Here is a 141,757-nt window from a genome sequence, read left to right as displayed (position 1 = left end):
AATGGAGTATTTTGTAAAATTGTGTCTATTAGGATAAATGATAACCGCTATCCCTACACGAAAGTATGAAAAATAATATAGAAAAAAAGGTAGAAAGAGGCCAGATAATAAAAATATCCCGAGATATAAGTAGAGATTTTTAAAATCCTATCATAGCTGTCGATTGAACAAAGCTGACGTATTAGCCAAATTATTTTAATGATGTTAAATTGTATCATTAGCAAACAATAGTGTGCAAGCAACCCCAAAAAATTTTTTTTTACAGAAAAAAAAAGATAATGTCTGACTACATTTTGACTTTACTACTTAAATCTATGAAATAATTAATCATAACTGCATGTAAAACAAATAATAACTGTCAAAAAATGAAGATGGTTTTATAAATTTCGAGTATTTTTTTGTACAATTTTTCGGTAAAAAATATTTTATAATGCCTAAGTTTTAGAATTAAAATAGCAATTATGTATAGGACTAGATTTTGGCATTACCACTCATTACAGCACAATGCAACAGTAGCAACTATAGTGTCTGGCTGTATTTCAGTTATACTACTTAATTTTTCAAAAATGGCTGAAAATACATTAAAAAAAAAAAAAAGTAATCTTATGCCAAACATTAGTCTTTACAATGCCTGACTATATTTCAGTTACACTACTGAATCGTGAAAAAATACGTATTTTTAATTAATCGAACTTTATTTTAGAGTAACATACGGTGAGTAATAGTCTTGTGTGAGTTTTAATAATAAAATGTGAATGATGATAATGGCTGACTATATTTGGGCTTTACTACTAACTTTTTTAGTAAGGACTAAAATAAATACGTTTTGATTTAAAACTAAAAAATACAAGGAAAATTTAGGCTTTATTTTTATTTCTGTATGTAATACGTCAAAATTTTAAGTTTCTATGGAGCGTTCCAATGATAAAAAAAAGTCAAACAGAAGAAAAACAGATCAGATGACATAGAAAAATGTTAAGCTGCGAGTTACTTGGTTTTGTTTAAATATTAACAACCTATTCACCAGAAAGACAACAGACAATAGCTCTAGCTTACAATAAAGTCACGCAATACCACAGAGCTCACATACATGCGTTTCATTCGTTCACTAGCCCCCATGAACCGGAAATAAAGTAATAATTACACTGCATGAAAAAAAGGAACCGACAACACAGTTCTAGCGACGATATCCGAGCGAAATCCATTAAATCTCAGTCCTCGTACACACCCGTGCCCAAAAGGATCCAGCCAGAATCAACGTTCAAGCAAGAGCAGCCAGGCATCCCGACAGAGTAGCTCAGGCACCCTACGGCCTCTCTCTCGTTCTCCCTAAACAAGTCAATCAGCACACCCTATAAACTGCACAGGGCAAAGGACGCTTGATCCCGCAGCGTATCGTTGGCAGCGAGCCAATGTCGAAATCAGCGCGTCGAATCGAAGAGAGAAAGACAGTACGTATTTCACGTACAAAAGACACGACAGTCCCCCGTACCGCGTTGCACGTGTACACACACACACCCTCTGATGGACACGAAGAGGAGGAGCAGCGCTATCCATCCACCTAACCCATAAACCTGTGTACATGCGTGTTGCGTACTCCCTCCCTCCCTACTTCTCGTCACAGGTATATTATCGATTCGAGCCCTCTGCCGCGTACGTAAAACTCCGAACGAGCTTCATAAAAGAGATATCCGAGAGAGAGAGAGAGAGAGACGAGTGTACATGGTCCCAGCCATTCTCCATACTCTTACACGCGGGGTCGTTAAGTAAATGTACCCGGAGGGTCGGCTGAGTCGTGTGCTCTCGTAAATCTGCCCGAGTGCGTATTAAAATTCCCACGGTGAAAATTCCAGCGCATGCCCACACCCCCGCCCTTTCTCTCACCGAGAGGCCTTGGAAATTGCGTTTTCGCGGAGCATCGGACCACCTCCTCGCCCTTACATTCTGCATAGTCGGCAGGGGAGGGCTTTTTTCGAGGACGTGGCCGAGGCGTCGAGAGGCACGTTTTTCCAGTGCGGTGGTAGCACCTCTCTCCCTCTCTGGGTCTGCTTGCATGCACGAGGAGAAGAGTAGAGCGATCGAGCGAGCGTCTGAGGATCCTCTTTTTTTTTTTTTTTTTTTTTTTTTTTTTTTTTTTTTTCTGTCTCCTCTGTGCGGCGAAATTTGCGAGCGAGTCACTTGCGGCGAGCTTGAAGTGGGGCTCCGCGCACGCCGAGTTATCGAGACCGCTCGTGGGGCAAAAGGAGCGGAAGCGTCGTAATGAAGCATATAATTGGAGATGAACACTCGTTACGTCTTCCCCCGGATTAATGATATACACTTACACTTTGACGATCGATTGTTTGCTTGGGGGCTTTTTTTTTATTTTTTCTATCTTTTTTTTCGTGATGACTTCAAGTGTAAAACTAAGGGGTCGGAGTGAAGGTAGTTCGACGCAATTAAAACCGTATATTAACGAACTTCATCAAGCCATTAGATCGGAAAGCTTCCCTTGGAAAAAATTAGCCGTCATCCAATAAAAGATGCTACCAGTCGAGTCGGAAGAAGGAGAAGAAGAAGAAAAGCAGCGTGGAGCGCCTATCGCGAGGAGGAGGACGGGGCGAAAGTTAGCTGGCGCGGAAAAAAATGGAGGAAACGAGGCGTGGATTAAGACGGATGATGCTCGGGGAGGGGGTGGGAAATTAAAAGGGGGTAGTGGAGCGCGCGAGGAGTGCTAATTGCAACCGAAGTGAGAGAGAAAGATGAGTGTACTGGTGCAACGTCTCGATCCGTTAGGGGAGAAAGGAAAGCTCAATTAGAGGTGACATTTTGTTTGTTTTTGCCCAGCGATTCTACGGCTACACTTGTACGTGGGCAAAAAATGATGTATTTTGTGTTGAAAACAAACTCGGTCTATGCAATCAAAATCTCGTCATTCGGCAGTAATGGTCTTCTCCCCCCTTCCGAAGTGGACCGTATAATAGACTCGGCTAAAAGCTCGGCAAATAGGCGGCTATTATCGAAAAGGTGTGCCCCACCGGCCTGACACTCGGAAAGGGCCGTCGGAGGGAACGCAACGGAGAGAACGAAAATTAAAGGAAACAGATTCGCCGGGGCGGGAGGGAAAGGGACTCTAAACTGATTGGAAGCGACGTGGAGATGGCGATGATGAGAAGAAAGGGGTGTGAGATAATTTAATTTTCGCAGGCAGGCGCGCAGTTACTGTCAAGAATTTTCGAGGGGACAAAGTGCGCGGGAAAACGAGCAGCCGGCCAAAGTTTGGAAGCTACAAACATATACCCACGTTTGCGAAAATAAATCCGTTGGTGGTAATTAATTGCGTCGAAATGCTTCGGGGTGAGTTTGGGGTTCGGAAACGTTAAGCGAATCAATGCACTCTCGATGAAAGAACAGAGGTCGGTCTCGGGAAATCAAAGGTAAAAAAAAGAAAACCGTGTTCCTTCATCAAAGGGTGGACGGACGAGCGATGAAATTAAAATCCCCTTTTATTACGGGGGGGAAGAAAAAAAAGAGATAAGGGTAGGCAATTTTCCGAGAGAAAACATCGGAAAGCTCTCCTGCTCGTTGAAGAGGAGCAAGAGGAATCCAAAGGAAGGAAGCCGAAAAAATCGAGAGTTGGGAGAGAAGGAAACAGAGAGGCAGACCACAAAAGAAAGCCGGCACGCTTGGGGCACGTAAAAAAAAGGAGGGTGGGGTGAAGGTCCGAAGGGTCTCTGCTCGGCCGTGAAAGAGCGAATTTTAATTCGCTGGAGAAGGAAGCGAAAGTGTACCTTCGTATCGAGAAAGTAAGAAGGCAAGAAGGCCGAAACGCACGTGTAGCGCACATGATGTAACTTGTTATTAAATACTCGGACCGGACGGAAATAACGAGTTCCATCGTGTCTCCCCCTCCCCCCTCCCCCCGATGTCGTCGTCGTACATTTTTCTTGGCAATTTAAGTTTTGCGCGTGACGTGCACTCGTTATTTCCATCCCTTCCTTCTTTTTCCCCCAGCAGCCAGGGGGGAGGCTGCGCAAGAATGACGATGTATAGCGCGTTATACATATTTATTAGATTCGCCCAGGAATCTCCGAGCGCGCCTTTTTTACTTCTCCGCTGATTCCTTCGGGTGGAGTTTATCAAATTGCAAACTGCGCGAATGACTTTTACTGCGATTCGCCGTTTCTCCCGGAAAATATGCTTTACACATGGATGGGCTTTGAAATCGAGACCCAACGCGTTACTAGATGATCTCGGCACGACGCACGTGTGCGAGTATAATTGAACGAGTCCCCGGGCTAGGGGGAGTTTGGCTTTGTCGTTGTATAATGTACGCAATATGTGGCTGGTGGTGCTAATCACAAAACATTTACAAGATAGGTTCGGTTAATTGTGAACAAACATTTACACCGTGTTTAAATCGCGTAACGAGAGGTCCATACTTTCCACGTGCAAAGAAAATCCCACGCGCTTCCGGAAGAAATACAGTGGCAAGGGTGGAAATTTCATCGTCCACTTTTCACTGAAAATACCTCGAGACGTTCGAAAACAGACGGATGATATCGTGGTACTTTTACCTCTCTCAAGCGTATGAAAAAAAAAAAAAAAAAAAAAAACAGAGGCTTGCCTGCACGCAAGAGTGGACCGGAAGGGACAAACAGAAGTGGGGGGGGGAGAGAGAAAGAGAGGAAAAAGTGCGTCCAGAATGGATTCTTAATGCCACGAATTCCCGGATAGATGCTTCACGCACGAGATCACATCGTCTCGTATTTCTTTATTTCTTTCTCCTCCTGCCGGGCCCTGCGCCAGACCGGAGTAGCCGGGAGGCTGGTTGTTTCTTTCCTTCTCGTGCATTTTCTCGGTTTCCATTCTCGATTGGTTGGCTGGCTCTTTTTCTTTTTCTTTTTTTTTTTATATCTCCTGACCCTCGATACGAATGCAGCCCAGGTCGAGGGTGCCTCGATTAGCTTGGGATACGCGCAGAGAGAGATCATGTGCGGCCACGAGAATTGGTTTTTTGCGCACTCCCGTCGCTCGTAACTGGAGTGGTTCTTTGTTTGCTAATGGATTTACCGATCTAACGATGTTTCTGGGTTTTTCTTTTCTTTTTTTTTTTTTTTTTCTTTTTTCTTTTTCTTTTTAGGTTACTTAATACAGGGGACTGAAATTCCGGGTTTATCCGAGGCCATTGATACGTGTTTACCGTAAAGTGTGTCTTTACATATACTTTTGCCAAGCTCGAGGACACTTTGAGGCGCAAGAGGTAAGCTCTAAATTGGACATCGAATGATACTTTCCAAAATTTTCGCTCAATTGTTTATCCTTGTCACCATCGTACAACCAATGAAAATTAGACAACAATTCGCCACAATCGCCAAAAAAAAAAGTCTCTCATTGCCACAGCAACAGTTAAAACAATAGCCACTGCGCCCCTTCGTTCTTCGCGCGAATCAACAAAGACGCCGTATGCCGGCATAAATCAAACGAGCCAAGCACTCGCGCTCCCCCCGCCCTTAATTATATAAACACGCGTACAAACAAACGTACACACACCCCTTCGATCAACCCCCAAATCCGGGTGCCTCCGTAGCCAGTGCATCTCAATGTATACGGTCAACATTGATCCCTCCGCCAAAACAGCTGCTCCCCGACTTTGGTGCACATAAATACAGTCTCGCTAGTCAAGGGGGTTGAGGGAGAAGCTCCCTTTGGGGAGCCCAGCGAGCGAATAAGGAGCTGTAACGGGACTCTCCCCGTTTGGCGCGCCCCGGCCAATTAGGGAAACGATCGTCGCCAGGGGGTAGAGACGAGCCGGAGGAAAAAAAAATACTACCGCATCGGGGTATTATGGCCCGCCGGTGGTGAAAACATTTTTCTCGTTCGCAGCGGTGGTGGTGGTGGTGCGCGCACGTATAGAACGGGCATGTATTTATACGTCGAGGGTTTTCTCGGTAAAGTGATGTTGTTGTTCTGTTACTGCGCACTCGGGTTCGCTTTCGCCGGGAAAAGTGGCCGGATCCAGGTCGAGGCACGGATTCTTTCCTCCTTTTTTACTTTTCTCGGTGATACAGAGATTACGTTCTCATGTAACACGGCAGGGGGGGAGGGAGGAGGTAATGATCAAATCTTTTTTTTTTTTTTTTTTCGTACACGTACATACGTCTTGGATATACCTCCCGCGGAGTTTACGTTTCCTCTCTTAGCCAGTGCGACGAGTTGGTTTACGGTAAAGAGATAAAATTGTCCCCGTAACAGCTCGTTATGACCCTTACCAACGATGATTCGGAATACACTTTAATGGATGGAAATTGCCAAAATTAAATCTTACGAAAACTCTCCCTCATCGTTCAAATGAAATACCATACAAAGACAGTGCACACCGAGGAATAAACACGCGCGAGCATCTCGTGCAGTCAAATCGCCGCAAACAATAGCCAAGGTATAGGAAAGCCAATCAGCGCTCCGAGCTAATAAAACATTGGCAGTCGAGACCATAGCAGCGCGTCGACGCGCCCAGAGAGCGAGAGCTGGTGACGAGAGAGTGCGATTACACATCCCCAGTGGTGTATGTACGTATATACGTGTCACGCGGAATCACTCGCGAGGCCAGCTATTCATGCCTGCTGTAGTAATAACAACACTCACTCGCGCATTTTAGTTAATAGAGTGCAAAGTCCAGAACTGCCGGGATAAATCGACTCGCGAGCAGTAGGGGCTGCAGTTCGCGATAGTAATTGTCGAGCGGCGAAAGTTTCATTGTCCGTTTTCTCGCGCTCGTGCGCTCGTGTGTATTTGCGCGTGGATTAGAGGAGTAAAAGAGATCATCGTTGGGCAAGAGCCGAGCATGCGGAGATTCGATAGGGCCTAATGAAAAAATTATCACCAGCTCCGCGTGAGCCTTACGGATAATCGATGTTGGCAAGGCTATTACGCGTGCCATGTACACCCCGTTGTTTTTACAACCATTTGGCTGGGATGGAAAAACACGGGTATTTGTATTTCAGTCGTGCTTTGGTGTTTTTTTGGGTCGAAGTAAATATAAACAAGACATTCTACGGGACGAGCGTGCTCGCAAGGACTATCGGGACAAAAGAGCCCTTCCAAAGTGGAACAACGGGGTATACTTGGTACGAGGGAAAAAGTCTGCCATGGGAAAGGGTACAGGACTGTACTTTGAGGGTCCGTGAAATATTTCGCAATTCGAAAAGTTTGCCCGACTACTTTGCAGACTGAGTTTTTGTCTTTGGATATTTTTTTTTTTTTTTTTTTTTTTTATGATAAACATTCCTTTTGATCCCTAACGTCTCTGTAGTAATAATTTTCTAGGCCCTGGTTACTTGTTCGCTGCATTTTATCACGAAAGGAGTGGTATATGTGTTTTTAAAACAATAAAAACAAAAAGGGGGGGGAAAAAAAAAAAGTACGCGATAACTGCCCCGCCAATGGCTTTTTATTCAATCGTATGCATAAAAGAACATGCAAATTCCGGCGACCGCGCCACCGCACTTGTTGGGTAAATAAAGAAAGAAAAAAAAAGAAGCCCCACGAGTGAATGGAAATCTGAAAAATACACCGCGCACAATGGCCATTGCCCCGAGCATAAGGGTCGCGCGCGTGAAATATCGCCCGGATTTGCATGCCATTCCCGTCCGAGAAAACTTTTCGCCGATGAAAGATTCAGTGGGTCGGCTCTTTGAGGATACACGTACACTGCACCTCCATTAACCTGCAGCACGTAAGCACCCTCTACTACTTACGCGCAATCTCGCCAATAACCCAAATGCAAGTACCGTAGAAACGACGAGTCCCCGAGTAGTACAGGTAAACGCACGGTCAGACTCACCGACGCAGGTCGCCCCGTTAGCAGCTTCCACCGAGGCCGCTCCAATATCACAGACGCGAGCCTCGCTCCTTCGCATCATCCACCACTCTATCCTTGGCCCCGCGCACTCAAACTTTGGTAAGACGTGCCGATGGGTCCCCACGAACTTTCAACAGCCGTACCCACGAACGATACGGCCCGACGCACTATTTTTCGCTTGTCACCCTCGAGTCGAACAAGCAACCGAAACACCCCCTATCCCGCGCACTGTCAACATCATCAACGTACCATGATCATCGATGACCAATAGCTCCGGGTCGTCGATCGTTGGTAAATAAACCGAGCGAGGTATAGATGTAACGAGAGAACCTCGGCTCGCGGTGCACACGGCGGTACTGAGCAGCGGGCCTCCCCAGCATCTCTATACTCTCTTGCAGCCCCCTCCCCGTTCGGCTGGGAGATCTCTCTCTCTCTCTCTGTCCTGGGGACGGGGAGGCTGTGGTGGTGGGATGGCGGTAGTGCGCAGCCTCCGGAGAGTCGGTGGTACGCATTTGTACGCAGCGTGTGCGCGGGGCAGAGTTGGGGGGGTGGCAGGCGAGGGTTGCAGGTGCACGCAGTGCAGGGGATACCGGATGTACGGGGAAAGAGAACTGGCTCATGCAAATGGGAAGGGGGTTGTATAGGACAGGTAGAGAAAAAGACGGGCTTTTCATGCGTACAGGGGGGGGCGAAGGAGAGGTCAGACAAACCGTGAGAAGGGTGGTGAAGCAGGTTGGGGGCTTTCTTGGCAAAGGATGACGATAATGAATCGATAAACAGATATAATAGGTGTTGATAGGTGCAAGTGAATGCGAAGGGATACCAGAACTCGGGAAAATATTGAATTAAGGGGGGAAAAGAAATTGGCGATGGTAAACCGATAGTAATCGATCGATGGTGAGAAAGAGTGTTGCCCGCTAAGGGAACTGATCCACGAGCGGAAGATTATATAGTTGTAGAGGCGAAAAAAAAGGGAGACTCGCGGAAACTTTGAACAAAGTATACATGCACGGGCCGAGAAAAGAAGAGATATGTAGGTGGGAAAACCAAAAAAAAAAAACAAGCAAAAGAATGGATCAGCGGGGGGTTGGGGTGGAAAGAAACGGAGACAGATGTATCGCTGAGCGAGAAAGGGGAAAGATAATGGAGGAGAACGAGGTAAGAGCTGCGAGAGGCAAAAGTGTGTGTGTGTGTGTGTTTGCTCGCCGTGCGTCTACTGTTGGGTGGGTATATACTTCGTTGGTAGTGCAGCGATTGAAGAGCTAGCCGTTGACGCGCTAAGCAAGTATTATTGTGGCCTAAGGTTTTCCGTGGCTGTACGTGTTGAGACAATTTTCACCTTTTCTTTTTTTTTTCGTCATCGCCACAGTTTGTACGTATCGACGTGCCCAAGGGTTCCAACGCGAGAGAATGTAAATGGTTGCTTTTCAATTAGCGCTACACGCAAAATCACGTTGCAGGGGTATCTGTATTTACAATCAGTGACAAAAGCTCAAGCTCGCAAGCTCCCGGGAATCGACGCTCAATGGAAGGAACTGAGAAAATCAAGGGAAAGGAGACGTAGGGAAGGTGTGGCGCGCGTGTACGGATGATTAATCGGTCCCTGGTTGTACGTACCGTATTATACACAGCCGGTGGATGAAGAGACGCGAATTAGCGTGCAAGCCCTAGTCCAAAGCAACGCGAGCGAACGTTTCCACCCGTACCACTCGCATACGGGGCACGTCGGCCCCAGTTCCGCGCTCATATTACACTTTCTTCCGGCCAACCCTCACCCCCACCCCCCTCTAATTTTCTCCACGCTATCGTGTTACCCCCCGCCCCCCTCCATACGCTCCCTCTAATGCTTCTCCCGTTGTTGTTATTATTCTTCCCTTTTAGCACACTATTTCTCTCTCTCTCTCTTCCTCCCTCTTTTTTTCCCCTGTCATCCTTTATTTGCACTCCTTGGCCCCTTCTTTCGTACATCCTCCCCGCGTGCTTTTCATCTAATAGTTGTCGCGCCGGTGGACAGCTCGCCTTTCACGCTCGGGCCGGAGTGGCGCTAACTTTTGGTCCCGTTCTCGGGCGCCTGATACACCTACCCCTGAAAGCACCTCCATCGAAACCACCGAAACTCACCCCCCCCCTCCTGCCCCTTCCCTCCTCTCTTCGCTTTGACAGGCGCCTCGTCGCGTAAATTTTAACGGAGCTGCCACGACTGCTGGCTCAACTTTTGTCGTCGATTTTACGAGCGACGCGCTCATTAGCCGAAATTTCCCCGAGAGCGCATACACACGCGACCAGATAAAACACTTTGCGCGGTCTCGTTGACTTTTTTCTTGTTTGGTTTTTCACCCGTACAATAAGAGCAACACGACATCGGAAAATGCAAAGGACTCCGTGTATATATAATTTTCTCGCAAATCGGTGTTAATTAAAATTTACCTCCGCTCAGCCACCGCGTAGGTACCACTCACACAAGTAGCAGTTGGCGTGCAGGTTTCGTTCGGCAAACTAAATCGTCGTGTATATATATATATATACGCACACATTCTCAATGGAGCATCGCATTTGCTGGGATTTATATATATATATGTAGAGCAAGTTGTGCACACGCCCAGCGCGTTGAGTAGCCCCGGCAGCCCATCCGGAAAGTTTTGTCCCTTCGTACGTAGATGTATACCGTATGACGTGCAAGTACTGCTCGGTGTTATTTACGAAATGGTTGTAATTACCTACCACTCGACCTCCGACTCTGTGCTTGGGTATTTCATGTTTGCATTTTTTTTTTATTTGGTTATTTATTTCTGATCGTGCATTTAATTGAAATAAACGAGGTTGTTATAATTTATTATTAATTCCAATATAATTGTAATTTATTATGCACAAAATGGACGTATTGCATCAAAATAACGTGTAAATCTAGTCGACGGGAGCAACGAAATACTCGAGTTTTTCAATTTTCTCAACATACATTTTTGAACGTCATACAAATCAAAGGAAAAAAAAAAAAAAACCCAGAGAATGACCGCAGACGGCAACAACCAAGCATCGATATGATCCCGATAGATGCACCGTTGGTTCCACCCTGCACAATAGCCATCTAGCTCTCCGAGATCCGCCGCTCCTAGTGCCCCCCCCCCCACAATCCAGACTTGGTTTCCGGCTCGTCATGTGGCCTCGAAACGGATGTTTCCTTGCTCGCTGACTCTTCCTCCTTTCGTCCCACCCTCCACGCACGCGTACACACGCATACGAGAGCATCGGCCAAGAGCGGGAGAGATAGATATCCAGCTGGGATGGATGGATAGATGGATGGAGCACCCGTAGCGCTCTCGAGAGCCGGGGTTGGGGGATCGTAATTACGAGAATTGAGTGCCATTAAGGCAGCATCTGCAAGCTGAATAGCAGCGCGGCTGGTGTAGGTGTACGAGTGCGTAAAGTGGAGAGGGTCCCGGATTTTCCATCGCTGATGAGGGGAAAAGCGCTCGGATGCACCTCCTTTTCGCCCACTCCACGGATAGGTTGTGTATATCCTCTTATACCCTTTCTTTCTCTCCGCATGCACGAGTACATATATAGGGTTGGAGGGGTGAGGGAGCCAGACGCGCTCTCCTCGGAAGATCTGTGGGGTGTCGATGGGTGATAATCACGCGAGAGAGGAAAAACCGGGTGCGACGCTCGCTCGAGAGATGTGACGTGCTCCCGGGTGATATAATGCGTTTCGAGGTCTCTTCTTTGCCGAGATGTTGTGGCTGAGTGGACGAGGAGTTCTGATCAAACAAGTGTTAGTTTGAGTAACCGAAGAATCACCTCTCACCACATTTTCGTATAATACAGACTCTCGCACTTCCAGCTTGATTGATGTATGTATATAGCTCTATGGTCTCTCCAATTACCAAATAAAACACACGACCCCTTCGTCTTCTTCGCGAACGCAAATGAAGATGGAGAGCAATAAGTAATAATTATTTATCATTTGGAGGAAAACTTGGGACTGTACCTCCTCGGGAAACGCGGAAACTCCGAGACGCCGTTTGCGAAACTAACCCAATCAATCTCATTAGTAGGGACGCAAAAACTGCGCGCCAAAGAAGCTCCTGCCTCACCGTGTATATATACCTATAGGATTGCAGAAACTCGCAAACGAGCAATATGTATCTTGGAAATCGGCAAAAAGACCCTGTTCCCTTTACAGGTGTGTGTGTGTGTGTGTGTGTGTGTGTGTGTGTATAAACTTTTCTCCTCCAACTGCTGGTCTTCCTCGACATCATCGGGTCGATTCGATGGAAAGGCCCACAGTGCAACCAAAAGTATGGCGGCCCGAGGGGTAGATAAGAAAAAATAAGTTGCTCACGACCAGAGATAGTATAAAGGGAGTTAAATCGACAGCGGCGAACAAGTCGTCGAAGAAAAAGGACGTGACCCTTTCCAGAGAGGCTCTCGAAAAGTTTCTCCAGCCGGCACCTAATTAACGGAGTTTCGGCTAATCCGCGGCGAACGGGGAGGAAGCCCCGCACACGAGCGATACAGCCGAGGAGTGGATCGGCCGCCGCAAGCAGATGAGAACTTGCCTGACAGATCAAACGATAGCTTTGCCTCAAAGGACGGCGCTTCCTACGGTGTGTCTGTTGCCGCTGGACTTGCGGTATCGGGAGGCGGTGCTTCCCGTTTGTACTTCCCCTTTGGGTTGACCGTGTACAGACACGGGGAACGAGGACTTTGCAGATAATGCCACCTAAAGTTTTAAGTGGGAGGTTTTATAGGTGGGGATGAGGCTTTGTTAAGGAATCGGGCTCTACCGATGGGGGAGGGGACGACTTTTTTTTTTCAATTAGGGTCAGCCGGTCATTGGGGCTCTTCTAGGCTGTCTCGTCTCGTTGCATTTTTGGTGGAATGGCTTCGATGGAAAACCAGTTTCTTTCCAAGTTGCATCGTTGCACGTTTCAAAGTTGCAGGGCAGTCCGAAGGATCATTCGCCGGTAGATTGTCTGGCACTCGTCAAGAGCAGGTACCTCAAATTCCCGGGGGGCGTGAAGTCCCGAGAAATCCGTGATCGGCGTTGGGTAGGAAGGAAGGAAAAAAAAAGGATGTCCCGGATGAGGGGAAACGGAGACAGTCAGTCAGCGGCTCTCCCGGGCAGGATTTATGCCCCGGAAATGCAGGCAACAATGAGTTAGAAGCCCCTCGCCCCCTCTGCTCTCGAGGAGACAATGGAGAAAAGGTGTCTGGGCAGATGCTCTCGTCATTGTGCCGGCGAGAAGATGGAGAGGAAAAACTACGAGGGGAGAGGAAATTAAGAGCCCGGGAGATGGACGACAAAAGATAAGCTTTGGGGTCGGGGAGAGTTTCGAATGCGCTACACTTACTCTTTTCTTTTGTTGGGCGAGAAATTAAGTTTGTTCTCGGGGGGTACGCGACAATGCGACACCTCCTCTAAGGTGTTGGATGACAAAGTTTTGTTTTATACATGATTCAAGGATACGTTTGATAATGTAATAAAAAAATAAAAATAAAATAAGGACAATCCCGGTGCTAAGAACCTTCCGAGCTCGCGAGAGTCTATAGCTTCAAATTCGAGTCGACTAGAATCATCGCATGGAGCGAGCTTACGGCATCGACTTAACAAAGAGTCGCGGTTACCTTCAAACGCGGTCTCTTGCGTAGATCGCCTTACGAAGGGGAAGGAAGCCACCAAGAGTTCCGGCGAGCCAAAAGGAAACAAAACAGAAGACCGAGAGCGCGACCAGGTGGTGAAAACAAAAGTGGGGCGGGGGGTGGCGATACCTCGGGAGGGGAGAGGGAAGTTTTTACAGTAGCTCGCTTGGCTCGGAGGAGGAAAGTTACACCTGCGCGGTTCCGTCAAAAGCGCCAGCCGGATAAGAGCTGCGAACTTGGCTCCTCATCGCTCTATGAGATTATCTCTCCCTCGTTTTCGCGATGCTCTCCACCGACGGCAACCCTCGAGAGCTCTGGGCTGGAAAAGTGTCGGAGGCGGGGGGGGGGGAAGAAGGATTCTTTGAATTCCTACGCTCCGCGGGAGCTCTTTTTTCGGGGGTAGTTTTTTTTTCTTCAACCCCGGATTCTCGTGCTACCAATCACGCGAAGATTCGCTCCTTATTTACGCACTGGTCCCGATGCCCCCCGCTCGAGAGGTTTGGCATCGACGGTTTCATACTACTGCACGAGGGGGCTGTGCACCATGTGAAACGAGTGCTCGTGGTGAATAGAGATGACGCAGTTGGGGGGCTCAATATGAGCAGTCCAAAGTACATCCAGACCCTTTTTTCGGCCTGCCATATTATATCGTGGATAAGGAGATGTTTAAGGGGCTGTTTGGGGTAACGAGACCTGGGTCTTTTTGGTTTCGTATTGACCATTCAGTTCATCGATTTTGGGGGTATTTCACAAGAAATGGCATGTATTTGGATCGTTGACGTGAATGGTATGAATACATGCCTCTTGCTGCTGATGTCCAACTAAAAAGTAAACAAGCAATCGGAGCTCGACTGTTTCTGGAAGCCCGAGTTAATTTTACTTTCTGTTGGAAGTTTCCATCTCTCTCTGTCGGTGGAATTTTTCATCCCTTTGCCTGTCATCCGAGACAGAAATTAAATATCAAATGCGCGCATACTTTTTCCAAGTGCGCCCTTCCGCGCTTCACGTTTACCGGGTTTTAACTGAGGAATGCTCGGCTGCGGTTGGGAAAAAGGAAGAATCGCGCGGCCGGGAAATTTTTGTCCCCTCGTCTCGGGGAAAAATTTCATTCGCATTTTCAGCGCAAAAGGTTCATCTTCGCCTGGTTACTCGCAAAATTGGATATGATAATACTAAAGAAGCTGAACGCGAAAACGCTGGCATACCAACCGAGCAAAAGAGCAAAAAAAAAAAAAAATAAATAAGTAAATTCCCCAAGTACCGTCCTCGTTACCATCCCGGTATATCTTTCTTGCTTTTCGTGCCTGTACGTATATATATTTCCCTTGTCATTCACTGACATACGGAACACGAGTGGCGGCATGGCGCTCGGAGCGATGTAATGTAGCCTCGGCTCATTTTCCTTCGTAAATCTGGAGCCGAGACAAATTCTGCGGGATAAATGCGGGCTGTGCGGAGCACAAAGAGAAGAAACCGGAACATGTTAATTTTCCGGTAGGCTGACGTGCCCCCCAACCCCCTGGTCTCTTTATACACGCCGACGCGACTGCCGCGAGTTTCGAGATTTTATCATCTCCACTCGTGTCTGCATTTTGATATCCTCCCTCTCTGTTCGTGCGGGTCGGAAAACAATTTTTGCTCCATACTTTTCGAGGAATTTTTCCGACGGATTAAACGTCTGTTTTTATAAATCCCGGCGTTGGATCCGACGAAATCGTTAAAAAGGCTCGAGCCCAGGAAATTCCTCCCCGTTTTGGCAATGCACTACGCGTGTCTTACATCTAAAAAAAAATAAAATAATATGCTCTCTGGTTTTCATTCCATTGTCTTGCTTTGGCATTCAATTATCACGTCCAATGCAAAACTTGACGATTCAAATTTAAAAACCCTGACGGTAGAAAATTGCCGGGATCGCTCCTTGTGACTACACCCGACGGAGATTATTTAAACTAACATCCATCCTGAATTAAAATCGTACGGCTATTTTGAAAAATCTCATCATTCTTTTCGAAATGAAACCTCATGGGCTAGCAGCTTTGAAAAAGCTTGAAATTCACGGCTGAAGGGTGCCGACCAACGGATGCTGCATCACCCACGCATGTATACATATGTATACGAAGAGGTACTCTTTCTCTCTTCCACTTGCTCTTCCGCGGTTCGAGAAATAACGGGGCATTTGTATCGTCAGGCAATGGGTATGACGCGCTTGGGCGCGTTTTTGAGGTCGTGTAAGCGCAAATCGCTCGTTCGCGTAACCCCGGCCGCACCGCCAGAGCTCGCTAATTCGCTAATTCCGCTGTTAATTTACATAGGCCGCGTGTAACTCCACCAACCCTTTTCACTAGGCTTATTTTCCCGGGTGGACGAGTCGTTGACGCAGCAAGTTATACGGGGAGTATTGCGGGCTCGTTCTTTTGCCATTTTACTTTTGGGGTGAAAACTCTGTTTGGCCAAAAGAGGTTTTTTTTTTTTGTTTTTTTTTTTTTTAGCAATGATAAATCGTTGATGAACATGGATATTTTAGCTACTTATCCGAGATGTAACAAATATTTGTGCAGCTGCGACAGGAAAATATGATGTGCGTTGTTTGCCTACGGTTCGATGGATCGGCAAATAATATGAACACATTTTAACAGTAACTCGCCGCTAAAAGTGATGCATCATCTGACTAAATTTATTGGATTTTACGTGTACATGAAATACGAATTATTGTAGCTAATTTATTAGCTGAAAACCCGGACGTATCGAGAATCCGAAATGGTTTTATCAATTAAAAAAAAAATAAAATAAAATAAATAACCATTATTTAAACAACTGTTGCTCATTATCCAGCCTTGAGTTTTCATGACATTTGATGATGTAGGACTCTGGTAATTGCCAATAAATCATATTATTCTTCTATATTTATTGAATAAAATGTAAAATTATTGTAATTTGTACGAGCAAATTCTTAATTAAACTCGTTTTCCATTCCACGAAAATATAGACCCAAGAGCAACGATTCAATCAACTACACGCGAAAACTTTTATATTCCAGGAGACTCTTTCTTTTTGCGCGTCCCTCTCGTATCCATATCCTGCGGAGAGACATTATTTTTAAATAAAAGCCCCGCGTTATCTTCACACGAGGTGCGAAAAACACCGCGCTATACCAACTCGCTTTTCCAACTCTCCCCGAGAGCTGCATATCGCGATAGAAAAAAAAAAAAAAAAAACCACGCGTACCCTGAAACAACTATTTTTATTATTATCTCGCACACGCGAGTCCTCCGGTGTCTGCGGTCCTGTATCTGCCGCACTTTCGTCCCCACGCGTGAGATAACATTATATACCCACCTTTCAACTATACGTATCGCCGGGTATACACCCACGTATCTATCTCTGCGTGCGGGTATCCGTTTGCGCTTCCTCTTCATTTCTTTCACTAAAGTACAGCGTGTACACCCTCCTCGCTTTATTCTTTTTATCTGATCCTTACCATTTTTCTTCTTCTTCTTCTACTTTTTTTTTTTTTTTTCTCACTTCTTGTTGGGCACACGCGCGCGACCCATCGGAAAATCTCGAGGCGAAAAACTGCGAGCTCGAACTGTGTGTGTGTGTGTATCTCGTGTTGTTCGAGAAGAGAACTCGAGCCCGTAAACGAAAGGATTTGCGTGATTCATGATCCCCCCCCCCTCTCACTCTTGTTTACGAAAAGTGAGAAAGAGATACATCGAGAGAGAAAGAGATGTACATGTTTTTCTTCTCGAGCTATTTATTCTTCGCTTTTCTACAGCACCGGACGTATATACACTGTACCACACTTGTTCCCTATACTCCCTTTTTTTTCTTCGTTTACAAACTCGTCGTCGCTTCAAACTAGAGAAAAGCCCTCGCCGACTGTTAATAAAACTCCGGGAGCTTTGAGCTTTTCTCCGTTATCCGCGCTTTTCTTTTCCTTTTATGTTTTTCAACTAAGCCCCGTTGATTCCTCGTTTCCCCCTGTGTTTCGCTCTCGTGGCACCTAATTTCTCGGGCGATTGGCTTAGAGCCGATACGACAGGGGGGGGCGGGGCAATTTGAACATTCAAAACGGGACACTCGTTCGTTTGCTTGTCGTCGCGCTGAAAGCCATACAACGAGGACAAAAACGTACGCAAAAAAGATTCCGAAAGGCGTTCATTTGTACTGGCCCATCGCGTTACTTTATACGTAGAATCGTAGAATTTCTCTCGCCTAAATAATCAACTACGGATAACATTATTTGAAATTAAACGATTAAATATACTGTTGTTTCGAAGGAAATTTCAAAGAAAATTCCATTCAGATTCATACCATTGAACACTTTATCACCTACACAATATATTATACACTTACAGGAAAGTGCCAACGAGGGTGTTCAGTTGGGGCGAAAAAGCGACTTTTCATTCAGTTTGGTGAAGTCGGATTTCATGTAAACCGTATCTAACGAACTTGTGCTCGCTTTTTGGGATTTATAGAAATACAACTTACTGACTTTGCGTTGGATGGTCGTATGGATAACAAAAGACGCGACGATACGGATCCATCGAACACTCCGAGCCAAGCTGAGAAAGAGTCATAAATATGAACAAGTCGGAGCAATTTGGACATAGATAATACCCTGGGTTTTCGTATTGGAAACGGCTAAAGCCGGCAACGCGAAGGAGGTAACCCGGACCAATCATATCTTGATGCACTGCCCACCGATGATCGGTACCGCGATAAGAAAATAAAACGTCGTAGTTAAGGAGCACGTTTTACTCCATTCCACCACAACACGGTACATAATCACTTGACCTACAACGCGTCACCCCCATAACTTGTGTCCATCTCGGTTAATTGTGGCACATTACCCGGTAATTTGTAACAGCTTACAGCCCATTCGTTTCTTCGCAAGCGCCCGTGCGTGAGTGATCCATAAACGGGACAACTAAATTATACATATATACCTATGGGTATAAATAAAGCGTTTGCACTTAACCACCACTCATTCTTCTACACCTGTAATCCTAGATTGATTTTCTTGTGGGTAATCCCACGCGATCTCAACTCAACTTATATACTTTTGTTTTCCTCCCTTTTTTCTCGCGTATCTTGCCTGAACATGACCCCACCCTATGTGAGAAATGTCTACATCAACAATTTACAGAGAAACCTTGCAACATACACGCATCCCCGATATTTCTGTTTTTTCATCCAGTTTCACCGCAAGGGGTGTTTTTCTTTAACACATAACTTATCTATATGGCACGGAATGAAGACAGTGGGTGGTATTTGGCGCTCGCAAAGTGATTTTATATACGCTTGTTAGTGGCAAGCTCGTGTAGCGTACCTACATACACAGACTTCGCATACCAACAGAAGAGAACAATATATGCCACTTTGTAGTGCTTTCGAGGGTATACGGCAGTGGTTATTGCAAGCGCATACATATAGGTTTAGCCCACGGAGTAAATGGATGCGTAATTATATTAACGTGCCGTGACAGCTGATACGCACTATAGGGTGTACAGTGTATAAACGTACATGCAGTGATGCCCTCGATTTGCACCATAGGTATATACACATGTAATGAATAATTGATTAGAAACGGCGATACGCGCGTCCATTTCTCGCATTCACGGGATACATCGAATTCGCGTTGCTTTGGTAAAGATCCGCATTGTCCAAAGATTGTTACATACGACTTTGGTATAATCCCGAGTTGATCCGTTTCGAGGTAATTTTTTTTTTTTTTTTTTTCTCGTCTCTTCCACCCCGGCAGTAAACACACTCACACCTACACGTTTTAATTTGATAGGAAGTACAGGGAATGACGGACGCTAACGTGAAAGCCCAACACCACCCCCCATCCGCAACAACAAGGAAAAGCGCAATACAAGAGCCTTCCGACCTACCCCCCTTGGTCGGAAGAGGCGCGTAAACTAAAGCAAACAATCACCCGAGCCCGAGAGAATAAGATACAGGCACGGGGGGAGGGGCGCCCCTCGTATATATATATATGTATACACGTGTATCCACGAGTCCCCCTGCTCTAAAATAATCACATGGCCAAACACCTCCGAGCTATTCCTCCCTCGCCATAAGACAACGCACACACGGTCAAGCGTAAACGTGTGGATGTTTACGTCTCGGGGCTGTGTGGCGAAATGGCGGCCTCCACCCCCTTCCCCGTCGAGACACGCGTCGATGGATTAGCCGGGCATGGAAGCCACTATATACAATGCCTCGTAAACGCTCTGGCACGCGTGTCCTGTACAATACTCCATGTGGATGCCAATGTACAGCCCCAAGGCTGATGCCTGGCCGTTACGAAGATATTGGGAAGCACCATACGTCCACCCTCTTTCGCCCCCTTGCCCGTGTCGAAGTATCAAAGGCACAAATGGGACGTTGTGGCCATACGTTTGATTTCCCTCGCTCGCCATCCTCTATAGCCGTGGATTGTAGCGAGGAACCGAGAGGTGCGACGTCAAGGCTATCGCACCAAGCATGAGGAGCGAGTCCATGGGACGCGCAAGTGGGGCGTAATGGCCTTGGGACGTACACCAGGTTCTCCCAGGTGTTTGCCCCACCAGGGATCAAAGTGGCAACCAGCTCGAGACTCCACTGGCTTTACCCGGTGACAATGAAAGTAAAAACGAGTGCACGTGTATGTATTAAACGGCGAGGTATTGCGATTCTCTTGTGGGACGACAAACGGAGTACGTGGGAGAGGAAAATGTGTCGAGAACCAATTACAAGCCAAAAAGAGAGGGAACGTAACAACGACAGTGAGGAAGCGATATAGAGGCGTACCCAGCGACGACGTCGATAATGACGGAATAGCGTTGGAGAGGATGATAAATCTGTTGGGGGCTAGGAGAGCTTTCCGAGGCTGTGTCGCCGCGGGTATAGGTACACGCAGGAACGAAGGAGGGCACGAAAGCGCTGTGGGGCCGGGAATCATCGTTTCCTAGCCTCGGCAGGACCATAAATTAGCCGATCCCTCCGTGTTTGTTTGCTTGCGCGCGTGAACGGGGAAAGAGGGAAAACGAAACGCCTTGCGGTACATACACGCCAAGAGAGAGGGCTCGGACAAACTGATGGATCGTTCGCTCGAACGAATTAATCGTGCCCAATTTTTCCTCGATCCCCGAGCCACACACAGCCACGCTCGTCCGCCCAACCACGTATACGCGTGTTCTCCACCTCTCTCTCTCTCTCGCTTTTCCTTCCTCCCATCGACGACTACGACTATTTGCAGAGGCTTTGCGCGCCGACCGCGGAATTGGCAATTTTCACCCCCTCCCGATATCTTTCTTTTCTTTTGTTCGGTGTATACTATATGTGTGTTCACGCGTGATGTGCCGGTGGTGGAAGAATACAGGCGCTCTCCGGCTGAGGGGGAAAACAAAGGCGTGTGCATACGAGAAGGGTCAAGGAGAACTGAAGGTGACGATGCGGCGAAAAAGAAGAAAAAAAAAAAAAAAGAACTATGGTAGTGTTGTTTGTACGTATATATATATATATATATATATATATATATATATATATATATATATATATATGTGTGAGGGTGGGACTACCCATGGTAGGGAGAACGCTGATGACAGCACCGCAGGAGTAGGTATGGTAGGTAACGACGGCGTCTCAAGAGCCGTGCAAAAAGAGAGAGAGAGAGAGTGCACGGGGGGTGGGGACATAACGAGTTGGCGCGAGAAATCGTGTACATGCAAATACACGGCCTCCCCCACCCCCAGTTGAGAGGTATTTACGAGGCAGCCTGTAATTACGCGGTGACGCTCGGTGTACGAAGGAAGAGAGAGCCCGGCTTTTTGGGTCTGATGGGGAACGGGTTATCGATTCGCTTTGGGCTCCAAGTGGGAGGGCTTTGACGAAACACGCGGACCAAAAGCAGGTCAGACTCGTAGAGTCTTATCAAGAGTACTTCCTCGCGTTGAACTGCATCGTGGATTTACACTCGTCAAAGTTGTATCATCTGGTAAGTATATGATCCATCTGGCCAATCCCACTTGCAAACGACCCTCGAAACTTCATTGGCACGAAAAAAACCAGTGATCCGCTGCAACAGTGACGTTAACTTCCGAGCTGCGCTCCTCGAAACTCAGATACATCCAAAATCAATAATGGCCCCAAAAGGTGGGTGTATCCTCACCCCTCAACGAAACGTAACTCGGAGGAGAAATGGATTTGTCATCCGGACGAAACAAAGTGGTTGGGACAAACATACGAATAAAAGAAAACGGGGCGAGGTGGGCAGGGGGAAGCTTACCCCCGTTAAATTTAGTTATGAAATTTGTAAGTATAAGCAAGCCAGTTTTGCCAATGATAAATAATATACGTATCGCCCGGATGCGGTGTACAGAGCTCCGGCTGGTAACATGGCTATACAGTGGCGCATGGAAAGCGGGAGAGCTCGGAAAACGAGCGCCCATCTATCCGGCCTCTCTCTTCGCCGGCAATATGTTCCAGCTCCCGGGACTCTCGGTTATTGATAAACGCCACCCACCCTCCGTTTGCTCTATACCACTGCCTGTGTGTATATATTTACGGCCGATACCGTGCAGGAGTGGAGAAGCGAGGAACACGAGCCCCGAGTGTGTGTGTGTGTGTGTGTATGTACATGGTTATACACGGTAAAGGGGAGAGTATACGTCTTTGGGGGGTGGTGGGATCGGAGCGCCCTAGTCTTGACTTATTTCTCTCTTTTTTCTGCTGCGGTCTGCCTTATTGTCGGCAGTTTTGGTTCTTGTTGTTGCCGTTTTTTTTTTTTTTTTTTTTTTTTTTTCGGTTGGGGCCGAAGGAGAACGGGCAGCTCGTTCGATCGCTCAGAGTTGAATGGGCCGGGGCGATAGGATTTTAAAAGAACGGCTGGTCCTCTTTTACGCGCCAAAGGTTTTCTCTGGTGGTTCGCGGGGAAGTGAAGCTGGTGCGAGAGAAGGAGACACACGGGTACGGTGGCTGAGATTGGCTTGGAATTTTTTTTTCTTTTTTTTTTTTTTTTTTTTTTTTTTTTGTTTTTTTTTGTCACGGGTGAGATTTATATTTATCTTCTTTCTTTTTGGCTGAGATGTATGCCCGGCTGTTTTGATCTGATTTTGATGCGAAAGGACGCGTATGGGCTTGCACCTCGAAATCGTGTAGGGAAAACCATGAGATGTAGAGATAAGGAAGATTGAAAACAAGTCAATCCATCAAAAGATAATAATTTTGTGGGTTTTTTTTTTTCATGTCACCACTTGTGTCTTTTTTTTAGAATAAAAACAAAATGCGTCTAAAAACAAACCATTTCGATCAGACTTAGCTAAAGACAATGACCACCCGCAGAGCAAAAACGTTTATTTTTAATTGTATCAAACCTAATTATTTAGGGCGTGCCTAAAATATTACGTATTGTACGGAAGGTTGAAAAAACTCTTTGTTTCTAACACGATTGCAAGTAATATATTTCATTAAAAGTCATTTATCACGATGAAGTTTGTACACAAGTTTCAACACACGAAACAGTGAGGGGCCATCGAAATTCCCGCAACAAAACGTAAGAGTCACTAGCACAGGAAAAAAAAAAAAAAAAAAAAAAAAAAAAAAAAAAAAAAAAGAGTCGTAAGCAAACTTATACCCAACGACTAACCACACGCTCGTACTTACGCTCAGCCGAATCTTTTTCTCTCCCTCCCTGCGTGCGTTACCAACTCCCAGTCTTTCTTTCTCTCTTTTTCTCCCTCAATTTTTTCTTCCTTCAGCACGTCCTATAAATCGGGTGGCAGTGGGTGTAACGTATGTTTGTACATGTACACGTTAGGAGTCCACGTTAATTATTTTTTGAGAAATTGGTCCAGTGGCCCCAACTTTTTTCTCGCAATTTTTTTTTTTTTTTTTTTTTTTTCTTCTTCCCCTCGAGAGGAAAGCCATAAGCCAGAGGTGATCCTTCAAGGCACACGCGTTACACGCAACAGCTGGAAATTAGCCACCGGTCGAGGCTGGGCGTTATTGCTAGAAAAAAATTTCACCTCCTAATTGAATCAGCTCAACTCGTTCGCACGGGGAAAACTTTTCGGCCGCCTCGAAGCTTTAATCGCGCGTCCGGCGGAGCGTAAATTTCTCCTCTCTCTCTCCTCTAACCGCACTTTTTTCCCACTGCCTCTTTCATTTATTTATTTTTTTTTTTTTCACTGCACAGAGATCCGACGTTTTCTCAGTTTCGGGGGTAAAAAATTAGCCCATCGCGTATCGGCGGAGCTTGCACGTACGTGTATATATGGCCGTCCTCGCAAGCTCGAGTATTCGTCATACGTTTCGCGTGCGATATCGCGCCATACATTTTTCTCGCGATTGTGATGCGTGTACACGTCGTACCCCCTCTCGCGTTCGATTCTTTCTGTTCCTTCTTTCTGTCGTGATGAATTGAAACCCCGGGTATGAAGCGCGCGCAAAAGAGATCGTTTTCAATTTTTTGTCATTTTTTTTTTGTTTTTTTTCCACCACTCTTGCTTTTTCGCTCTCGTATAGAGCGACACGTTGCGCGAGCGAGCGCGTAAAATATTTTGACAGATGTGCGCGCGGCCGAGAGATAAAAATTACAAAATTGATACCTGCTTGCCGGTCCGCGATAAAATTGTCGGATTTTGCAGGGCAGCATTTGTTACGAGCAAAAAGGAAAGGAGATAACAAAATACACGCGAGCTGCGGCGATTGATTTTTTAGGGTAATGTATACGTTTCAAGCGCATATACCTACAATAGTGTATTTTTTTAAACAATGTATATTTCAACGATTTTTAATTATTTAATATTAATTTTCGTATCTTTCTGTTTTGATAACAAAAAAGTAGTACATCTTTGTCAACACGTGAATCGAAATTAAAAGCACTCTTCTATAAAAAAAATGACACTATACTCTTGCACTAAAACTTGTTGGTCAAAATGGGTTTTGCTTAAAAATAATTAATGGGGTATTCCCAAAGATGTGGTTCTGTTTCGAGAAACGTTTTGCAAAAACTCAGCTTGAATTTTTATTCCAGTGAAATTGTGCAAGTGCCGTACTAAGGTGCTTCCAGAATCTGCTAAAAAAATATTAAACTTTTCTTTTACTCGTATAAAGACCATATTCGGACCAACGCCATCGGTGCCACGCTACAATTTCCACCTGCACGCCTTTTTTCTCTCTATTTCTCTTTTCCTCTGTACACCCGGAGCACCTCCTCTCACCACGCACTATGTATAACTGTGTACACATGCGTAAACGTGCTCCCGGCGACGACTTGCCGATGTGTTTACGTTTCTCTTGAAAACGTTCGACCGTCGAGTCTATAAGTGGTACACTGATGAAAGGCAAAGAACCGCAAGTTCGACCGCAAACCAACTCCTGCGTACACTGCCAAGGTTCTACCACGAGGAAATTTACCAACGCATGGGTTTCCATTGCTTTTTTTTTTCGTAACTGGGAAGTGTTTCTTCAACGAGTTATCAAGGAACTTTTTCAGTCAATGCATAAGTTCAAAAATATATCGAATAACAGTTAAAATAACTTGTGGATAAAATGAACTTCAACACGTAAAAGCTGTGTGCAAATGGAGTGAAGAAAATCTTAAATCTTTGATTAAAAAATGTGAATACTTCTGTCCAAGGGATTTGTTGAGAATCCGTTGAATACCATTAGCAATTAAGATTATCTTTACTCGACGTACGAAGATTCGTGAAGATGTGTTGTAAATGAAACATTAATTAAACATCTAAAAAACATAATCACCTTTAAAAGAAATGCTTTATTATTAAATTCATCAACGTCTTTCCAGTATAAAATCAAAAGTTGTATAACAATTTCAACTGTTAGAGTTTCACCACTGAAAAAAGATAGCTTGATGACAATTGTTCTAAAGCATCTTGAGATGTAGCTATTTTTTCACATACGTGTATTAATGCTTTTGTACACTCTGTCCCAGACATCTTCACTAAGGTGGGATGTTTCAACTATTTATGTAGTTATTAAAAGGGTCATATCACAGTGATTCAAATGTAACGTATGAGTTGATTGTCATACTTTCGCTTCAAGTATAAAAAACCGTTTAGTACTGTTTAGTAACACAGAGTGAACGAAGGAGAGAGCATGCGTTTCAGCTTAAACTATGATTCACAATATGTTTATGGATTTACTATGATTATATTGACCAATGATATCGTAAATCAAATGTTCTTTGTACATGCTGAAAATAGAAAAATCAAGCACAAAAAAAACAAGCATATCCGTCTAGTCACGTATACAATTTTAGTTGTTTCAATCATGTTAATTCGATAATTTTTAAATATTCTAAATATTATGAATGTATCAGTCAATAGAAAAAGGTGGTGGTAAAAGTTGCTGCGTCTTAAATCCTAGCCTGAGCCATTTTGCGGATTCTTTTAACGTTCTTTTTCGATTTTTGTCTTCAAAATCAACGTGGACAAGTCCAAATTTGATACTGAAATATAAAAAATGAAAAAGTTTTTATTTCTAAGAACTTTGAATTATTAACAACATGAAATAGTACGTTTTGTACCAACAGTCATACTTACGTATAACCCCCGTAAAATTCAAAATTGTCCACCAAAGACCAAAAAATTAAAGACTTCACTTTACACTTGTCCTCATTTATTGCTCTCATCAATTCCTTGGTATAAGAGTAAATATAGCTCATTCTTATGGTGTCATTAGTTAAATTAGCATCACTTGCACCCGTTTCGGTCACAAAAATTGATGGATCATTGTAATTATTTTTTATGTAATTTAACAAATCTCTAAATCCTCGGGGTACAATCTGCGGAACAAAAAAATAAGATGGAATATGATGTATGAGAATGCTATTGATAAAAATCAACCAGACAATTTCAATGGAGTGGAACTTAATAACAACCTTCATCTGTACTATTTGAGTAGATTGAGACTTGGAGTCGTAAAGATAATTAATACCGTCATCACTATTCCACTCTGACATTTTAGATGGTGGTGACGATTTGACCAAAAAAGTAGTGTAATGATTCAATCCGAAGTAATCAGATGATCCTCTGGAATAAATTTTACTTGAAAATGCTTGTAAAATAATTATCGTGTATACAATTTTTAAATAAATGGAAAATAATATTAGAACAAAAAAAATTTAAAAAAAAAAACATGTGGTTACTGAATAAATAAATATTACTGTATACGCTCGATCCATTCTTGAGTGAAAACCGGCAATTTCGATTTTTTCAATCCCTGGACTCTACTTCTCTCGTCAATCAATTGCTTCGCTAAGTCAGGGTAATCTCCGGTTTTGGAAAATATCGGATGCGACACCAAGCCCAAATGCAATTCGAATGCAATCTTTTGTGCATTGACATCATCATCCACAAAATTGTAAAAAAAAGGACTGGCTTGAACTATTCCAACTAGTCCATTTTGTTTGTGACGAAACTCCTTATCGTAAATCCGGTAAGCAAGAGCATGTGCTTTTATGATGTTGTGGACGCACAAGTAATATAAACCGCTATTGGAGACGTCGGAAACTAAAAATTTACTGTCTCGTCAACAAATGTTCAGTATTATACTTTTACAGCAAAATTTTTTAGAAAAAGCCTTACGTGTTTTTGCGTAAAAATATTTACAAAATGCCTGAGGCTCATTTATTGTCGTAAAGTATTTGACTTTACTTCCGTATTCTCTAAATACAAATTTTGCGTAATCGGCGAAAGCGTAGGCCATGCTTTCGTTCAACCAACCATTCAGTTGATCTTCCAAAACTTGGGGATGATCAAAATGGTGGAGGGTAACAAACGGCGTGATCCCTTGTCTTTTCAGTTCATCCAAGACATTGTGATAAAAACGAAGGCCATCTTCGTTAGGGTCGACTGCGTAGCCAGATGGGAATATTCGTGACCAGCTTATCGAGAAACGAAAGGTGTTGAACTAATACAAAAAGTGTTCATTAATAGCTGCTTGATTATACAATAAAAATAAAAGAAAAAAATTGTATTGCTATGAAACTCACTCCGATGTCTTTCACCAGTTGAATGTCTTCTTTGTACTTGTGGTAAAAGTCGGTGGCAACATCTACATTCGATCCATCGGCTATTTTCTCGGGATACGTATGGGTGTAATGATCCCAAATAGTTTCACTTTTGCCTTTAATGGTGATTATACATCTGACTGATTTACTACTGACATTATTATAGTTTTTGTGCATACTTTACTAACCAGATTCATTCCACGCTCCTTCCGTTTGTAGAGCAGATACAGCAACTCCCATCAAAAATCCATCGGGTAGTGTAGTGAGATCAAGACCTTCGGTTGCATTCATTCGAGTTGTTTCACCAAAACCAATGAAGACTAATTTCAATACAATTACCAACTTCATGACGTTAACAAGCACAAATAAGTTGCAGCAATTGAAAGTACTTAAATTCATGTTAATTGTATAATTAATGTTTTTTTTTTATTATTGACGGTGATGGAGGAGCAACTAACAAGCTTCTTAATGTTTCTTGTAAAAATTTTTTCGATTTAAGGTGTATATATACCCGTATAAATAGTAATTTTTACGATTGGTGCGACTTAGCGACCAGAGTGAATACAAAGCCCAAGAATATTCTGATCAGCGCTCGACGGTCTCGTTTTATTACCACGGATCAATAAACTCCAAGTAGAGTTACAATCAAAATTATCAGAAACAAGAAGAGTTAATAGCAAATTAACTTTACGTTTACGTGATTCATCGTTGGTTTTAACATACGTAAATTGGGATTAAGTTGTTCCGCTTCATTGATTTGTTGTCAAATATGGTTGCGATTCATCTATTATCACTTTTCAAATATATTTCTCGCATATTTGACAAAAAAAAATTCATCCTCAAAACAAAGGAAGTTGTATTCAAGTCGCTAGGGTTCAAATTTACCATTGGACGTAACCAAATAAATCAGAGATCTTTTTTAGATTGAATAGTTTTTTTTCTTGGCTATTGCCTAGTCAGACAAAAGTATGAGTTAAGTAAAAGTATTATCGTTTTTAAAACTTTTAAAAATGAGCTAGAGATACAAGTTTTATGTGTACGAACTAATTGGTGCCCTTTACTGGTTTTTGTGGTAAACTTTCTTCAAAATAGACAATGAACGTTTTGTGACAATAAACATAAACTATTTGAAACCACATGATCTAGAGAATATTCCTAGTTTTTTTGTTATATTCTGATTTTAAATACTTGGACACTAGAGAGTTGGGCATTATTTTTTTTGTAAGAGAGGAAATATGCACGAGGTTAATGACATTGAACTTAATGAGTCAGAATGTTTCAATATTTTTACTATTACTACTTGTGATAACCCCATCGTATCGACCTGTTATCTGTCAAAGCTGAGGAGACTAATTCCAATAACAAGTGGCTAAGTTAGAACATAAAGATAATTAATCACTTAGATGTAAGATTTAATAGTTAACAAGCTACGTTCACTGAACTACTACTCACTTCACTGCTAATTCTTTCACGTTTAGATGGATCTTGCTCTAATTAATAGATATTTGAATGATCGATAAATTTTTTACTATGAGATTAACTGTTTTTTTTCAAATTAATACATCAGTGAGTACAAAAACAAGTTTGTGAGTGCGTCATACGGTGTTAAATACATTGCACATTTTTCCAAAAGGTTTTTTAAAGAACCGATGGACTTTAATTTCCTATAAGAGTCTACGTTACGTAACAAAACATGTAAACTAATTTTTAGTCAACCTTTTTAACAGAAGTTAATTCACTTATAAAGGGTTAAAAAAATTTCCTTACGACATGAAAAAAAAATAAAATTTTGTAGTTGACACATGAAAACACATGTGAAAATAAATTGTAAAAGTACACTTTTATTTATAATAGGCATTTGTCATCATTTAATTGCATGATAATATTAATCAAACAATGTACGGGTTTTAACTCTTTTAATGAGATAGTAGGTTTTTGCCTCTTATTTTGAGATAACCGGTTGTTGCCTTCACTAGACTAATGCAGTTTATTGTATGAAGTTGGCGACATTATACAATAACTATTTAAATAATGGTAAAATAAGTAAAATCGTGACTCCAAAGTTCAAAGACCAGCTGTCCGATTACTTTGGTTCAAGTTACTGAAATGTGTGATGATTCATCTTTACATTTATTGAACAAATAAATGTATCCAAGTATTACATTGAGTAAATAAAAAAATAATCGTGTAATTCAAAGTGAAATATTTAGAATTATTTCACAAGACTATCAACACTGACTTTATTCTTCTTCGTATGCCCACCTAAGAAAATTCATCATTTCAATGTGTTTGTGTACACGTTTCGTGCTGGACAGTGATTTTTCTTAGGTGTCTCTATGTTTCAAAGTTCATCATACTGCGAATGTTGAAGGCACCTTTGTTAGCTTGCACATAAATTATACATTACCACATTCTGAAAGGTTAAATCAATAAATCAAGTATCAACAGTGAGTTAGGGATGAAATAAAATAACAGGTCTGAGCATTTTTCGGTCAATTTATTTAATTCTTTTCACAAACAAAACGAGGGAAGACGTCCCATTCATTCCATTGAGTTCGATAAAAAGAAGGAAAAAAAAAAAACCCCCCAATAGTCAGCATCACCCTATGCATCAACAGCAACAGCGCGCCAGCAAAAAGTCAGTGTCCGGTGCTAATAATTACCACAGGTTAATCCGTTGAATCGCAACGGGGAAGGGGGTAGTGGTGCTCGTGCGCGCTTGTATATATTTGCACGAGCTCCCGCCGACTCAGCACAACTCCCTACCCACCCCCTCATACCTCTGTTTCCTCTCAGCAGTCCGTCGACGACGCACTTTGTACAATCGGCAGTATTTGCTTGCGCGTGGCCTGCACGTTGGCTTGCTCGTACAGCCTGGCTCCCCCGGCAGACCCGAGCCAGCTTTTCACCGGAGTCAGCTGGAGACTTGGCTCCGTCGAGCCCGTCAGCGCCTCGATGAGCTACAACACACACAACCGCGTCTCGTGAACTTTGCCCCCGAGGAAAGGCTGCGGAGCAAGGAGTTACATGGCCGAGAGGGGCTGGCTAATTTGGGTGGGCCCAACGTGTAAGGAGCGGAGAACTCTCGGGTCTCCCTCGCTACTATACCCACTACGTCTACGAGGTGGGCGTCTGTTTGTTTTGGGAGCGCTGATTGAGAAGTACTAATTGGAGGGTTTTCGAGGGGCCGCTTACTTTGGCGCTTTTCTTCGAATGCCCGGGCTATTCCGAATTTCACGCTTCAGATTTCACTGCCAATTGGATGTCGGTCGAATGAACAGCACAATTGTTTTTTTTTTTTTTATGCCAACTGAATGCCGAAGAATTTTAATCGGATTTCTAAATGTATAGGAAAAGCTGGGCGTTGAACCGATGAAAAAAAAAAAAAAAATCAAGGAGGGTATATACAAAAGAGAAAGCATCTTGCGTCTGGTCCGGAGACTCGGTGCTTTGAGAGAGAGAGAGAGAGCGTCGCGGCAAATTGTTACGAGCAACTCAAGTGGCGAATTGAAGTTCAAAGGGTCGAGGTAGCGTGTAAGGTAATATGCTAACCACGCCTCGGTGCTCCATTTCGAGGGTCACGAAAGGGGGTTGGCGAACAAGGACGGCCAGACCCCGTGGGTCAATTTGCGTTAAGAGATTTTACACCCCTCGATAAGGTGGCTCAGTTTTTTCTCTGCAAAGGCACACCAGACTCACTGATCAACTCAGTAGGTGATTTCCCGTGTTCATCATCCAAGGTATACAATAATAATAATCATGGGTGAAAAAAAAAAAGTCCACAAATCCACTAAAGTCCCATTTCCGAGGACAAGACATCCTTCCTCCATGCCCCTGTCACGATTTACGTACGAGCGTAATATATAATTTGGTTGCTACTTTGCACACGTATGAATCAATGCCTGCCTGAAAACCAAACCGTTCCGGGCCATTTCCATTGACTCGCGTCGCCTTTGAATTACCCTACGGCATACAATCCATGTCCAACCGCGTCCTTGTCATTCGCTCTTGTTCTCGGGATACCCTAAAATGACGGATGGATACCCTTGCAAATCAAATCACCCATTGTGGCCGGAGAGGGTAAAGGGTAATTCGAGATCCCAAGGCAATCCACGACGAAGGGGCCGCTCAACAATACCGAGAAATCAGCGCAGGGTAATTTACGTGAGTATATACATAGGTAATATATATGCGCGAGCACGCGAATGAGAAATCGGCGATTCATCAGCAGCCTATAAACCATTCCTCGATCGTAAAGTACTCGCTGTACCATTTTGATCGGAGGGAGGGGGGGCGGGAGAATGACGCGGACGAGAGGTACTTTAATTTCCGCGCATTTATATGGATATACCATCCAACTTTAATTTCCGGCGAGTGGTTGGGCGAGGGACATCTACGTAGTCAGAATATGTTGCAATTTGTGCTTCGCTCCCTCTCTCCCTCTTTTGCACCTCCCCTTACAAAGCTCCGCACTCTGCTCGCACCGTCTTAGACTCTACACCTTGGCTCAAGTGGATTTAACGTCGGACGGTGGTGCTTTTGAAACTATAGCTGCGAGACGAGAAGCTGTCGAGTATAGCGCTGAGGAAGATTCTTCAGTTATTTTGGACCCGACGATCCCGTACGGAAACATCGCACCTCGTGCTCATGGAATATTACTAACAGGACTTTTCAACACCTGAACAATCGTTCACACGAAGCCTGTAAAATTTTGTCACAGTATTAGAACTTTTAAGGAAAATTGTTCAACAATTTGTAATGTACTTTTTCTTGGTCACATAACTAGAAATAACAGCGTGGATTTATTTGAAACAAATCGAAATATTCTAAACAAGATTTGCGTCACAGAGAAAAATACTAAAAAGTTCCATCACGATGAAAAGAGTTGAGATGATCCTAATCATTGAATATTCATGCACTAAAACTATTTTTTTACTAGAACATTTTCAAGCATGGAACGAGAGTCGTTTTTGATTTTTTATGAAGACAGTGTAATTATATTTCTTCAATAGTAATAGTTTTTTTTATAGTAGTTAAAAAAAAAAATTTTTTAACTATTAACAAACAAGATGTTCATAAATTAATTGTCCATTAATTGAAACTTACGAATTTCAAATATATGCAAAATTTTAATAAAACTTTTATGTATTGTAGTATCAAAAACGTACATTTAAAATTTTATTTTAAATACGATTTCAAATGTTCATTGGCGTTGATACAAAAAAATTACTCATAGCTTCAGGGACTTTAGACACACGATTTGGTTTAACTGTTGAATAAATACATTGATCATAGTGTTGGTTATCCTTGTTTGTAAAATCTGAAGCAGACACGATAATACAAAATACGTTAATGACTAATGTCTTAAGAATTTACAACTAATGTTTTATCAGCTGTTGTTGGCATTCCAGTTCTTATTTTTAACTAATTCCAATAACTAATTATAATAATGTGAAGCAGCTTGCTCACAACTAAATTTACTGGAAATAAATATAGCCAAAGAGAGAACCTCTGCAGAATCAAGTATAATTGTCTGTCAGTAAAACCAGCACAACCAAGTCGAGAAAATATTTAAAAAAAACATCAAAAATTATAGCGCGATCAGTTAGACAAGATAGGAAAACTTTTTTTTCTCTTATAGTACGTTGTACTTCCAAGAATGACGATGAATGACCCAACACTTTTATTGCACATCTACTAACTCATTTTTGTACGGAACATCACAATGAAAATAATTATGAAAACTCTCCCAGTGGTACTCTATGCACATTCCAACGCGAAGCACATAAAAGCAAGAGCTATCAAGCAGAAGAAGAAAAAGAGCAAACGACAGCGAGTCGTTAATTCTGGGTCGCGTGCTTGAGAAATCCGATAGAAAGCGCAGCACGAGTTTTCCGATTCGCGAGCGGATGATCGAAACTTCCCAGTGAGTACCACTCACAAGTTCACTTACAGATGATTTCTCGCAATATCCGTAAAGTTATTCTTGGAGCATGATGGATCAGGCAATGATGAGCCTAAATAATGCAAGTGTTCACTGATGTCGCGAATCAACGAACGAGGGAATATTGTCCAAGTATTAAAAATATTTTCAATACAACCAATTACGTACAATTGCGATGGAGGGAAATCGTATATGGTTGATTGGAACTTTGTAATTTGTAATAGCAGGCTTCTCCTTTCCAAGTAACACCAGAGAGAGAGAGACCCATTCTTTATACTTGAAAAAGCCGTTTTCCATCCAATCAATTATTTTTCAATACAGCATTGCAGTACAAAAACTATTTCTACCTCTCGGTACGTATCAAAGAGCTGGAAATTTTCTTCCCTTTTTTTCAACAGCGCGATAATAGATGTCAAAGGAGGCCCTTCGATTGTAGGACGACGACTTATTGGCATTGTTCGCCTTGTCTCTCGAGTAAAACATTTCCACCGTCTGCATATAGAAAGATACTCTCTCTCTCTCTTGTCCTCTACCCAAAAAAGTGTAAAAAGGGAGAGAAAAAAGGAGGGGACAAAGAGTATATCCTGGCGCGAGGAAAGAAAGGAGCCAAAGGGAGAAGGCGCGAAGTCAGGCACTTACTTTATTTGCCGCTCGATCGGCTCCCAATGAGTGGTAGACGGCCAGGTCCCTCGTCAGCCTGTCCTCCTTCCATTCCCTTCCCATGAGGACGAGTACTCGGCACTGCTGTTCGGCGCAAAAAGTCTCGAGCGCCTCGGCTGCACCGTCCAACGCCAGGAAGTCCTGTGTCGCGATGCCGGACGAATCAAAGAAGAAGAGACGTGATCACATTTTTTAAAGGACAATTGCGACAAAAATAAAAACAACAAGTTACACCCTTTTGATGGTTCCTGGTGCTATGCAGTATCGACTTAAAAAATCAACCATGGGAATACTTACTTACTTGGTTACATGAGACATTTTGCTTAACCGATTTTGAACAAAAACCACTGCCAATTGATTAACACGATGCTTCTTGTCTGTTAATTAATTTTTTCTATGTGTATGTGTTCTTAGTTGGTTGGATCTGAGGTTTTTTTTTTTAAATTAATTTTGATTGTAACGGGCATGAAGCTTAAACCTGCAAAGATGTCCAGCAGCATGACTGTGATTATATCGTATATTTAAGACAATCAATCCAGAAACATTCAGTATTTCTTGTTGGAAAATCTATTTGTTTCATCATATCGATTGCCAAACGAAATTAGGCACGTATAGTTTTTTATTTATTTTTTTTTACATGAACAAAAACTGATGAAAATAAAGCACGTCAAAGTTCGCGAGTTTGGTAGGTGGCATATAGTATGACCTTACGATGGTTATACATACTATGACCTGTGTAACGCCATGTTTACGTTGACGTTACGCGATTAATCTTACTTGTTGTTTAGGTGAAGAAAAAAAAAAAAAAAAAGTTCACATGTTCCTACAAAAGTTCATTTAAAAAATACTTTAATTTTTCATCATTCACATCAATTTTATCTGGATTTTCACGTATTTGTTACTACATTCCTACTTTTTGCCACTCCTTACTACACCATGAAACAACTTTTCCATACCTATTTGGCAAAAGTTAATGCTGACCAATACAAACCTCTCCCTCCGATGAAAAAACAAAAAAAATCTTAACCAGCCAGAAAAAGAAGTAAAAGAAAACTCAACGCAGAAATGAAAAGTGGATCGAAAAAGTGAGCAGGATAAAAATAAAAAATCTCGAGTTACGCGAGAATATCGTAAAATGTGAGAAAGGGCATGAGAGCTCGTAAAAAATAATCCCCTCTGGCCCTATCCTACCAGGCGTACCTATACGTACAACCTCCTCGCGCGTAATCACTAATAAATCCACTCAATCGAGTCTCACAATCACTCGACGTTAGCCCCCTGCCACCAGTACCAATATAGCAGCAGCAGTTCGCAAGACATTAAATAATCCGACGCGCAATCGAACGAATGGGAAAATCTTTCCCCTTGCCGCCACCCTCGTTTCATTTCCAGTCCATCTCTCTTTCCCCACTTCGAATCAAGAGCACCGGAGCAACGCCGAGGCGCGTAACACAAAGTTTAGATCGCTTTTCTTATTTTCATCAGGAGAGTAAGGAGCGCGCGACCGGCCAAGCCCCGGGTAATCGTGTCACAGTCGTTCTCCCCCTCCCCCCCCCAACCCTTTTTCTCTTTCCCGGAGACGTGGCTGGATTTCGCGATGACGCGCTTTTTCTTTTCCCCGAGTCCGTGCTTTATCCCACCTTTTCCTCCTCCTCCTCCTCCTGCTCCAGCGATAGCTCTCGCTTTCCCTCCCTTTCCTTCTTTTTTCCATCCCCCTGCCTCGCGTCCCTATCGATTGTGTCTGTCCGTCAGTCTTGCCCCGCTCTTCCTTTTTTCCCGGCTCCTTTTCACCTCCTCCTCCCTTTTTTCCCTCCGCTCATTCACAATTCGCGCTTTCCTCTATTTTTGTTTTCTCCCGCTGAACCCGCACTCGTTGCGCTTTCACCGGCTCCGTCTGCGTGCACACACACACACACCCCCGCGCGACTCTCCTCCGTCTCGTTCGCATAGCTCTTTCTTCTTTTTTTTCTCCCCCCCCCCTCCCCTGTTTCTCGCTTCATTGTATCTGCTCGCAGACGCGCCGATTTTTTTCTCTCCCTGGTATCTCGCTGCTCACTTTTACCCGCCCACCCCTTCAAACCCGTTTTGTTTGCCCGTATACGCTTCCAATGCGCTTTTTATTTTGTTTATCATTTTTTTTTTCTTTTCCCTTCTCTGGAAACTGATTCGAGTGCAATTCTACTTGTTACACATTTGCGAATAATAACGCTTGCCAATAGCGTTGTTTTGCAATTTTCACTGTCGAGCTTTGGAAGTCAGCTTCGTGGCGAATGAAAGCTTCGATGTAACAAATCACATACCAAAAGGCAATGCAGTAATCAAGTCTGGGTGCAATGAGTGCGCGCAACGAAAAAAAAAAAAAAAAAAAAAATCCACGAAAGGAGCGTCGATTGATCAAAACCGTCGGTCTGTATGAAAAAAAGCAAAGTCAAATTATACCTGTTGAACAACTCTTGGCAATAATCCGGCATCGTCCACTCAATTAACATAAAAACTCCTCCTTTCCGGTCTTTGATTATCCCCCTTTTGCATCCCCAATCTCCTCATTCCCCGCGTTTAAAAACTCTCGGATGCCGATTTCCCGCGCTACACGCAAGTACATTACAAGAGATGAACTCCCCTCAGTCGGGACGATCGATCGGAAAGTCTGCGTAAAACACATCCTGGCTCAACGTGTATACAGGCGGGACGTGTCGACGCGCGCTTGCTTCCTGCAAATGAAGCGTGGCCGCGTGTACAGCGAGAGGGAACGGGAGCAAGCGCGTATACGCTTGGGAATGCGCCGGTGATAATTGAAAAAGTTTGAGCTTCGTCGTTGGCGCTCCCGCCTTCTCTCGCGCTCCGTTAGGGGATTTTTACGCTCGGGCGAGCCTTGTTTTTAGCGCGTGCGATTTTCTTTTCCGTGCCCGGCGAGGGTGGAAGGACGCGGCTCAAGCGCCTTTGTTGATATGCTGCAGGTCAGGCGTGAGAGGTAAGGTTTTCTTTTTTTTTTTTTTTTTTTTTTTTTTTCGGGAGATGGATCGAGGAGGTTTAGTGGGTATTTTTGGAAGTTTCGGGATTTTTTTTCCCTCCGGATTTTTTTAAGTGATATTGTATGTTTGGGTAATGACGCGCGATGGGTGATTGATGAGTCTTCGTGAGGAACGTACAAATGGTTGAAAACATTTTTATGATTCAACTTTGGTTTTTTTTTTTTTTTTTTTTTTTGTTGATAGAAAACACATTTGGATAAAATTACTGAATATTGCTGCCAATTACTTCGCATTAGCGTTTATTAATCCTAATTCTGGCTCATATTCCGAAATATAATGTTACTATTTATTTTCATACTTTAATTATTGACTTTACTTTATTTACATAAGAATTTATTCTTAAGAATCTCTACAAATACCTGTTCATGCCATTATTTTCTAGCAAAGATAGTGTGCAAGAAATGAAAGAATCTTTTGTTGTTCTGTATTAGATAATAATTATTAAAATTTAGAAAAACTGTGTACAAAATAGTAAGTTTTAAGATCAGGGTTTGCATAATAAAAAAACTTTTACTTTCAATATTAATTCAAATATTTATGCTTTGTACAAAATTATTAAGACATTTTTTAACTATCATTTTTTTCGACATTCATGAATTAAAATAATTATTTTATTGCTGAAAATTTTTTATCTCTGGTTTAATAGCATAATTTATAATTGCAAGAAATTAATATATACTCCATAAAGGTCGCTGAACTTGAACAGTATCTATTGTATGAATATTTATTGTAAATATAAAACAAAAATTCTTTCATCATTTTTCAGACATAAACATTTTGTAATGAAAAAGTTAGCTTTGACTCAATCACCGTCGTCACAATTTTTTCGAAAATTCATTGGCAGTGGTTTTGTCATGGTTAGCCTGTACGGGTCGATCAAATATGGAGATGTTGCTGTTACTACTATGAGCTAACAATTTGCTTTCAAGGTAATTACCGTAAACTTTACTTAATATAAGTGATTACCGAATTTTACGACAGTAAATACTAACAATTGGATTAATTGGACGATGTTACGATACAATCAGCAAAATCATTAATCAATACTATGTAGTTACGTTTATAACGTTTACCCAAATCTAGTTAAGTATACCAATACGTATTCATCAAATATTTATTTAAATCAAATCAGTCAATCGATTGATTTAATGATAATCACAGAGAAAATTAAAAAGACTTATGCGTTCAAGTTCTTGAATTTTTTCCATCCTTGAATAAGTAAGAGCACAGCCGAGCGTCAATGAAAAATATAATTAAATCACCGAATCGGACGACAGATAGATGGAAGAATCGGGCGTTCGCGGAAAGTACTTGAAACTTAATGAATATCGATTGTACACCAATCCGGGAAATTGCTTTTTCAAGGACTGTATTTTCAAAAATAGCGCTTTCTCCCGGAATATACATTCCGCTTCCACTACTGCCCTTTTTTTTTAAACATCGAATTCCACCCAGTCGTTCATTTTCCCGATCAATCTCCTCTCTCTCCCTACTCTACTCTGCTTTGTCATTGAATTACCCACGCACCGTTTTATTCCATTACCCCGACCCCCTTTACAATTCCAGTTTTTCTTCTTTCGCGTTCATTCCGTCCTTTTTACGGAAATGTTTCAGGACATTTAATTTAAAAAAAATACTTTATGTGCCATTTTACTCGTCAAACTTCTTACACTATAAACCAATGCCAAATACCAACTCGGAACATCTCGTGGACACACGCCAGCTTGTCATTTTTGCCCAAGACACTCCAGTAAACGAGCCCAAAGTCAACATTAACTATAAAAAAAAAAAAATAAGGAAAGAAAGAAAAAAAAAATACGTACCTTAACCAAAACAGGAAATCCGGGGATCGGCACGCCATTAACGACTTTGAGATCCTTAATCAGGAGATCGGCCGGCGTCAGCTGGCCAACGTCGGACTTGGCATCCTGAAGCATACGGTAAAGTTCGTCCGGGCCATTAGTATCAGCCCGAGCGCTGATCCGCCCGAGTCTCGCCATCATCTCGCGGTCGAGTGGCGTCGCTTTGCCGGCCTCCTCGGAAAAGTTCGCCGTGTCTATTAGCATTGGACCTGCCGAGCACACACACATAGATCCAAGAGAGTTCTTTGGTTGGTTTTCACCAAAGTTCACCACCAACGGGGTTTGTTTGCGGGAGTCTCATTAATTTTGATTTTCGATAAACGGGGCCCGCACGGCTGCTCTGAATTTCCAACATTCAAGCAGAGGGACGCTCCGGAGTTCGTTATACTGCTGACGGGCTGCTGCTGAATAAATTCATACCCATCGCTTACCTACCTCCGATTGTCAATGGATGGTGGATTTCTCTTTTCGAGGGACGGATCGATACATACGTACATATACATGCCCATCACATCGAGCAATTAGATCGCTAATTACCTTATTACCCGATGGCTGATCTCGAGAGCTGCAATTATGGGGACGAGGGAGAAAAACGAGCTGTCGAGAGTGTAAGCTTTCCATCGGAGCGAAAAAGGAGGAGGTAGGAGGGGGTGAAAGCTATCGGAGCCAATAAGCGAAAAGCGGCTTAAACTTCCGCGAGCCTTTGACGTCTGTAAACGGAAAAAAGGGGAGAGAGCCATTAGCTTTTTTTCCCCCGATAGCTCCCGGGATTAACCGAATCTTTAATCGCCCAAATGGGGGCCGGAGGGAAAAATAAAGAAGGGGGTAAGTCCATCTTTTTTTTTTTTTTTTTACCTCTGCTATCGGTCAATTGAAATTCGCTGGCCGCGCTCGCGGACTTGGGTCCTGCGTGTATACACGTGCACGTATCCGGCAAACGATCCGGGATGGAGAAAGAAAGGAAAGAAAGAAAGAGAAGTGCTCATAACGAGAGGGAGCAAAAGGAGAAAGCTGCGACCGGGGTTGGATTAGCATGCAGCACGAGTGTGGGTAGAGAGAGAGAGAGAGAGTACTGAGCGAGGTGAGCAGCTGCACGGTGTTTGTTTCGCGATGGTCCTACTCTGGATTTTAGCGCACGAGTGGGTGTCGAGCTATACGGTGTTTACTATGCATGCTTTGAAGCGCGTATCTACTCTTCGAGTGTGGATGTGAGTAGTCTGGGGTAATGGGTGATGGATCGACACGACAATGATTGTTTCGCAAACGCGTTGAAGGGTGTGTTGATATTTTTTTTTTTTTTTTTCAAGGGGTTTCAGAGTTTTTTTTTTGTTAACATGTAAGAAGAATCTATGTGGCTCTGTTGATTCGAAGAATAATTAATTTGTTCGCGTGATTGAGTTCATCGTGTCGGAGGTGTCCTCGGGATGTGTAATTTGAGGATAGTGCAAGAAATAAAATTTTGAATAAAAAAGTGCACTTCCCGCAGTAATATTTCCCTTAGCGTGACTCTCGGATATTATATTTTGTACGCTTCCATACATATACTTTGTAGTCATTATAAATGTGTGAAAAAAATTACAGGTTTAAATTTCCTTGGGGGCTAGAAAACCAATACCATTTGAATTCTCCATTTTTTTTCTATCCCCGCGCTGAGCCATCGAAAATTGCGCATTTACATGTGAAACCTGTAAATTTTTTAAAATGGAATTAGATTTAAGATTGACGATACGACACGTAATCTTTAATCAATCATTCATTTTTACACTGAGAGCAATGCATTCCTCAAAATCATTTAAATAAACAGAGAATACATAAATAGGCCCCTGAAAAAGTTACAGGAAAAGAAAAGCCTCAAAATAGTAATAATGATAAAAAAAGATAAAAAATAAAGTAAAACAATAAAAAGAGGCAAAAACAAGAGCTAGCTCATGGTCCATCGTAAATTTTTTTCCATCACGCTCTCGAATAACGCCAACGACGTACATCAGCTCCCGAGACTTTTTCTCCTTCCCTCTTTTATTTTTCCCCGACTTTTTTCCATTTACAGGACGATGTTGTTGTTTTCCGCGAGCCATGATCTAGCAGTCTATTTACTTTTTCATTCGTGTGCGAGAAAAACCACACAGTAAAGCCAGTGGGATTCTGCATTGCGATTTTCATTTGTTCATTAACTATTTGACGTGTTTCCAACATTAGTTAGAAAATGCCGTATGACACAATTGACCAATGAAGGTTTAATCATGTTTTCTAGTAGTCGAGGTCTACGTTTGGTCAGCCACACGCGTCAATGTCCTTATACAGCAATAGTTTTTTAAATTTAGTTAATCATTGATCAAGATATTTTGTACATGATATATATATTTTGCGATGGTAAATCTTTGTTATAGGCCAATAAAAAAAAAAAAGACATGACTGGTCAGCGTTAATTATTCATTATTTCATTATAAAGTGAAAAAGAATATTGTCTCCCGTGAAACTTTTCCATTCAAATTAACACTTTGGCTATGGAAAAAAATTCTCTATTGCAAGCTATTCTAAAAACCTACCCCCGTAAAACGTGGCACTTCAATACCAGAGAAACAAAAACAAGTTGCCCTACAAACTTGGAAAGCCGAAACATCAAAGATATTCCATACACAAGCAATTTTGAACGCACGAGACCAGATTTTCAAAAAAGCCCTGCATTTGAAACTATCCTGGGGCATATTTTTTCGAAATATCTAGCGATTACTGGGAAAACTCGCACTACCATTTTTCAAACGAGCAATTTTTTGCATTTAAGTTGACGGCACTTCTGTTTTACACAAAAGGTTTGAAATATAGCACTTGGAATAAATAAGAATTTACCAAGTGCCATATACTTATAGGACCTCTCTAAACTGTGAAAAGATATTTTTAAAGAATGAAATTTCTGTAAATGCGATCAAATGGACAACATCACCTTTTAGTTTTCCACCCCTCGATCACTCAATTACAAAACGAAACCTTTTTTTTTGTAAAATCCTCCTTCGTATACCGATTCATAATATACGCGCGTAAAACAAACCAGCGCATCAACCACAATACCCCGACAGCCATTTCTTTTCACCTTCTCGAGTAACTTTAGCGACCACTAATGATCCGAGCCACATCCACGCGTACTTTCACGCACACCCTCACGCCACGCAACCCCAAGCTCGACCATCATCAGCGGCGCAGTCCACGGTAGTAGCCAGAGGATATCGCGTAATGCGGGTTGTTGTTGCTCCGAAGCAAAGTAGGAAAAGGGATGAGATTCCAAAGTGATGTATATATATACACACGCGGTTCAGAGACACAGGGCAAATGTACCTGCAACGCCGAGTAGGTAGAGCTCAAAGATAAGGTAGGAGAGTGTGGGGGAGGGAGAGGAAAGAGCCCACGGAATCCAGCCCCTCCGTTTCGCTCTCTCTGGAAAGTTCGGAGCGGCGAGCGAGCCCTCGAGCAACTTTCCGTACATAGGAATAGCTCTGCGGCTGACAGGGCCAGGAGGCTCGCACTTTCTCTGTGTACACGCTCAATTATACCGAAAACAATACTACTCAGCCAGTGCTGATGTTGCAACGTGATAAGGGGCTGCTATGCAAACTGCGGGAGGCCGAAAGACGGACAAGACGCTGAGTGAGGAGAATAGTCGTAGGGAGGGACAGGAAAGGGTGATACGTTGGATATGAAGAGGCGAGTGTTGATGGAGACGATTTTTCCAGCTGCTGGCTGGGAGAGGAGAGAACTGCCTTTTTTCTTCCTTTCTCCCTCAACAGGTGGTGGGGTGGATTTTTTCGACTGGATGATTCTCGTAATGGAGATCTGAGTGTGAAATAGCAGAGATTAACAAATTAACGGGACGTGAAAGATAAAGATGTTGGACAATTTGTATTAAAACCTTATCAATGTCTTTCGACTAGGCAGAGTACAAATTTTATTTCGTTTACACTTACCAGACAGTATCAGATAATGATTGCACCAGTTAATGATTGCAACGTATTTTAAAACTAGTAGTAAGATAAATGTGTGGTCAGACATGTACACGAATAACATGATAATTGACGTATTATATATTTGATTTTATTTGACTTACAAGAGAGTACCAGATAATGATGAAACATATTTAAAAACAAGTAGTAAGATAAATATATGGTCAGACGTCTGCAGGAATAACATGAGAATTAACTTAGTTCATATTAAATTTTATTTAAATTTTCAAGATGAAGCCAGATTATTATTGCAACGTAGATTAAAAACAGTAGTAAGATAAGTATGTAGTCAGACATGTAAAGGAATAACATGATACGTGACATAGTTCATATTAAATTTTATTTTAATTTACAAAACAGTACCACATAATGATGTAACGTATTTTGAAACTAGTAGTAAGATAAATGTGTAGTCAGACGTGTACAAAAATAACATGAGAATTGACATAGTGCATGTTTGACTTTATAATTATTTATGAGACAGTACCAGATGTGGTCAGACGTGCAGGAACAACATTGATTTTCGATTTATGAGAAAAACTCCAGGGTCCGTAGTACGTAAAATTAAAGAATCCATTACTTAAAGGTACAATATTGTTTTTGAAAAGAAGGTGTGTAGAAAAACAATGATTTACTTGGTAAGTTTACATGTTTCAAAGAAAAAATTCACCCTCGAAACTTTTATCACGCGATGTCCGAAGCTTTCCCGGGCAAAATTTATAATTCATGTGCTGGAAGAGAAAAGAGAGAATTAGACGTGGCTGGGGAAACAAAAACCAAAGTTAAAAAGCAACAGTGATAACAAAGACGGACAGGTCCAAAGGTGAGTTTGAATTGAGCAATAAGTTGAGCGAGCACGCAAGGAAAAAGAAAGGGAATCAAGTATTTACGCCAGACGGGGGTAATGTTTCACGGGTGGGTGTGAATAAAACATAATTGTCGGGGTGATGGGACGAATTTGCTTTCGCTCAACTTTTTTCTTTTACGTTTTTACGAAAAAACAATTTTGTTTCACGGTAAACATGTTGCGGAAAACGTTCCACCAAAATTTCGTACAATAGCTTTCAATCGTAATTTCTGAATATTTTTCAAATATTTACGTCATTCTTTTGACAACAGCCAAAACATTCATCCCAATAAATACTTTGAAAAATAATATTTTTCTGTTCGTTGGTCACACACGTAATATCAAATTTTACGAAAATCATAAACGTTGGTATGCGCTTATACGCTCCCATCATTATGTACCTCCCGTTCATTGTTATTGTATAGAGGGTGGCAGCTCTGCTCTCTTGTATTTATGACACCGTAAATATGAGAGTAGCCAAGGGCTTTAGTAATGAATGAAAATTGAGGCAAACACAGGCTCGTTTGTCATTTATGAATACCATCTAATAATACCCCGTATTATTTTACAACTGTACTTTGTGTGTTCTGATTTTGTATCAATAAAATATAACAGGGGTCGCTTTGTTGAGGATTTCAATCAAATTAGTACCGATAGCCAACAATGATAACTAATCATCTTGAAAAGTTGAACAGAATATCCACACATCGCGAATAAAATTCAGCTCCACGCGATATAACTTTCCCAAAAGACACCGCGTGATAAAATATTCCCTCGAAAATCAGTTTTTCATCGCTTTTAATAAAAGCTGATGTATTTGCGCATTTTTCACTTAAAACCCCATCAGATCGTTTCGCCGAGCATCCCCCCGGTAACATTCATGACGTTTCGCAATAGGCATCATAAATCACGCATTTCATTAACCGTAATTTATTCAGAGGCGTCACGCAGACGGAGAGGATCACGCGCCACCCTTCGCGGGACTTGAAAAATTTTCATAAGCGCTAGCGCTCTACCGTACAATAAAGCCCCTCGCTGGTAATGTACAAAAATATCCTCTTCCCAACAAAACAGTAAGACCTTCCTGCGTTAAAATCATCCCGAAAGTAAACAATTATTCCCCCCAACTCGGGCAGAGGCATCGCTGGTGGATACATTGTCTACAGCTGCACCCTCCCTCCCACAACTATAATGTTTCACTGCATAACTTTGCCTCCTCCATTATTACTTTTGCAAGACTCCCTATTTTTTTTTTTTTTTTTTCTCCTACGGGGCTTTTACGCCTCCGCACGATCTCTCCGGTGTAACGAGAGAGGAAAAAAAAAACTCAAGGGAGGGTCCGCGTAGTGTCCCTAAAGGTTGCACAACTCGTGCTCGTTAAATATTTTCGCACGTGCACCCGCGTTACATATGTATACCCTACACATGCGTCTCCTATTTTTATTTCGCCTGCGCCTCGATAAATCATTATTTGCTCTTCCCCCGCGCGCCCTACACCCCCCACCCCTAAAAACAGGGCACCCGAGCTTATGTATGACTAAAATATGTACCTACGTAGCTGGAGGCTGCAGCTACATGTGCGCAGTAAAGCCACGAAAATGAAATACATACACGAGCAATCCCAGCAACACCAGCAGCAACGAAGTGGTACCGAACGCTCGCTGGTAGCGAACCGTGTTTGGGGAAAATCGGCACATGCAGACAGGTGAGCTCTGCCTCCCTCCCCCCGAGTGTGTTTGTACACACTGTATACACACAGGCGCGGGCAAAGGGAGGCCGAGCGCCGATCCCTCCGGTAACGCGGGTGCTCGATACTTTTGCAAACATTATATCAGCCAAATGTGCGCGCGTGCGTGCCCCACGTTGCGATCGCGATTTGCCCTCGGGTCAATGTTGCCGCTCGTGCTTTTTGACTTCCTCCCTTTCCACCCCCTGTTCGTGTCCTTTGTTGTTTCACGGGCGTACACGGGAGCTCGACGAGTGCGGGGAAGTTGGAGACGTGGTGTTGTAGGGGCTTGCAAAGAAAGGCAGATGAAATCCTGTCGAATATAGGATACTGAGTTATGAAAAATTGAAAATTATTTGTAGGCCATGAATTGTTCGTGATTGAATTTTAAAAAGCTGCTCTATGGGTTGTAATTTTCCGACTTCAGAATGGATGCACCCTGAAATTTATCGGGTATTGGAAAATTATTTTTCCTTTTCACGAAAACAAGCCTTTAATAATTACATTGTATGTTTCATAATCGCGCAGCTTTTGTTTAGTCAAATCAACACCAAAGGTTTTTCCAATCCCCCAAAGTCTCGGTAAAAATTCTTACTCGATGGACAAAGTATAATATTCAAAACAATATCTACAAATTTGTTGCTTCAATATAAAGAAAAACTTTCTCACGCGTAATCAAGTAGAATCAATGAAATCTCAAGAGAAGCAAATTTAGTTTGCAAGACAGCCAGACAACCTTGCGCATCGAACTTGTCATCAAGGCTGCGTGCACAGTGTCCAGGTATCACGGCTCACTTTGGAAATTGAGACAAAGAAAAAAGATTTCATCGGATTAGAATTTATATGCCCCAGACGGTGGGAGCCGTATTAGCAAAGTCTTGTACCGCCTGGGTTCGAGAAAGGGTCGAAAGAGAGAGGGGGAGGGAAAGTCCTCTGTGAGCCGAGATGGAAACTAGAAGGGGCTGATTTATCATTCGTCAGGATGGCATTGTTTTCCTGGGATGACCCTATTACCCGGCCGAGCCAAGCACCTGCGGAGAGGCGAGCTTCGGGGGGGGGGAGGGCGCGAAGAAAGGGGGGAAAAGGACCGTATAGGCTATACGTAACAAGAGGAGAGCGGGGGCGAGATCGCTCGGAACTCTAACGAAATTAAATCTTAGTTTGCCAACTTGATTACAACTCGCTCGTTCGCTGGCTCGCGCTTGCCGTGTTATTTGCTAAATTATTGACACCAACATTGTCACTGCGAGCTTTGGGAAATTGAAAAATTGTTTCGGGCAAACGAGTTGCGTAAACGTGATTAGGTGTGCTTACGTCTACGAGTGATCGGTAATAGATAATGAATAATCATGACCTTTCACATGATGATTTTCCGGACAAAGAACATGAGTTTCTGTAAATCTCAAACTTTTTCTATTTTTTCATTTAACCAATGAAATAAAACAGCTGTTGGAACAAAGTACTCTGTATTAGCTAATTTTTTCATCCAAATAAGCATAATTGAGCAATCGGTATATTTTATGTTGGTTTTTAGCAATCACTTTTTTCATGGATATGCAACACAAGTATTTTCATCTCATTTCGCTGACTTCCTCATCCCACCCAACCATCTCACCACGCAGAGATGTTGGGCTATTGCAACACTCTAGCAAAATCATTAAAGTCCAAAGAAACTCGATAAATCAGCCAAAAGATGCGTGATAAATCTCTCCGAATCTCTTATTTTTTTTCCGCCAAGTGAAACGATCAAGTTCCCACGCCACACTCCCACACGTGAGAAAACATATACACAACAGCTACTCGACACCTCACGCCCACTTGAAAAACTTTTTCCATCCCACCCAACCGAGAACACGGCTTTGTTTTTCCACCCCTCGCACGTCAACCCTTAAAGCTCACATTATTTTTCAATGGAAGAACAAAAAAAAAAAAAAAAAAAAAGGAAAGAGAACAACGTAATCCTCTTACTTTCTCTTCCGAATCCCGAGGTAACGAGATCACAAGGCCGGTTTTACTCGCACGCGTCGCAGTACAGGCACTTACCTTGGAGTAGACAGGCCAGATCGGCCAAGAGCTCCGGCCGGCGTTGGACGATGTTTTGGGTGACGAGAGTGGCGCAGCTGCCAACCTGGCCAAGGGTAAACTTGCGATCGGGCCACAGCCAGTTTGGGTCCTGGGGTCGGTGGTCGAAGACCTCGAGCACTGCCTCCGCCAGCCCAACGTCTTCCCTCGGCAAGACGTGATGGTCCACGAGAACAAGCTCGAGTCGGCCCCGCCCGTGGAGCTCGTGCAGGTCCAACTCGTCTCTGAAACCCAACCGAGTCGATGCCAAACGCGAATATCATACACTATTTCATATACCGATACGCTACATATTTTAGTCATTCGTTTTATATCAGATCTAATTGTTCTCTCTTGGCTATACGTGGTGGATGTTAACTAAAGATCAGCCGGCCAACCTCCTGAATAAAAAAAAAAAAAAGGATCATACGAAGTATTAATTAGACCAAGCAAAGATCCAGTTTCCCCCCCAAAAATCAATTTTCTCAGCGGCAGGCTCGTTCAAAATTTACGACGCTACAGCGGGCTTATCAAACATTGAAAGGGTCCGCTCCAACACGGGCGCCTAGATACGTATATGCACGAACACGCGTAAGCCTCGCACAGTCGCGCCCTGAAAAAAAAGCTACACAGACGCGGCCCATCTAACATCTAATCCTCTTACGTGGGTCCGCCTGTGTCCCCTCCTTGGAACTTTCTCATATATTCATGGGCTGCAAATCGATAAGGGAGACTCTGACGTCCAAATCCGTGGACGAGTGGGGCACGCCGAGAAGGGCTCTGGCGTGTCTGGCATATCACCCTTGGCTCTTACTAATCCATACGGGTCAGGTAACCATTAACCGCTGGCTGACCAGTTTCTCCGGTGGAACGCGATTCTTCTTGTTCCACGTGGATGTTGTGTGGACGTCGGGGGAGAGAAATGAGAGATACTTCGGGAGTGGAAATTTAACGAGAGAAAGGCCGATAGGAGGAAATCTTGCGGGTAATCGATCGTTAGTGCATGGCCCCTCACGCTGAAAGGATGGCTTCGTATTCATTTAAATGTGTACATTTGTTTTCGTTAATTATTACCATTAATATCTAATTGGTTCGCGTATACGCGCGTTAATTGGAGTATCTGTACAGTTTTCGAGCAATTTCAATTTAAAATAATTTTTGTTATAATTTTAGATAAAAAAAACCCCTGATAATATGTGCTCAGCTGAACTATCCAAACAAATGTTATGTCATTGATTTAATTATTTATCCTAACGAGTGGCAAATAAAAACTAATATCAAGAAATAATAAGTTTAGATTTGAGATTATAATAATGTTTACTTTCGTAACAGTTATTATTAATTTTTTTTTATTTTAATTTCTTTGTAAAAGTTGAAATGAAAAATGTGGTTTTATTCTGGTATTGAAAAATGACAGTAAATTATTTTTATGGAAAATTAATAATAGGTATTATCTCTGACTTGAATTTGAAGCCCAATCAACTCGTACACTCGAATTCGAAAAAATATTGAAAAATGAAAATATACCATTTTCAATAACCCAATTTGGTTACACAGCTCTTTTTTACCCAAATAACAAAAAAAAAGAGAATCCGACTCGAATGCAAAGGTTCGGCGTTCAATTAAAATCGTTATTTAAAATTAAAGAAGGCCAAAGGGTAACACATACCACCGAAGCCCGTGATGTACATACGGCAGAGCCACGTAAATAAACAATGCTCGGGCGCTCGTAAAGCCCGACCGTGCACACACATCTATATATACCTACTAGATCGTCTATTCGCTCTTTGTTTTTTTTTACCCCCCATACCACCTATCTGGTGTGTGTGTGTGTGTGTGCGAGAGTATCCTTTCACTCGGTATTTTTCCGTTCGCTCGCTCGCTGCGAGTGTTATAAATAATTAAGCGTCGAAAATGGTTTTTTCGACACTGTAAGGCCGGAGGGCTTCGTGAAACAATAGATTCGCATTTTCGCAAATTAATTACAGTTTTTATGACGGCGGTCGAAGCGATCGTGGGCTGTCGATACTTTTGCGTTGGGGTTTTGTTTTCCGGGGCCAGGAGTGGGTATATACCAACTAGTAGGCATATTGCACGAAAGACCGCATCAGTTGTTGTGCTGTTGTTATTCTTTTTTTCGGGAAATTGGGCACTGCAGGCGCTTTCACGAGGTTTCGTTCGACTGTGCATTGTTGGTTGACGGTATACAATGCTCGTTAAGGGTGCTTTATTATCATATCAATGAACAACAAGATCCAGAGATGGATCAATTGTTTTTATCCTTTGTTCCACGGATATTTTTGACTACCGGTGTGCAAAAGTTTCAACTTTATTCGTATGCATGCAAATTAAAAATTTTGCTTGTAAAGTATGTGAGAAAAAAAAAAAAAAAAAAAAAAAAAAAAAAAAAAAAAAAAAAAAAACGTCACCTAGAAACAATTTTTCAAATAACTTTAAAAATTTTCCAGTGTGCTAGACAGTTGCAATAACTCGGCAAAGAAATTCCATATAAGATGAACACTGCTGCAAAAACGAATACTCGTTCACTATGTAGTAATCACCATCTTGAGATTCCTATCAGCGTATGTATATAAAAAGGGGATCCTCCCCATCAACCCTTTCCCCTGAACTGCATCAAATAATTATATTAACAGATCCACCTAATCATCGCGACGACCAGAAGTAGACAGGCACCAACAGAACGTCTCAAATCTAGGGGTTGATGGGTATTAAAATATACGACGTGCACGATTCAGTTGAAAAACAGAGGGAGAACGCGGTGGAACGCAGTTACGGCAGCGTGTATTCTAGTTCTATCCGTTGAGACAACGTGAAAGGAAAAAGGTTATCGATACACAAGGAGATAAGCCGAAGGGACGTGTTTCATTACACTTTCAAAGCCACGTGGGTCTCGAATATGTGTATGTTGTATGGAAAGCTCCCAAAACCCCAATGCGAGTATATTCAAAAGAGAAAAGTTATATGGACGAGCTTTAATAGATTCCATGCATCTGCGTGTTTGGCTCTTTGCGCTCGTTAGTCTGAAAGCCGTATAAGCTTTACGAAATCGTTAGCAAATGTGGGCGGGTGTGGGGTATGGAATTTTTTTGAAAAGGGAAAAATGGCACAATAGTAGGATTAAAATGGTACCAATTTTTTTTTTTTTTTTTCTTAGCCATTATTTTCCACCAAACTTTTTTTAGAACGGTTTTGTTGTGCTCCGTGCAATCACAGAGGCTTTAAAAATTTGTCCATAGAAAGGTGTCATCGTTTAGAGAAACATTTTAATATAAAAATGTTGATATTGACCGCATTTGACTGTAAAAAGAGAAGAAAAATTTGCTTCACGCAAATTTCATAGACTTAAGTGTTACATTTTATTTCATCACGTTAATTTACACTGTAAAATCTACTATTAGTATAAATATTTACGGTTACCAGGAAAAGTAGCTCATTTATCATATTAATATTAATAACAATAGTAACAGTCTGCCGTACGATAAACGTAAATAACACCAACTCAATTATTTTTGTTCTTATATATACTATCTAGACTAATAATATACATATGAATTATAAATAAAACACAATAAATTATAGTAGACTTGACTCGACAAGTTGAACATTATATCGGGTCTATAATCATTACTGTTATTCTGATATAATCATTTTTGTCCTCAAACTCATCTTTACTCTTGTCACTCAACAAATGATGTGAAAAACCATAGTGTTTATAAATACCGTCTACATTGTTGTCTTCCGAAGTACATAAATCTTGATCCTGATGGTTTTTCAAATGCTTAACAGCTGATACCTTGTGGTTTTGCACACTGCTACAAATTATCCCTCTCATTCACAATTTATACAAATCACAAAAAAGTTTGAAACGGTCTCGACACTCCTTTGCTCGTTGGTTCGGTTTACCACATCAATGACGCTGCAGTCACTGCTTGACACTTAACTCACTTTATGTAGGTACATGAGAACAGCTTGAGCCTCGTTGCTTGTTTACCGATGCACCTCGTCGTTCCCGAATTACGTAGCCTTCCTCTTGATTTAATCTTTGCTCCAATACTTTTCTTTGTGCAGTGCTTCTTCAATGGCTTTATCCGATTTCAAATCTGACTTCTTAAGTAATTCTGTAACGGACAGCATCGGATGAATATATAGCACGATTTCCTTACCATGGATTTGAATTTCTCCGCGTTGGGTGTGCACACACATACTCATACGCCTAAAAATAAGGACAGAAGAACAGAGGCCGAATCTGTTGAAGCAGTACTGCGAGAGTAGACGTTTGCGATCGCCTGGACGAAACGGCACGTAACATTACGTATAAAAAGTGTTCCATTTTACCAAATAAGTAAGGCAGTAATAATTTTTTATTAACTTGGTTGTTTATTTTTTTTTTTTTTTCCACCACTCAAACTCACCTTGTCCCTAGTAAACTTTACACGAGCACCGTTATCCTTTATGCCACCCAATGAGCTGATCCAGCAACGCAGTGCAATGGTAACTTTCTCAATATCTCTGCTAACTCTGCTCTCATATGGTTTATTACTATCATCCTGCTTGGCTTTATCGAAAAGACACCACTGCATGACTGCTAATGGCTTCGGATTCAAACGACTTCAAAAATTATCGTAACGTGTCTTCGTACGTGGAAAAATATTTGTACCATAAAATGTCATTCTCAGCCTTGTAAATGTAAATGTAAAAAATGATGCAACACATCGAGATTCTTGAAACATCTCAAGAACGTTAATCTGCCATGCTGGTACTGAGATGGTCAGTGTACGAAACTGCGTTTGTGATTTTTACATTTACATTTGGTGTCGCTTTCATTTGGTGTTTGTTACCGTTGGAGAGGCATATAACTTAATTGAAAATTAATCAAAATATCTCAACTGAATGTCATTTTAGCTTAATATTACGTTCTAAATCTAAATAAATAATTGTAGCCCATAATGAATCACAATTTCATTTATTCACATTCAAAATTTGAGCGTTAGTTATCCAAAAAAACTTTCCAAAACTCATCGTCAAAGCTCGATTTTTTAATTTATTTTTACGTCTCAGGATATCTATTAGAATAATATTATAATATATTTATATTTATACATTTCTGGTATACCATATCTAAACATTCTGCTATACTGCGCCAACTACGGCTACTCAAACCTTCTTGTAACTATTTGTAACACAACATAGCCTACCCAATCTACGGTATGAATACAGAAAACAGAAGCACCACTAATCCTTTTTATCTAATTAACTCTATACCCAACAGCTAGATACTGAGTTTTTTTGTCCTTTGTTTTCTCTCTCTCTCTCTCTCTTTTGTAAATACGCTATATTTATATATTAATGCCGTACAGTCTCAGGACAATGGCATGAATAAACAGTTTCTAATCTTATCTCTCTCTCTGTCGCTCAGACTTATCTACACGCGGGATTGGTGTGAGTGAATTTTTCGTTAGACGAGAAGTTTTTGTTTTACTTCTTTACTAACTTTTTTAAAACCCTAAAGTTTCTCTTCAATAACTGAATATCACCAAAGTATAACATGTTAATAAACGTTGGAGGACTATGAATTTCAAACATTTTTCTTTTCTTATTTCAATTGAGTTTTTTAATACATGCATTATTAACAAATGTTACACATTCATAACAATATTTTGATAACTATATTTATCGCATTCAACTAAGAAAATCACAAATGACCCTCAGGCGTTGCTTCGTAATACATCAACGTGTGGATTAACTGAGTGGGGAAGTCGTACGAGTTAAAATAAACTACGAAACGTACAAATATGTTATACCAGTTTTAGTCAAAACCACCGAGGAACGCACATTACGTTCTATTCCCAACAGCTTTCTGCCAACAGATTGTTTTAAAACTTTAAGGCAACGTTACAAAAAACTACTTTGATACTGTTATACATACTATGGAAAGAAGGCATTTTATTTGCTGGAATTTGTCAGTGTTAATAAATAAAATGAAGTGGATCATTTTATCGGTTATCCTGTTTTTTATATTTTGTGTAACCTTTGGTGTGACGTTACAACGCAATGCTGAATATCGCATCCTCATATTACCCGATGGATTTTTGATGGGAGTTGCTGTATCTGCTCTACAAACGGAAGGAGCGTGGAATGAATCTGGTTAGTAAAGTATGCACAAAAACTATAATAATGTCAGTAGTAAATCAGTCAGATGTATAATCACCATTAAAGGCAAAAGTGAAACTATTTGGGATCATTACACCCATACGTATCCCGAGAAAATAGCCGATGGATCGAATGTAGATGTTGCCACCGACTTTTACCACAAGTACAAAGAAGACATTCAACTGGTGAAAGACATCGGAGTGAGTTTCATAGCAATACAATTTTTTTCTTTTATTTTTATTGTATAATCAAGCAGCTATTAATGAACACTTTTTGTATTAGTTCAACACCTTTCGTTTCTCGATAAGCTGGTCACGAATATTCCCATCTGGCTACGCAGTCGACCCTAACGAAGATGGCCTTCGTTTTTATCACAATGTCTTGGATGAACTGAAAAGACAAGGGATCACGCCGTTTGTTACCCTCCACCATTTTGATCATCCCCAAGTTTTGGAAGATCAACTGAACGGTTGGTTGAACGAAAGCATGGCCTACGCTTTCGCCGATTACGCAAAATTTGTATTTAGAGAATACGGAAGTAAAGTCAAATACTTTACGACAATAAATGAGCCTCAGGCATTTTGTAAATATTTTTATCCAAGCCTAGGTGAGACTTGTCATTTTACTGCAGAAAGCAATAAAAAAAAAATGTTTTTAATGCATAATTAAATTTCAGTTGAACAACAGAATGTCAACAGCGACTCGTTTTACGTATGCATCCATAATCTTATAAAAGCTCATGCTCTTGCTTATCGAATCTACGACAAAGAGTTTCGTCACAAACAAAACGGTCAAGTTGGAATAGTTCAACCGTGTTCGTATTTTTATAACGTGGACGATAACGATACTCTAGCACAAGAAATTGCATTCGAGTTCTTCTGTGGTATAGTATCGAATCCCATATTTTCCAGAACTGGTGACTATCCTGATTTAGTGAAAAAAAGGGTTGCTGAAAGAAGTAAAGCCCTGGGGTTGAAGAAGTCTAAACTGCCGGTTTTTACTAAAAAGTGGATCAATAAAATCAGGTAACATGTATTTCTGAAAGACAAATATAATTTTTTTCAGTCTCGTTGTGGGGAGTGGTGGTTGCAATAATAGAGTAAGTAAAATTACTGTTTTTAATTTATTCCAAGTGTAAACTTATTTCAGAGGTTCATCTGATTATTTTGGTCTAAACCATTATACGTCTTTCTTGGTCAAGTCATTACCAGTATCTGAAATGCAAAACTGGACAAGTGACGAAGGTATCGATATTCTAGCTGACCCTACACGGCCTTCTTCCCAAATATCAGTTATGAAGGTTTAATGAGACAGATTTAATTAATATCCATGATTTAAAGTATTGATAAGTCGCTAGCACACAGCTTTTTTTTTACAGATTATACCTGAAGGATTTAGAAAAATACTAAAGACAATAAAAAAAAGATATAACAATCCAAATGTATTTGTTACGGAAAGTGGGGTGTCGGATGGTAATGGCATTAATGACAATATGAGGATTAAATATACTTTTTCTTACGTGGAAGAAATGTTGAAAGCCATTAAAATAGACAAGTGTAATGTGAAGGCTCTATTTCTTTGGAGTTTGCTGGATAATTTTGAATTTAATGGAGGTTACACGTAAGTCTAATTGTTTGTATGGACAACGTATTAAGTCTTGTGTTATAAGCTAGAAATTTTAATGAATACACTATTATTTTTAACAAAGTATCATTTTTTAAATTAATTTCAGTATAAAATATGGTCTAGTTCATGTTGATTTCAAGGACAAAAATCTCAAAAGATCTTTAAAAAAATCCGCAAAATGGCTCAAGTTGGGATTTCACTCTCGTAAGCAAAAATTTCCTCTTTCGCTCCTTTAACGTGTATGCAGTAAATAATAGTTTATTGTTGCACTTTGTATATAATTTTAATAAGTGTTTTTGCGTCTTTTGTTACGTGTCTTCAAACGGATTTACAAAAGACAACTTAAGAGACACAATGTACATGTACAGTATGTATATAAGCCCTTTTTGAATTAATTATCTGGTATGAAAAAATGTCATTAATTGATAAAACTTGTGGATGAAAATAGAACTGATCCCTTCCACCTTACCTGGAAAATGTTCGCTAAGCCCACTTCTATATTTATAAATAACTTCAAAATAATAAAGAAAATACTTTGTTTGATAATTGTACACGCTTAAGACTCATTGAACCAATGTTATAATCAGTACAACCTCACGATAGGGGTGAGCGTTAAAGTTATTGACCCCCCGATAGCGATTAACTGCCATGTGCATTATCAAATGGAGCCTGTATTTACACGGGGGGTCAATCGTTCCAAAGATGTCGATAACTGTACCGCTTACCCCTATTCAGTTGAAGTTCTTCCGATGGAATTAGTCCTCGAAATGGGTACATCGTTCTATTTGTACATCACATGTGGCATTGACGATTAATGGACATCTAAAAGTATTCCATTTCTAAAGGTTTCGATTTGATTAAAAGTCACTCGTGAATACGTTTCAAAAGCACAGAGGTAGAAGATCGAAGCATCAAGTTCATCATGAGTGCATGAAATCAAGCATAAAAGCACTTTGGCCATGAAATTCGTCAGGCATTAAAAACTGCCTTACTCTCCCATCCTCAAGACGCAACGGGAAGCAACTCCCTTTTTAAATCACCATACAAATCCATTAAGCGAAGCTTCCACTTGTTCCTCGGTGAGGAAAAAGCAGGGGAGAAAAAAAGAAGACAAGAGACTTCTTCGAGTGGGCATCCATCCCGCTCACTGCACCCCATGGCAAGTGTATACCTCGGAATATCCTTGGTGGCACGACAGCAGGAAGCTATTACAAAAATAATAGCAAGGGACACACTCTCGTCACCATTTCGGGCCCCGTTCACGCTTGAGTAGGTACTTATCCGTGTGACTTTGACTACTGCAGTTACGGTGTGCAGAAAACAGCTGCTTCTAATGTATGGCTTTTTAAAAGCTCGCAATTATCATTCCTTTTAAAACCATCGCGCAGCTAGTCGTTTAAGAGCACAAGAAGCTAAAAAGGACTTTTCCAACAGCATAGGAAAAAAAGTTATCATTCAACGAAAATTTCGTGACAAATCGTGACTTATTAGTAGTCGATCGAGTAAGCAATTTTTGATTAAACGCCGGCAATTACTCTGCGGTTATAGTAGCAACAAAAGCAACAATGTATAATTAATGGTACAATGATTGAGATGTTTGTACAATAATAGAATAGTATCTGGTAATAGAGATAGGTATTGAACCATAATATAAACAAACACGGCTAGGTCATCGAGTGTTGTCTGAAATCGTAACAAACAAATAGTTGAAAAGTACCTCAGTTTAGCAAGGAAATGGACGCTTCCCCCCCCCCCCCATCACATATTGATTTTCAATCAACAGAAAAACAAAAGAAAAAAAAAAAAAAAAGCTGTACGGTAGACGTACGCAGGCCACGAAAATTCGACTACCCCCCGTACGCTTATCGCAAGCGAAGACCCATAGTTGTGAAAACCAAGTTGGGATTAACAGGCGGAAAAAAATTGTCAATTCAAGCGTATTGATTGAAAAAAAACAAACAGCATCCGCATGGAGCCCCCAGCCAACGAGTAAACATTCACCCGGCACGCGCACAAACGCCGGAGTTCTGTTCTTAATAATCTCGTTAGTTCGCCAAAGTAAACACGTACATAATGCATACACACACGTAGTATACATCGGCGATGTAGCCACGTAGTCGATATTCAATTATACAACAGCCAATTTCAGTTTTTCGCTCGGCCAGAGTCTGCTGCACCTCCCATCCCAACCCACCCAACATTTGCGTCCTACTCTCTCTCTCTCTCTCTCTCTTTGTCCACATTACATATTGGCATATTGAAAATTATCTTCATCCCCCGTCTCTATGGGCACACACGCGCCCAGTGAACTACCATTATTGAAAATACGTCACGTCGGACATATAATATATCACGACTGTAGATGCTTTGGGTTTGGATGAAAAAATCACTTGCATCTACTCGCGAGAGGGATTCAAGTGCCACCGCCACTGTGTGTAGGTACGTGTGTATGCTCGTGTGTCCATGTGTACGAAAATTTCATTTGCGGTCGGAGAACGCGAGGGCACTTGTTGTTTTATTGTTTCATATTGAATTCCGATGGGCCGAAGGAGTGCTCGGAACGAGCGGGGTATTATTGGATTATTGGACAAAGATTTTTATCCGGTGGATAAATTAATATACGGGAGCGCGGCTGAGGGAGTAACTTTTCCTCGGGTGTATACGCCTTCGGCCCGTGTGTCGGAAAGGAAGACAATACCTGATGGTTGTGTATTTTTCTGGTTATAAGGCAATCAAACAGTTCCGGGGATTTTACGGCAATTTTTTTCGATGATTAACTCGATTATAGATTAGAAAGTTTATTCGAAATGAAACCAATTATTTTATTGTCGATGATGAATTAATCTTAAAGGAAAATTAGTAAAAACTGGGTGTAGTTAATATTTATAAAATATTTTTGCTTAACGACTGGAATGTTTATGCTTACGCAGAGTGTAAAATTAGAAAAGAATAATAAAATAAAAATAAATACCAATTAATTGAAAAGTAGTTATTTGCAATATCTAATCAGGTGAACTTCGAGTTGATATAAATATTTTTCTTCATTTAATTATTTTCTTTGAATTATCACGAATGCTTGATTTTTTTTATTAGATGATAAATTTTTTACTATAAATAAATCATGCATTCAGTATACGAAATTTTATTGTTATTGAAAAATTAAATATTGAAATAAATGACAGAAACCGAATTTTTCTAATCCACGTATTCGACACTAAGTAACGTATACCTATGAATTTTTTATTTATTATTAATTCGTGAAGTAAAGAATTTTATTTCGTTAAAATTTCAAATAATGTTCCTACATAAATTTTTTGAAAAAAATTTGATGTATTGTGAAACAAAAATTTTTATTATCAAGAGACGGAACCATACAGATGTTTCATGCATTTTGTGAAGTATAAATTCCTTTTAAAAATTAAATTTTTGCTCACAGAAAGGTGACATCAAAGCCGATTTCAACTTTTTACGTACAATTAATACAAAAATTAGTAAGACACATTTTTTCCACAATATACATTTTTTTTATTACAAATATAAAAAATCCACTACTATCAATTAACACAAATCTCTTAATGGCCATCCACCACCGATTTTTGATACATCAACTCCTAACATATTTTCGATGCAATTATCCGGTATCTTGAAACAAATGTTTTCCACAATGTAAAAATATACAATTTCTTCATCACTACAGCTTTTTTGTTCACAGTGACGTATTTTACAATCACTAGGATTTTATTCCCGCGTGTGCGGCACTTCAATTAAAGCCCATAAGTACAACGAGTTGCGCGAAGTAATAACGAGCTAGCAGTCGACCGACAATGCCGGTTCGCTCCTTTCTGGAAAAAAAAAAAAAAAAAAAAATGGTAAAATCCAACGGATATCGGTGTCAATTACTCCAACTTAACCCACAAGAACAACAAAAACTACAATGCAATTCACCCACTACGGTCTCGTAACAACGCGTGCGCTGTCGCAACACACACAATCAATTAAAAGCCAAAGGGCCCTTCGTCCCGGTTTCCTAGGCTCCACCCATATACACACCACCGCACGCGGAATAATAACCCACCCGCGATTATTTATCCTTCACGCTGGAGTCGCACAAAGGCGCGCTCGGCGCTTAATTAAAAAATACCCGAAAACAAGCTGCGCAAAAAAAAAAAAAAAAAAAGGCAATTCCCCAGTACACGCGGGGGAGAGGCTGCGGAAAGGGCGCGGTTGCACGGGCCAAAAGTTTGCGTGTCGGTCAGCAAAAAGGAAAAAAAGTTTCGTCAATCTTTTACGAATCTGATATGCTGATTCGCGCGCAGCTTCTTTTTTTTTTGTTTTTCGCACACGTCGATCGCCAGGCCGCGCAGCTCGTCCGTTCCCCCCCTTTTTTTTTCTGCGCTTTTCTCAGCTATAACGATCGGGCCCCCGGATATAAAACTACTCCCGCTCGCGCAAATGATTTATTGAAGAGAGACGGGAGGGAAAAAAAGTTTTTTTTTTTTTTTTTTGTTCCCGGGGCTTTGTACACCGCGTACATAGTGGCCGAGGAAAAACTCCCGGCAGCGCGAGGAGGGAAGAAAAGTACGGGGCTTGAATATTAATCGACGCCCACCACTGAGGAGGAGAGGGTGGGGAGCTGGGGCTCGAGTTTTAGGGCGTAAATTAATCAGGAGCCGGGTCCGAGTTTTTTAAGGCCTGGTGTGCGTAGGATTGCCGGGGTAAGGATCGAGGGACGAAGAAAACGTGTGTTTGGGGGTGCGGGGGGGGCTTGTTCCTTATTTTAAGTGGAGGAGGAGGAGGCAAAAAGCGCGAGACGAGCTTTTCCCCCGCTATTACCGCTGCTGCTGTTCGGGGTGGTTGTAAATTTTTAAGGACACTCCTTTTTATTGCTTCCGCCCTCCATCCATACCCACTCTGTTTCTTTTTCCGCAATTTTTTTCTTTTTTTTTCTTTTTTTTTTTTTCTTTTTTCCCTTTTTTTCTTTTTTTTTGCCGATGCTTTACGATCGGCTGGGCAACGTGATTAAACTTTTATTCGGTTCTGGGAGTGATGTTTGCATTTTTTTATTTTTTTATTTTTTTTTTTTCAACATTTTTAACTTCCTGCGGGAATTTTTTGTTTATTTTAATTTGATTTCACACACCACTGTTGGATTGATGTATTTAAATCAAAAGACATCGTTAAAGTACGATCGATCCGAGTAATTTCGACAAGGACAAAGTAAGGGAGATGTTACTACTTCTCTTTTTTTTTTTTTTTTTTTTTTTCTTCCAATTGCTCTTGCGGTTGAAAAAAAAATGTGCTCATTAATGTAACGATCCCTCCTCACCAAAGTAGGTGGTCCCCAGCACTCATCCACATCCACCGGCTGTTCAACATTGGCTCGTTGAAATGCGGTCGAGAGGTACGAAAAGCTTTTTTGTCTGAAAGAGTACCCTGAACATGTTCCTGTACATGTCATGATTAATAAACTAGACGGAGACTGTAATTTATATATATATATACGTGTCAAAGAAAAAACTAAAAATCAAGTTTCCGCATTTGTTTACGAAAAGTGAAGAAAAAATCTTGGAAATTCAGACTCGGTGGATCAAACTTACTGAAACATTGTTGAATCTACGAGCGTATATTTTGGCTGTAGCAAAACTCCCGGACCCTCAAAGTATAAATCTGTAGCTTGAAAAAAAGGACAACAGAGCGAAAAATTATTATAGATTTCAAAGGCCAAGCTCAATTAAATTACCGCCGCTAACCGATCAAATGAAAATACCTGCCCTATTTTCGTTCCTCCCGTCAACACTTTGTAACCGCGCCGAAACCAATTCCACGGGTTTGTAAGCATGGATACTTCGCCTCCAGGCTAACCAAGTTACATGCCCTATATTACTAATAACAACTAGTACATGCTATTAGATTACGTACATCGAGATAGTATGCAGAAGTATAATGTAAAATTTTTATTTTATATTTCTTGAGTAATTGTTTTACGTTCATGTAATATTGGATTAACATTTAAATAATATTATTATTGTATAGTTAGAATGTTCCAATTATACCAATAATTCGCAGCCGAAAAAAATGTGACCTGACGAAATTATTTTTTATTTTTTAAGTAAGAATAGAAATATATTCTAGACATTTAAATTATTGTGAGAAAGTATTTTAATCACACTACAAAAATATTCTTATAAAATGTTTCTTACAAAAAGTTAAATTGAAATATGAACAAAAAATTGGAAAAATATTTCTAAAAAATATTTGTTCACATTTCGTAAACACGTTTTCAGATTTTTAAATATTTCGTGCCGTTAGGGTGAAATACGAAAATCAGAGTAGGTGAACTAATTATGTATTAATTATTTTAATAAAGACACATTCGTGTGAGTTTCATCATCTCTTGTTTACGTTGCTGAGCAACATTTTATCAAATAAACAAATCAATTATACAACTGGCAGTAATATTAATTGAAAAGCCAGAACATATTGTAAAAGCTCTTGAAAATCGGAGTTGAGTTTGAAAAAAAAAAAAAAGAAAATACAAAAAACCGAGATCAACCTTGCATTGTTGTTTAACAAGAAAAATTAGGAACAATAGTATAAAACAGTATGAATATGCACTCACCGGAAAGTCAACAGGTCGATGGGCACGTTGCAGTGCTTCAGGTGGTAAACAACCTCTGTCTTTACCCGAAACTCCCGCTTGTTAACGTTCAACACTGGAATGACGCCACTTTCGAGTCCGCACGACTCGATTTCTCTGTACTCGAGGTAACCTTGGGCCAAGGCACAAACGGCGGAGTCTAAGTCGCAGGTTGGGTTGCCGAGAATCACGCGAATTTTACTGTACTCCGACAAGTTTGCCTTAAGACATAAGGATAAAGGGGATGAAAGGGATTGATTTTTGACGAGATTAATTGAAATTCCTGCCATTTCTTTTGAAGCAAGATGCTTCATATTTTTTGTTAATTTTTTTTTTTTTTTTTTTTATATACATTTATCAAGCAGATGAAATTTGATTTCTAGATAATTGTCCCGTTGAAAAAAAGCTACTTATTAAAAATTTCAAGGTTTTTGAAAAACATCTTAAAACACTATACCCTATGGATTTTTAAATAAAATTTTGTATCCAATTATAGGAGTGCGAAGTAAAAATAAATTTGGGATTAAAAAAAAAAACTTTAAGAACAGATAAAAATATTAAAAAGTTACTCTATGTAGTTTCTTATTTTTCATACATTTCACTAATGAAATTACCTATCCATACTGATACCAAAAATTAGTTGTGGTTTTAATATTTTTTATCAAACAAAAAGCATTAGTGATATTTTTTTTTAGTAAAATCGTCCGCATAAAGGTTTTATTATCAATCCAAAAATTAATTAAAATTTTTCGTACAAAATAAATATCAAAATGAGTGCACGCAAGTAAGTAGTAATGAGTATAAATAATATTGCGTTATTAAAAATGCTTAAAAGCCTTTTCAGCTCATGATATAACCCCAATTAATATTTTAAGCGCAACCGCAAAAGTTTATACGATATAAGAGTAATTATCAATATTTTATTACTTGGAAATTTTGTACGAAATAAATAAATAAATCGTTAAAATTGATTGAACCTTTTAAATTAAATTAGTTGAAAGCTTAGTCCATATGAATTATTTATCATTACGCAAAACTCATTTCCATGCATTACTAAGCTAGAAATCCCTTGCTCAATTTGTTAAATAAATCTAAAATAGTTTTTTTACTACACCCTAGGTATATGTACATGAAATGAAGGTACCATTTTTTGACCGACATATTGTGAAAAACCGTACATGGGCGGGATGCGAGAACTCCTTATTGGAGGCAAATAAATTATTCGACTTTGATGTACTGACCAACATTTTTCATGATAAAAAGACGATGTCGCTTACCAAACATTTTCTAGAAGCAGCCAGGAATGCATCCATTGTTAGTTGTTATACACTCTTTTTTTAACGAAAAACTCACAAGGTGTCCAAAAAATGATGATTTCTTCGAGGCTAAAAGAAACATAAGCCAGTTATTTGAAATAAACTTGTATGGAAAATATTGTCATCGACCGTATTAGAGTATTCAATATTAAAAAAAAAAAGAAACAGCATCTGCTGCAATTTCAAAATTCGCACGCATGCAATTTATTAACATCAGTTGATAACCAAAACTGTTTGATCATCTTTACCTACTGTTGTCACAATAGTTTCCCTCATATCGACAGTAGATATAAGGTAGTCGGTAAAGACAGTCACACATGTTATCATACAGCCACCATCGTGCACTATATATACATCATTCATACTTGTGTGTACTTCATCAACGCTGTCAACAGTGTCAACCACAACAACAACAAAAACAATAGCTATACCTGCCTTTATCAAAACTTTTTTTTCTTCTACACTAAGCGCAAAAAAAAAGCAAGACAAGAATAGAATGTTGTGTATATACATCATACCTGCCGTCGTCGACCAATCGATGTACCGCTAGCCGCTATCTTATCCGCAAACTTTTCGTTGACAGGCAGTCTCCTCACGGAAATATATTGTCTTCTGTACGGCTTCTCACTAAAAAATAGTAAAAATAAAGATAAAGCACACCTAACACTTACTTTATTATAGAATTTACTTACATTACGCTTCAGTTTAACGCTGACGGTGAAAATGTAGGGGTTAAGTATGGATGCTTTTTCGGAGCAACCGGAATATAAGTGTAGTTATACAGTTGTTTTTTTTTTGTGTATTTTGTTGTAATCTTAGATCTTAACAGTCAGATAGCCCGATATATATGCCCCGTACCCCGTTCAGTGCCCTACACACACCAGGTGCGCATGCGGGGGCAAAATACTTCAGTAAGTATTGTATTCAGTACTTCATCAGTGTTCTGCTCTCGGCACTTGCAGGGAACGATTGACAAGAGCCGACGACAATGGGTTCCCATCCAATAAGTTGAAGAGAAGAGGATGACCTTGGGTGTCCGGCTGAAAGCTTGCACAAGTGAAAAGCGAAGGCTGCTGATGCTAGAGAGTGTAGGGAAACACCTACGCAAGTGAACACAGAAAAAAAGATACCTACTTACACTTGGGGAGGTGGTGTGTAAGTAGGCAAACGAACGAGAGAGGAAAAGGGAGAGGACTCTGCAGGATGTAGCGGTCATGGGTGTGCTGTGGCTCGCGATGCTGCAGCCTCCGTTACAGCTGATCGACTTCTTGGGCTCTTCATTTTCCTATAGAAGTCGGCGCTGAGGAAGGAGAACAGGTTTATTGTTGTACAGTCAGTCGGGTCAGAACCCAGGAAACGAAGGTTTGTGAAAATCCTTTTGTTTTTTTTTAATAAAATCTTACGCGGAGGATGCTATTGCGTGTGTGTTTTTCGCGGAGGTGATTGACAGTGGTTGTTTGCTCGACAGTTGGCTTGTTGAATCAACTTTGGGCGTGTGTTGTGTCAACAGTGCGTTTAAATTAGTTGCCGGAGAATGTCATTTATGTAGGTGTGTGAGTACGTTATGGGTTCACAGTGTTTTTACACCTTACACTTTGAGGAAATTAAATAAAATTTTTTTTTTTTATTTCATACCTAATAACACTTGGCACGTGTGCAATTGGTCCAATGACTGTTGATATCTATAATTACAAATCTATAGAAAATCTTGTTTTAAATCTGTCGTACCTAATGTATACTTGTGATGGATTGATTGATTTTAGCGTGACTGCACTGAACATTCAATATTCAAAAGCCCACACACTACGTGTTTTGAAATGATGCTGTAAATGTATACTGTATGCAGATTTTTCTTGAGCTTTGAGATGGTCGCAATTACGTATAGTCAGTCATTGTGCTTCTTAATGACGAATAAAATATTTTTATCTTCTCAAATTTTCAATATGTCTTAAGTGTTTTAATTTTTACGAAAATATCGAAACGCAGTATTTTTTATAAAAAGTTTAAACATCTAAGTAGTACGAACATTCAAGTATTTATATTAAATTCAAAGTCTTGAGATTACGGTTTTATGGAGATGTACTCCTACTGGGACATAGATATATCTCAATTATCCTTTATTACATGCTTCGTTGCACAGCTGTGCACACCTTGTAATTTGAAACTACCTTTGGCAGCAACGATATAAAAACTCATACTATCAATCATAATCCATGTACATAAGTAGTAATAAAAAGTCAATGTACTGTTTACAACAAAAATTTTTTTGAAATTCGGAGAAGACCAATGAATATTGCTGAAAATACTAACCAATTACTTTTTACTAAATACATGTCCGTCAAAAACATTTAAAATTACACAAAGTAGAAATCAAAGTTGTGCACAATGTCATGATTTTCTATTTAGACTTGAACCTGATTTTTTAGCTAGATATGCAGAACTTTAAATTGGAAAGCATGTTGTAATCACAGTCAAGATGAGGTTTAATAAACAAGAGTTGATGACTCTGGCTACTCAGCCCTCGCAGAAATTTGAGAAGGAAGGTATACTTTACGTGAGAGAGCGTCAGGAAGGCTTCTTTCGTAGAACTGAGAGTAAGTCACTGCTACAGCTCTAATTCAAATTCATACATATATGTCATTAAAATTCAAGGAATGCTTGCATTACGCATTCATTCGATGTTCATCACGTAAATCGATGAGTGTTTTTAATGCCATTAATATAGTTCATTACAAGAGCTGCATGTTCTTTTTTAATTATGCTGAGTAATTTTATCACTTCATTCTCTAGAGAGTAAAGATATAAATATTAATATTATCTCATCAGTTGAACTTCAATTATTTAGAGATACAGTTTTTAAAAAATAATTTAAAATAAATTTGTATTGGTTTCAAGTTTTATATATTATTAAAATTTTCTTAAGCAAAATTTGGGTAATATGATAGAGTAAGTCATTTATTATGACTAAGTATATTAGGAAGCTGTGATTTAGATATTTTTGCACGGATCCCATTTTTAAATATTTCATGTTGTTAGGATAAATTTTAGATTTTTTGTTTACTCTAATGTTTGAATGTACATTTGAATTTTGCAAATTTTGTGTTCAAATGATTTAAATGTTTGTTAGCATATATTTTGTCCATGATCTAAGTAGGTCCACCACAAATTTTTTGAAATATACCATGCACCATTTTTCAGATGGCATGTCAAGTACCAGAACAATTTTCATAAATACTTTTCATAGCGTAACGCATTAATCAGGCTTTAAAGTAGTTAAAAAATTGTATTAATGTTGATTAAACACAGTTTGTAAAAATTGATAAGTTATACAACATGAGCTTTGATTATTCAACACATATGGATACCCCAAAAACAATAAGGTTTTTTATTCCTTCGAAAAAAAGATTATCAAAACCACAGTACAAGTATGACACTAAAAAGTTGTTACGAAAATTAGATAATGGATGTTAATGAAATACATGCCTGTTAGTAGCTCATTTAATTAGTACATTTTACATGTGCTCAAACTGAAATTAATACAATTTGAGCTGCAATTATTTGTTGACTTGGAAACTTGAAAAAAAAAAAAAGTTAAAATAGTTGACATTATTGTGCTTCATAAGCATCACATGATTTCTTGTATATTTTCAAACACTAATTTTTTAATCCAACTTACAGTTGGTGGAGGAACTTGGAGTAAAATGATTAAAAATTTATAGTCTAACTCAATCGTTTCACTTCAAAAGTAACTCATTGTAAATGTATTTCATCAAAGATTTGTAACAATACATAATATATATTCTAATTCATATTGTGTCTGAATTAATGAAACTTAACACCAACCGTTTTTTTTTTAACATTTTAACAAACGGACCTACGCTTAAATAAATTTTAATCCTGTTGATTGAATACTCAGCACTCAATTTCATTTCCGTATTAACAAAAAACTTCTACATGAATAATTTTAAAGTTTCAAATAGAAACCAGTGTTTCTTATCATTTGTTAATTTTTACTCAATTAACTACAGTAAAGTTATTAAAATTTTCTATTGAGACTTATAAAAAAACAAAATAGAAAAATTGAACATAGAAAAAAGAATTTTATATTATCTTTAATGTAATTTTATTTTGCGTAACTGTTTAGTTTGCAAATATATTCCAAGAACGAAGGATTGAGTTTTAAAACATATTTCGAAATAAGTGGTGGTAAATTAGTCCTTTCAAACGGGAAAAACACTCTCGACGGGATTCTCAGATTTAATTATTTAATTATAATTCTCAAGTGTCACAATTAACATGCAAATAATAGTAATGATAATAATGAAATGATAACAATATTGTATTAATAAACTTGTGTATATACGGGTCATGGTTAATAACAATCAGTACCTCCGTAAAATTTCCAGGTACAGGTAAAAAAGTTGAGAGCAATAAACAAAAGGGCAAAACACATAAGACTCTGCGAGACTTCAGTTGCGTTTCAGCCAGCACGAGTAAAGGTACAGCCGAGCGAATTTTACCAACTTTCAAGCGTAGACCATTGCTTTTCAATCAAAATTTTATTATGCTTGTATGAAAAAAAAAAAAAAAAAAAAAACGTGTGATAATCAAAGTGTCTGAAATCTTGGAGCCTAAAATTTTTTAAGACGAAATACAGGAAATTATTCGAAGTGGTGAAATTCATTTAATAACAGTCTATAACAATCTGCTACAAAAATGAGTTATACTTGAGAAAGTTATAAAGAAAAAAAAAAATAATAATACATATATTTTAAGGCAATGTTCTTGGCTTCAAAGTATTACCTAATACGACACTGTTCCCATCGAAGAGCTCTTGGAGTTTTTCCTCAACTAACACTCCAACCTTTTGAGTTTATGTATACTATATGTATCTAACACTTCGTGGTTGCAGTATTTAGGACACGAAAAAAAAATGTATACATCATTGCCGATTGTGTATGTTTTTGAACTATTTTTCACGGGCATTTATCACAACTTTACAGCCGAATCGTTAAAAGCAAAAATATTTTTACGTGTAAAAATACGACTTTAACAATTTTATAATTGTAGATATATATTATGACTGACACAAAACAGCGCACTTAAAAAAATCAGTTTGCTGCATTAACAAAAGATGACATGATTTTTTCAAAACGAAAATTTTTTATTTAATAATTTTAATAGAAACTTTGTTTAGTGAATCTGAATAATATGAGAAAAGTAATTTATTATTTAATTTATAATTTTCTTATTTAATTAATTTTTTTAAAACCCGCTTATTTATTAATTAAATAAAAAATATACATATTTTCGAGCATATTGTTATATTTTTATTGTTGAATCGTATAACAACTTAGTATGAAATTAAAGCAAAAAATCTTGTATTCTACTACTTTATTCTAAACATGATTATATTTTTTCCCTCATAATTTGTATCTTACCAATAGATTTTCTCTGTCACTTTAAAAAAACTATCAAGTTTAAAATAAAATATGTATATGAGCTTAAAACACTTAAAGATCAAAAGAAAAATTCTAAAGATTGATCACACACGTGAAATTGATTTTTGTGCGGCTTTTTTTTTTTTTGAATCATCTCTAATTGTACATCAATATTTTTCACAACTTTGTGTTAAATAAAAAAAAATAAAAAATAAAAAAAAATGTACAAATAATTATAAAATAAAAACAAAGAAAAATTCATACATAATACCACTATACTTGCTTAAAACATTAGTGCTCAAGATGCACAAACGTACCATTACTAATAAAATCCCGATCACGTCAAAGCACACACAACATGCGAGTATGTAAAGCAACGCGACACGCGTCACTCGCAAAAGTTACGTGATAAGTATAGGTACGGGCTAAGTAAGCACAACACCTTTTTCTTTGCAAGACGTCAAACATCCATTAACCACACATAAGTATTTACCAATACAATATTGCTCACGCGCAGCCGAGCGCACTTTGCATGGGGTCAAAAAATAAAAACACACGTGCTTATATAGGTACACATTTAGACGTACACGTAAACGCACTCGGTAAACGTCAACTATATATTATATCATGATAAATAATTATTTACACGACTCGTGATGATAAAGTACATTTAATATCAACAGAGATAAAACCGAGAGAGCAGAGGTATATACATAAGTATACTTGCGTGCATGCAATGACGACCACAACTCACTTTTTTTTTTTTCGTTTTTACGCATATATTATTTTTGTCTCAAGCATAATATGTACAGATGCAGATATGTACATCGAAACAATTGCTTTTAACTGTGTATACGTTTCTAAGATACCGCATGTATTGTGTGTAGTGCATCCCTAATTGCACGTTTTTTTTTTTCTTTTAATTATCTGTACACATAGGCATTGGCTTTTTGCTTTGCGGTGCTGGATTGCGATGCTATTTTAGTACATGTTTTTCATGTCTCACCTTAGTGTATATTGTTGCATTTGTTTTGTTAAAAAAAAAAAAAAAAAAAAAAAAAAAAAAATGTATTGTATTTGAAAGAAGAAGAAAAGGGACCCAAAGAAATCATGTAACGCTCTACCAAGATATATCAGCCCTCGTTTGCATATAAAAAAACTCTTATATTTGCATTACTTTCAACTGCAATACAAATAATATCGTATACACCGTAAGCTCACGTAATATCCTCATCCGACATCCACGTAGAGTAGCACGTGTCAAAGCTTTCCTCGCCCCCGACATCCCCGTTCCGGTAGCGCCTCTTGCGAAAAAAGATCCCCGTAAGAATCTTTGTGCACCCCTTCCATGGGATATGTATCTACTCCAAAGCAATGAAATACATGATCGTCGCCAAAAGTACCATCCCCATATTAATTTATGTTCTTCGTCCCCCTTTTCCTTTCACGCACCCTCGCACACCACGTTGGTTGAGCTTTTTTTTTCTATCAGCCGCAAAGTTCCTCCCTCCCAAAGTGAGTATCCATACCACACATACAACAACCAACAACACGTAAAATATAAGAGCAACGAGGAAGGAGGAGGAGGAGAGTAAAGATAGGCCACTCATCGACGATTCGGCTCGTCTCTCTCTCTCTCTCTCTGTCCCGACAGTAAGCCTCGAGCGATGGTGCCGGTTGCGGGGCAATCTTCTCTTTTACTTCAAGTCCCGGGAACAGTGGTCCGAGCCTCTGGGTGTCATCATACTGGAGCAGTTTTCCGTGCGCGTCGAGCAGCCCACCAATCAGATACCCTACGGCTTCAGCATTGGTCAGTACCCTTGGCTTTTTTGAATATTGTTTGAAAAAAAAAAAAAAAATTCATTATTCAGTTAAATATAGAGTTGGCATGTTGTACGAATATATATACATGTAGGTGATCATATAGGTCGATGTTTGGTCACTATGTTTTATCGATATCACTGTGACGCATCTCATGAAAAAAAAGGGCCAATAATTATAAAAGGGTTGATATAACGGTATTGTGCTATGGAGAAAAATTTCAAAATCTATTGAATCTGAAACCCTACGCGTTTATCTTACACCTATACGGGTACCAAAAACATCTCCCAAACTATATAGTTACCTATATATTGTCATTATTTTCCTATATTTCAAAGGTATGGATTTTGACGTAAACAAATTTGTAATGTTACCTTAGTGACAAGTAGATAATAACGATTTTTGGTTTGTCATCGCCGAGTATCAAAGAAACCACACTCGACCCAATGAATCGATCACCTTTTCCTATTTTCCGTAACCAAACAATTATACATTTTTTGTATCTAAATCGGTGCCTTCGGATACAATGAAGCATCACCTTACAATTTCATGCAATTAAATTTCCCAAACGATTTTCAATCACCTCAACAACACATTGGGGTGTTTGAAAAGACACGCGTGAAAAAAAAAAAAAAAAAAAAAAAAAAAGAAGTTTTCCTCCAATCTTTCAAATCTGTAGTATTCGACGGCGGCGTTTACCAGCAACTGGGCACCAACACGCCGGAGGAGCGGGACAGCTGGCTGCAAGCTCTTCAACTGGCGAGCTACGACTGCATGCGGAGCCAGCTACTGGCGCTCAGACAACGCATGGAAGCGACCACCGGACACAAGAACGACACCGACATCCACATGCTTAGGCTCAAGCGGGGCATCACCACTGGTTCGTTTGTTTGATGCCATATCGCAATACATCTTTGCTCTGTTTATATACACTTGAGCTTTCGGGAGCTTTCGCACATGTTACAAACTTTGAAATCGTTAAAAATCATTAATTTGTATTTATTGGTTTACTTTTATCCTGTATGATTCAAGTTATCGTGCACCACTATCATTTCAGTCAAACATTAAACTATACATTGTAATGAGTCCCTGTATATATATATACATTTTACGGTCAGATCAGATTATCATATAAAATTATCAAAAAAGGTTTTTCGCCAATATTGATGTATAAATTTACTGTATATGGACAAAAAGAAGAAAATAATTACTAAATCGCCAATCGATTGAACCGATGCACCTATTGTTGTATACGATCGAGTTCTAAAAAAAAAAAAGCTTCTCGACTCGTCCGTCACGTGTACGTACAACAGTACATAATACGCGTACATATTTATACCCCCGGATCTCCCACGCAGTCGTGGCCCCACTAAGCGTGTGCATACGCAAACTCTAAAAATAATGTGTAAACCCGAAATGGAAAAAACGAAAACAAAAACAGATCCAGCTGAAATCCCGATGTGCGAGATCTCCTTGGCGTGCGACAACCTCCTGTGCGACGGTCACGGCCGGCCTCCGAACCCAGTACTCGAGGTCGACGTCCAGACGTGCCACACGAAGACCTGGGTGAAGTACGGGCGCACCGAAGTGGTCGAGCGCAGCAGTAATCCCGGCTTCCTGACGACTGTCAGCTTCCGGGCGAGCGACGGGCTAACGGCCGAGTGCAAGCTCAAGATCACCGCCTACGACGTCCGCGAACGGGTCAGCCAGACGGCCACGCCGATCGGCAGCGCTGTCATGACCTTCAATGCCGTGCAGGACACGCCGAGGTGAGGGCTTTTTTTTTTTTTTTTTTTTTTTTCTTCATCATCGCGTGGTGTAAGGTTTTGCGCTGCTTGGAAAGAGAGTGTGGAGGCTTTGTGGTTTTGCCGCGAGTCTCTGTTTTTAAGGTGCCGGTTTTTGAGAGAAGGGGAGCAATGGTATTGTATTGTACTTGAAGCTGCTCTCGGTAATTGAATCCTCCGCGAGCGGTGTCGCATGTGCTCAGTTTTTCTTTCGTTTACTTTGATATTTACTTCAAGGGAGTTTTTCTTCTTCGAAAGGTACTAATGAATTTTACCGTGCACGGGTATGTTTTTTGTTTTTTGCTTTTTCAAATTTGATCCGTGACTTGATTTTTAAACATGACGTTCTTACATATTTTAGGTGTATGGCAAAATAACGAGATTGTTGCAAGTGGTTCAATTAAAAGATATTACTTGATACGAAAAAAATAAAATCTTAATCCAACATGAAATTGACTCGTTGTAACTCCGGCAAGTATTTCTTCTCCCTCGGATTCCACCAATTTCAACCTTAATTTACTTCAATCGGGGAAAATTGACTGACAACCTTTCCCGCGCTCCGCAATTTCTCTCCCTTGCTATTTACTCTCCTCTCCATTACCACTATTGATTTTTTTTGCGCCATTACTTAATAATTTTATCAACAATTCATGCATTTTTTACCCCGCATCGGTACACGTGCCCATTAGAGTATGAGCTTTTTTACACGAGAGCTTCTCCCTCGAGAAATATATTTTGAACCTTAAACGAGTAAACAGTGATAAACAAAATCTATAGATGAATCTCCCCGAAAAATTTAGGCTGAGGATACCTCTGAAATCCGCAAAAGCCACGACAGTCGGATTTCTGACGATCAGCGTGTGGAACCTAGAGGCCGAGGACAAGGGCAACAGCACCGAGAGCACACCCTCGAGAAACGTGCCAAACGCGAACGGCAACCAAATGTATTGCCACAGACGCTCCCAGTCGCTTCCGCCCAGATTGGGCACCAAAATAAAGCTTCCACACCAGGGCCAACTTAAACTTCTTTTTGCCAATCCTTTTATACAAACTTACAGGTAAGCGTGGGTACTGACCTCCGTTGAAAATATCGTCTATGTATACCTTTAGGAATCACTGGTATTTTAATTAAGTTTTTTTTTTTTTTTTTTTTCAAGATTTCATTCCGGTTTGGGTGGTGATATTTGCGTTCACGAGACGATGGCCGAAAGCAAGCTGTGCTTCCAGTTTCCACAACAGCTACTGTGCGTCGAATCATCATTTGTTACCTTTTTTGTCTCAGCAATAAAAACAAAGTTAATATGTTTTTCTATCTCGCAGGGGACTTTGGATACAGGAGGAAAAGGAACTCCTGCAAGAGGTGGCGGGCATGGGTGAGCTGCGCGAACCCTGGCATACGAAGCAAGTCGAGCTGCTCGATCGTCACCTGCACTTGCTACACTTGTACTCCCAGGCCAAGGAAAATTTGGCTGCTTTCAAAGGTTCGATTGTTACTGTTATCCATTGTCTTTGATTTTTTTCGCTATCACATGGATGCATCCCTTGATACACATGAATTTGCATTTTCAGGGAGCCATTTTAAACAGTCCTCCCGAAAGAACGACAGGTCGCTCGAGTTTGCGCCCCTGAATTTACATTTGCAGAGAATGTGGGTTCACAACGACACGCTCAACAAGTGCGGTCTCTACGATTTCATCAGCGTCGGTGCTTTCACCGCCCACTCGCACAAGACCAAAAATGGCGGACTCTTGAGGTATGTGATCAAACGTCACGAGTTTATAGATGTACCGTAGACGTGAACAGTGTATAAATTCGATGTACTCGTTACAATAATACACGACCGCAATAGGCTGGTGCAGGCGCTAAAAGAGTCACCGATGCGCGGCAGCCAACTGTACCAGGGCACGTCGAAAATAACAATGGCCCACGACGCGATACAGGCGATAAAGCAGCTTCGCCGCGACGTCGTTGAAGCGATGCGCTCGCTCATGAAGCTAGCCAAGGAGAAACAGACCAGCGGCATGTTGCCGATCTGCGAGGACATGGTTTCAAAGACACGCATTTTACTGAGTCTTTGGGATCCTGGCCTCGTCGAGGAAGCCTTGACCTTTTTGGAGGAGCACAAGGTCGCCAAGGTGCAGGAGGACGTCGTCGGCAGCGACGAATCGCTAAGCCTCGATTTCCGGGTCAACCAGTCGCTGTCACCGTTCAAGCGCATCACCCAGCAGCTCAACTTTGACCTGAGAAGTCCAGACTTTGACGAGTTCGTCACCCCCGACACACCCGAGTGCGTTCAGGATATGTGGGCCAAGGAGAGCGCGAGGAGTAAGTTTGTTGGCTTCGGCACGCGCGACATCAACGTCATTGCACAGAAGCATCAGTCGAACGAGAATTTCGTGATATTTCCCGAGGTACGTTTCTGGCAAACAGAAATTATACACATTTTTTTTTTTTTTCATTCTTCTCAATTGTAATTTCAACACGATAGGTTGACGACGAGCCGAAAGAAGCTGATACGGCCGAGTACGCGGACAATGAGACGTTGAGAAACGAGGATAACAGTTATAATAACGAGGACGACGAGAGAGCCGACTACGAGCGCGCGAGCGATCTCGACCCGAGCAAGCGTTTCCTCGACACTCAGAAAATGTGCAACTCACCTTCGGCCAACTACTACAAGCCAACAGACGAGCCCGAGCCCTGGGACCTTACACAACTGAACATTGAAGCGAGTGTCATGTGTCTCGTGTCAAAGGTCAAGTTCTTGTGTGGCCGTTGCAGCAGTCCAGCTGTTCGATTGCGCAACAAAAACGGTATGGACCGCAATCAGACTTTAAAAGGTTGTCTGGTGAACAACAGGAACAACGCGAGCGCAGTGGTGACGATTCAGCCAAAGAATGGTCTGAAGACCGAGGAGGCGAGTAAGTTACTGGAGAACGGCGCGCAGGAGAGATCCATATTGGATAAGCAGTGCTCGGCTGTGACTAAGGCGAAAGAAGGTGTGGACCCAAACCTTTGGCCGTTGTTTGTGGTATCACTGTGATGATTTGTGCTGTCTTGATTTGTACTTTTTTTTGTGATGTCAATGTGTCGATTTCATAAGTATACACTGTATGTACTCATGAAAGCTTTGCCAAGTTTTTACTCTTTTTTTTTTATTATGTACGTGTAATTTTTTTTTTCTTGTTTGACTATAAATATGCGCATGAAAAATTTGCTCTCTTTCACATGCACAGTCGTCCACCCATGCTTATTTCTATGTGCACACTTTTTTTCATTTCAGTTTACAAATCGATTGAAAGCAAAAAAGAAGAAAAAAAATCCCTACTTGACCTCACAAAAAATCTACATTCATCCACAAAGGGCCACGATATCTTTTAACTTCTTAACACGAAAACTGAATCACCCTCATTAAACATGCATGCCTTTACGTGTAGGTGCAACTGTGATTTATTGTAATGCATCTTCCAATAAAGTGTGCCAAGCTATGGACTCGATGACCCGTGTGATCAAGAGCAACTCGACGCAGCAGAGGAACAAGTTCACGGAGGGTCTTGACTTTGCGTCCATCGTCGATTGGACGAGTGAACTGAGACCGAGTATGAAAAAATTGCGTCAAGCGATGGACGGCTTACTAAAGACTGCAAGACTGACGCACTCGGTTTTCCGAGTTCAAGAGGATGCCAAAACTGCACAACGAGTGTGCAACGTTCGCTACAGACGGGACGTGTGCTTCAGCCAAGCGGTAATGATTTCTAGAAATATCCCTCATTACATCGAGATTTGTACCCGTTGTAATAATCTTTTTTCCCTTCTTCGTCTCATGCAACAGTTGACAGCGCTAGTTTCTGGACTAATGGCGAAACTATGGTGCCAACGACCTGATCCAATGTTTTTACTGATTCTCACTACTCTGGGTCCACTAGTGTCTTTCGAGGGTTTATTAAGTTACTATGGGAATGAAATTGACATGTGGGGAGATATGGCTGTTGCGGTCGAGGACATGCACACGGTCACTTTTACCCTATCAAGGTGTGGAATCCAAACGAGGTATGTCGTGTATTAATTTATTCCATAGCTGTCAACTTTTTGCGTGTACGAATCGTGAAAATTAATTTAAGCAAATAATTACAATGAAATTTACAGTCGCATAGATGGAAAGCCAAAAGCCACGCAATTCCCAACGCCGCGAGTGATAGGTTCGCGAACGAATCTTACGGTACTGTTGCCGGTGCCTGATGCCATATACTCCTTACTACCTCTGATGTCGTCGTCCAAGCAGACTCTTTCATTCAACGTTACGCCCGTGTTCTTTAACATTGGCATCAATGAAATGGCTTCTCTAGCTGAGAGTCTTGGCACCACGAAGCCACAAGAAAAGAGCAACGTTGATAACTTTGATCGACTGAACGAGTATTATTTGAGATTTAAGAAGCTCAATTTGCCAACCGAACCTGCTTCCGCCAGATGTATGTATTGAAAGTCTGCACTGTTGAAAAATAATTTTTTTAAAAACATTTTCCACCATTCACGGTTTTGCAGTTGGAACGAGATCGGCTTTGAATCAGACCTTGGCTGACAAGATGGCTAATCTGAAAATTTGCGTTCACGCTAGAACAAACAAAAACGTCGAGATTCTACAGCTATCCTCACACATTTGTAGACGAATGCGGGGACTAAGGTTCACTAGTTGTAAAAGCGCGAAAGATCGCACCGGGATGTCAATTACGTTAGAGCAAGTGAATATTCTTGCAATGGAGTATCATTTGGCAGAGCATGAGATTCCAAAAGCTTTGGAGTGTATGCGAAGGTAACGTAAAATTTGACTCCAGCTGTTAAAAAAAATGTTTATAATATACTAATCGGGATTGTTTGAAATTTGTAGTGAAGGATGTCGGAGAGAAAATACGTGGAAAAACATAGGCGTCAGAAAATATGCATTCAACAGTTTACAAATCTTAACGTTTCCGAAACAGTATCGTCCGCCTACTGGCACTTACGGCTCAACTCAGACTTAAATTCTATGTTAAATAACAGAGGATATATATGATATTTTAATGTCTCATTGTACAGGCTAGTTTTCCTTTTACTTTTTTTTTCTTCAACATACCGTAGTTATTGCATATTCGTAAAAAAAGGAAAATTATAAAGTTCGGACAACTATAGGTTTTAGAGCAAACATTTTATCGTCAAAATCTTTTCTCTAAAAGGTGCTATTATTTAGGCTGATTTGTTGATACGTCTTGTAACAAGCATTGACCTTTATATTAATGAGTAAAAGTGTCGAGGCGTAAATGTGTAAATTCTTTAAATTATTTAATTATTGTTGATTGTACAAAATTGTACAGTGCCATTGTTTTCATGCATTGTTTCAAAGAGGTAAAAGAAAAGAGTAAGTTTTTTTTTAATGTAATTTATTATATGAGATTACAGGGATATAAATTTATTTATTTATCTGTCATGTAAATAGGAAGTATTAACGAATTCCGCTATTTATATAAACATTAATATTATTACTATTGCTATTACACGTTTTTATTTATTTTACGTTTTTTTTATTTACAAAAGTAGTATTACATCCGAATGACTAATAAAGAGCAATTGAATGATACAAAAAACGTATTTTAAGTCTGACAGCACTTTCTAAACTAACTATAACTAAAAAAATAAAGGAAATTTTTCAGTCAACTATTGTGCAAAATTTTTCAATTGCGTAAAAATGAAAAAATGTAAGTACTACTCAAAATAAAGAAAATTGTTTCAAATTATCATGATGTGTTACACTTTGGAATAAAATTATATCATTACATAAGAAACTTCAACTTCAAAATTATTTTAAACCCCTTCCTTCATCTGTGAATGAAAAATTATAAATTTATAAACATTGTCAAGCCAGTCTGACAGACACCCCACACCAGATTCCATCTTAACCTTTTTTCAAAATAATTAATACCCACACATTATGAGCGGCAGTTTTGGGACATTGGGACTGAACAAAAGGGATAAAATTTGGGGCATTTGGGCGTAGGGCGTAGGGCGTAGGAATGAAAGTGTGTGTATATAAGTACATATACAATGTACATATATAGCGTATATATTCACTGTTCACGTGTTCACTTCAAATCAAACCAACCACAACAAACTCTACAGAGTTCAAAGTCGATCAGTTTTCTGTTTGTTTTTCTCTCTGCATCCAAACCTCTTTTCTTCGTAATCATGCCTTTAAAGATGAAACGATAGCAGTGAAACAATTTTATCCAACATATTTATAATGGAAGCTAACAAGATCGAAGGTAAGTCAAACCGTCAAACATTACTTGTACTTAAGTATATACCTATAACCCAATTCTGCAGTTTCAAAACAAAACAGTTGACACGTAAAATTGTGAAAAGCGCGCGATCGAAAAAACCTTAAATCTCATTGAATTTTCTGATTGAAATGCACTTTAATTGTACTAACGATTACTCAATCTTTCGTTCGACAGAGATCAAAGAAGACCAGGTGGCCGTGATGTTGAAAAATATACCTGTGCTGGACGATCTTTTCACGATACACTCAAAAATCGGTGAGGGCAGTTTCAGCACCGTTTTCCTCGGTTTTAGGAAAAACCAGAATGGCAGGGACAAAAAAAAATATGCTATCAAGTATCTCGTGCCCATCTGTCATCCCAGTAGAATCGAACGCGAACTGCAGTGTCTCAAAGATATCGGGTTATTTTTTGTTAATTAATTTACTATTTTTATTTGGTGATTTTTTTTAAACGTTTTGTATACTGTACGCACTTTGATATCGAATATTTCCCTAAAATGAAAATATGTTTTGGTGAAGTTTACTAGTAACATCATCTTTTTTTTCAGAGGTCAAGATAACGTAGCTGGATTAGAGCTTTGTTTGCGTAGTGGAGGATATGTTGCCTTTATCATGCCCTTTATAGGACACAATGAATTTTCAGTAAGAAGACTATATAATTAAAGTTCCATAAATAAGTTACTAGTTGTACAACAATAATATAAATTTTCAGGAATATGTACATAAAATGGAAACAGATGAACTACGAGAATATATGAGAGCTTTGTTGACAGCCTTAAGCAGAGTGCACAGTTTCAAAATTATTCATAGAGACATTAAGCCAAGCAATTTTTTGTACAATAGGATAAAAAAAAAGTAACGACCTCTCTTAGTTGTTTATAATCATCGAGTATCTGACTAGTGATTTACAATTTATTTTTGTGCAGGTATTTATTAGTAGATTTTGGATTAGCGCAAAAATATGTTCCTAGTCAGCCTAGTACTCAAAACCCAGCAAAAACTCCTGTACCTAATAATGTTCCAGCAGCTAAAAAGAGAAAAGTAGATGAGGTAGATTTAAACAACGCAAAGTAGTCCACCAAATCTCTTGTGATAATTTAATTAATTTTCGTGTTTTTTTAGAACAAAATCGATACAACCCTGAAGAGTACAAACATTGTGTCAGTTGAAAAGTGTTATTGCTTTGGGAAGCCAAAAGTGTGTTCACTATGTTTAATAAGGCCATCTCAGACAGCACCGCGCGCTGGCACTCCTGGTTACAGGCCTCCAGAAGTTCTGTTAAAATATCCTGCCCAAACACCAGGTGAGCATATTGAATAATTATATCAATCTGTGTTATAATCAGCTGAATAATTTTCGATTTCATAATTACAGCAATCGACATATGGGCTAGTGGCATTATCATGCTGTGTATGCTGAGCGAGACTCATCCTTTTTTTCGTGCTCCCGACGATACAACTGCCCTGGCGGAGATCGTTTCGATTTTCGGTTCCACCGCGATGCAACAATGCGCAAAAAGACTCGGAAAAAAATTGATATTTGGTTCCGATATTCCAGAAATCAATCTCGCCACCCTGTGTCTCAAACTTCAGGAACGTAACCGGGCAAAGCAGCCTACTGTTGAAAGAGTTTACAAGGTAAACTTGATCAGATGCTTTTGTTCATTCATTTAAACACTATTTGATGGCCATGGTCTATCAGATTACAATATCCCATAAACTTTTTACGTTTTTCAGAGTTATCCAGACGAAGCTTATGAGCTACTGGGGAGATTGTTAGATATCAACTTTAAAACTCGAATTACTGCTGAAGAAGCGCTACTTCACCCATTTTTAAATCCATGAACTGGTGATAATTACTTAAAAAAACAAAAAGATCAAATTTGTATATATCTTTATTAAAAAACAAGCAACATATTTTGTAACACTTTAAACAAATTGTATAAGTAAAGGTAAAGTGCCGAAAAATATGTCTTAATGAGACGATGTAAATAACAATAGTTAGTAAATTCGAGTGTTATATTTTTAAATAAAATCTTATAAATAAATTCATTTAAAAAATCTAAATGCAGTCTTCTACAAACTTTCAAGGCACAAAGTATCAATTTTTATATCAACATTGATGTAGAAGAACAATATTGAAGTTTTGGATTGCCAAAGAAAGTCTCTAAACTACATTTTAAAAAACAATGCATTATTTTCTTTTAATCTTAAACAAATCAATTAAATACAATATGAAATCAACAACAAACAATCTATGGAAAATCCAAAACGTCAATGAAAAAATCTCCATTAATCGGTATGTACACACACGCATGCATACGAGTTCGAGGATGAATTTTTTTCACAAACTCATTCCTCGACCTCGCCACTGTCCAAATCAACGTCATTGGGTTTCAACAATTTATAGTCAACGGCGCTCTTCAACGCGCTGTTTAGCAACTTTTTGACCTTCTCATGCTCTGGGAGTGAACTTTTAGCCAGTGCCTGCATAATCTCCGTAATATTAGTCTCGATGAGCTTCTCTGCGATTTCCTTACTCGATTTCATCATATTGTTGACGATGTACGCTCCCCTGTACTGTAAACTTTCCTTAGGACTAGACAACAAGTAACTCAACGAATCAAGCCAATCCTTGGCATCAAAGATCTTGTTGCAAACGACCTTACTGACCGAAGTCAGCATCGACAGAGCACCAGCAGCTGCCGAAGACGTTTCCTCGTCCTCGCTCATGCACAAAATAACGAGATACTTGACCCGATCGTTGTTGCCTTCGTAGTACGGTATTGTTTCGTCGCACATGATGAGATTGTTGATGAGCTGCGTGGCAGCGCGCACCAGCATGTCGTGATCCTCGTACATGTAGTTCTCGACCTTCAAGAAGCAGCCCTCTTTGAGCATCCTCTTGCGCAAACTGTCGCTGACACCCGCCAAGTTACACAGTGCCATGAGAGCTTCAAAATTCTCGAGCGCATTGCAATCTGGGTGCAACAGATCGATCAAGGGCCGGACCACCTCGTACATCCTTTGCCCAGGAAACGCGACCTGGGGGTCTATCGTAATGCCAAGACGAGCGAGCGCTTGAGCAGCTTGCTTTTTGCCCTTGTCCGTGCTATCGAGTGCCAAAGGTAGAAGCGCCTTGGCACCCCCTTGCTGGACTATGATGCCCCGAACGTCCACTACGCTGCACAGAGCATTGAAGACTCGAGCTATGAGTTCTTTGCTGTTCTTGCTGTCGGTCTTGGACAGAGCCACAAGAGCTGTGGTCACACCTTCCTTGGCGAGACAGGTGAGTCGCTTGTTGAGAAAGTCCGGGTCGTCGAGCTCCGATTCCTCGGGGATGTGATGTTTAGCGAACTTGGCGAGCTCTACCATCTCGGGAATCAACTCCTGCTTGTCGTAGGCGTTGCAGAGGTTGACTAGGGTCGTGACAACACCGTAGACGACAGACTTGTCCCCACTCTTCGCAACCTCGATCATGGCACGGATCGCGTCCTTGTCTTCGATCATCTTCTCCTTGACCTCGGCGTCAAAAGTCAGGTACGAGAGACCCTCGATCGCCCATTTTCTCATGTCCTTATCTTTCTTAGGATTGATGAGGAACCTGCGGCATGCCTCGGCGAGCTTTTTTGATGCTCCATCGGCGAACGGGCGGATAGACGCGTCGGTGCCACCGGAACTGCTCAACTTGCAAAGGCCAACGAGGGCGCGGACTCGGATGGCATCATCTTTCGACTGATATAGCTTTTTTAAGATGTTTACACCTTGGTTTATTATGCTGGTTGCCTTGTCCTTCTTCGAGGCTGCTGCAATGATGCACTCGCAAGCAACTTTCTGCTGAAGCACGTCGTCTGAGTTTGCCATAGCGAGAATCATCTGCAGAATACCATCCCTTGCTATTATGCCGTTTCCGACGTCTAGTGGTCCCAGGAGTAATGTCGTGATTGCCACTGTCACTCGCACCTATTAGCAAGCAATAAACTCATGAAAAAGCTCGATCTATGCTATGTTTTTTCAAGAGTTTTGAGGCTTTAAGGTAATCCATTCAACTTACCTTTGATTCAATGTCGGGATCAAGTAACTTTTCTTTTATGTACTCGTCTATAGCTGCGTTGAATTTCTCTTTTGCTGCGTCATAATACATGTTCTCATAAACACGAGCCAAGCACACACTGGTAATGGTTTTCGTGGACCCTGTGACGTTCATTGCCGACTCGTACTTGTACTCCTCGAGCTCACTGGCAACTTCCATTAATCTTTGCAAGCCCCGCTGTTCAACGAGACTCTCAGCCCAATTAAGAGTGTCGTGGTGAACGTTTCTCATGATCAACTCGATGACTGCATCTCGGCCTTCACCAGTGAACGTGCGATTCGTTGTTGAGTAAAGGAGGCAAGTTAAGATCGTGTCGATTTCTTTCTTGTACTTTTCACACATTTCCTTGTTTGGTTTTGATTCGGGTTTTGTGGTTAAACCGCTATAGCTGTTCAGAACAGTCTGCAGGAACAATTTTTTTTTTTTTATGTTTCAAATGGCATACAAATTTTGTGGGGACAAAAGATTGAGCGTAAAACGACGCTAGTTATCGTACCTGTATACAGTATTGACCAGCATTCACTCTATCTTCATTTTTGCTGTTAATGACATCCAAGAACCAAGGAATACCTATGTCTTTCAACATTTTATCGGTTCTGTCGATACTATCCTTGCACAATTCAGCCAAAATACGAATGGCTGCAATTATGATATTCTCATTCTTCTCTGACTTTAAAAGACGATGGATCTTTATTGATATTCCTTGTTTGAACATAAGATCAGCTGCAGCTCTTTCTTTGGCTAGAACTAACAAGTTGTTCATTGCCGTTTCTCTTTTTTCTCTGTCGATGTTTGCATCAAAGGCCAGTTCAAGCATTCGTGAAACCTGGAAAAATACACATTTGTCAGAGAAACATTGAATTTTGTGAGGATTGAACATATTTTGATGGATGTTCTCAAAAGTTATTCGATACTTTACCTTATTGCCAGTATTTGAGGTTTCTCTTAATCTCTTTTGGGTGATTTCGTGTAGACTGCCCACAGTCTGCTGAATAACTTTGTTAGTAGGCTCAACTTGAATAACAGCCCTGGCATCACGGTAAGCCTCCTCGAACCTTTCCACAGCCTCAAGTGCCTGACACCTCCTGAACAAAGCTTTTGGATCATTTGGTGAGATTTTTAAAGCTTCATCACAGTCTTTGATCACTTTGTCATATTCTTTTTGCTTTAGATAAACGGCAGCTCTATTTTTTAAATACACTGCCTTGTCAAAGCTGTCTTTTTCCGCAAGTTTCAAAGCCTTTGTGTAAGACACCAATGCTTTTTCGTACAGCCCATCTTTGAACTCGGCATTGCCTTTTTCTTTCCACTCTTGGGCTGTTAACTCAGTTTTGATCATTTTTAAAGAATTCTTGTGAGTTAATCTGAAAATAAAATTCAAATTTTGTAGTCTCATTGTAAGAATCACACAAGCTATTGCATTTTCAAAAACACTGTAAAGTAATCAAAGTATGAGAGGATAAAAATAACAAGCAAAAACCCTGAACAAACTCAAGTACTTAACACAGACAATTAATAAGCAACAAAAACAAACGTTTGAGAACTAAGAGCTTGGTAGTTTGTACGTGCCTCTTGATGCTACAAAATCTCGACTTGTACTGAAGCTCCTCGTGCAGCAGGCAAGCAATAAAAAGGTTTCATAAGTATTCAAGATGCCACGAGAATCTTCCTCACGAATCTCACGACCCAGGGTTTATTTTAAGAGCAGTACTTATACTATATACATTCGTGTATACGAAATTTTCTTTCATGACCAATGAGTGAGTTGCTATCCAACAAAAATAGCTTGGAGAACCACCTCCATTCTGCAACATCGATATGTACCTACTGGTAAAACGTTTTTATTTTTATCAGCAAAGAGAGTTGAAATAAGTAGGTTTTCACTTATTATTTTTCCCGATAACTTTTTTTTTTTGTTAACGACTAAACTTTAGTTAATGTTTCTCTCTTCAACTGTCAACCTGTACTAATCTACTAACTGTCGATGGGTTTTAATGATATAAACAAACTTGAAAATTTCCGTGATAAGTATCGTGATAAGTAAGTTTGAACCGATTTTCTGAGATATTTCGGAGTTTGTTTACAAATGAAATATATAAAAATTTAACTTTCGTGAACCAGCGCCATTTAGCGGTGCTCATTTTCTAAATTATTTTTGACAAGTAGACCTTTGCTGCCTTTGCAGATTTGCACATTTTGCAGTTTGCACTACTTCTACTGCAAATGTGCAAATACTGCAATAGGCTTATTTTATAAGCCATATAAGACAAGTCAAATATTTGTGGTTTTGGAGGTTCGTGTTCGGGTAATAGATAAATTGCCGCAAATGATAATATAAATGTTAAATTTTTATTGTTTATCTATCAGATTAGTTGCGGCTGGTTTATAATTGATTTCATGGCTCTACTGTAAGAAATAGTTTTTTTTTATTATTTTGATCAGCGCCATCTAGCGGTATTTTTTTTTCGCCAAAAGTGGCCTCTAAAATTCTCAATCAGAGCATTTAGGATAAGAGCCATTTAGTCAATTATAAACCAGCCGCAACTCTATTTGTAGCTATAAAATAAAAAAATAACAATACATGTGTTTTTGGCGGCAAGTTAACAATCTATTTTCTACCAAAAAATTGACCTTCTATGTATTTATACTTTTTAAGATAAATTTTCGAGTAAAAAATAGATTGTTAACTTGCCGCCAAAAACACATGTATCGTTATTTTTTTATTTTATAGCTACAAATAGAGTTGCGGCTGGTTTATAATTGATTTAACGGCTCTACGCGCTAAAGCTCAGTTTCAAAAGCTTAGGGCCACTTTTTAGTTCAAAAATCCGCAACGCTAGACAGCGCTGATCCAAATAACTATTACTACTTACAGTAGAGACACTTTGTCAACTAATAAGGTAAAACGCCCAATACTTGGACAAAACTGAAATTCAGACCGATACTTGGACAGTGGAAAATCAGTCATTGTAGCAAATAAAAAAGAGATATTTTAAAAAACGTAATAGATTAATATTGCTATGATTATTATTGATGATATACTTGAATTTTTAAAAAAATTTCAGCAACATTTAATACATGCGAATGATTCTAAATTTCACCGTAGGCGCCATAAGACTGCGATAATTTTTCTCCGTTTTCTATGATTTTGATAATAGGTAATGCTCGTTAAAATTAATCCAATGCATTTGTATAAATGCTGTATGGTATTATTTTACAACTTTTACATTAATTAACAATATTTCTAATGTAATCGTGGACAAAAAAAATTTTTATAATGTAAAATTAGCTGTCCAAGTACACCTCACGATTTCGTAGTAGTTGGACAGACGTGGAGCTCTTGTCCAACTTCAGGTCATAGGCACAAAAACGTCGTAGCCAGTACATGGACATACAATCAAAGTTGTTTACCTTTTAACGTAGTTAATCTTTTATGCGAATTTTTTAAACAAAAGTGTATAAAAAGTGAAGTACTTTGTAGAAAAAAAACACTTTACTAATCAGTTTTGTTGTTAAGGGGTGCACCGCTTTAAGAAAATTGTTTTTTCAACATTTTTAAAAGTTAACCTCCAATTCACTGTAAATACAGATGAAGTATGGGTTCTGAAAAGAGGAAAAATGTTTTTAAAAAAATATAAAATAATGAAAAAGAACAAAAGTGGAGGTCATACAACAAAAACAAAAAAGAAAAGTAAGAAAAATTATAGTCTTATTAAAAATAAATCTTAAATAACAAAATTAAAAAAAAAACAGTAAAATTGGTTTTACACTATCTCACTGATAGAATAATTGAAAAAACTGAGTACCGAGGTGAGAGCTTAATTGAGTTGGATAATTCGTTTGCTATTGAAGAGATGCAGTTCCTTCTAAAGAAAATTCAAATCAAGAAGGAGAAGTGCGATTCCTCACAATTGAAAATGTTGAAAATCAAAATGCACCCTGAGGGATTTATCTTGCATTTAATAAATTATTTTTGGAAAAAAGATTAATAATTTTACTTACGAATTTTACGTAATAAATTTGTTATTATTTATCCCCTTCGTTAACATTTTTTCGTTATAAGGTATTTATCTAAATACATACTTTAGTTTTAATAAGTACTTGTGCCTTATCGTAATTTATACAACTGTAAAATCGTTTAAGTTAGTATTGTCCAAGTACTGCTTTCCAACTTGTCCAAGTACTGCAGCATTGTCCAACTTTTGGTTTTCAAGGTTGTCCAACTACTACGACAGTCGAGAATGATTGTCCAACTACTCCGATAAGTTGACATGTTTTAAAATGTACGATAACTATTATTTAAGAGCTATTTTAAAACATTTTTTGTGTGTTATATAATCCTAAGGCATCCTAATTACAAGTAATTATTTAAAAAATATGGAAGTATTGCACATTAACTTCGGAATATGAGCGTTAAAATTAGTTTCGAAAAATCTGTCCAAGTATTGGGCGTTTTACCTTAACTATAAACTAGCCACACAAGTTAAAAGCAGAGATTAAGATTAAAAGTCTCAACTAGCATCATAAATAGAAGAATATTAGAGAAATTTGTGAACTAATAAGATTTACCAATGAGCATAGGAGACTCTTCGTGTGACTGAAACTCTTTATTAGGCCTTTTTTCTTCTGTCATCTCTCTTAGACTGATAAATTCACGTATGTGCTTGATCGTTATTGAAGATTTCAGTGACACAATACGTATCATATAAGTAAACTGTTTATTTAAACTATAACGTTAAAGGGCCGTGCTTCCATAAGTTAGTGGTAAAAAGCTTAAGGTATTGTAAGTTTGTGAATATGGTTGATTTTATAAGCCACATAAGATAAGTGGAATATTCATATTTTTACATGTCGATTTTTGGCTCAAAAATAAATTGTAAACTTGCCGCAGATAGCATAGAATACGTCAACTTTTTATTGTCTATCTACAAAATCAGTTGCGGCTAGTTTATAGTTAACAAAGTATCTCTACTGTAAGTATAGTAATAGTTATTTGGATCAGCGCCATCTAGCGGTTTTCATTTTTTCGCCAAAAGTGGCCTCTAAAATTCTGAAACCGTGCATAAGAGCTTAGACCATTTAATCAATTATAAACCAGCCGCAACTGATGATAAAGCTATAAAATAAAAAAATAACGATACATGTGTTTTTGGCGGCAAGTTAATAATCTATTTTCTACCAAAAATCGACCTTCCATGTTTTTATACTTTTGAAGACAAATTTTTGAGCATAAGATAGATTGTTAACTTGCCGCCAAAAACACATGTATCGTTATTTTTTCATTTTATAGCTACAAATAAAGTTGCGGCTGGTTTATAATTGACTAAATGGCTCTAAGCTCTTATGCTCGGTTTCAGAATTTTAGAGGCCACTTTTGGCGAAAAAATGAAAACCGCTAGATGGCGCTGATCCAAATAACTATTACTATACTTATAGTAGAGACACTTTGTTAACTATAAACTAGCCGCAACTGATTTTGTAGATAGACAATAAAAAGTTGACGTATTCTATGCTATCTGCGGCAAGTTTACAATTTATTTTTGAGCCAAAAATCGACATGTAAAAATATGAATATTCCACTTATCTTATGTGGCTTATAAAATCAACCATATTCACAAACTTACAATACCTTAAGCTTTTTACCACTAACTTATGGAAGCACGGCCCTTTAACGTTATAGTTTAAATAAACAGTTTACTTATATGATACGTATTGTGTCACTGAAATCTTCAATAACGATCAAGCACATACGTGAATTTATCAGTCTAAGAGAGATGACAGAAGAAAAAAGGCCTAATAAAGAGTTTCAGTAACACGAAGAGTCTCCTAAGAATGGAGCATTGGATCTCACATAATCAGAGAATGTTGGGTTCTTTGTTTATTTATAAGACTTAAAATTTACTTATCTGTAATAAATGTATTTTTTATTTAGTAAGATCCAATGCTCCATTCTTAAGAGACTCTTCCTGTGACTGTGCTTCTTTTTTAGGCCTTTTATCTTCAGTTGTCTCTTTTCGACTGATTAATTTATGCATATATTTGATTGTAATTCAAAATTTCTGTAACACAAATTTTTATTGAAACAAGGAAAAACCAAATTTTAAAGGAGCAAATGCATATTTACAGTATCAACTGTTATGATTAAAAGTTATAAAACTTAAACAATTGCTTTATTCAAACGTATTATCAAGATTTATGTTTCACTTTGTTCGTTGGTAAATCTTATTAGATCACAAATTTCTATAATATTCTTATATTTATGATGCTAGTTGAGACTTTGACCTTGAGTGTTATCAAACTTTGTTATTGTAATATTAAAACCTCACAACATGAATGTGTGATACATTGCACTGTATATATGTGTGATACATTGCACATATATAACATTGAAAGTTTTTTAATCCAACATAGACCATTACATTATTTTTGAGGATTAATCAAAATGAGTTTATCATATAAAACAACTTGTTAACTTTCAGCTTCTGCAGACTGTTAGTCAATAAGATTTAAGAGCTGCTTGTACAATCGTCATTAATTATTTGTTAAATGTAAAACAAATAAAGTTCTATATTTCGTTAACAAATTTCACGTATGTGCTTGATCGTTATTGAAGATTTCAGTGACACAATACATATCATATGCTTAAGTTAACTGTTGATTTAAACTATAAAGTCAAAGGGCTGTACTGCCTTTGCTTTTATGAGTCAATGATGTAAAGCTTAAGGTATTGTAATTTTTTTCCTGTGGTCGATTTTATAGGCCATTTAAGATAAGTAGAATATTTATACTTTTACATGTCGATTTTTGGTTCAAAAATAAATTGTAAACTTGCCGCAGATAGCATAGAATACGTCAACTTTTTATTGTCTATCTACAAGATCAGTTGCGGCTAGTTTATAGTTAACAAAGTATCTCTACTGTAAGTATAGTAATAGTTATTTGGATCAGCGCCATCTAGCGGTTTTCATTTTTTCGCCAAAAGTGGCCTCTAAAATTCTGAAACCGAGCATAAGAGCTTAGAGCCATTTAGTCAATTATAAACCAGCCGCAACTTTATTTGTAGCTATAAAATGAAAAAATAACGATACATGTGTTTTTGGCGGCAAGTTAACAATCTATCTTATGCTCAAAAATTTGTCTTCAAAAGTATAAAAACATGGAAGGTCGATTTTTGGTAGAAAATAGATTGTTAACTTGCCGCCAAAAACACACGTATTGTTATTTTTTTATTTTATAGCTACAAAATAAGTTGCGGCTGGTTTATAATTGACTAAATGGCTCTTATCCTAAATGCTCTGATTGAGAATTTTAGAGGCTACTTTTGGCGAAAAAAAAATACCGCTAGATGGCGCTGATCCAAATAATTATTACTTTATTACAGTAGAGCCATAAAATCAATTATAAACCAGCCGCAACTAATCTGATAGATAGACAATAAAAACTTGTCATTTTTTATGCTATTTGCGGCAAGTTTGCAATTTAGCTATTACCCGAAAACCAACCTCCAAAAGCATAAATATTTTACTTGTCTTATATGACTCATAAAATCGACCATGTTTACAAAATTACAATACTTAAGACCTTTTACCATTTATTTAAGTGATTGCGCGATGACTGGTCACGATGCATATGTATAATATATACTTACACTTTACCGATTTTTGGTCCAATACCGAAAGTACTCGAATTGTAAAGTAAGATTGTCAATTTTTTGGAGCCAAATTGGATGTAAACTTTTTAAATAATTCTTTGGTATACCTGTAATTCATTTATAAATCTAGTTTTATTCTTGAATACATAAAGATTTTAATATCTTATCTAAATTGGATGAAGAATTAATTTTTTTTTTTTTAATCACATAAAGGATTTATCTAGAAATCAAGTAAGTAAAATCGCCCACATATTTTTTCAGTAATAAATATAAATTTATTAAACGGTATAAAAATTCAATAAATAGTAGATTACGCGATTAAAAAGAGTATTAGATATTCTTATGGTTGCGTAAAAACACGCAAAAAATTGTAAAAAACACTGCATATATAATTGTTTTCTAAGGCTAATAAAAACAGCTCATTTTTAAATACATTTTTAAGAAGAAGCTACTTCTTATTTTTTCGCGAAAAGTTCCTCAGTCAGGTTCAAAAATCTTTTTTGGTAATGCAACCGCGAAAATTGCTCAGCAGTTCTTCTAGCTGCCTTCCTCATGCTACGTTTTTTCGAAGACATTAGTTCAAAAGCCTCGAACAATGCTTGAGTGTACTCTTCAACTGTCTTTGCCAAGTATCCATTGGTTGAGTCTTCATCCACATTTATCAACTCGTTTCTAGCAGCACCAGAGTTATGGACTATCATTATCTGTCCAGTAGCTAGTCCAGCTATAATATCCGAGCCAAAGTGATCATCAGCCTTAGCATAAATACCATATGACGCTTTTATCAGTTCTTCTTCCAAATGCGCTGCATGTATGTTTTGTGGGTGAATTTTCACGTTGTCCTCTAAATCGTGTTCTTTTATCATGTCTTTCAAACTTTTGAGGTATTCTTCATTCGGTTCTGTGCTTAAGTTTATTAAAATCAAACGAATTTCGTTCCTGATGCCACTGTGGATTTTATTTTTCGCTTTGCTGAGAGCTTGGAGTATTAATTTGTGATTGCTTTCAACCTTGAATTCACTCGCATTTATAATTCTATAGTCGATTTTTTTCTCCCAGCTGAGATCTACCTTGGCCATTAACTTTTCCAAACCAATAGGGGGATACACAATATGGGTTTTTTCTGGACATTTCCAAATAGCATCAACATTATCTTCTGTGTAGGTGGAATTCACCATTACGATGTCTGCAAATCCACCTGTCCAGCCATACAAGAATGCAACACCTGTAAAGAACAGAAAAAGATTGTACATAAATTCATTATTAATGATCGATTTAAAAAAATATAAAATGATACCTTTACTGATACCAAGAGAACTGGGTGACCTTCTTGTTAACATGTACTGATTGTTGCTCAAAAGAACGTGTCTAGTTTTCAGTTTTTCTACCGTTACCATTGGATTGTGAATATAATTTACAACTTTACAACGTCCAACTGTTTTAAAGATGTAATTAACAAACCCATAGCCCATAGTATCAATGATGATGTGCGGCTTGAGAAGTGAAAGTGCTTCACTAGCCACCAAGATTGACCCCAAGTAAGCAAATTTCTTGATCCATTTAGTTTGACGTAGATGAACAAACTTAATATTAGGCTGTAACTTGATGTCAAACTTAGTACCTACCCTTTCAAGAATTTCTGCTGATTTAACATTCACGTCTCCTGTGTAAACAACTATGAAAGCATTAGTATGTTCAGCTTGAATTGCTTTTACTGCAGACCATAATACGTTTTCTTGAGGCGTACAGGCATTACAATTGGGATGGAAGAATCCAACTGTAATATCTTTTTTGCCTTTTTTTGGTACATACTTTCTGGTTAATCGTATTATTATGTTTCTCAATACCAAAGGACAGAGTAAGATTAAAAATATGAAAATAGTTTTTAAAAATGCATACTTCTCGCGCACCCAGTATGTAAATCTTTTTGTTGCTCCAGCCATGATCAACAAATACAAAAACCGTAATAAATATTTTTTAATTTTCTTATATATTCATTAAAAGCCATTCAGTCTCTTTGTTGCACTGTAAGTCTTCAGATCTTAAAATACTTTAATAAAACTATAATAAAATCAAATATCAGATCAACCCTAAGTGTTTATAGTTATTTTATAGCGGTATAATTAGATTAGTTAAGTATTATCAGAAGTGAATAAGTTACATGATACCGGGACGTTTGTGTTAATAAGTATTACACCATAATCTTACTACTAAGTACATTAGTCATTTACAAAAAATAAAAAAGAAAATGCAATCCATAGAAAACATTTTTTAATGGAGTTAATAGTTGTTCCTTCCTTCCTACACCAATGCACAGAACTGTACTTACTGATTATCTTTGAACTCAAATATAAATATAGGTAAGTACAGGGCCAAAATTAACGTTTGTTTTTTTTCTCGCATTGCAGCTTTATAAATATATCGCTCGGATAGGTAAGTACCTATGGACTATAATGTAACTCTTTTGTTAAAACAAAAATGCGTAACGCGTTCTTGAATAAAAAAATGTGTCATAAACGTAAGTTAACTTGAGCATAACATATACTTGATACCAGCTGGTAAGTGCTGGTATATTACGTTCACTGCTTACACGTAAAGTAAACAAACGCACCTTAACCTCAACGTCTCAATCTCAAAGAGAGTTTTTTAACTGAAGTTAGTGGTATTTTTCGAAATATGTGTACATGTGTGAAAAAGGTAAATAAGTACTTATAATTTAATTTTTAATGTAACAATTTACGAAAACGTTCGACTTTAGATTACATCTTCAAGTGTGCAGATTTTTAATGTAATCTGTAGACATGTGTACAGCTGGGAAAAAAATGTTCCTTCAAAACAAAGTGTTTTTCTTAAGAGTTATGAGTGAAAGTCACATGTATATTTTTTTTGTCAGCAATTAACTAAATATTATTTAGGTCACGACGATTTAATAGTATTTTTTCCTATACTATTTTGTATTCTTATTCAAAGGTTAACAATCTAGTGCTAACGAAAATACCGAAAATTTCATGACAATAAAACAACAACGCATTGCTTATGGTATTGATCATGAATTCAAAAAAGATGATTCCCATAATGACGAAAGATCCCAGTGGTAAAGAGGGAGAAAGCAGAGCTCTTATTAAAGTCATGGACAGGCCAACATTTATCCTAAAAACGAGAGAGGGTGAGAACAGGGCTGTCTCTCCGAATCACAGAAATGGAAATAAGTAAATAGCATATACCACCCTTTAGTCAAACTTTGGAACCAGTAATAAAAAACTTTAATTTGCAGAAAAGAATCCGACTCTCATTCAAGTCTGTTGACAAAACCAGTTGAAAGTTTGTTGGTTTGAAACTTAGCATGGCTGTTACCATACCAGTACTTTCATTTATTATTATTTTTTTTTACTTCCAGCACGTCCAGTGTTAACACCTTGTCCTGAACTGGTTGGTTGTATAAAATTTATGGATGAAAATATGCAGCTGTGTGAAAATCCGCTCGAGTATTTACAAGACCAGCAAGATTTTTTGGTAGTTGGTTGCGTAGGTCTTCAAGGGGTTGGCAAATCAACAATCATGTCCTACCTCACATCTAGTTACGTGTAGGTGTTTAAATTGTTCATTTTAACTTTACAATCACAATTTTGATCCATTTTTTAAAGGTGTTAAATATTTCAGGCCTGATATTTTTCCTACTCAAAATTTATCACATCATGAAAACGGCACTAATTGCACTAATGGCATAGACTTCTATATCACAAAGAATAGAGTCATTTACTTGGATACCCAACCGATTTTGTCTGGATCTATGGTTGATTATTCAAATTTTGATCAGAAAAAAAATTCAACCGATTTCGTAGGCAATGAATTAAATTTGGAGCTTCAGTCCTTGCAATTTTTAGCATTTTTGTTCTCAGTATGCCATGTTATTATTTTTGTTCAAGATTGGTTTGTCGATCCCAACTTACTACGGTACTACAAAACAAAAAAATTTATTGTCACTAAAGTATTAAAAACTTAAATCTTTCATAAATATAGATTCCTTCAAGCAGCAGAGATGCTGAAGCCTTCTTCTACTACAACTATGGACCAGGATTATGTAGAGTACTATCCACACATATTGTTTTTGCACAACAAAGCCGAAGTGCAGGACTTCATGCCTGCTAATATAGAAATGATGAAGGTAAATTTTTAATCCATGTTGTGATTTATTATGATGAGCTTTCTTGCCTAACAAATTTCAAATTTTTAGGATTTTTATAACAAAACTTTTTCCTCCTCTAAATTGCAAACTCACAGTAGTCTCGATATGAATTCTTGTTTTGTAGATAATCAGCTAAATTTATTTCTCTTTCCGCTTATTTCAAAAAACAGTAAGATCAATCAATTAAATAATACTTAAATTACATGATACTGAAATTAAATTTAATAAAAAAATTAAAAATTGAATCGCAGCTAAACCAATGTTTATTGAAGATGAATATAAATTGACTGATCAGTTAAAAAGGAAAATACATGGTGTTACAAGAAATGCAATGACCCCCTCTAATTTGACTGAAAGGAATTGGTAAGATGTGTTTAGTGTAGATGACAAGTATTTTATTCATCAATGAATTCAAAATGATAAAAAAATTATTCCTAGGTATCACTACGTTTCAAAAGTGGCGGAAGCTATAAAGAAAAGTCATCTTTCTTCTGAATATGGCAGACTAATGCCCTGAACTGAATAAGCAATTTCTCTTTTTGACGAAGATACAAACACATGGCACGTAAGTTGATTATTGTATTAAATCAAGTAGGTTTCGAATCAATGGATAATATGTTATCAATTATACTTTATTGGAAATGTTAAAGTTACTATGTAAGAACGTAATCGCTATGAAACTTTCTTTGAATGTACTTATTACCGTATTTTAAATTTTTTATTCGCGTTAACTATTATTAGTTTCATATTTTTTTTTCTTTTTTCTTTTTTTTTTTTTTATCAAAAAAAAAAAAATACATTAATCGTAAGATCGTAAAGTTTTTCATTGTCTTATTCTTAATGCTTATTTTGCAATTAATGGTTCACAAAATTTCATAGTAACAAAAATAAATCGCGGAATTTACGTAAAAATTAAATTGTTAAGTTAATGGAACCATAGTTATAAGGTAATTTTAAGAATAATCTTCGTCATCACTGTCGCCATTTAATATAGTTGTTGGCATTTGCGCAACAGCTTGCATTTGTTGCCACTCAATCTGTTCAGCAACAGCTTGTTCCTCTCTGGCTTTAGCAAAAAGCTCCTGCTGCTGTCTAAATAATTCCTCTTCTGGTATACCTAGATTTTCTAGCCTTGTACTTTGCCTTCTTCGTTTGGCAGCCACAGCTTTGCAATCTCTGAGAACAGCCTCGGCCTCAGAACGATAGTCGCTAAAGCCTAATTTTTCGAGAGCCTGGAGAACATGTTCGGCCATGATCATTTTCTTTTGTTGCTGATTGCAGATGTCATTTGCCTCAGATGACAGTAGGTGGATGAACTCGGTGCAGCAGTTCAGGATGAGCTCGCGGGACTCATTGGCAACGCGGACGTGGGGAAGGATTTCCTTGATCATTTTGTTCATGGATGCCCGCGGCAGAGTCAGCTCATCGTCTTCTGTAGGCGACATTCTAGCCGAGGCCATTTGTAAAACTGCAATTCGAGTGAAAATGAAGCTATGATGCTATAGACTCCAGAAGATTATTTTTCTTATTTATTCATTAGACATTCGCGATAATAACATTTTTTGTTATTAAATTATTTTTGTAAGTAACTTTGCTATTTGACTATTATTATTATCATTGTCACCATGGTAACATATAAATTTAACGAAATCTTTATCATCACAACAATCACAACTTTGAAAAAGTATTCATTTTACTTTCATTACTCTTGGTACATCTTCTAATGAATCAATAAAATAAATCGTTAAAACTATCTTCACAAAAGTTTCAAACTAATAATGTTAATATCATTTAACATTTTTTTTTGCTTCAAATACTCTAGTATATCATATTTTAAAAATAGAGAAATCTGAGTTTTGCTAAAGTACTTGTATAAAGTATCAATAAAGAACTATGATAAAACAGTTCATTTATGTTCAATTAATACTTTTTTTTTTCATTTAAAGTTATTTTGCAGAATAAGAAATTAAAATTGTATTCTTTTTATGTAACAGTTTTAATAATGTTACAGGAATTATAACGATTAAGCTAATAATTAATACTGTGCGAAAATTAATTTTGTCCATAAATAAATTATAGTATAGAAAACTTAAATGCAGCTGTTTGTTTGTTCCTTTTATATTAGTGAATCAAAACAATGCTTTCTTAATTAATACTTGTATAGATCAAGGTTTTTGTTATGAACGTAATAAAATTGTCCTTGTTGCACACGTAATACATGACAGATTAAACTTGTTACTTTAAATAATAAAGAAAATTCAGCATCTAACTGCTTATATCACATTATTCGATGGGAACAGTAAGTAATTTGTAAAGTAGAATATTAATAGAAATTCTGGCACGCACTTGTTTGACAACAAAGGACTGACAACCTGATCACACACCTCACGAAGGTTAGGAAAAAATATGAATAAACGTAAAAACATGTAGTAATGCAATATATACTAACCAGCGATGAAATATTAACAAGTCGAAAATATTTGAGGTTGAATTAATTAACTAATCGAAAATGGCAACTTGAAAATCGCCTATCATCAAAACAATCTGTTCAGAAACATCCAAGTGTTACATTTATTGGACGTGAGTGACTTCACCAAGTGGTTGTGAAAAAATTCTCAGTATATATATATATACACCAATAGGTATACATAAAACATTTGCAATTGCTCGTAAGGTAATACAGTCACAGCAGTGAACCTAATCTTCTTTACCATCAGAGCAGCTCAGGGGCGGGGCCGGAGGGGAGTCGCGTTATTCTTCCAACGGCGCTAACGTTTGAATGAAAAGTTTTTTTCTCGTCGGCACCGAATGAAAAGTTTTCTCTCGCCATTCGCTGGGCTCGATATAGGTATTTATATTATTTATAAATTCAAACGTAGCTTTTTTATGTTGGATATACTCACCGCATGTGTAATTCAGTGAAATAAAGTTAAATCCGATTTCGAAAAAAGCACTTGGGGCACCGCGAAAAATCTTTGGCGACATGCAACAGTTGAGCATCGCGTAGCGTTTATTTTCACCTCAAGCACCCCAACCATCGAGAAAATACAATCAGTTTTACTTGGTTCCATCCGAATAACAGTTTTTCATGATATTTTGACTTATAAAATAATGTCCGTCGCGTAATTCATTAAATCGAGGTTATTATCACACAATCATAATCGTTTTGTCTCGTCTGATTTTTATCCACAGATTCCGCATCGGTGCTGATACAGAGAAAACGCTCGAGAAAATGACGACAAAGCACTGGAAAAAAGGAAATATGGAGATAAGGATAGATACATCGTGGATTGATGTAAGTTTAATGAACTATCCATTGATTTAGACCATTTTAATTAAAATTTTCACTTTATTCCAAAACCAATCGACTTTGTCTTGACTGATTCATCCACAGATTTTTCATTGGTGCTGATATAGAGAAAACAAGACAAAAAAGTACTAAATCAAAGAAAGATATTCATCATGGATAGAGGTAAGAGAAAGAAATTAAAAAAAAAAGTTGAAAATCCACAGCAATTTTAATGGTTTCAATTAACTGTTTTTTTCTTCTTTTTCATACAAAAGAAAGTCTATCTTGACACGTTTGACTTATCTGTATGTTTTTCACATCGTGATGATAAAAAATAGAGAATGGAGACATCCACCATAGGTATAGGGGTAAGTCAGAAATAAAAACTATTTTAACAGTTTCAATTAATGTTCATTTTATTTTAATACAATACAAACGAAGCTTCCCTTGTCTCGTTCGACGTTACAGTATAACATGTGTGCTTTAGCAATAAATAACGAAAATTGACGGGAGTACTTACATTATGTACATTATCTTTAGGATTTGTGAACTTTTAACGACAGAGTTCATCGAGCGAATAATACGTTTAAAAGTTAATTTCATTTCATTCATGATTTACTATTTACGCTAACGGATGCCAATGATTCATTAATAAATCGATGTCAAATCAAAGAAGATATAATGATACCTATTTTCTGCAGCCACACTAATCTTGCACTGACTATGATACACATAAGATAATAAAGTTTCATTGATAGATGTCATAATTAGTCGTCATGATGCGAGGGCAAAGGCAGTTTTTAATTAACCTAAAGCGCGCGCAATTAGTTGCTCAAGACAGAAAAAACTTCAAAAAAATCGATTACTTTTAGATCAAAGTTTAAAAATCCAAACTTGATTCAATAAATACTACGCAGGATGGAACATCTAAAATAGGAATAAAAATTGACAAATTGGCATCTTTAAAATACACATTACTAAAAAGTTATTGCATCCATGCGTCAATACAAACGCATTGGTACGTCTATATAATAGTTAAAGATTTTTGAGTATAAGCTGTATAAATCTAATACTTCAGAAAGAGCCTCTTGGCCATAATTCATAGTTATTTATTTTTTTTTTTTTCACTACGAATCGTCAGTATAGTCACCGTATGATTCAAAAATACTGCTACGTTAGAAAAAAAATTAAAACAAAAAGATCCTAAGCAAAGATCCCAATGCAATGACCTTTTGTAACGCGTCACATCACAAATAAACTCGAGCAAATTTTTTTCGAGTAATTCACATTAACTAAGATCTCTCTTGTACGTATACCTTACATCTCGCGCTTGATGCACTTGATAATATTATCAACGATATCCCTGCTCGACGCGTCGCCTCCCAGATCCTTGGTCTGGATCCCGGCATTGATGGTCTTATTAATGGCATTCTGAATAAGGACGGCGTGATGCTTGTGTCCCAAGTGACGCAACATATCAACGGCAGCGTTGAGCATGGCGATGGGATTGGCGATATTCTTGCCGGCTATGCTGGCGCCGGTGTTACGGGTCGCGGGCTCAAAGATCGTGTAGTGGTCGCCGTAGTTCTTACCGGCCAGTAGACCAGCTCCGCCCAACAGGCCGCACACTACGTTCGAGATGATGGCACCGTACAGGTTTGTCGTGAGCATAATGTCGAACTGGTGGGGATTAGCAACCAGCTGCATACAAGTGTTGTCTATGATCATGTCGTTGAGGACGATTTCCGGGTACTGCTTGGCCACCTGGCGCGAGGTTTCAAGGAACAAACCATCCGACAGCTTCATTATGTTTGCCTTGTGGATTGTGGTGACCTGTAATAAAATGGGTTTCATTTAGATGGGCTTGCTGACGATTGTAATTAACCAAAACTCTAGTGTATCGGTCCTCACCTTCTTCCTACCGTTTCTCCTAGCGTATTCAAAGGCATAACGAGCCACCCTTTCAGAGTTCGACTGGGTGATGACTTTCATGCTCTCGACGACGCCGTTGACGCTCTCGTGCTCCAGCATAGCGTACTCGCCCTCGGTGTTTTGCCTGACGATCACGAGATCGATGTTCTTCTGGCGGGACGTGACCCCAGGGTAGGAAACACAGTGCAGGGCGTTCACGTACAAGTCCAGCTGGTTGCGCAGGGCCACATTGCGCGAGAGGACGCCTACCTCCTTGCTACGGGTCTCGATGTTACCCTTGAGAGCCACGCCGTTACGCCGGATCGAAGTGATCGCGTAGTCGAGGTCGTCGTTGTTGTCCGCGTTTGGATCGATGTCGATCTCCTCGAAGTCGACCGGGACGCCGGCGAATTTGAATATCTGAAGCAAAAGTATTTAATTATTTAATCTTTTTTTTTAATTGTTATTATGAGCCCCGTTTGTCATTATTATCATGTTTGTGTCAGTGCACGAGGCCATGTGGGCAGTAATAAGCTCTGATTTTCAATTTTATTTTATTTTTTTCGCTTTTTGTCTCGACTCTGATTGTAAGTAATTGTTATAACAATGTGGCTATTTTAAAATTTTATCATCCAGAGGGGGAGATACCATTGAATCTCGGTGTATCTACTTACATGTTGAAAAATTATATTCTAGATTACATAATCTAATTGATTACGTTAGGATTCTTGTTTGTTTATCCAAGCATTGTTGTTGATAGTCCTGATATGCACCTATTGTTCAAAGTATGTTATTGCATTTCATTTTTTACGACGCAAAATTTTTAATATTTTTGAAAATTTATATTGAAATTTTTTAAACAATTTAAGGGTATTCCTTATTTATTTCCTTATAATGATAACTTGTTTAAGTTATTATAAACAGGTTGAAAATTAAATTGGACAGCCAATATTATATCTTTCATTTCAGTTATATGATTATTAAAAAAAAAAAAAAAAAATATTTACAGGTTTGTGGTTTCAAGCTTAGTGAAAAATAGTTATTTGAGATATAGATTTCAGTATAGTTAAAACTTTAAACCTTATCTCGTTTAGTAATTGATACTCAGCTTAATATCATTGACTTGATATCAAATGTTTCATTTATTACACGTTTGGTAATGTGACATAGTTAGATACTTCAAATAAATGTTTAAATTACCAAGTACCGATTTCTTGCCTATCTGTATGGACACAATAATTTTATGTTAAATTAAAATTTCTATTATTTTGAATTGTGCCAACAAATCGTATAAGTATTTTATGGGGGATACTTTAGATAAGACTTTATTTATTGTCTCATTGTTCTTGGATACTTTCAGGAATTTTTTAAAATTAAAAGGAATGCAAAGGAATTCCAAAAATGTATAAGCTTTCAATAAAAAAGTAGAGCCATCGAATTACTTGAAAGGTAGTTAAAAAAGACAGTACCTCTTTCACATAACCCATCAGCTCTGGACCAATACCTGCACCAGGTAACAGGGTAACAGTATGTCGTCCACCATAGTGAGCTTTTGGTATGGGCATGATTTTTTTAATTGTCGGTTTTTGTTGCTGGATTTCAAATCCCGATATTCCGGATGACACAGATGCTGATGCCCAGCGTACATGCATCTGTGGTACAGTACATTTTGGTTGAATATATCTGAGAACACATCTGCCAGCCATGTTTAGAATTTGAAGAGATCTACAAAAAATACAATAAATGAGTTTTAAAAAATATAGTGCTCATACCGCAAGTATTGTTAAAAAAATTTTTACTTGGCAAGGCCTATTTAATCTATTTTAACAATCACCTATGAGGACCTTGCCAATTCTACTAGTTTTAGACCTGCGTCTGGTTGAAAACTGCTAGGGAGATCTAGTTATTTCTCGTAGAGAGTAATAAGCGTCAGAGCTTTTATGTAAAAGCTCAGCCATTTTTTCCTTTTAACTGTCAAAATTCAAAATGTTTGGATGCAAAGCAACTCAATGAATTAATTTATAATATTTTATTCTCATCCCACTGATTAGTGTCAACATTAATATTTTACAGTAATAACATTATCATTAATAATTTTGTGATTGGAGTAACGATTTATTGTCGTAAAAGTTGCAAAGCAAGTTCCTCATCTGCTTGCAGATTTTCGTTTTCAGCTTCATGGAAGTCTTGTTGTTTTCTCTTCTTCTTGCCTATATTATCTGCAACAATAAGTTTTCTCTTCATAGGCCTGTAAAATGAAATTATCTCCGTTAGATATACTCTCCAAAAATAGTGCACATTTTTAAAAATCGAATAAATACCATAAAAATAATTGAAAAAATGAAATTTTATTTACCTGTGTCTATGTTCTTCGTCGCTGTCCAATTCGCTTGAATCAGATTTATTTTTCTGTTTATGGTTGCTACGTTTTTCGTCATCTGGTTCACTATCATCATTGCTATCTTCTTCGCTAGACTCGTCTTCTTTTCCACTGTCTCCATCAGATCCTTTCTCTTTACCGTAAATTACATCTGGATCAGGTAACCAAGACAAATCTGGCTCTTCATAACCATCATCATCATCTGCTTCGCTCTCAGAGTCTGATGCATTGTACTCTTTCACTTTGGAGCTCTTTCCTTCCTCAGTCTTCTGTCGTGCTTTGAGTTTTCGCTTGATCTCTTGTTTTTTTTTCTTGATCTTTTCTTTGTACAATAACTTGTCATACTTGTCTTCTTCTTGTAAAATTTGTTTGGCTAAGTTAATGTCTATGCCACCTTCCTCTTTTTCTTCGTACTGTCTGCCTATCTCTGATACTTTTGATTTTGTAGGATCGATTTGTTCCTAGATAAAAACGAAAACTTATTGCAATAATGAATAAAACCTACAAATCAACTACTGTTAATCACAAGTACCTGGCCTTCTTCGTCAAAGACAGTCTTTTTATTGGTTTTGATATTCTTTTTGAGGAGTTTTTTTGCTATCGATGCTTTTGTTACTGCTTTTTTATTTTTAGATTTTAGTGCAGCTTCGAGATCTTCTTCAGGCAAGTCATCATCAGATGATGACTCATTTTTTATTTTCTTTTTTACAGTCAACAAATCATCATCATCGTCATCATCATCAAAGTTAAAATCATCATCTGAAAATAAAATTTTTTTGAAATCACACCACCTTACTGTATGCATCCATAAATATGGCAATTATATTTAAATGAATCTCTTACTGTTTCTGAAATTAGACTTTTTCTCAGAACTGATGCAAGATTGTTCTGTCTCTGAGCTTTCACTTTCGTGACCATTTGATATTTCTTTTTTGTCTTTATTTAAACTTGTCTCATTTTCACTAGGTTCATTTTGTTTCTTTATCTGTCGCTCTAAATAACGAACTCTCGGTGGAATAGCCAGACCAAAAGATCTACGAAATAAAAATTGTAGCATAAATTGAATGCAAAACTTATTACTTTTTATCTTTTTAGTCCACTTACTTTGAAAATGCAGCTATATTCAAAGCATGGACTTTAAACACGCTTTTGTCCTTCATTAGACAAACATTTTTTATATAAGAAACAACAGCGCGCTGTGCTGCTTCTTTGATTTCTATCCTACGAACTAGTAATGCTTCTAACTTTTTTACTGGTGAATGAAGTTTGCTTGGATTTACCCTGTGAACCATTATAAATTATTCATTGCTTTATACTTTTTATCAATATTTATCATAAAAAGTACGTACTGTATTTTATTTATGGGAATTTTTTTATTTCTAAGCTGCTCAACCATGGCTAACTCACTAGGCAAAAGAACCAACAAGGATTCGCCACTATTGTTTAACCTTGCAGTTCTTCCTGAACGATGTATGTAAGAATCTACATCCGCAGGACAGTCCATTTGTACAACCCAATCAATTTTGGGAAAATCTAAACATAAATTTTTTTTTTTTTATGGTTTATCATAATTAAGCCAATGGCACGTACAAAAATTACGAGTCTTACCTAATCCTCTTTCTGCAACATCGGTGCAAAATAGTGCTGCAAAGCTTTTGTTGTGAAATGATCTGTAAGTATCTGTTCTTCTTAGTTGACTTCTTTTTCCAGAGGTCGCTAATATACTAATTCCTGGTCTTAGATGGCAAAATGCCTCATACATAAAACTTACCTGTATAAATATAAAAGTTTAAAACTTATTTAGACTATTGTCACTATAAAAATTAAATGTAAACATTTTTAAATTACACACTTGATTACAGGTAGAAAAAAATACTATGATTTTTTGTTTGCGATGATTGCAGAGGAAGGAGTACAAAACTGCTACTTTTTCTTCTAGTTCGCATACAATGTAACTCTGTTGGAGACCCTCCGGAGTCGCTGTTGCTGCATGCTCGTGAACAGACACGTAAAATGGATCTTTTAAGCTCAGTCTTGCCAAGTCTTTTACCGATCTATTGAAAAAATTTACGTTATTACTTATGGCTAATTTAGATTTCAAACTGAATTGATAGAAAAAATAATAACAAAGAAACACATTACTTTGTTTGAGTAGCAGAAAATAATAAAGTTTGACGCTCTGGTGGTAGGTAGCCAATTATATTGTCCATTGCTTCTTTGAAGCCCATGTCCAAGATTCTGTCTGCTTCGTCCAAAACTACTATCTGCGGTATTTACTGTTTGTGAAAGGGTTTATTTGGCTTAAGGTGTTAGACAATTATGAAATTCGACATCCACTTACTTGCATGGTCAGTGTTTCAAAATTATAATTCGTTTCCATGTGAAACAACAATCGTCCAGGAGTTGCAACCACAATATTACAATTGCGTAATCTTTCCATTTCGTCTCCAGGATTTTTTCCACCGATGATCAGTCCTATTGTAAAATTATGGAATTTGCCTACGCTCTTTAATTCTTCTGCTATTTGATAGGCAAGTTCTCTCGTAGGCGTGATAATGAGAGCACCAAGCCCATCTAAATGAGTCCACTGTTTGCAGTACAAACGTTCCAGTATCTGTTGATGAATGAACATTTACAGTGTTTGCCTTTCAACTGTAACGCACATTTATAAAAATTTTGCAAATGTACGTACCGGAACAAGGAAGGCCAAAGTTTTTCCACTTCCAGTTCGAGCAGCAGCTAATACATCGTGCTTTTGCATTGCCAAGTGAATACTTTGTCTCTGAATATCCGTCATTTTACTGTAACTATTTTCGCTCAAACCTTTTAACGTGTACTTTGAAAGCGGCAAATCCGAGAATTTTTCAATCTTGGTCGGGTCTATCTGTGAATACAGCGAAAAAAAATAAATAAAAATAAAAATGCTAAAGGGTTTCATAAAAACCAAAATTCCCTTCACTCACGTTCTTGTATCTAGCTTCCAATTGTGAAATTACTTCAGACGATGGCATCTTTTTTTTCTTTTTAAAAGCTACTATTTTCTTCTTCATTTTGTAGTTTTATTCAAACAAACTCTTGTCGAAACTCAAATAGTTTAAATTAAAGGTGAACAGTAAAAACTAACGGCACACTCTCGCAGCGAAACGTTAGGTTAGGATGTATACCTATTCCTGTCACTGTATTCCACACACACGTGCAGCTGCAGCAGAAAACAAAAACACGTTTTGCGGAAATCAAGTGTCGGTAAGTCGGCAAGGTAGGACATTCTATCATCTCTCTCGATAAAACATTCGTGTTTGTTATCAACTTTGCAATTTACTCCATAGATGGAGACAAGTGTTTGGTTTCTAGGTTGAAATATTTATTTTTATGCAAAACAATTTTTCTATCATAAATCAAGTATTTTGGAACGTTTATTTTATATAATGATCTGTTATTCGAGCAAATTAGTTGTGCATTTCAATACCACTCGAAATGATACGTTTTTCTAAACAATTGTTAGATAACGCATTTTTTAAATTAAATTTTAAGATAGCACTTTTTACGTTTTTCTTCATAAGAGGTATCAAAAAGCTGTTTACTCCACTGTAGTTTGATTCTGAGATCAGAGAGTGTGTATATCCTATGCAAAATGAATATCCCGAATCGAAAATTGTTTTTTTTCTCCGATCAAAAGACGCTGCAATACATCGTGAAGTTTTTTTTAATTTTTACTCAACTCATCCTCTTTTTAATACATTTCGTGACAAAACACTTAAATAGAGAAAGTGCCTGTAAAAATGTACTACACTATTTTATCCGATAGCTAATTTTTACCGTACGAGTGATTGCGCGTTGTATGAATAAACGTTTGGCACAGTAAATAAATATAAACTAGTATTCCACGGAAGACGTGCAATGACCAACATTTATACAGTACAACTTGAAAAATCTCAAACTGAAATTTACAAAAATCCTGGTAATCCGAAAAACGGGGTTGAAAAATGCACATACATTGTACTCCCATCGCGGATATACGGAACGGAAACCTATGCCAGCGGAAGTGTACACATTATCCCTTTCGGATCGATCTCCCACACATCTATGTAGCGCTCGCACATTATTACTCACCACTTCCTCCCTCAGCTTCTCCAGCCCTTTCAAGGGGGCCTCTCGAGTCTTCCGCACTTGCATGCGTATCGCTAACCGCAGGACGCGCGTATTATGTACAGAAAAACGCAAGTACACACGCGTTATAGGTGTATTTATATGGAGCCCGTAACATACGCTAAGGAACTCGATAGGCGCTCTTGTTATGCGGAGTACTTATTGTATACTATACCTGCACAAAACGCCTTGGCGTGTGCGGCTGCAACAGATCCGATGGTGTATTGATTTTGGTCGGTGCTGAAAGGGATGAGGAAAAAAAAAAGGACGAAAAATACCCAACCAGGGGGAGGAGGAGGAGGGGATGAAAATCCGCGCGAATGAGCCCACCAGCGCGTGAACAAGACGAGAGAGCTGTAGCTAAGTACTTATACAGATTATACGTATAGGCTCGCTGCTTTGCTTTCTTTTCTTCCTCGTCTTTTTAAGGGATGGAAAAAAAAGCTCTAAACTGTGGTTACACGTACGTGCACGCGGGAAGACTATACGGTTGATGGGCCCTGGAGAAATGGGATCGAGGGTTTTTCGCTCAGTGCAAACATACACACAAACACGGGCGTGCGGAGGGACCAAGACTATACTTTTTGTTACATTTCTGAGGACAGATGCTTGTGGGAGTCCCTTTGTCTTTTTGGGCGGATGATGCTTTAATCGGTTTTTTTTTTTTTTTTTTTTTTTTTTTCATAGCGTGTCTCTTGCAATGCACAACTACAATTGTGTCCGTCGTCACTTTTTAATTCCTTGATGTGAAGAAGCTGCGGCACACGATTGCATTGTACTTGTACGACCACTCACGAATGCATCTGATGGACGGTAATGCACAAAAACCCAAAAAAGCCTCGCGCGTCGTCCAAATAAATAGCAGTAGCGATTCGTGAAAATGGCCAGTCCCGTTTGTCGTTCCGATAGATTTTCCTTTCTTACCTCGTCTTCGAGAGGGACCATACGATACGACGATATGCGTGCGATGAACGTTTCTAGCTGGCGATTCCACGTCCGAGCCGCAGTTTTGACAGTGTGACCATTGAAATAGTCTAGTGTCATAGGGTTTTCCTTACTAAGATTACTACCATGGATTTCTCAAAGACATTTATGTATCAAAAAAGAGACGTAAATGTCGATGTTGAGACCACGAAATAACTGTACGTCGCAGACTACCACTAAAACCTGTCATTGTAAGATATTTTCGACTCTCATGATTTCTGAAATTAAAATTTTTTTTTTTTTTTTTTTGGCACGACCAATATGTGCAAATTCCTTGTAATTTTAACAGATGAAAAATAGTTACTGCAATATACTGTATCGTACTACTTGATGATCTAACTGTGAGCAGGTTTCATTGAAAAATGACTCTTTCCTTCACTTTGGTCATATTAAGATCACTACGTTCTGTATGTATTTTTATCATCTCGTAATTTTTACATCTTTTTGATATCAAGTTTCACGAGCAGCTTCATTTTCATAGTTGAAACTCAGTGGTTTCGAATTCCGCAATTTTTGTCGGGAAAAATTTTTATGAACCTCTACAAGCCGCGAAATTATACAAAATTCATCAGTTTTTTACATTCCCAACCTTTTAAATATTCACTGTAGCTCCCTGTAAGTGCATACAGCCGATAAAATTTACGAATCCTTAAAAAATCCAACTTTTTGTTCTTTTTGAACAAGTTAATGGAAAACAATTATCATTATCTTTCTGCCTCCTCGTACGTACATCCATGAACATCTGCCTCCCCTGCAAGCACCTATACATTACCGATGTTTTGTATCCATACCCACATTGGGTCCCTCTTCCTTTGTAATATAGACAAACACACGCTCGCGCGCCTACTCCTCGGCCTCGCACGTTTGTTTGTACATCGAACCTCTACGTGTATATTCTTACGCGTATAGTTCGCGCCCAAACCAGCGTAAGCGATCTGTTTCTTTTTATTTCGACAGCCAGCAGTAACTGCAGCGGTAACTGTACAAGGAATACCTAGACGTACACGTAGAAAAAAAAGAAAAAAAAAAAAAAGCAATACGTGTATCCATGTATACCACTTCACGTATGGATAGCAAGTATAAGTATATATTGCCGGCGCTTTTCTCGAGAACAAGTCGAGGGTAAGGGGTACGCACGGTCTGCTGCTCGTTACGCCGGCCGAGCTGTTATTGTCTGATATGGGTATAGGTTTCAGCGCGAGGGATTTTACGGCTATGCTCTTTCTGTTGCTGTTACACGGGTGTAAGTGATCGGTGGATTTTTTTTTTTTTTTTTTTTTTAACCTTATGAATGGGTGCACTGAAATTCACGCGTACACGTGTAATGTGTACTTTTCGACGATGTTACCAACTTGTGGATCAGATCGGTTTCGCGTTAAGAAAACGTCTAGGTTTAACGTAAGTAATACTCACTGCGTGCTTACAAGGAGCTCCATTGGGTGCTTAGTCGACTTTTTTTCAGAACAAAATTTCATGCTATGAATTATACGGTATTGTGCGATTGTTCATCGTCCGTGCAAAACAAGAGATACGTGCGTGATTTTTTAATTATTTTTTTTACACGTGTTTATATTCGTACAAATTTTGCAGATTAATTAACGCATAATCAAAGAGGCTAGTCGAGCATCTCCGTGATTGAAAGATAATGTGATGATTAAACGTCGTTAATTAAATGACCTTAATTGGATATTCGTGAACTGTTACCTGCGTCCATCCTCATCATTACCGTACGCATCATTATTTTGACAGCCCAAGTGCTCGTTGTTGGGCAATTATAAGTGAACGGATCGTTGATATTACTGTGCTGTACAACAATTTTATTGTTTAATTAGCAAAACTGATGCGATGATTAAAATTTTACCTCAATTTCCACGAATATTTTGGATAATCCACTAAAAAAATTATTACAAAGACCTTTTAGATTTTGCAAAAAATTATCGTTTTTCCATGAAAAAATGTTATCAATTTTCATCTCAATAAAATGTACTCAGAAACCATATACTTCCTGTACCCTGAAAGATCAATAGCTCGGGTGGTACAACAATTTCACCCCTCAAAATGAAGCCTGAATTGCATCGAAATCCCGCGCGGCGTGTCCCTCGAGGACTAGACTTGTATATCTGTTATACTATACGAGCAGCGGTCGTAACCGAGTATACGATGGGAAATCGAATTTGGCTAAAGAACGCTTCAGGTACATAATCAATTTTGCCTTGCGAAGCACGAAGGGTGAAGGAAATGTATGATTTTATTGCTGTGGCTCAGAAGGGCATTTGATTTTTCTTGCCCTACCTTTACATTGTACTACTATTATACTATAAATCTGTATTGGTTTTTAGCTCATTGATTTACCAAGAGTTTTTTTAGTGTACTAAACAATACTGGTTATCATGAATTTCTTGTTACTTAGGGAGGTATGGGAATATTTTAAACTCAAACGCAATCTTAAGGACTGAGAAGAGGAAATTGCTGAAATTATTGCTGCTTCATGAAAAGCCGAGTATTTCTTCCATCAATATAGAGAGTAAGACGTCGACGATGTCCCTACGAGGATCAAAGGACCAAAAGGATCTAACCCTCGACTTCCTGTGATAAAGTGAAAGGGGCCGATTCAAAGGCACATATACAGGCAACTTGCACGTATACAAGCAGGGTAAATGTTTCTGACATTTTCCATCTCCATTGCGATTCGATGGCGATAAATCCCCTTTTTTAAAAACTTTTTTCTCGTTTTATCTATTAAATTTTTCTTTTTTTTCTTGTGATAGTTTTTTATTTGAAACTTATTTTCATCATTATAATAAAGCAACAAACATTATAGGGGACATAAAATATTCATTTGTAATTTTTCGATTATAACTATGGTAAAAATAATAAGACAATTTAATAATACAATGAATGACTGAGAAAACATTTTTTGCTTTTATTATGATATTTAACGATTAAATCAAAACGCGAATACACTGACCGCCCAAGTATTGTGCGTATCAAACATTTACCCTCGAAAAAGTTTTGCCCTGATCATTTTATTGTTACGTGCGAAATACACTCGTAAGAGTGAAGCACAACCATCCGACAAAGAAAAGATCTCGAGGGGAGGAAGGGGGAGTGAGAATAAGAGAAAAATAAAATATGTAGTCCAATGACACGCGTCAGCCCCAAAAAAGTCCAGGTGACGACTTATCCTCTAACGCAACAGCTGGTCGTACAGGATCACGGAGAAACTCTTTTATTTTATTTTTTCGCAAAGCTTACCATCGATTGCAGTATACCAGAGCTTAGTTGAGGTGGAGTGTCGACAAAGGGACAGAGGAAATCTACGTGAATATTACTGTTAGTTGAATTTTGTACATTTAACATTTTGTTTTTTTGTCAAATACATTTCCTTAAAACTTTAATTGTTGTTCATGTAAGGATTAACCATAAACTAAAATAAGGTAGGTGCTACAAAAAATTTGTTGTAAACACAAAAGATCTGTAGTTAAGTAAATTTTTGTTGAAAAACTACGTATGGTACTACAATTTATAAGATTTGTTCTTATCTGTTTGTACATTGATCATTTGTACAAGAGTTTTATTTGAATCACTATAAGCAACCAAATCTTATAGGTAAAATTAATTTAATAACAATTTTTTTTTCTCTTAGTCCATTCAAATAACTTGCCTACAGCAGCAAAAATTATTCTACTTTTTTAAATGTCGTTTCAATACATTACCGCATTTATACAATATTAAAAAAAAAAAAAAAATTTCACTAAAAAGCGATCGACGGCAAATATTTTCAATTCATTACCAGCATTTCGTTGCTTTAGCGTTGAAGTTCGATGACAAGTATAGTTCTTGCGATATTCGACCATTTCAACACGTCCAAAGCCATATACGCGAGGATTATGTTATAGCCTGGGTAAAATACGGATTACAAAGAAACAACTATAGTTGTATGTACGTAGCATATATACAAGCATACATACAAGCATTTGCATTTGTCGTTAAAACGGAGCGAGGGATATTCCCCCTCTATTTCAGCTATGTACATATATTTACTGCAGTAGAAACACATATTTCTGCAACGCAACCGTGCAAATGGCTATGTATGCTAGAAAAATCGGATATTTATTATTTTTTGTTAATAACTAGTTTCATGTAAAGGTATAACACAAATTTAATATACATGTCGAATGAACCCCATTACTCGATATAAAACCACAGTGCTAATTTGCAGGTCTTCTAGCGTTTAAATGTCGGAAAAAAGATGTGTGGTTTAATTTCACCGAATATACACACGTACATGGGTAAAAAAATAAGCGTGCATGCAAGCAGACAAGGGGAAGGTATAGTGGTTAGAGTATCGAGTGTACGTACATTGACTACGAAGCCATTGCTGTTCCAGTGTTAAATGCGATATTGAGCTGTCGAGAACCTATCATTATTTCCCCTGCCTATGCTTTTCCGCCTCTCGCCGTATGTGGCCCTATTCGAGTTTCACAGGGCAATCGAGGTCGAGTGTGCGTGCTATTGCGGTCCCATCGAACGTGACATCTCGCCGTCGTCGTGCTTTGACTCTCTCTCTCTCGCTGATACTTTTCACGTTTTTTTTATAAGAATAAGGACTTGAGAATAAATTTGGCGAATAGTTTTTCCTGAATTCTCGAGTTTGCATGTGTTGCAGGAGTCGAAGTCAAAAACAAAGGGAGGACTTTGATTTTATCGTGTTCAGCGAAAGCTTTTTTATTGTGTTTTAATTGACACAAAAACTCTCTATCCTCAATTTTCTAGCCGATTTTATTCAACAGGATATTATTACTATCAGATGCGCCAATGTTCTTTTGCTTTTCAGAAAAAGTGCCCACACATTGAACAAATAAAAAATATATACGAGATCATGTAGTGAGGGAATAACAATTTGTGGCAATTTTTTATGTGTCTTCTTTAATTTGAACCCAGCACTAATCAAACAAAGTTTTATTTTTAATATAGACATTGCGCAGCTGAAAAATTAAACTGGCTTCCCATCTAAATATAGATTCACGTACATGCCCATCCAGCTATAATTGTCCTCACGCATAGCTCATCCAATTTTTCCCTTTCGTACATTCGAGCTTAGCACTTTTTCAATTTAGTACAACGCTGCGATGCATACGTGCGCAGAGAGACACACGTAGGTACACACGCGAAAATTGAGCTCATGCAGATGGAACGGGAGTTCGTCGGGTTTTCTCTATTAATTTGGCACGGAAATTGGTGCTGGTGCATTGAAACGTGAACATATGTATAAAATTAAAAAACGGCAGTGTTTCAATGTTATTTATAAAAATGGTGACGAGCTTTTTTCCGATGCTGATGGAATAGATGACGACAACGACGACTTGTTTTCATTACGTATTTCCCAATGCCCCTAAATATTAACAATCGCCCTTAATCGGTTTTCACTAGTGGAATACATTTGTTAAGTGTTTTTATTTGCTTTAAACATTTTATCAGTTCGCCGAAACTATGGTTTTGACGTTTACTTCTAAATATTATTTTCAACCTAATTTGTCGTCTATAGGGATCGGAGAGGTGTATTTAAAAACGACTAAAAATAATAATCGTTGAAAAAACAACCGTTTTCAAATGATCGGAAAAATGCATCGATATTAAAATATCCCTGTAAAAAAAGCAACCACGCCAATTTCTTTGGGAATAACAAGTTTGATAACAAAATTATGAGGGAAGCATTTATAATACAGAAAAATCAATTGTTTCTAAAACTCGGCAATTCCTCTCAAACAATATAATCGATGGACTGATGCGTAAATAGAGAAATGTTCTTTAACTGTCCCGGTTACATCGAATGAAGTGCAAAATCGCGCTTTTATTGGCTCTCTCTCTCTCTCTTTGCATTTTGCAAATTTCCACTCTCGTTCCATCATCATCAACTGCACTTTGATTTTCCCTCGGAACAACGACGAGGATCGTCGTTTTACACGAAATCGGGAGGGAGGCCATTCCGACACATATTCCAGCGAAACCATACCCCAAACGTGCCATTATTATATCATACAATATGCACCTGTGTGTACGCGCACACATGAGAATCCATCCCGAGTGGGTTGCGTAAATCACACGCGCGAAATTGCCGCGTTTGTCGTTGGAGCGGATGTTACTACGGCTCGAGCAAGTGCCATAGACGATGAGGGTCGTAAATGACGCTCACGCGTGTGGGCAGACGCACCGCCGATTGTCAACGACAAACAAATAATACGCGATTTGTCTCTCCTAATACGGATTAGGTTTGCGATGGACACCTGAGCCCCTTCGTATCAGCTGTGACCTGTTGGAATCGTTGAACCTGTCGGGCCTCCGTTTATCTGTAAAGGACAGATCTGGTAATCGATTTTTCGCTTTTGATCGTCCTGGAATTAAATCTTTCTCTATACTATTGAATGTGTTTTGAAATAATTCTAAACAATAAGTCTGCATGTCACAGAACACTGGACGGATATGATACAGAGACGCAATATTGTTACGAGGCATTTGTATCTCAAATAATTGAACGATACCGTATCATTATCCCGCGACTAGCCGCAAATACACGTATAATACGTGCAAACACGGGGTGGAGCAATAATTTTAATGGAGAGGGTGTTTGGACAACATGTACCCCTGTATACTTTATATGTATATCCACTCAGAGTATATGTATGTATTCCGAGGGATGCGTGCCATTTGACACCGGACGCTCCGTTACGACATGCACATAATATACGTGATACAGCTAGCTCTGCTCTGATGTCTCTCGCGATCGCAGCTATGTATATAGTAATTGTGCAAGTTTTTGTACGCGCTGATAGATACGCCTCTCAACGACAGAGACGTCGACGGCGATGCCGGAAGCGAATACAATCCGTCTGCGCTTAAGGGCTCGCACTAAGGGTGTATGGGGTATAAACGCAATACCCGCGGGTCGTGTGGTCGCTGTCTTTACGCGTGAGTGTGCGTTGAGTTCGGGAACACAAACATTAATTTCCGGGCTTCCTCTCGTGCTCTATATAGGTAGGTGTACACGGATCTTGGAGGTGGTAGATGTAACTCGTTCTCTTGACAATGTGTGCCCACGTCGACGACTGGATGATTTGCGGGCAAGTTTATTGTGACAGTGCTGCTTATGGCGTGTATAGGTAGCGTTCCTTTTTTTTCTCAAGTTGTATTTTTTATTTCGGAAAAAAAGCTCCGCATAATTTTTTTCATTTTTTTTTTTCTTCCCAATAAAGAGTTTGACGTTTCCCATGTTACATATTTTCATGAAACCACTTTTGTTAACTGTTTCGACCCATAACGCAACGTCTGATTCTACAATGAAAAAATTTGGCTCAATATTAATTATAATCACCACTTATCGCTGCTTCATCGTTTACACGTCAATAATTGACTAATACATATAGCTTATAATAATCTTCAATTTTCAACCTACATGTTAATCCTTCGTGTTCTTGATTTTTGCTCGTGCAGCGGTAGCTAAAAAAAAGAGACGTACGTAATACGAGTGGGAAAAAAAAGACTCTCTCGATCTGGAGCCAAGATTTATCGAAGAGTAAGTAAGTAGGTACTCGGGCACTTGCAGTCGAAAGCGATAACGCTTAATACGTTGCTTTTGGAGAGCTGCGGCTGGACGAGTGTGTCGAACTTTCAAGCACGCGTGCACGTGCGTCTTCTCTTCTTGCGTGATGTGTGTGTATAAATGTGCACCTGTTTGACTCTCGAATCGCTCACTTTTTTTCCCTTTTTTTCCCCCCAAGAATCACTTATACGCAGTTGCCATTCTGTTTTTGTTTTCAAGGATCGCGAAAAAATCTTACAAGAAAATTACGAACTTTCGTTCCTCCTGCACTGGAAATCCAAGTTTTTTAAAGTGCACGTTTAATGCGTGTAATCAAAATTTCCATTTTTATAAAATGCTTTATAGTAGTCTTGATGAACGAAACTAAATCGATGCTTCGTGAACTATTTTATTGAACTAAACTATTGTTTTTCCTCAACGATTGACACAAATAAAGTAGCAGAGAGTTAAACAATTCTGTCACACATCTTATGCACTTGCAAACGTGTTCAATTTGAGACAGCCTGCACGTTTTTCACTCCACAGCTTTCTTACATTGATTTTCAATGGGACTGGTTAACTATTTAGTGCACCATGGGATTTGGTTGTTCTTCAAACTCTTATGCAACAGTGACATATTTTATAAAAAACAAAAATTTAAACCACATGCTTTAAATGTGTACTTTAACACGCTTGGATTTACAGTGTATAGTCACTTTGCACTTGGGCTCTAAGGCGAAAAAATACCAGCTCGTGACAAAGAGAAACTGTCACTAAATACTCGATCGATTCTGACTATGTACCCGCACACACTTCCCCAAACATACCCAAAAATATGAGTTTTGCCGCGTCACTCCCTGTACTCCTGTTATCTCTGAGGTGCGACTCGTCTCCGTAAACCACAGTTGCATTCCTCTCTACCGACGGTTCGCTTACCGAAAAAACGAATGAACGAAAAAGAATAAAACACGCAACCAGCCGATAAGGCACGTAACTTCGAACGGAGGCCAATTCTGGGAACGAAGAGGCTCGAGGTCTTAATTACCGACAAAAAAAAGTACCTGGGGATCCGCTACCCAGCGCCGATTCCTCCTTATCTAAATGGCGTGTGTTTTTTTTTTAGTACTTCAATTTGCTTCTTTTCTTTTTTTTTTTTTTTTTTTTTTTTGCTTCGTACGGTGAAATACCTGCGCGACACATGCGAAAATGCATCTGATTAATATGTATCGTCCCGAGAAATTCGAGGAAACGAAAGACGAGTACAGGACGGTGTTTCGCGCTCGGCATTTCGTTTTTCTCTTTGCTCGCGTATCCAGAGATGCCGTTGGATCAAGCTTTGTAACATCAATAATAGAAGTTTGCACAATGCGAAAAATGTTTTTTCCCCCACAATGCACCCTCGTCGCTCGGCCTTTCGTCTCGGTCCCCGCAACTGCCGATGAATTACGTCAAACGGTCGCTCGAACCGATCATATTAATAACGTGCACGCCAGAGTTATGTTATTAATCGTGTATATACACGTGTATCCGCACCTCGACTCCTGCGGCTACAAAATTAAGAACCCGGTGCAGTCCAGCGCTCGCCCCCCTGCTTTAATTACCCCGCCACGTCCGTTTCATCATCGCGTCGTTTCTTCCTCTGATGACCTTTCCTCTCCTTCTAAGCTGTTTCTTTTGTACCGCGAGAACAAAAACAAAAAAAAGACTCCGCCGTCCGTACGGCGAACAATTTCGGCGCGTCTCGCCCCGAAGCGACGCCGCACAACCGCGCTCCTGAGGTTAATCGTCCGATAAATCATTCTCCTTCTTCTTTCGGCTATCACCCGCGCACAGACGCTCCTCGCCAACTTTGGCCCCGGGGATTCCCAGAATCGCATGTTAATCGGCCGCCCTGCCTGATGCCCGTATACTCCATACGCAGCTCCTCTCTCGCTCCGTATGCTCCTCTTTTTTCTTAATTACATTCGAACTCTCTTTGTCTCGTCGTCGTCGCGTCGCTCTGGGGGCTTTTAATTTGTTTTCGCGTTGCAAAGTGTAGCCCCGGTGGCTTTGCTATGAGGTGGAGGTTCCAAGGGATTAGGATTGTTCAGTCCCGGGTTCCTCTGTTCCTATCCACAGAAAGGTCCATTAGGCATTTAATAAGCCACTTTTTTTTTTTTTTTTTTTTTTCTTCCAGGAAATTTGTGTATTGTTTTGCAGAGGTGATGGATAGAGTTAATGTTCTTTGCTGTACAAGTGATAAAACATTATTTCAATGTGGTATTTCCAAAGTTGTTTGCGTAGCATGAAATTTCCCTATCCCAAAATGTTTACGAAACTGTCAGAACAACACCAGCCATCATATCCACGAGGTAGCAGCTAACTTTACCATCCGTTGCTGTTCTTGACAAGATTAGCTCGGAAATCCCTTGTCAAAATCATCCGTATCCCTTCAAAACTCCCTCCCAAGAACAACTTCGATCCCTGAACAAGTGACAGGTGCGGTGTACATTTTATCCAGGCAAGTTTAAGTCCCGTACTATACATGAGGCCCAATTTTGCTTACTTTGAACGGAAAATATAAACGTACGAGTTTAAGTTTAGTAATTACATCTTCGGTGTCCTTTCCTCTTACGTTTCGTACTGATCATGCTGGACTGGTTGGTATTTCAGCAAAATCAGACATATGCTTTTGAAGATTTTTGGAGTAAACTGACGTAGATTGACTTTGTTTTCGAGCTTTTTCTAATAATTTCATTGATTCAGCCAGTACTGGAAAAAAGGAAAAAACTGTTTGTAATCCAACAAAAAAAGGATTTTATCTTTATTCGTCAAGACAACTGTTCTGAGAAAAAAAAACAAATAAACTTGTTGAAAGAACACAGTTGAATAATTTGATTATATAAAGTGTCCTTAATGTGGTTTTTCGTAATTATATTTGACTCGCACAACCCTTTCGAGATGTTTAATCAAATATCTAGCCACTGTTAAAGAACGTACACACGCGTGCACACCCAACATTGGAATTTTTCAAGACTAGTGATCGTGACAATTACACTAGCTCGAAAGGGATCTTGTTTCGCACCTGTTTGTACGAGGATAAGTGGGGTGTGTCCCTCTTTCGTTAGGTTTTTTTTTTTTTTTTTTTTTTTTATCATCGCGTGCGCCGATGTTCTTAACCTTGACACCTTGAGTATTGGATGCGGGTCTGCTTTTCTTTTTTTCTTTCGATCCACCTTAGCTCTCCCTCTTTCTGTGCCTCGGGTCAATCAACGTCCAAGTGATGGAGTATAATGTGGCCGTGAAACATCTTGTCTGCTTTTTTTTCTTATTCTCTTGACTAAGTACCTCAGAAGCACGAGGTTTTGTTGGGGAATGTTGAAAAAGGGTATTGTTTGAGAAATCGATTCCACCCGAACGCCTCGTTGATAAATCGATGCATAAAATGATTCGAGCTCGTTTATTGAGCGCCAATCGTCATCTAATTTCACCACGGACTTAATTCAATATCTTTCCATAAGGGAATAATGTATTCCGGTGTGTGTCGAGTGAGTCACAGTTTTGCCGTCCCAGAGAAAAAAAAGCAAAAGTACCTTTGTACTCTACAATATTCTGACCCAAAAGACTAGAATCTTACTCAAGGTATATTTCCTCACTTGTGACAGTTTATTATAGACCTCGATGGCCATTTTGCACCACTGTTTGTCTCCTTATCTCACTTGGCCCTTATTTTACTCTGTAAATCTTTCATTTAATTAATTACATGCTATCTACATAACAGTGCAACGATCGTCTTCGTTTTAACCTGTAGCTTTAGAATTAATTTTTATAATAAATAGTTCTTCATCGTTGCATTCATGCTCCTTTGTACATCCAGTGTCATGTTTCATGTCTTCCACACAATTCTTGGAAATGCATGTAAAAATAAATTACTTAATTTATTTTTATCGTTGTAGTTTGTGAAAATTGTATTTATAGTATGATTGTATTTTCATTTGTACAAAGTGACCGCGCATTTCTGTCTTTGATTTATTCAGAAATTTTTATTGGAGTTGGAAAAAAAAAGAAAAGAAAAGAAAAGAAAATCATGATCATCACGTCTAAACCTTGTACGAACCACTAACAAGACAGCTTGAGAAAGGCCAGAGGCATCTTCATAAATACAAAATCACTTCTATCCCTGTACACGCTCTTTCCCCCCCGGTTTCAAGCTCACCAGACACGTATACCTCTTTCATACATCTCGCACGGCCTATATCGGAGCGCTACTCGAGTAATACTCTTTTTCCCTGAAGTGCACGAGTGCAAACGAGATTGTGTACAGCGAGGCTCCGCATCATTAGTGCGGGCTCGCACTTTCGAGAAAAGCGTATCGCGTGGAAAAAAAGCTTGCTGGCTAACGGTACTGCTTACCCACCAGTAGGTGGTATTGGCATCGGAAGCTCGCTGCACACGTGTATATGCTAACGAGCCTATCGCCACTCGTGTCTCTTCTGACGTGACATGGCAGGGCTGAGAGTTTTTTTTTTCTTTTATAAAAAGTTGAGGTGTCTGGCGATGTAACGATAACACGGAGATAAGTTGGAGAAAACCAGATGTTGATGTTGCTCCTGAACAAAGCCTCCGCTTGAGCTCTGACAGTAGCTTTGGAACATTTTGTTGTTTATGTGATAAATTTTAGTACATAATTATGAATTTAATACGAAATTGGTATCATTTTTTTCCTTTTACTATCCTACAATTTTTACATGTACTGATTTACTTAAGACGTCTTTAAAAGTATCATCAAATTTAATTGTTGAAAAGACAATAATATTTGATGGATTTATGAAATTACAAAAATTTTGTCTTATTTTTATTGGTTAATTTACAACTAAGATTAATTTTTAATTAAAAATTATATTTCTACTCATATTATGACTATTGCATGTTATAAATAAGTATCGATTCAGAAATACATTAAGTAATTGATTTCAACCAGTGCATTTCTACTTTCTATATAAGTAAATGAAAGTTCATGCGTGACTCCAAGATGTAGCTTAAAATGAAAAAAATTTTTTTTACAGACATTATGTATATGTAATAAAAACTAAAGAAAGAAAAAAAGGTTGTTTGCATGCTCTAACTAAATTTAAAAAAAATATATATATATTTCTCTAACACCATTAGAAAGATAAGGATTAATTTCTACAAAGAATTATCCTATGATTTCGGTTTCAAAATTACGTATGTCTATAATAGCCCTTGTTAAAAAACGACAAGTATTCAAACGGCTCTTTTCATTTATTTTTCTAATTCAACTTAAACAGAAAACTCATGAGTAATATTTGAAGTCAAAAATATTGGAGCTGTCGCAGCAACGAAGCTGGTGAAATAAATATAGAGACTATACATATTCTTATATCTCTATGGACATGTTAATATTGTATGTAAATATTGTACGTGTTCTTTGAATTTGGTATATTTAGCCGTAAATTGCTATTTATTAAACGAATCAATTTGATCGCCCCTTGTACTCAATAATGTACATTCCAATACACGAGCAAAACTACTAATTGAATCCTTACTACAAAAATTTCTCCTGGATCTCCCATTTACAATTTAAAGCTCAATAAGTCTTCGAAAGCTTTTTCCATCGCAAAATACATATGAAAAATGCAGCAGCAACCGACGCACGCATGAATCTCATTACTCCCCCCCCCCCGATATGGGTGTTCCATCTCATTGTTTTGGACAATCTCGTCTCTCTTGCGGTGCGCATCCACACGTGTACATGTATATGCATGAAAGTACTTGGTACTCGAGATTACATGGCATAGACATCGGGATTTGTTAGAAGCACATGTACGAGAAAGACGGGGGAGGCCGAAAAGGACGAAGAATCCCCGAGTGCCACGCCTATTCCATCTGCAAGGGCTTTCCAGCCGCGTAACGTACCTAATCCCCGGGGCTTGTACTCCTGGACTTTGTATACATATACACATATAGTATCCTCGAGATGATTCAATAACGGCATTAGTAAACAACGCCTCCCATCTCCATCCATCTATCTGCTGTTTAGTTCCGCCGCTGCTACTGCATCCACCCGCTCTTAAATCCAGACTGGTGCTTACTCATCAAAGTCCCCCAAGTTCGGGCGGTATAGTTTTCCTCTTCCCCCTCTCTCTCTCTCCATTTGAAACACGTTAAAGTTGACGCAAATTACTGGAGAGCCAAGTGGGAGTTGCTCTGCCCACGGAAGGATTGTTTTGCCGTTTGAGTACAACAATTACTCGTAACATTGTCGTTAATTTGCGACCTTATAGTTATATATCATATAGTTGAAAGCTGCTCGATCAGAGATCTCAAAATAATCAACGTTTGAAGAAAAAAATTCAATATTTTTCATCGAGTTATAAAAGTTGTATCCTCTATAGTTCAGTATTTGATTGAAACATTTTTAATAATCGTTACAGAAGCTTTATTCTTCAAGTTACGAGTAAACATAATGTACAAAATGATCCTACTTAGAGGAGAAAACTTATCCCCGTAAGTACGACTTATCGGTTTCATTAAGTCGATCTGATACTTGTAATAAGGTATATATCGTGCAGGGAGCTCCAAATCGTCAAATTTGTCATCCCTGGCCACTTTGCGCCGCCGATCCCGATGCGAAGTTTATTTTCCCCATCGTCTACTCGGGAGCTTTCGATACGCGTCGCTCGTCAACCGGCTGATTGCAAGCGCGGGGGGGCGTCGGTTTGAATTACAATCTCCTTCCCTCTCGGATATGGAGACGGGCGAGAGCCGTGGTTTTCATTCGGGTGTACATCTATACGCGACTCATCTTTCGCGGAGAGTGGGGGGAGGATCAAGGAATCTTTTTCTCGTGGGAGGAGCTCCGGGACCCATGCTAATGTGTCCCTGAAACTCGTTTTCTCGGCGCAGATTATACGAGGGAGAGAAAAGGAGGAGTCGCGATTGGCAGGAATAAGCAAAGAATCGAGTGTGGGGTCGTCCCTGTACTCTGTGAATTTTTTTTTATTTATTTTTTTTTTACCTTAAGGGATCTACCGTATATGTGATGATTTTTCCTTGAACTAAGAAAGACTTTTTTTTTTTTTTTTAAAGGCTAACTAGAAACTCAATATTTTTACCTCGTAGTTGATTAATCAAGCCATACTTACAACATTTTTGAAATACTCGAGTTCCCTAGAAAAAATATCGAACAGTTTAATCACCGACATTACTCGCATCTATAAACAAAAAAAGAAAAAAAATACTCGCGTTCGACAATATTTTTAAGGCACTCGTTGTTTTCCACACACGGGTATCACAAGGGCGTTTCTCTTCGAGGCCTGGGGTGAAAAAAAAGAGGTGCTTTGACGTTCGCGTGCAGAAAATGTACGGCTTTTCATTTTTTTTTCCTTCCGCCCCGACGACAACACATATCCCTTGATGGAGTGAAAATCAACACTGCTATTTGTAACCTTTTGACGAGCAAGTGTCACCCGCACACGTCGGAGGGTGTATGCATACGTGAGCGTAAACTAGGTCAAAAGTCTCGCGTCTGATCACTGTAAAAGCCCCCGACGGCTGGGCCGTGTATGCGTACATAGGTACCTGTGCGTTTTCGCACCACTTCTCCCTTTTTTTCTTTTTTCTCTATACACTTTCGACTCCACCCGGCTGTATACAACAGCCTCCTCTCAGCAATGTACACCAGCCGTGCCGGCTCATTTTTGCAGCTCTCTTTTTTATTTATCGCAAGTACACCATGTACAAGAGAGCTTTTTCCTCGATGAGTGTGATTTTCCTTTTTTTTTTTTATATTTGTATTTTCCCTTACTTCATGAATGTTTGTTGCGATTTCGCTGTTTCGACGTGCGCTGAAACAAAAAGGGAGGAACGCGCTTTGTTTGCCTTCATGCTATTAAGATCCATTAGCGAGTGAATTTTCCATTTGTTTTCCCAGAAAGGCAGAAACTTTTCCAAGCAACGAAAAAAAAAAAAAAAAAAAAAAAAAAAAAACAGCCTCGATATCGTTTCGACCCGCGCATTTCAATATTATTCGCAGTCACCACGGCTCTTTTGCGTCTTCCTCCCCTGCGCTTTCAATCTCTCGCTCCTCGCTTTATTATTTATTTCTCGAACTCGCCCCTCCCTCTTCCGGGCGCATGTCAAGCATCTGACCGTCGACGTGAACCCGATTCAAACTGACTTTTGTGGGGGAAAAATGTGGCACACGCCTGCTTTTTTTTGTGGGGATCGCGGGCACCTTGGGAGCGCTGTATATTTGCCACGAGCTTCTGCAAATACGGGCAAAGTAGGGGGTGGGGCGGGGAAGTGCGTGCGCTCGAGGAAGCTTTTTCCCTCCCACCCGGGAATACGAGGGCAGGAAATTTCTCGGGAAATTTTACGAGGCCAAAAAGTCAAGAGTCATCCAGCTCGAAAATTTGATTTTGATTGCATGGATTTTTTTGAATTTCATTTGATCGATCGTAGCTGCCGGAGTAACCCAGACTCTCGCTTCATGTAACAACCCAAGCAAACACGTAGTCTTGTAGAGCGATTAAGATAAAAAATAATTGTAGTAGTCTAAAATTTGAAGACATAGGCGATGAGAGAACCGCTCTCCCAAGTGTTGGCGCAAGTATATAGCAAGCATGCGTGTTGAATCAATTAAAACTGTCTATAATACTCAATTAAAAAACGAGAAGTTATTAAAGATAACTATTTATACAAAGTCACAATTTCACATTCACGTTCTATGCATCTGGTGATCAGAGGAGACTAAAATCAATGGTCCTTAAATAAAATTTGATACTCTTTCTGTTAGCGCAACAAATTCATGTATGACTTACTGGAGAACTGGTTTTACAAAAAAGATCTCAGAATTAATCTCAAAATAAGTCTTGCGTTTCTAAGTACTGCTGCGTCTCTCCTCGCAGATACTGAGATAACAAATATCTTAAATATTGGTAAAATCCCTCTCTTGGCGACTTGGCACACCTTTTGGTCTATTTTGCGAGAGCTGCTCTCTCAACTTTGGGAGACCGAGTCTCCCACAAAGCGGGAGAGCTATGTCTCTCCACGTTTGGTATAGTAGGAGCACCGCTTGGGAGAACCGGTCTCCCAAATTTTTCTCAGTGGCACCAACAACATCGCACAGTTGAAATAAAAAGAAGCAACTCGGCTCTATGTAGTCCCTTTGCTCTCGGGCATCGCTCAAAGTCTAGCTAAGCAAGCTTGCAAGAGCGAGAGAAGGAGCAGCCAAGCGTTTCCGATTGTAATTACGGAATTCACGCCAAGCGGTGGTACGAAGCTGAGGGAGTAGAGCAGAGGAGCCAAAGTCGAACACGTTCATTACCGCAAGTCTGACTCTCCTTAGGCTCCAGTGGGGCGCGAAGCAACGAGCTTTCCAAGCTGTGCTTTGTCTCTCTCTCTCTGATTCTCCTCGAGTGTCTATTATGTGTACGGACAGCTGCAACGACTCTGCTGGTGCTTTGAAAGCGCATAGATTTTCGAGCAGCTTAGTTCTCTTTCGTAGCATATCGAGGTTACCTTGCGTGCCCTTTTTTCATCTCTCTTTCTCTTTGCGTCGAATTGGTAAAAGAACTTTTGCCCGAGTGGAAAAACGAGTGCCTGATCGACGACGGAGACTGAGCATCAGAGCATTGCTGCTTGCATGATGCGTATGAAAGAGGACCAAGGGAACATTTTCTTCTGGTGACATTTTTTTTTATATCAATTGCGACCTGTGTGAGCGCTCCTTTGCTTGACGTCTCAGTTTTGCTCTTTATAGGTTGAGCTTTTCCTTAAATTTTCCTCTTTCCGGCATCCTTTGTCGATTTTCGATAGCTGCTTTGAGGTGATTTTAAAAACTCGGTGAGCACTGAAATATTTTCCAATGGTTCATCGACGAACATCGGAATCTTTTTGCAGATCACGAACCATGAAATACATTACATTCTCTTGCGATTGCTAGCTATTTCGTTTAACGCGAGGATGCCAAAGTCGAGGGAAAAATTTACAATCTTTCATCTGCATCAATGTGTTTCAAATGATTACAGTTGTACCTGGATTATTACTACAACATTTATTTTTTACTTAGAAATTTTTCTCTCATTTCCTAATCTTCATGCATTTTCTCGACAATATTCACAAATACCAAGAATTATCTTTAGCTCTCAAATTGCTCTCTTCATTGCTTTTTTCCTTCTCTCCCAACCTTTGTGAAAAAAGGGAGTTGTCTACCGGAAAGAAAGACAGCGTATTATATCTTGTGCTTCAAAGTATATTATATCCAAAAGGTTGTTAAGAGTCACGCAAAATACGTATACCTACGACGTGGATATAGTCGTCTAGTGGATGAGCAGAGATAAAAAGGAGATACAGCGTTGGACGAGATCGTGGAGGCAAAAAGGAGCGAGTGAGATGATGAAAAAGTTTTGATGCCAAGAGAAAGGATTGAGAGGAGGGCAAGATTCTTTTTTGCTGGATAGAAGAGAGGCATCGTTCAGAATTATCATATATGTGCTTCTTTTGAGTCGATGATGGCATGAACAATTTTTCGTTATCAGGTACCGAATAATTGGAATATTTCGTAGACAAAGAAAATCATTAAATATCAATTGTAAGTGATTTTATCCAAACGTTTAGTCTGATAAGTATTTCAAATTCCAGCACCCCAAATTTTTGGTTACATAGGTTTCTCGAAGAAATACTATTTTTTACTTTTTTACACAAGTGAGTTACATATGTTAAGGATTAAGTGTTTGTAATAATTAATGGGCCAACTTTACAGCCAAGCACATTTGAGAATCAGATTCAGCGCATCAAAATACAGGAAAAAAAAAACTTTGGTGCAGCCATGGACCGCCATCGGCTAAGAAAAGTACCCTGGTTCCCGGGCTAGTTATTCACTGGTACTACCCGGATCGAAGCCCAAGGTGCTAAAGCCACGACCATAATGTTTGTCCCAATCGAATTCGGCACCTTCCGCATTATCCACCCTAAAAGCCGCCCGCATTTCCATTTGCTGCTTCCGTTCATCATTATCGTCGTCGCCATCATTCTCGTCCCGATTTTTTCTAGCGCCCTGTCCACTAAGCACTTTTGTGCCACGATTGTAAAACGTAGCTATGGTCCTGAGGGTCATCGAGATCCTGCTCCCTCCGTATGCCACCTCATCAGGGCGTTTTTCGCAATCCAGCCGCTCATCTTTCCTGATTCCGTGGAACCACTCGCGATTAGTTTGCCAGCCCAATATAACCAATGAGTTGTGCAACAGATTCACACTCTGAGCGGCTCCGGTCTTCTTGTGCGTGAGGACCATCGTCCTGGTCGCCCCCAGACTATAAATGATGATACTCGAGCCCTTGAGGATGTCCAGGGTTTTGTCCGAATGATCGGCAATGTGGTTCTGACTGTTTCTGTACAGTTGCACCAGCCCGTGGTTCAACTCCTGTCCCACGAGCTTCTCGATCTGATTCTTCACCTCGAGCACACGGGGCGTCCAGGGTATCTGCTCGGGCATGACAGCCGCAATCCGATACACCGGCTCGATCTCGTGTCCATCTTCCATCGCGATGGTTGCCTGGATGGATATTTCACGGGGAACGGTTTTGCCCTCGATGAATTTTATCTCGTTCCAATTTACTTCTTCGAAAATATCGTTGAAAATCGTTGGCTCGACCGGTAGGACGTCATGGAGAAGATAAGTGTCGCCCGAGCCCAGGGTGTCTTTTGAACGGCAGAGTTTCAAGAATGGAGCGTCGCTTGCCATTGTGTTATCGTTGCTTGTCAGACTCTGCTAAAACTATGAAAAAAGAAAATTTTTTTTTTTTATGAGTATGAGAACTTTCATTTGTACAAATTGTAATACTTGGAACTTGGACACTTTTGGCATTGTATTTTTATAGATGCTTAGGATAGGTAAAAGAAGCAGTCAACGGAAAGTTACAGTGAAAAAACAGCTAACTCAAAAAATTTAGTTTTCTTAAATTAATAGTGACAGTACTATATTTTATTCACAAGACAAATAGTTTTGAAAGACAAAAAGAATTTCTCTCTATTAGATTACTTTTAAGATAAGAATAAAAAGAATATTCTAAAAGAAGTAAGCAAAAAAATTGTTGTCCTAGTGGTTGCATCATAGATTTTATGGAGACACCATGCGATGATTATGGAACCACTGGTTAATGAACAATACAGGTAAAATTTGTGAGACAAAACTAAAAATTAATAAATTATGTTAGAAGTGATTGAATAGTTTTGAAGTCTCGTGCTCTTTTAGTCTGCTTGGCATATGAATACAATTGCATTTCTGCCTCTATGATGTTTGTAATAAAAAAAATTGCCATGTTAATTGTTTTTTGTACCAATATATCGATATTTTTATAACTCCAAAAAATCATTCGTTCAAGATCATTTAAAAAAAAATTTTTTTCTTTGTCTTTACATGTCCAATTAAGGTGGTTGGAGACTTAATAAATTTAAAAAATAATCTTCTGGTCAAAAGTTACTAGCAATTTAACGTAAAATACATAGGCAATTTAAAAACAATGCGTTTCATCCAAAGTACATACCAATTTTGAAGTCGAGGTCACTAATTTTTTATGAATACTTGATTGAAATTGAATAGTACTTCGTTCTTTGATTCCTTTATGTAGACTGACCTCTTTTAGTAGCAATGACTAAATCACTTTAAAAAACTATTATTTTATCACTCATGATAACGAAGCCCACAATTTAAAATTAATATAACGACAATCCTAGTTTTAAATATTCACTCTACGACTCTCTCTACCTTATCTTGCCAATGTGTTGGCTTTGGGTCTCTTTGTTAGAGTGAGACTCGGTTTCATATATTAAGGAAATTATTTTACAATGCATTTCAGAAGAAATCATTTTAAAAAAGTTAAAAAGAAATTAAAATTTCAAGTGTTGAATTTATAAGTTATAGAGCTTTTTAAACATGAAAATCGGAAGTAATTACATTGAAAACGACGCATGATTGTTATTTTTATTTGAGTACAGCGGATTTAAATACTTACTCATCTTTTTGAGAAAAATACTGCTGTAGCAATGCAAACTAACCTTGTGAAAATCAATGTGTTAAATAATAAAATAAAACAAAAAGGAACTGAGTAATGATTCATATTATTAAACTTTCGTTAATTTCCTGTGGAAATATCCAATTGTAACCGTTAAATCAAATATTTATTTGAATATATTTACATACAAAATAGAAACATAAACTTTAAATTTCCTCGCTTTATTAATGTGCCACAAACGTAAATAAAATTAATAAAAATTTAGACATGTGTGTCAAGAACTTCCTAAATAAAACTTTATGAAAAAAGAACTTTCGTATCTACATTATTTGCAATATCCAAACACCGACTTCTTTTTTCCCCGTCGATCGCCTGGCTACATGTCGTTGATCCGGAGAAATTCAGTCTGGCAGCTTGAGATTGTTCCCTATACACCATCGCAATCGAAGAAACTCCTTGCTGCAGCTATACTGCCCGGGGACAATCGGCCCTACCTATGTACTAATCCAGCGAAATTACTGGCACACGTCGACCCTGTCGCAAAGTTTACTCTGACCGTGAGGGCTTTTTTTCCTTCATTCGGCGCTTCTCGTGTCTTCACAATTGTGCAGACGAGTGAACATTCTTTGATCAGAATATTGGCGATCCACAGGACACGTGACTTATTTGGATTGACTGCGAAACTTTGTTCCAAGTTCGATATTGAAGTACACATTTAGGTTTTTTTTTAAACCACGTAGATACATTTTGCTACATTTCTCTCGGGAATTCAACAAAATTAATAATAAAGATGAAACACTTCTAGAAAACCACGTCAATTAAAAAAAGGGTTGTATTTTATAAAGACACCATCGATGTGCGTAGATTTTGATGAAATAAAATTTGCTCGACAAATTAAAAAAAAAGAAAAAAATTACAAATGTGTAGGATTATTATCCATCCAGCCGATAACTTCCCATTCATATCGGATGATATTCCTCGGATTATAGTCAGAGTCAAGAGAAGAGCGTACCTCGGATCCCTGACTCTCCGACTTTTATACCTCTATATATATAAATTTTGCTCATTTTCTCTTGTTCTCATCCCTCACTCGGCTTCGGCCAATGTCTCTTTTTATCCAAAGCACACACCGAATTAAATATGCCAACGAACTCGTCCACTACGCCGGTAACAGCAGCAGTAGTGCAAATCGTCTCATAATGGAATTTTTGCTGTCTCCACTCTTTATTCTCTTGCTCGTTCGGCTTCGAGGACTTTACTTGGCTGGCATTAAAAATTCAATTTCTGCGAAATGCAGCAAAAAGAGGGTTATCGTGTACGGTAATGATTATTGGTCGACTTTTTATACTATCTGGAAAAAAGTGAGTGCCTGAAGCAACATTGGAAATCATTTCCATTCATACTTTTATGGATATCTTTTATGCTTTAGATTTACTCAAGTAATAGAGCTTACGAGGAATAAATTTATGAATCTAAAAAAATTACTTTGAATCTTTGTGTACAGTTGTACTTAAAGCGATATATTCTCAAAATGCTACGTCGTTTTGACTAAACAATCTAGAGAAAAAAAATCAACAGTCATCTTCAGCAATGGATAAAATGTATTGATTATGGGTTAGATTTTATATGGAATGATTTCCGGTTCATTACATTTAATTACAACTGTTAATAAAAATTAAATTTTTCCATTATATATTGAATCTCTTTCTTTCCCTCCATTGTCAAACTGTCATGCTCGAGTCGTTGCGATTGTTCAGTTGTAAAAGCAGCTACAGATTGGTTTCTTAGCTTTCAGGTTATGTCTTTTTTTTAGGTAAGATTTTTGCTCAATTAAATTTACGTAAAACAATTTCTTCTTTTTATATTTCTCAATTAGACGATAGATTGGACGGGAAAACTGTAAAGTAATAATCGAGAAGAGGATTGTAAATATTGATGTTTTATTAAGTTATGATTACAAAGTATCTCAACAAACCTTAAATTGCAATACGTTGAACTACACAAAAAATTTATCAAAAAAATAATAAAATAAAGAGGTAGAATGGATGTTTCGAAAGTTTTCTGGAGTATTCGTGCATGAAACTCTAAAAAAAATCGGATCCCATCCTTGCGGATATACCGTCACGTACATCACCTCGAGCTTTATCCTCAAAGTGACTTTCAAAATTCGGTAATACAGCCGCTGATACTTTACCGGTGCATGAAAAGTTGCGGGATTACAGTCTAGCAAAAAAAAAAGTAATCGGCAAGCAGCCATCCTCTTCACCTCCGCCGCCTAGAAATCTGAAAATCAACGCACACGTATCTGTATTATTCGTACATTATAAAGTAGTAACAGCCGACACAGTTTCGCGACTTTTAACGGTACGAGCCACATGAATACTCGTAGGCGCGTCCGTACGCCTAGTACACCCACGCGTATAAAATACACATACGTATGCGTAATTACGGGAAGGATTACCAAGTGTGGGTAGCATTAGCGAGTCGCTCTTGAGCTCGGACGGAGATTTTGTGGCTAAGGCCCTTTTATCGGGAACTCGGCAGAGAGCCATTACTGTGACTACTCGACCCTGGATTACGGATAATGGAAAGGAGATTAACGCTTCGCGCGCACGCGAGGCTTTTTGTTTCCTTTGTGTTTTTTCTTATATTTTTCCTCTTATACAAGAGTATTTTGTCGCATCGAGTGGTCCAATTTTTTTCCAAATAACTTGGCGATTTTGGTGTAGATGGTCCGCCTGTGTAGGTTGCACATGTGAACTTGATGGATTATGAGAACGATGTATCATGGAGGACGTGAGTGAGTGTGTGTGTTAGCACGCTGGAGGTTGATATTGACGAATGAGATAGGCTGGCTATTACTTTGAGACAATCTGTTAGGCTCGATTGACTTGGTCCGATACGTTTAATGAATAGATTTGATCGATTATACATTGGAGTGATTGCGCTGTACGTTTCGTGAAACAATTGATACATCAATTTTCCAAAGTATATAATACATTATGAGGTTTAGTTGTAATTTAGTTGAATACATTGCTTGTAGATCTTGTGTATATTTTATCTGAAAAAAACTTTTTTATACAATTCACTGTCGTTTAGTCACTACAGATACAAATATTATCCAGTCACGTTAATGTTGACGTTCTACACTAATTTGTAATGTTACGAAAAATCTTGAAATTTACCAAGTACATCGAAGTATGTAAGTTTAATAAAAATAGAAATTGAACGTGATAGAAAAGTAAATTTAAGTATCAATAAATGAAAGTTTTTATAATTTTAAATTGGCATAAAACCAAAAAATTGAAGACTCGTTTATAGAATATATACTTAAAATGCAATCAAATTTTTTTTTATAATAATCTATTGATGGAACAGTCGTTAGTTAACTTGAAGCAATAATTCTCCAAGTTGTTGATAGAAAAAATAGTTCACTGTTTTTTAATTCAATCATTGCATTCATAAAAAATGTTTTTTATTCCAACACTAGTTACAGAAATTTTACGTATTTTTATGGTCAATCGATAGTAGTATAAAAACGTCCTATGACTTCATTTTTTTTCCAAAAGAGATTCAAAATTTCAAATATATCTTCAGTTGCAAATGTGGCATATGTAAGTTAACTTTAATAATGTACTTTATCTCTCTATTTTTGTACAAAATTAAATATAGTTGTGAAACTAATTTATAGTCTGTTATTCTTAAAACTACGTATGATTATAAATATGTACTTTTAATTTCTGGACTTACTAAGAAGTTAGAAATTATTATTACCGTAACCTAAGTTAACCTAAGAAGGTAAAAATTATTATTAATTACCGTAACCTAAATCTACTGCATTTTTTCGTGCATCAAACATACGCATCAGTTCAATGTGATTCAAACTTTAATAAGTATAGTTGCCTCTTACATTTTTACAGCACATATTTAAAAAAAAGTAATACATCGTTATAACACCCATGTTCATTTAGCTTCATGCGATATGCAGGTACAAACATCTTCGATCACATCTCAAGCAAACGTGTTCGGTTTTTCTAGAATATCATCTTCGTCATCAGGCTTGGATCGGAACTTTAATCTTTGTAGTACAAGCAGAACAGAAGCTAAAGAAATGCACAGTATGATACCAAGTATTAGACTGAGATTAGCTTTGGAAAAGCTCAAATGTTGACTGGCCATCACGATTACTTCATCTCTTTCCTCTTCCGGTGCATTGACAAAGCGTGCATAACAATACCATTTGCCAATATCGTTTTTATCATGAGCTGTAAACAACAACAACATATATTATCACCTCGTGTTCAATTATTTTATGAATTAGAATAGTATATTTTATTAATTTAACGCTCGACAAAACGCAGTTAATCAGTCTAATAGTAGTAAGAAAACTTATTTCTTTCTCGATATATTTCTACGATCGAGCCAAGTTATCGACCAAGGAAAAACACAAATTCAATCATCGGATGAACCAAGTCGAGGGATTGTCTTCCCTGACACTGTCTTATTGAACTTGTCGAGGCAGTTGATTCAAGCCTCCTTCTCTCCCTGCAAGCTTGTATACCAAAGCCATTCTGTGGAATCATCCACGACAAGCTGTAGCTTCGGTAGTAACCATCAGAGTGTAGCTCCGATGATGGAATTCCGCGAGTAAAAGTCTCGTTGGAGTGGAACGTCAAAAAGCAACGGATGCGGAAAAAGAAAAGAAGCAAGACTAGCGCGCGCAGTTACGGCAGTGGCAAACAATGGACTTTTCCGTCAAAAGACAAACGACAAGGCGAACGAGAGAACGACAGTGGCACCGAGAGCGCAGTGTTTTACTTTCTCCCTCGGATCTTTGTCTTTTTCACCCCGACGTTTTTCGCGAGCAGGGGAGTAAAAGAGAGAGAGAGAGAGCTCTCGTTTGTTCTGCGACGACGAGAATCAAATCTTCGCGAGTCTGATTGGTTCAGCTAGGATTTTACTTTTTTTTAAATTTTTTTATCGCCGAGGAAGAAAAATATTGCCTCAGGTGCCTTCTTGTTTTCAAGAGACAAAAAATTGCAGCCTCACAATATTTGACGGTCTCGATTATTAAGGCACTTCTTGTGTCCTTGCTTTTCCCGTGTCTTCATTTTGTTAGAGTCAAGAGAAATTTTTCTGTTTTTTCATTTCTTTGTGTACCCAACTGATTGAATGTTCTAAATGCTCCTTGACATTATCAATTCAATTTCGTACAATTTACTCGGTAGAGCATTATTGTTATGGCCCAGAGTACAGAATTGAAACTTACCTCGGATGGACAGCTTACAATGGGTAGCTTTGGTCTCAGTGCCATAGTGTTCTGAATCATCAATATTGATTCCATAACCGAGAGGATTAACCCATCGGCAGGTATCTATCAGTTGATCGGATTCAGGAAGCGGCTGACAGATGAGATCAACTCCTCCCTCGCTCGAGACTGTAATCACGTCTTGAGCTGCCATCAGACGCGTATCTGCAACACGGAAATACTGATTAATATTGCATCAAAATTCAATGAAGATATGATGTTCTTCATTATTTATGGTTATTTACATTACTAAAATATTAACCATGTCTGCTTACTGAGGACAGTTTGTAGTGATTTTAAATAAAATTTAAAAAATATTCCTCTCTATAATTTTACGGCAAACAATATGATAAGAGCAAAAATTATAACTCAACTACTTATAAATATAAATTGAGCAGCATATGTTTTTATTGTCATGGCCTGGCGAAACGGGCCATTATGATACTAAAGTAAGTTGCTCAATCATTGGATTAATGTTGTATGGATGTTTTAACTTGATGTAAAATTATATAATCAGGAAGAGGAAGGGAGTAAATCATAAAAATCTACATAGCTACGAATAAAAAAATTATAAGAAGCGATTTAAACATGTCAATTCAAAATGTTGTACTTTTTTCCAGATATGACATACATTTGTAATTATTATCAGGAATCCCATGTTTACGAGTTGAACGAACTTTTGAAAGCCATGAGACCCCCTACTGTCATTTGTACGAAGAGTAGGATTGATAAATCTTTTTATCACCGAAGAACCTTTTTGGCATCCTCGAATGAAATTCCGCGGTTCCGCACCTAAAATAACTCTGCCCGAAATCGATTCTGCGTCAGAGGTTAAACGACAGCGCTTATCGTTGACTCCACCCAGCTCCCTCGTCTCTCCCTCTCTTATCTGTTACTTAGTTAATTAATTTTCACGGCACTTTGCACGTTTATGTATTTCGAGACAGAAACTCCTTCGATCCTTCTGCTTGTAATAATAAAGCTAGTGCGAGCGAGGCAGAGAGTATTAAATACTTGTTCGTGAGTTATATTAAGTCCACGGGAGTAATGAATTAGGGGAAAGGGCTCGAGGTAAGACGGGAGGACCCCGCTAATGCGCCCAGACGATTCTGATTAATCCAATAAGCAGGCCTCTTCTCTGAATATTAGTTTAGTAACTAGAGGACACGCGCACACACACTCTACCTCTTCTTGATAGTTTGCGCGAGAAATTTGGTTTAAAATATACTACCTGCCTTTACTTTTCTCCTGTATTTGCCTTTATGTTTGAAATTTTTAACTACATATATTTTGAAAGCAAGCTTTTTTCATTTACTAGCTTTTCTTCACAAGATTTTCTTGAATCGTTGATGCTTTGTCTATTAATTAACTATAATTTTAGTAGTAGAAGGGTGAAAGAAGCCTAAATGCCCCAATGTTCCGATGTATGAACAATGTACTCTTGTATTAAAATCTTGTTGTGTTTTTTTTGTTACACAGTAAAGATTTTTGTCGTCAATGCACATCATGTTATTGATTCTCCAATAAGGAATAGTGTTTTTTATAAAATTTGGCCAATACCATTTCAATACCATTGAATTGCCATAAAGCTATATATTTTTCAACTAAAATGGTTGATTGTAATTATGTGTGTGTGGAGGTTGTAGCGTATGAATGTATGATATGTAGTAACAATTGTAATGTTTACTGATCACAACTGGTGATTATTTCAGTTTACTAATTAATTATAAATCCATACCTTTGACAGTCACGTTGAAACTTTCACGAATCTCAATGGACCCGTTGACACCCAAATTACAGGTCCACTGACCGGAATGGTTGGTATTTGCTACCTTGATTTCAGCGCCGCACTCTCCCAATTCAAGGCCTGCGCCCTTGTATTTCAGTACATTTTTCGAAGTACTTGACTCTGTCGAAACACTGTAAAGTGTACCATTTGGACTACGCAGCCAGCAATACCTCAGGAGTTCTTGAGAAGTGCATTTGACCTTGAATCACATGATTCAATCATGTATAAATTATGCTTAAATTATATTTTTCGTTAGAAACATTTTTGCTATCTCTATTATTAAGAATTATTTCCAAGTATTCGTGTTCTGCAAAAAAATTCTTTTTAAAAGAAGGTCATCAATAAGCTTTGGATTCAAACGTATTCGATTGGGAAAACACGATTTTCTAATTTAAGTAAACCATTTGGTATCAGCTCTTGATTGAATATAAAATTTATCATTTACAAATATTCTTGTTTGCTATTATCTAAAACACTTCGTAAAGAAATTACCTCAAAAGAATCGCCTTTCTTGACATGCACATTTTTCGTTGTTATACTTGTATTGGTGGCAGGATTAGAATCTAATGGTTGCGTGACTTTTAATATTCTTCCGTTTGTAACTGATGGTTCTGAAAATTTAAACAAGCACTTCCACGAGCCATAATCCTCCGAGCTTGGCCTGTGAATGGTTATACCGCAATCGTAATCTTCTATGTGACTGAACATTGAATCTTCGATGTTTAGACTGTTTCCATAATACTCATACCTGAAAACAATCAACAATTGGTAATGGCTGCAATAGAGGATTGCTCAATTTCGTGAGTTAAATATGATGTTTATAAGAATGATAAAGTATGTTATTAAAGAGACAGTATCATGGAGTTAGTTCTTACTTTTTGTCACCTATTCCGTAAGTCATGTGCAAAACTTTACCATCCGGTCGGACAAAACTACAAAACCTCATATTTAAGCCCCGAACTTGACATAGAAGATTTATGTCACCATTCTTTCTATGAACTACGCTGCTGTTGAAAGTAATTTCTCCTAAAATAAAAAAAAAGTCCCTGTTACAAGCAAACTCTAGTCAACGACAAAAACTCAAGTGGTCTTATTGGTAGGTCATTACTATTGACTTTGAGTTCGATTTCTTGAGGAACTAGACTCTGGTACCCTTCCAATCCGTAGAAAACTTTCCAAAGGCCAGCGTGATGTTCCTTCACATTTGGTATTTCTAACTCGCACTCACGGCTCCTGGTTGATTCAATAATAGGATACGATTTTCCATACGGATCCTCGAACATACAGATCCTCAAATCCCCGAATCTACCAACTGTTAGGATAGCTTTTCGGCCACGTTTGAAAGAAAAGCTTGTCTAGAGAAAAAATGATAATTGACGTGATTTCAACTCAGTTAAAATACAGCTTCTTATCAGATTAAAGATGTTGAAAACTACATTCTTACCCGATTAAGCACAAGATTCTTTTCATCTTTGACTATAATGTCGAAAGACTTGATGGTAGCAGTGTTATTCTTCGAGTCAGCTATTAAAGTCCAACGTCCAGTGTTTTCGGGCTTAACGTCCATCTTGACGCCACATTTTCCGGCTTTCGATATCTTTGATAGATTGTCGGGTTCCACGCTGTATTCTAAGAGCTGAAAGTTATTCATTATTCGTAAAGGTTCGAAATTATGATGCATCGGAAAAAAAATTACACGTCCACGGGCCAACTAGCAAGGATCGACCACTCGAAGTTTTACTTTTTACCGGTGGAAAAACGCGGTACATGAAACCGTATTATACGCATCCAGATAGTCGGTAGTAATGAGGTGTGGCTCAGACCGTGTATTCACGAACAATACACTTCGATCCGAGATGTTTGCCACCTAATAACTAAGAATTCAGATGCGTAGCTTGGTAATAATTTATTTACCTCGGGACTCAACAACTTGCAAGCTAACAAGTCGCTAAATCTGTCTTGAAAGCCAAGTGACACTTGCTGATCTTGGTAAACGTTGATTGTTTGCGATTTTAATGATTTGTCTATCTGTAAAATTAAGAATGGTTCAATCACGTATTTAGAAAAGTAATGTTGTCAGTGATCGGCATTTATGATCAGCCTTACCTTCCTAACTTGGATATTGTAGAACACAACATTCTCCTTGGTACCTTCCGGAGTCTTTATGGCCGTATTTATTTTCCAGATTCCAGAGTCCGTCTCTGTCATTTTATTCACTCGAACTGTACACAATTCACTGTACTTATCGAAAGAAAACTTTTTATTTTCACTTGGTCGATTTCCATCATTTGGAATAGGGTAAAGCACGAATTCAGTTCCATTGTTAGTTACTAACTTGCAGCTTATTACGTCATTTCTAGTTTGATGTATGTTCTTCAAATCCACATAATCATCCAAGTCAACGTATACTGTATGCACTTTCACTGAAATCAATTTAACATTTGAGTTATGAAGTGGATAAATTTATTGATATAGTGTCGATGATGGTTGATTTTAACCACCAAAACCATTAAGTCTGCATTTTTTTTTTTTTTTTTTTCATTGCAGTCGTAATACTAATTAAGTCACAAGCTACGTATCGACCTGCACCGACACTTATCTTGAGTTTTAATCTATCTGAAGGCTGAAGAAACTTTCTCGACTAGAAAAAGATTATTTCAGTAAGAGAAACATACTGCTTCTTTTTTTTATGAAATAAAGAACAAAATCGACCATATAAGAATATTCACTTAACGAGTAATTGCATTAATAAAAATCACGACCCACACTTAAGTCTGGCTATCCCAGCAAGCAAATGTTCCTACTGAAAAAAAAGTAAAACAAAGGCACGTACCTTTGGCTAAGCACAAGCTAGCCCTGAGCGCCAAGACAAGCAAGAAAATGCGAGCCAAGATCGCCATCCCGACAAAGTGGTCACTATCCGTTACAATGAGAATGCCTCGTGTCAGTCACAATGATTTTATACAACGTGTTGGCTAGCCGAGCGATAATGGCTGCGCGCCCGAGCTTTCTTATCTCGACCCTGCCTGTGGCTAATCGTCACTCTCTCGCTTTTTTCTTTTCTTCGAGTCTAGCTGTCTATTTGTACTTTTGTAGCGCGATTTCAGCAATTTTGTGCAGGCTGTCTCGGGTTTCATGAGTTACTGCGCTATTTGATTTTTGTTCATCAATGAATCTGGAAACGTGAAATAAAACAAACGTACACATGCGAATGCTTAGCCTTTGATACTGACATCGCACGAGGTTTCTCTATTTGGTAATTTGAAATAGAGTTCAATGTTAACAAGCCATGACATGAGTCATTACCAAGTTAACTCTTTCTAAAAATTACAGAAGGTCGCTTAATTAAATTAACCAGAATTTGTTTTAGTTGCTGCAGAAGTCTTTATGTGTATATCCTGACGTTACTTAACTTCCTTGTGAAGCAAAGATTATGGAGAGACGATTAGTAAAATTTTAACATGAGGTGTATTAAAATCTGTTTGAACCGGAAGTAATATCACAAAAATCAAAGTAAAGAATAAACGTAGCGAAAAGTATTACACGTTGAAAAAAATTATCTCTGATAGCGGAACAAAGATTTTGAACGCAAATTTTATTCACGTCGAATTTTTAGGAAATCCAGAGATTAGTTTATACGTTCCGATGGCATGCAATATCATAGAATGACTTTCCAAAGGCAAACTAAAGAGCAATTAAAATATAACGAGCCTATCAGGTAAATTGTCAAACGCAGGAAAAAAGGAGGTGATAAAATTAAATACAAAGTGCTCCGAAAAATTGTAAAGTCGATCGAAAAATCGTCATAAAAACATATAGCCCCCAGTTATTCCATCAAGTATCAAATTGTCGCGCAAGAGAGACTAAAAAGTAAGCTGGCATTGAAAATACAGGCGATTATCGGGCTCGCGACGGTATCGAGAGAAAGAAACAATATATTTGTGTATCTGCTTATCACGTACGTGCCATCAGTAAGGGACGCAGAAATTTATATATCGAGATAAAACTAGGCTGCTGCTGCTGCTACCAGCGATGCACAGCGTAAAGCAGATAAACTCTGATTTCGATTTCGAGTACTCGATAGAGCAGGATAGAGGTATCTGTGTATCGCGTAAAGATATATCGGTGCAGAAGAGAACGTACGTACGCACGAGACGGGATCTTGGTGTAATTGAATTTCCGACTGACGGGATATGCTCGGATCGATTTACGTTTCAGAAATTATCAGTGCGAATACAAATATGTATTTATAGCGTGCAGATTAGATAGCTGAAGTATATGTTAATAAAAATTTATTGTTCGGATTTGCGGGCCTATTCTAAGGCGCTTTTTTTTTTAGATGACATTACTAGGAGGATTTGCATCATGCACGTGTGCATTACAATCTATTGGATAGAGGAAAAAATTTAATTTGATAAATTATTATTTATTGTTACTATTCCGAATAGAATTTCTTCAGAAATTAAAAAATGTATCTCTGACTGTAAAATGTTATACACATTTACGTAACACAATGTTTACAAAAAGTAAATTATACAGCTATGTGTGTTGTTATTATATCTATGTACTCCAAAAACTGCAAAAAAGCAACAAAAAATATTAATTAAAAAAAAAAACATTTTCTGTTCTTTTATACTTGTTAACTATTAGTGTACAGTTTTTTTTTCTTATGAAATTGGTAAACCTACGATGAAAACTAATTAACTTGATAAAATAAAACAATCAGTAAGCTTGTTCATTAAGATTATTGTTTCTTTTTTTTATAAAAAGTTGAATTTTCGATGTCACTCACATTTTCTTCAGGATTTTATATTACATAAAATTAAATTATTTACATTACCATTCTAGAATAAAACTGAATTTGTTCATAAACTACTTACGCAATATTGAAATGATATGACCTACATTATCGAGCTAGGGCTCAATGTTTACATTATTGATTATCTTTAATGTAAAATTTTAGCCAGTTTTAAAAATTCGGAACTCATTTATATTTTCAGGTTGGATAAAGTGGACGTTGTTTAGTATTACAAGATATGTCCATCATTCGTTTTCACCAAGTATCTTCTTGAAAGAGTATCCAAATTTCTTAATGAAAATGAAGTGAAGAGGTAAGTACAGCAAATGTTTTAACTATTTTACGATTTAATCTTGGTACAAACAAAATTATATTTCAAAAATAATCTGATTTAATTAGTTACAAGATAATTGCAATTGTTAAAACTATACTAAAAAAAGGCTCTGCTTTTTTTATGAATATGGCTTTTTTTTAGCAATTCTGGATGAAATTCTATAAAAGGCAGTGAGCGATCTTTCTTGATTGGGATACTTAGGCAATGAAATGTCAGGCGTATTCTCAGTAGCAGTAAATACGTATTTTACAAAGAAAATGTTTTTTACCTATCAATTTTTCGATAACTTTTAAAACTTGTTAGATATGTTAAGTAAGTACATTTAAATTGACTTCAATATGTTTCGTATTAAAAAACAAAGCAGAAAACGTTAGATTTAAAACAATGGTATACGTGTTTTTCTTTAAATTCAGTTGCGAAACTATAAAAACTGATCACGTCGTTTGCGATACGCAGTTCATCTTAGTCCTTGTTTCACTTAATTCAATCCAAGCAAACTTACCCTTTTTACGTTTGAGAAATCGAGGGAAATGTAAATGCGTGCACCCGCAGGGGTCGCAGTCTATCGATTTTTCATGAATTACCCAACGATGGAACAGGAAAAATCCGATTCAGGCTTTTAATGTATTTACATAAATAAGATTCACTTAGGCCTCTTCTAAAGAGAGTTGGGAGATAAAGAGAAGAGAAAAAAAAGCTGCAGGGCTGTTTAAAGGGATTGTCTCTCGAAAATCGTATTTGTATCTAACGAAACGAAAATGAAGGGTTTGGGCTTGCTTTTTGAAGAATCTGCACAGAGGATTTTTTTTTACTTGCGTTTATTTTCATTAAGTTAAAACTGGTTTGTTGTGCAAATAATAACGTTGGTTAAAGCATTTCTTGTTTCGTTTCATGCATCATCGACTTGTTGCTGATTACAATACCAAACGGTCAATGTTCGGTATCAATCTTATCACATGATTGTTTGATAACGTTGTTGTATCGGCTCCGTTTATTCGATCTCCAAGTATACGACACCGAAAATCAGGAAACATGTAGGCCAAAAAAAGCACTGTTATTCGTTATGGCATGGTATCTTCCCAATCTACTCCGAACTTGTTATTATCAGTTAAAAGTTGATAAGCCACCACTGCAACTAATACTTTAGATTAATGAGTGTAGAACACAACGATACGTGCGCCACCTTCCATACGCGGTAGTTACTAAAAGCGGGCAATGAGAACACGTGCACCCAAACTTTACTTACCACATAGATAAAACTACTTATTGCGACATGCTATTATGTCGTAAATTTTGAAATGTTTCATGAATATTTATCACAAAGTGCCCGATACTTTCCCCTACGTCTTTTACCTCGAATATTGTTATTACCTTTTTTTTTAAAGAAAAACAAAAAATGGTAGCATTCCTCCAACCCCCGAGCAGTTCTTTCCAATTCCATGTCTGTATGGTCGGAGTAGATGATGAGATGCTGCGCCCAACACCGCGAATCCCATCAGGAAGATTAGACACAGACAGCCAGACAGAGCCCACCAGATGAGGTTACAGCCATACGTATATA

The 141,757-nt window shown here is 38.6% G+C and overlaps 13 protein-coding genes across 18 annotated transcripts; 4 read left to right on the top strand and 9 right to left on the bottom strand.

Moving 5' to 3' along the window:
- Positions 1-25,807: 25,807 nt before the first annotated feature.
- On the bottom strand, positions 25,808-27,902 carry LOC106639409 (myrosinase 1-like). Its single transcript, XM_089598776.1, has 7 exons — positions 27,692-27,902; positions 27,486-27,619; positions 27,103-27,403; positions 26,658-27,018; positions 26,373-26,523; positions 26,035-26,276; positions 25,808-25,940 (listed from the first exon to the last, which is right to left on the bottom strand). Exons 1-7 carry the CDS (start codon positions 27,900-27,902, stop codon positions 25,808-25,810), a joined length of 1,533 nt encoding a protein of 510 aa, XP_089454902.1.
- Positions 27,903-30,196: 2,294 nt separating this feature from the next.
- On the bottom strand, positions 30,197-64,147 carry LOC106639408 (exopolyphosphatase prune). The gene is made up of 8 exons (XM_014353018.2): positions 64,070-64,147; positions 63,896-64,004; positions 63,339-63,446; positions 62,044-62,282; positions 47,610-47,872; positions 38,963-39,210; positions 34,087-34,248; positions 30,197-30,463 (listed from the first exon to the last, which is right to left on the bottom strand). Exons 3-8 carry the CDS (start codon positions 63,372-63,374, stop codon positions 30,296-30,298), a joined length of 1,116 nt encoding a protein of 371 aa, XP_014208504.1. The 5' UTR covers positions 63,375-63,446; positions 63,896-64,004; positions 64,070-64,147; the 3' UTR covers positions 30,197-30,295.
- On the top strand, positions 53,627-55,660 carry LOC149375580 (myrosinase 1-like). Its single transcript, XM_089598481.1, has 7 exons — positions 53,627-53,792; positions 53,865-53,998; positions 54,081-54,414; positions 54,475-54,823; positions 54,948-55,098; positions 55,177-55,418; positions 55,531-55,660. Exons 1-7 carry the CDS (start codon positions 53,627-53,629, stop codon positions 55,658-55,660), a joined length of 1,506 nt encoding a protein of 501 aa, XP_089454607.1.
- On the top strand, positions 63,918-77,813 carry LOC106639477 (inositol polyphosphate-4-phosphatase type I A). Of its 3 annotated transcripts, none has more exons than XM_089598141.1 (17): positions 63,918-64,739; positions 65,804-65,971; positions 67,784-67,876; positions 70,473-70,628; positions 71,319-71,519; positions 72,081-72,408; positions 73,224-73,481; positions 73,581-73,667; positions 73,744-73,904; positions 73,993-74,176; positions 74,273-74,834; positions 74,912-75,422; positions 75,900-76,168; positions 76,256-76,473; positions 76,570-76,892; positions 76,966-77,233; positions 77,309-77,813. In XM_089598141.1, exons 2-17 carry the CDS (start codon positions 65,854-65,856, stop codon positions 77,439-77,441), a joined length of 3,870 nt encoding a protein of 1,289 aa, XP_089454267.1. In that variant the 5' UTR covers positions 63,918-64,739; positions 65,804-65,853; the 3' UTR covers positions 77,442-77,813. The 3 variants fall into 3 exon arrangements, with proteins under 3 accessions (XP_089454267.1, XP_014208605.2, XP_014208607.2); XM_014353119.2 differs by having other exon boundaries at positions 75,861-76,168; XM_014353121.2 differs by lacking the exon at positions 67,784-67,876 and having other exon boundaries at positions 75,861-76,168.
- A 732-nt stretch (positions 77,814-78,545) lies between these two features.
- Positions 78,546-80,774, top strand: LOC106639474 (cell division cycle 7-related protein kinase). 2 transcript variants are annotated; one of them, XM_014353115.2, is made up of 8 exons: positions 78,546-78,716; positions 78,909-79,134; positions 79,282-79,375; positions 79,446-79,588; positions 79,660-79,783; positions 79,856-80,036; positions 80,108-80,370; positions 80,470-80,774. In XM_014353115.2, exons 1-8 carry the CDS (start codon positions 78,695-78,697, stop codon positions 80,575-80,577), a joined length of 1,161 nt encoding a protein of 386 aa, XP_014208601.2. In that variant the 5' UTR covers positions 78,546-78,694; the 3' UTR covers positions 80,578-80,774. The 2 variants fall into 2 exon arrangements, with proteins under 2 accessions (XP_014208601.2, XP_014208602.2); XM_014353116.2 differs by lacking the exon at positions 78,546-78,716 and adding an exon at positions 78,788-78,808.
- unc-45 (unc-45 myosin chaperone) lies at positions 80,610-84,879 on the bottom strand. The gene is made up of 5 exons (XM_089598877.1): positions 84,395-84,879; positions 83,745-84,189; positions 83,322-83,651; positions 82,787-83,227; positions 80,610-82,695 (listed from the first exon to the last, which is right to left on the bottom strand). The coding sequence occupies exons 2-5, from the start codon at positions 84,162-84,164 to the stop codon at positions 81,085-81,087; spliced, it is 2,802 nt and encodes a 933-aa protein (XP_089455003.1). The 5' UTR covers positions 84,165-84,189; positions 84,395-84,879; the 3' UTR covers positions 80,610-81,084.
- Positions 84,681-96,402, top strand: LOC106639476 (nonsense-mediated mRNA decay factor SMG9). 2 transcript variants are annotated; one of them, XM_089598878.1, is made up of 10 exons: positions 84,681-84,697; positions 93,447-93,685; positions 93,751-93,797; positions 93,874-94,060; positions 94,137-94,430; positions 94,497-94,641; positions 94,711-94,831; positions 94,914-95,025; positions 95,101-95,227; positions 95,944-96,402. In XM_089598878.1, the coding sequence occupies exons 2-9, from the start codon at positions 93,513-93,515 to the stop codon at positions 95,177-95,179; spliced, it is 1,158 nt and encodes a 385-aa protein (XP_089455004.1). In that variant the 5' UTR covers positions 84,681-84,697; positions 93,447-93,512; the 3' UTR covers positions 95,180-95,227; positions 95,944-96,402. The 2 variants fall into 2 exon arrangements, with proteins under 2 accessions (XP_089455004.1, XP_014208604.2); XM_014353118.3 differs by lacking the exon at positions 84,681-84,697 and adding an exon at positions 93,057-93,173.
- Positions 90,862-92,474, bottom strand: LOC106639406 (GDP-Man:Man(3)GlcNAc(2)-PP-Dol alpha-1,2-mannosyltransferase-like). Its single transcript, XM_014353017.2, has 2 exons — positions 91,774-92,474; positions 90,862-91,701 (listed from the first exon to the last, which is right to left on the bottom strand). The coding sequence occupies exons 1-2, from the start codon at positions 92,417-92,419 to the stop codon at positions 90,932-90,934; spliced, it is 1,416 nt and encodes a 471-aa protein (XP_014208503.2). The 5' UTR covers positions 92,420-92,474; the 3' UTR covers positions 90,862-90,931.
- Positions 95,036-97,250, bottom strand: NC2beta (negative cofactor 2beta). The gene is made up of 2 exons (XM_014353117.2): positions 97,112-97,250; positions 95,036-96,130 (listed from the first exon to the last, which is right to left on the bottom strand). The coding sequence occupies exon 2, from the start codon at positions 96,120-96,122 to the stop codon at positions 95,616-95,618; it is 507 nt and encodes a 168-aa protein (XP_014208603.1). The 5' UTR covers positions 96,123-96,130; positions 97,112-97,250; the 3' UTR covers positions 95,036-95,615.
- Positions 97,251-98,349: 1,099 nt separating this feature from the next.
- On the bottom strand, positions 98,350-101,785 carry Idh3g (Isocitrate dehydrogenase (NAD(+)) 3 non-catalytic subunit gamma). Of its 2 annotated transcripts, none has more exons than XM_014353045.2 (4): positions 101,697-101,785; positions 101,332-101,587; positions 99,863-100,282; positions 98,350-99,784 (listed from the first exon to the last, which is right to left on the bottom strand). In XM_014353045.2, exons 2-4 carry the CDS (start codon positions 101,566-101,568, stop codon positions 99,269-99,271), a joined length of 1,173 nt encoding a protein of 390 aa, XP_014208531.1. In that variant the 5' UTR covers positions 101,569-101,587; positions 101,697-101,785; the 3' UTR covers positions 98,350-99,268. The 2 variants fall into 2 exon arrangements, with proteins under 2 accessions (XP_014208531.1, XP_014208530.1); XM_014353044.2 differs by having other exon boundaries at positions 101,662-101,753.
- Positions 101,786-101,907: 122 nt separating this feature from the next.
- LOC106639442 (putative ATP-dependent RNA helicase DDX10) lies at positions 101,908-105,386 on the bottom strand. The gene is made up of 12 exons (XM_014353062.2): positions 105,206-105,386; positions 104,935-105,126; positions 104,584-104,856; positions 104,385-104,506; positions 104,095-104,296; positions 103,851-104,013; positions 103,592-103,775; positions 103,347-103,523; positions 103,086-103,276; positions 102,775-103,001; positions 102,219-102,703; positions 101,908-102,110 (listed from the first exon to the last, which is right to left on the bottom strand). Exons 1-12 carry the CDS (start codon positions 105,290-105,292, stop codon positions 101,978-101,980), a joined length of 2,436 nt encoding a protein of 811 aa, XP_014208548.2. The 5' UTR covers positions 105,293-105,386; the 3' UTR covers positions 101,908-101,977.
- Positions 105,387-125,827: 20,441 nt separating this feature from the next.
- Positions 125,828-126,697, bottom strand: LOC149375579 (uncharacterized). Its single transcript, XM_089598774.1, has one exon. The coding sequence runs from the start codon at positions 126,695-126,697 to the stop codon at positions 125,828-125,830; it is 870 nt and encodes a 289-aa protein (XP_089454900.1).
- A 4,723-nt stretch (positions 126,698-131,420) lies between these two features.
- LOC106639433 (uncharacterized) lies at positions 131,421-138,040 on the bottom strand. Its single transcript, XM_014353046.2, has 10 exons — positions 137,898-138,040; positions 137,171-137,487; positions 136,979-137,092; positions 136,509-136,700; positions 136,173-136,419; positions 135,940-136,090; positions 135,557-135,812; positions 135,014-135,263; positions 133,237-133,440; positions 131,421-132,232 (listed from the first exon to the last, which is right to left on the bottom strand). The coding sequence occupies exons 1-10, from the start codon at positions 137,962-137,964 to the stop codon at positions 131,979-131,981; spliced, it is 2,052 nt and encodes a 683-aa protein (XP_014208532.2). The 5' UTR covers positions 137,965-138,040; the 3' UTR covers positions 131,421-131,978.
- Between the last annotated feature and the right edge of the window lie 3,717 nt (positions 138,041-141,757).

Source organism: Copidosoma floridanum, unplaced genomic scaffold (genome assembly GCF_036245765.1).
Source record: "Copidosoma floridanum isolate Cflo_tuat_1 unplaced genomic scaffold, Cflo_Japanese_pri ptg000006l, whole genome shotgun sequence".
Classification (NCBI taxonomy): domain Eukaryota; kingdom Metazoa; phylum Arthropoda; class Insecta; order Hymenoptera; family Encyrtidae; genus Copidosoma; species Copidosoma floridanum.
Note: the sequence above shows the minus strand (reverse complement) of the source record. Positions and strands in the feature narration are given on the sequence as shown.

Bases quoted from the DNA above. Each gene is read 5' to 3' on its own strand.
- LOC106639433 (XM_014353046.2), bottom strand. From the start codon at position 137,964: ATGGCGATCTTGGCTCGCATTTTCTTGCTTGTCTTGGCGCTCAGGGCT. The intron at 135,264-135,556 runs GTAATTTCTTTA...ATGTGATTCAAG, and splicing joins AGAAAGGCGATTCTTTTGAG to GTCAAATGCACTTCTCAAGA. The intron at 132,233-133,236 runs GTAAGTTTCAAT...TGTTGTTTACAG, and splicing joins TTGTAAGCTGTCCATCCGAG to CTCATGATAAAAACGATATT.
- LOC106639406 (XM_014353017.2), bottom strand. From the start codon at position 92,419: ATGGCTGGAGCAACAAAAAGATTTACATACTGGGTGCGCGAGAAGTAT. The intron at 91,702-91,773 runs GTATCATTTTAT...TGTTCTTTACAG, and splicing joins TTCTCTTGGTATCAGTAAAG to GTGTTGCATTCTTGTATGGC.
- LOC106639476 (XM_089598878.1), top strand. From the start codon at position 93,513: ATGGTATTGATCATGAATTCAAAAAAGATGATTCCCATAATGACGAAA. The intron at 94,061-94,136 runs GTAGGTGTTTAA...TAAATATTTCAG, and splicing joins TACCTCACATCTAGTTACGT to GCCTGATATTTTTCCTACTC. The intron at 95,026-95,100 runs GTAAGATGTGTT...AATTATTCCTAG, and splicing joins AATTTGACTGAAAGGAATTG to GTATCACTACGTTTCAAAAG.
- LOC106639477 (XM_014353119.2), top strand. From the start codon at position 65,854: ATGAGGTTTAATAAACAAGAGTTGATGACTCTGGCTACTCAGCCCTCG. The intron at 73,482-73,580 runs GTAAGCGTGGGT...TTTTTTTTCAAG, and splicing joins CCTTTTATACAAACTTACAG to ATTTCATTCCGGTTTGGGTG. The intron at 77,234-77,308 runs GTAACGTAAAAT...TGAAATTTGTAG, and splicing joins GCTTTGGAGTGTATGCGAAG to TGAAGGATGTCGGAGAGAAA.
- LOC106639442 (XM_014353062.2), bottom strand. From the start codon at position 105,292: ATGAAGAAGAAAATAGTAGCTTTTAAAAAGAAAAAAAAGATGCCATCG. The intron at 105,127-105,205 runs GTGAGTGAAGGG...CTGTATTCACAG, and splicing joins TGGAAGCTAGATACAAGAAC to ATAGACCCGACCAAGATTGA. The intron at 104,857-104,934 runs GTACGTACATTT...ATTCATCAACAG, and splicing joins CTTTGGCCTTCCTTGTTCCG to ATACTGGAACGTTTGTACTG.
- Idh3g (XM_014353045.2), bottom strand. From the start codon at position 101,568: ATGGCTGGCAGATGTGTTCTCAGATATATTCAACCAAAATGTACTGTA. The intron at 100,283-101,331 runs GTACTGTCTTTT...CTTTTGCTTCAG, and splicing joins TGATGGGTTATGTGAAAGAG to ATATTCAAATTCGCCGGCGT. The intron at 99,785-99,862 runs GTGAGGACCGAT...ATTTTATTACAG, and splicing joins GGAGAAACGGTAGGAAGAAG to GTCACCACAATCCACAAGGC.
- LOC106639408 (XM_014353018.2), bottom strand. From the start codon at position 63,374: ATGGATGCATTCCTGGCTGCTTCTAGAAAATGTTTG. The intron at 34,249-38,962 runs GTACGTATTTTT...ATCGCGACACAG, and splicing joins GATTTCCTGTTTTGGTTAAG to GACTTCCTGGCGTTGGACGG. The intron at 30,464-34,086 runs GTAAGTGCCTGA...TGTGTGTTGTAG, and splicing joins CCGATCGAGCGGCAAATAAA to CTCATCGAGGCGCTGACGGG.
- LOC106639474 (XM_014353115.2), top strand. From the start codon at position 78,695: ATGGAAGCTAACAAGATCGAAG. The intron at 79,589-79,659 runs GTAACGACCTCT...ATTTTTGTGCAG, and splicing joins TACAATAGGATAAAAAAAAA to GTATTTATTAGTAGATTTTG. The intron at 79,784-79,855 runs GTAGATTTAAAC...GTGTTTTTTTAG, and splicing joins AAAAGAGAAAAGTAGATGAG to AACAAAATCGATACAACCCT.
- NC2beta (XM_014353117.2), bottom strand. From the start codon at position 96,122: ATGGCCTCGGCTAGAATGTCGCCTACAGAAGACGATGAGCTGACTCTG.
- LOC149375580 (XM_089598481.1), top strand. From the start codon at position 53,627: ATGAAGTGGATCATTTTATCGGTTATCCTGTTTTTTATATTTTGTGTA. The intron at 54,415-54,474 runs GTCATTTTACTG...ATTAAATTTCAG, and splicing joins TCCAAGCCTAGGTGAGACTT to TTGAACAACAGAATGTCAAC. The intron at 55,099-55,176 runs GTTTAATGAGAC...TTTTTTTTACAG, and splicing joins CCCAAATATCAGTTATGAAG to ATTATACCTGAAGGATTTAG.
- LOC149375579 (XM_089598774.1), bottom strand. From the start codon at position 126,697: ATGGCAAGCGACGCTCCATTCTTGAAACTCTGCCGTTCAAAAGACACC.
- LOC106639409 (XM_089598776.1), bottom strand. From the start codon at position 27,902: ATGAATTTAAGTACTTTCAATTGCTGCAACTTATTTGTGCTTGTTAAC. The intron at 27,620-27,691 runs GTTAGTAAAGTA...TCACCATTAAAG, and splicing joins AGGAGCGTGGAATGAATCTG to GCAAAAGTGAAACTATTTGG. The intron at 26,277-26,372 runs GTTGTTATTAAG...TTTGTTCCGCAG, and splicing joins CTCAAATAGTACAGATGAAG to ATTGTACCCCGAGGATTTAG.
- unc-45 (XM_089598877.1), bottom strand. From the start codon at position 84,164: ATGATCAAAACTGAGTTAACAGCCCAAGAGTGGAAAGAAAAAGGCAAT. The intron at 83,228-83,321 runs GTACGATAACTA...TTGTTCCTGCAG, and splicing joins CTGGTCAATACTGTATACAG to ACTGTTCTGAACAGCTATAG. The intron at 82,696-82,786 runs GTAAGTTGAATG...GCTTGCTAATAG, and splicing joins ATCCCGACATTGAATCAAAG to GTGCGAGTGACAGTGGCAAT.